Source organism: Macrotis lagotis, chromosome 1 (genome assembly GCF_037893015.1).
Source record: "Macrotis lagotis isolate mMagLag1 chromosome 1, bilby.v1.9.chrom.fasta, whole genome shotgun sequence".
Lineage (NCBI taxonomy): Eukaryota > Metazoa > Chordata > Mammalia > Peramelemorphia > Peramelidae > Macrotis > Macrotis lagotis.
The window spans coordinates 761,713,493-761,857,671 of record NC_133658.1 but is presented as its reverse complement, the minus strand read 5'-3'; the positions used below and the strand labels follow the sequence as shown (position 1 = coordinate 761,857,671).

The 144,179-nt window shown below is 34.8% G+C and overlaps 1 long non-coding RNA gene across 2 annotated transcripts; it reads right to left on the bottom strand.

The window, feature by feature from the left end:
* Window positions 1–38,492: 38,492 nt before the first annotated feature.
* On the bottom strand, window positions 38,493–141,825 carry LOC141488113 (uncharacterized). 2 transcript variants are annotated; one of them, XR_012468586.1, is made up of 6 exons: window positions 141,705–141,825; window positions 140,216–140,372; window positions 44,271–44,414; window positions 42,440–42,567; window positions 40,979–41,274; window positions 38,493–39,053 (listed from the first exon to the last, which is right to left on the bottom strand). It is a non-coding gene; the product is annotated as an uncharacterized LOC141488113 (long non-coding RNA). The 2 variants fall into 2 exon arrangements; XR_012468587.1 differs by lacking the exons at window positions 42,440–42,567; window positions 44,271–44,414.
* Window positions 141,826–144,179: the final 2,354 nt, after the last annotated feature.

The window sequence follows — 144,179 nt, the reverse complement described above, 5'->3', positions numbered from 1 at the left end:
CTACCAAGGGTACAATTTACAATTTTTCCCCATCTCCATTCCCCCCTACCCCCAACAGATGACAATCTGATATAATTTTTACTTTTGTTTCCCTGATATGCATAGATCAAGACAGAATGTTTTGAGAGAAAAATCATACCCTTAATGAAGAAAGAAAATATTAGATATAGAAAAATTATATATTTCATAAGACAATTAAAAAAAATTGAAGATAATAATCTTTGGTCTTCATTTAAAGTCCATTGTTTCTTCTCCAGACACAGATGATATTCTGCATCACAGATCCCATAATATTGTCCCTGATCGTTGTACTGATGGAATGTGCAAGTCCATTAAGGTTGATCATCACCTCCATGTTGCTGTTAAGGTTCTTCTGATTCTGCTCATCTTGCTCAGCCTCAGTTCATGAAAGTTTTTCCAGGCTTCTCTGAAATCCCATCCCTCCTGATTTCTAATAGAAAAATAGTGTTCCATAACATACATGTGGCATGATTTGTTCAGCCTTTCCTCAACTGATGCACATCCCCTTGATTTCCAATTCTTTGCCCCAACAAATAGAGCTTCTATGAATATTTTTGTACAAATGATGTTTTTACCCTTTTTCATGTTCTAGGTTTCTGGTATTGTTGGATCAAAGGGTATGCACATTTTATTGCCCTTAGGCCATAATTTCAAATTGCTCTCCAGAAAAGTTGGTCAACAATGCATTAGTATGCTAGATTTCCCACTTCCCCTACAAAATTAATCATTATCCTTTCTGGTCATATTGGACAGTCTGAGGTATGAGGTCATACCTCAGATATGCTTTAATTTGCATATCTCTAATCAGTAATGATTTAGAGCAATTTTTTCATGTGACTATAGACAGCTTTTATTTCCTCATCTGAAATTCCCTTTGCATATCCTTTGACCATTTGTAAATTTGAGAATATCTTGTTTTTTTTTAATAAATTTGATTCAGTTCTCTATATATTTTTGAAATGGGTCCTTTGTGAGAAACACTATTTATAAAAATTATTTCCCAATTTATTACATTTCTTTTGATCTTGGTTAGAGTGGTTTGTTTCCATAAAAGATTTTTAATTTAATGTAATCAAAATTATCCAGTTTTTTTATAAGATTTTCTATCTTATACTCCTTTTCTACAAAGATTTTCTGAAGTCCTTCTAAGCTATCCTAAGCTGTAAAATTGTTCCAATCTGTCTTTTTATAGGTTCATTCACCATAGAATATATTTTAGAGGTTTGATTTAATGTTTCTGAAAGAAACGGGAAAACCTCAGGCAACTTCCTAGTTTTTTCTCTGCAATTTTGCTTCTATATTCTGCATATATTGTTAGCTTCAGTTGATTTCTTGGCTAGTTTCACTAAACCTAAAAAGAAAACATTTTTTTTTGTTTTTATTACAGGATGACTCAATGGTCAGAAAATGAGGAAGGAAAATACAAGGAAGAATAGAGAAATGATTTGTTTTTGTCATTAACTTCCCAAACAGTTAGTAGAAAATCCTTTCCAAGTGAGAAATCATCAAGTTAAACTAGTCAGTCACCCCAATAATAAGATGAAACTATTTCAGTTCATGTATTCAAGAAAGGTGAATTTTAGGTGAATGATAGTGGAATATAGATAATGCAAGTTGTCTTGGATACTCTTTGCAGAAAGTTATATTCTTCTGAGTCTGTAGAATTCTTAGTATCATGCTAAAATTTCACATGCTTGCACAAATTCCAGTGCTTATGTGAGTTTGTGGATAATATAGAAGCATTATCCAGTCTTTTCACCTTTATTTTTTTGAGAAAAGTCTTTTGACTAAAAACAATAGTATCTTCTACTTTTATTTATACCTTGGGAGTTTTGTTTGTGCTAGAGTAGCAGAATACAGGTTGCTAAGTTCATGATTGGTCTTTTGGGCTCCATACATAGCAACCTTGAAGGCAGTATCTCAGCTGACTGTTATCTCAGGATGGACAGCCTGCCTGGTGAAGTTTCTCACTGCTACCTTGGAGATGATCTTGGAGATAATTGTCATACTTGAGTGAGATATTTGTACAGTGAGTATTCTCATAGAACTCATGAACTTTTAAGAAGTTACTAAAGAGATTTACTATCACAAAGAGCTTGGTTAAGCTCTTGGTTGTGCTTTCATAGGTAGGCAGAGAATCATATATTAATTGACCTTTGTGAAGAGACAGTATCAATTGTGAAGAGAGAGTGTCAATCAAATGATATGTAAACCAAGAAAGGCTGCCCATAACATCTCTTGAGAAAAGCAGAATATCTTCTCCCTCTTCTAAATGATAACTTTTAAAATAATTCTTTAAAGGAAAAATTATATGAACTGATACAAAGAAGTAAACTGAACCAGGAAAAATGAAATACATATTGATAGCAATATTGGAAAGTGACATCACCAACAAAAACAACCAAAATCAAAAACTGAACAGCGTGGAACTATCTTGATCTCATCTTTCCATCATACCATCAAGCCTTCTTTTATTTTGATGTCAAACATTCTCAGTTGCTTCAACCTCTCTCCTAATAATAGCTAATAATTAATATTTATCCTTCATTTTCTTTTTTTTTAATTTTTATTTATTAATGGGGTTAAGTAACTCTATCCATTGCACCACCTAACTGTCCCCAACTTTCATTTTTGAAGAAAACCATGGCAGCAGGAAGTGACATCATGACAAGCACATGAGTTGTATTTGAGAGTGGGGATGCTGTACTATTTCACCCAGTCTCACTTTCTCCTCCATAGTCATTTGGATCCAGTGGCCAGATATGAATCAGGATGACTGGAGATAGTCCTGGATGCAAGGCAGTCAGGGTTAAGTGACTTGCCCAAGGTCACATAGCTAGGAAGAGTCAAGTGTCTGTGGCTGGATTTGAACTTCTGTCCTCCTAACTCCAAGTTCCATCCATTCTGCCACCCAGCTCTCCTGTATACATAGTACACACACACACATACACACACACACACACAGAGCATATTTTATTAAAGTGTGAATTCAGGAAATTTCTCTTTAAAATTTTATTTAAATGTGCATGTTTATTGAGAACAGTATAATAAATTGCATTATTTTCTTTTATCTATAAGCTGAAGAAACTAGCATGATTAACTACCATAATTAAAAATATTAACTAGAAAATTATGATAGAGCACAACTTGTTTACTGATGGGCTCTTATTTGAAACTTTCATTGAACCCAAATTATCAATAGTGCTCCATAAAAGTTTTACCCTCTGTCCCATAGATATGTCTTCTCCTTGCTTTCATGGAGATGCATACTTTGAACAATTGCGGACTTTTTGTACATTTCTACAATATTGATATTAATCCATTTCATATGACATAAATAATAAAACCAAGTTTATCTTCCAATTTAATGTTAAATCTAATGCCAACTTTTCTTTCTTTCTTTCCTTCCTTCCTTCCTTCCTTCCTTCCTTCCTTCCTTCCTTCCTTCCTTCCTTCCTTCCTTCCTTCCTTCCTTCTTTCTTTCTTTCTTTCTTTCTTTCTTTCTTTCTTTCTTTCTTTCTTTCTTTCTTTCTTTCTTTCTTTCTTTTTTTCAGAGACACATTCCATATATCCTCTTGGATATGTAGGATGTAGAAAGTACTAAAATAATATGGGGGTATTGAATACATGATGGAGTATTGAATTCTTCACCAAGTGCCATGGATGAGATGAACTCTATTTTTTGCTTATTATTTCTAAGATGTTTGGAATATAGTACTGAATTCAAAACTTACAATATGGTCTGACCAATGGAGGTAGGTACTATGTGACCTCAACATTTTTATGGTAACTACCATGGAACAGAAACTAGCATCTTCCTCTGCTACATATTATTAGCAAAGGGACTAGATCTGTTATTTACTAGCATTTCTCCCAGGTGACAAAATTCCCTTGACCACTGTAGGAAAGTTCCATCTAAGGAAGTGAGAAGTAACATTGGATAGTTAATAAACATTTATTAGGTTCCACATGTGCTTACAAAAGTCACTATGATGCAAAGTGACTTGTCTAGAGTCACATTGCCAGAAGATATTAAGAATGTTTCTAAAACTTTGATCTTCCAGATTCAAAGATAGAGAGGCTATTCATTGGATTATACCACCTGTCTATACACCATACTTCAATCAATATAATTTAACTTTGTCAATATCATCTATCATCTAGGGATCTTTAATTAGTTCATGTATGTGTTTTGTTCCCTAATTGGACTGCATGCACCTTGTAGTCATGGGTTCTGTAATATATTGTGCATCTCTACCTCTGTCTCCAGCATCTGGCACATTACTAGGCACATATTAGTAACTGAATGAATTACTTGATTGAGAATGGTAGCCTTGTTGAAAACAGAAGGGATGTGTGATGGGATTTCAACTATCCATCCTGTTCAGGGACATGCCTGTCTAATGTTCAAATGACAGCATCATTTATTTCCATTAACAATGTAAGCTACTGGGGAGAGAGTGCTTACAAATGGATCCTGTGGCTACAAATGAAGGCAAAAGAGGATATGCATGAATGCATCAATATTAATATCATGAGCATAATTTTTAAAACCTAGATGTCAGAAGGCACAGGGAAATGAATAAATAAACCAGAAGCTATAATAATATCTGATTCCAGGGGTGGTGCTTGCCCACCCATTATCCTCTTCCCATAAAAGACATGAAGTAAGTTGCTTTAAACTGCTGAAGTTTAGGTGCCTTTTTCTTGAATTTTCATTGTTCTGCTCCAAAGACAAGATGGGGAATTGAGGAATTAATGCTACTTCTAGAATTTTGGGTCTCCATTTCCTACCGAAAATCATTTTCTTATTCTATTCCAGCAGAAGAGATCGAGAGTTTATTTCACTAGAAACTTACCAGTACAGTCTGATGCCACTTTTATCCTTCAGGCTACCTTGACCCTGGCCTTTCTTGTCACTCTAGGGCAAAGTACTGCATTTCCTCTTAGTAATTTCCCACAAACTTTACCTTAAGAAAATCAGTGCATAGAAATCAAATGGAAAAAAAAAGACATTTTACAGGGTGATTATTGCCAGATTATTGAATGCATGGAATTCTAAATTTCCATGTTCTTGCGAAATTTATATGCACGTTTGTGTCCAGTTCAAGATCTGTGTCCAACATTTCTTGAAATGTCTCTTGTAAGCTTCAATGGATTTAAATGCTAGCTGGGAAGATTTTCCCATTTGAAGAGCCAACTAACAATAATATACAATATAGCTCAAGTTGCAGATGAATTCCACATGAAATAAATGCAATGTTATTTATTACTACTAATGATAGACTAACATTTGTGCAGTACCTACCATAGAGCAGAAAATACACTAAGAACTTTACAAATATTACCTCATTTGAGCCTTACAAAAACCCTGGGAGGTAGGCATTATAATTATCCTCATTTTGAAGGTGAAAAAACTTAGACTGGTCATGGTTAAGTGACTTTTCCTAGAGTCACACAACAAATAAGTGTCTGAAATTTTATTTGAACTCAGGTCTCCCTAATTCCAGACCCAGTGCTCTACTCACTGTACCACACAGTAGTCTGTTTCAGAATAAAGAATAAATCCCTTATGGCAAGGAAACTTTGAATGAGCAACAAGGTACAATGGAGTAGAACTTTCTTCAGTTGTCTTCTGAAAGATGGGAATAAAATGCATCATTGTTGTAAGTCTTTGTGGAAAGTGACATGACATGCTGAAGGGGAATGGTATAAAGTAAAGAAAGAATGGATATTCTTTTTAAAAAGTTTTTATTTATTTTTAACATTTATAAAAAAAAATTGGATTTCCAGATTTTCAACTTTTCAGATGCTCTTTCCTCACCCACTGAGATGAAGAATGTGGTATCAATTATACATGTGAAGTATTTCAAAATGTATTTCCATATTAGGCATGTGGGGGGGAAACACAAAAAGGGCAGCTAGGTGTTATAGTGACTAGAGCATTGGCCCTGGAGGCAGGAGGACCTGAGTTTAAATCCAGCCTCAGAAACTTAATAATTATTCAGCTGTGTGACCTTGGGTAAGTCAGTTAAATCCATTGCTTTGCCAAAAAAAGCCCAAACAAACAAAATTAAAAAATGTGCTTCAACCTTTACTCAGATTTCATCAGTTCTCTCTCTGCAGGTACATGGAATTTTTCAGTATAATTCCTTTGGGAATTGTCTAAGATCAATGTGATGATCAGGAAAGCTGTCTTTCACAGTTGATTATCATTACACTATTATTTTTACTACGTTACACAGTATTTTCCTGGCTCTGTTCACTTCACTTTGCATCAGTTCAAATAATTCTTCCTGGGTTTTTCCTGAAATTTTTCCCATCATTATCTCATAGCAAAATAATATTCCATCACAGATGATGGGTATTCCTTCAAATTCCAATTCTTTACTACTACAAAGAGGGTTGCTATAAATATTTTTGTAAATATAGTTTCTTTTCTTTTTTATTTTGCATCTTTTTGGGATACAGACTTAATAGTGATATTGCTTAGGGAAAGGTTTACAGAATTTAATAACCCTTTGGACATAGGTCCAAATTGTTTTCAAGATCAGCTCACAACCCTACCAACAGTGCTTTAGTGTACCATTTTTTCACATTTCCTTCAATATTTGTCATTTTCTTTTTCTATCATTTTAGTAATGTGCATTTATTTCTCTGATCAATAGTGATTTAGAGCACTTTTTCACATCTTTAAGTAGTTTTGATTTCTTTACCTGAAAATGACTTTTCATATCCTTTGAACATTTATTAATTGGTTATTGCCTTGTGTTCTAATAATTTGGAATCATTTTATATTTGAGAAATGAGACTTTTATCAGAGAAACTGATTAAGAATTTTCTTTCTGATCTTGAGTGCATTGATTTTATGTGAACCTTTTTAAATTTCATAAACTTAAAATTATCCATTTTAGTTTTTGACATCATCTCTGTCTTTTGTTTGATCGTAAATTCTTCCCTGATCCATAGATCTGAGAGGTAAAATTTTATATGCCCCTTTATGTCTAAATCATGTACTCATTTTAGTCTTATATTGTTATGTAGTGTGAGATGTTTGTCTATAGCTAATTTGTAACAAACTTCTTTCTAGCTTTCTTGGCAGTTTTTTGTCAGATAGTGAGTTCTTGTCCCCTAAAGCTTGAATGTTGGTGCTTAGCAAAGATTAGATTATAATGATTATTTAAAATAATGTACTGTATTACCAATCTTTTCTACTGATCTACCACTTCATTTCTTAGCCAAACCAGATTGTTTTAATGAATACTGCTTTGTAGTAGAGTATGAAATATGGTACTGTTGGCCGTCGTCCTTCATGCTTCTTTCCCCATTGATTCCCCTGATATCATTAACATTTTGTTCTTCCTGATAGAGTTTGTTATTTTTTTGTTCCTCTATAAAATACTTTTTGAAAGGTTGATTGACTTGATGCTTAAAAAAGGATATTCAATTAGGCAGAATCGTCATTTTTTATATTGGTTCAGTCTATTCATAACCAATTAATATTTCTTCAGATATTTAGATCTGTCTTTACGTGAAAAGAAAACTATGTTGGAATTGAGGTCATATAGGTCCTGAGCATGTCTTGGTAGGTACTCTCAAGTATTTTATAGGATCCACAGGTATTTTGAAAGGAATTTCCTCTTTTGCTGGATTTTCTTGGTCAATATATAAAAGCTGATAATTTGTGTGGGTTTATTTTATATCCTGTAACTTTATTAAAGTTGTTCATTATTTCAAGTAGTTTTTTGGGGGGAGGGGTTATTTCTCTAAGTATACCATCCTATCATCTGCAAAAATTGATCACTGTTTCCACAATGTTTATTTTCATTTCTTTATTCTCATCTTATAGAATAATTAATAATTCTAATATGAAATTGAAAATTTTGAAAATCCTCGCTTTTCCCCTCCTCTTATTGAGGTTTCAACTTATCTCCATTAATAATGCCTACTGATTGTTTTAGAGAGGTATTAGTTATCATTTTAATTAAAATGCCATTAATTATTATGCTTTATCTTCTCTTTTAATAGGAATGAATGAAAATAAAAGGAAAATAAAAAACATTTTTAACAAAAATTGAGATAATCACATAATTTTTTGTTGTTTTTGTTATTAATATGGTCAATTATGTTTACCTGTTCCCTGTTACAGCATTTGAAGTATAAATCCCACTTGGTCATTGTTTATGATCTTTTTGAAATATTGCTGTAATCTTGCTAGTATTTTATTCAAAATGTTTACATTAAAATTCATTATGGATATTTGTATATGGATTCCTTTCTCTCATATTTGTGTCATAATAAGAATTTGATGGGAATCCTACTTTGCCTATTTCCCTAAACAGTTTATGTTGTGTTGGAATTAGTTTTTCTTTAAATGTTTGGGAAAATTTCACTTGTGAATTCATCTTGTCCTGGTTTTATTTTCTTGGGGAGCTTATTTATGACTTGTTTAATTTCTTCTTCTAAGATTGAGTTATTTAAGTAAGAAATGAGTATTTTTTATGAGGTTGACAGTGAGTAAACATAAAAACTTGATCTGTCTGAGAGTGAATGTCAGATAGGTGGAGCCAGATGGCTGAGAGTTTCAGGAGACTGCTTTAAATATTGAACTCCTTTAGGACATTTAAAATATAAGTCATTTTATGAAACTTGAATTCCCACAAAACTTTTCTGAAATACAGACTAGATGCATAGTATTACAAGGCTAAAAGGGCCTTAGAGATCATCTTAGTACATCTTCATGTAGTGAAGTGCAAGGTACAATGGATATAATCATAATAATAACTCCCATTTATATAGTGTAGAATTTGCAAAGCATTTTTCCTCATTTGTAGTAAAAATGACATTAAGGAAACATTTGTAATAAAAATGGCTTTTCCATATCCTGGATTTTAAAGTATAGCCACAGTGGGAAATTTTAAATAATCTTAGTTTTTTAAGTCACCTACAAAATCCTTTTTATTCTTCTTTGTTTTTTTCCTTCCTTCCTTCCTTTCTTTCTTTCTTTCTTTCTTTCTTTCTTTCTTTCTTTCTTTCTTTCTTTCTTTCTTTCTTTCTTTCTTCTTCTTCTTCTTCTTCTTTTCTCTCTCTCTTCCCATTTTTCTTTTTCTCTTTCTCCTTTGTTTTATCTTTCTTTCTCTTTCCTTCTCCCTCCTCTATTTTTCTCTTCTCTCTTTCTTTCTTTCTTTCTCTCTTGTTTTCTCTGTCTCTCTGTCTCTCTGTCTCTCTGTCTCTCTCTCTCTCTCTCTCTCTCTCTCTCTCTCTCTCTCTCCATAAGATAATATGGATGATAATATAAGTATGAAAAGTTACAATGAGATTTTCTAGATGATGGTTATAATAGAAGGATGGCAATCAGTTTTTCACATACTGGAAAGATTTCCACAGTGTCTCAGTGTTTGTATTTCGTTGTTTTTTTTTTCCCACAGACTGGACATATCTCCTAAATTTCTCATTTATTGTTATGAATAGTGTTGTTCTACTTTAAAATGAAGTTCATGATATGCTTGTAGTCTTTATGTAGAGTTTTAAGGATTGATGAAATGACATTTATAGGAACTGGTTAGACATAACTCTCTTCCCAGAAAGTTGAGAGGATGCACAGACTGAATGTCTGGTGAATCCATAAATATGTGTTCTGACATCAAAGAATTTCTTTTAACTTGTACTTACATATCTATCTAGCTATGTTCATAGCTATACTATACTTTTACCTTTATCTCTAATCTCTATCTTTATATCTATGTGGCCAACACTTGATTTGTAAAATAGATATGGGTCTGATTTTGTTATTATTGGTACCTTTGCAGGTCTCCAGTTCTTGTTTTTCAGGATATTTCCTTTGTTGAATGTAATAATACTTTTCAGCAAAATGAATATCTCATTTTTCTTCTTAGACTCCTGATATCTAGGAAATAATAAATAATAAATACTTTTTTATTTAAACAAGTGCCTTCTCTGTGCCATGCACTTTTATCAGTATGGTTACTCTATTCGTCAATGAAAATCATAACCTTCCCTTGGATTCCTTTTTTATTAATTTGTATCTTTGTCTTTTCATAGTTTCATAAATCTTTCCAATATGCTTCTACTATTTTTCTCTTTTACATTAAAGCCTTTGAATACTCAGGCTATTGACTTATCTTGTAAGATATTGTGAAATTCTTGAGAGTTTCTCTATTCCCTTATGCTTTGTAGTTGAAGTGGGTATTCTCTTTTCTTCATTGTTAAAGGTAATATTATAAAAACTGTCATATGTGGGAAGCAATGACATGTTCCTATGTGGTTGTCAATACCTTTATAGATTTGGGGTTATCTGTAGTCACATTTAACTTAGTTACTTAGTGATATTCATTTTAATAGTTTGCTCATTAAAATATTTAGGTGATCTATATGCACATAGCATATATTATATACTGATAATCTTACTCTTTAAGACTACATGTTTCAGAATAGCTGCCAATATACACTAGGAGAAAGAAGTTTCCTGATGGAGAAGTCTTTTATCAAAGAAATTACATATGGAATTTATCTATATCAACTTATACATATATGTACATATATACACATTTCCTTACATATATGCTATTATTATGTAGCCTTGTGAGTATAAATAGAGAGCACCAATGAGATCAATCACAGAGTAACGTCTTTGACTTGTGTATGAATTGGATTTAGGCATAAAGTCATCAGCCTCAATCTCTCTTCCATAGTCTTGTGGTATATTACATACATAAGTAAGCAAAATAAATATGCCCTGGAATGGTTTTACTGTGGTAATAGACTCATCATAGTACTTCTTCCAGGTAGCACTTGCTGCAGATATTATAAGGAGAGATGAGACTTGCTTGTGGGCAAAAAGATGAGTCAATCTCATGGGACAAAAGTGTCTTGAAATATGAACAAAGCCACTGTCAACCTGTGCTCTTTTTTTTGTTTGTTTTTTGGCAAGACAATAGGGTTAAATGACTTGCCCAAGGTCACACAGCCAGGTAATTATTAAATGTCTGAGGTTGGATTTGAGCTCAGTTCCTTCTGACTCCAGGGCCAATACCCTATCCACTGAGCTAACTAGCTACCCCAACCTATTCTCTCTTAAGGACTCAGTTTGGTTCAGTAGCAATACAAAAGTCTGGAGCACTGGAGATTACCTGGTTTTCAGTGGATGACTTTAGCTAAGTTCTAAGATCTCATAAAGTACCTGTTTCACCTGCTTTCATTAACATTGGAATAAATTGTTTTCATTTGCTTATTCTTCTTGGGGAAGTTTTCACGTGCTTGTGGTAGACATTCCCCTCCCTCACTGATGAGTTTGAGCCCTATCAGTTACACTCAACCTGGTTTGGCCTATCTGGCAAGATGATTTTACCAGGGAGTTACTGCTGTGCCTGCAAGATTTTCTTGAAGCCATAGGTGAAAAATGTGTGAGAGGAGGATGTGAAAAGTGACTGAGAAGTCTTGAAAAGATCTCAGCAAGTCCTTACACCAGAGATGTTAGTCCTCCCTGAATACTCCATATAACATCTATATAACATATAAGGGACAGTTTGATGGTGTAGTGGATAAAGCACTGGCCTTGGAATAGGACAAAAGTTCAAGTCTAGCCTCGGGGATTTGACACTTACTAGCTCTGTGACCTTGGGCAAGTCATTTAATCCTGATTGCCTCACATTCAGAACCCTGTCCAGTTGTCCCAATTCATATCTGGCCCCTGTATTCAGATGGCTTTTGAGGAAAAATGAGAATGGTGACTTAGCACAGTCTTCCCCTCACTCCAATTCATGGGCTTATCATGGCATGACACTGATTATCATGGTCTTCTTCAAGAATTAAGGACAAACCCATCAACAAATAATATGAGTTGATAGTGTAGAGCTGTAGAGCTTTCTGAGAAAGTAGATACAGACCAACACCTCACACCATATACTAGGAGGTCACATAAAGGGTGATACCATAACCAAATTAAGAGAGCCTGAATAGTTTATCTTCAAGAATTATGGATAAAATAAGAATTTAGGATTAAAAAGATATAAAGAGATTAAAATGTAAAATAAATTAATTTTATTATATAAAATTAAAAAAGATTTTGCATCCCCTGTATTCCCTGTACACATTGTTACCTATGGCACAGTAATATACTATTACCTTCATGTCCAATACTACAATTTGGGAGAATAAGTATTCCCCATTTGATGCTTCCAGTTTGCTCTAATAGGTAATTGTTTTGCAATTTCAATGCAATCAAAATTATAAGTAAAGTATAAAACTGGGGGAAAATTTGCAACAAGTATCTCTGATGAAGACCTTATTTCTGAAATGTATGGAAAATTAAGTCAAATTTATAAAAATTATTGTTCTAATCAGTTACAGTGAGATACACTCTACCTTGACTCTTACATAGAGATGCTATTTTCTTCAAACATGGAAGGCAACAAGCAATGCAGATATTGTATATTTGTATAATATAACATAGACATATATTTTTCTGTATACACACATATATGCTTGCATATATCTGTGTCTATCTAAATTGTATCTATGTCTAAATCATTACCTCTTTCTATGTCTATATAAAAACAGTATCTCTATCTCTATTTCTGTATATCAATGGTGAATATTGTGCAGATTTGAATTTGATACTCAAGAATTAGACAGTCTGACAAAGAAGATGATAGAGAGAATCCTTTAAGAATAAACAAGTACCTTCACTAAGATTCTTTTCTATTCCAGCAACAGATTCCAGTTCCTCATAAATAATTTTGAATAAATGTGCTGATAAGCTATATTTAGCTAACTAAAATCTCCTACAGGGAGAATTATATTGACAGAGGGTTCTTTCATTTTTCCAGGTCACATTTGCCCCATGAGGACGTATTTTTTCTCCCTAAAATATATAGAGTAAGTTCCACCAGCAGAAGTAAAATGAAGAGTCTATCATCTCAGTAAAACCATCCTAGGGCAGATTTATCTTGCTCACTTCTCATGTAATATTATCAGCAAATCTCAACTTGCTATAGCTATAATCTCTTTGATTACCTTAGAAGTACATCTTTCCCTCCCTGCCTTTTCATTTCATCTAATCTTCCTCTTCAGTATTTCTCATTTCTTACAATACTTGCTTGTCATGGCATAACCTCCCTGGTTATGCCCACTTCTTCTACTGTACCTTTGGATTCTTGATTCATATCTGGCCATTGAAGGAAAAGTGAGACTGGTGACTTAGCACAGCACCCCCATCACTTAAATTCAACTCATTTGCTTGTCATGGTATCACCGTCCTGGTGTCATGGTCTTCTTCAAGAATGTAGGACAAAAATCATCATCAATCAACCTTTCCTTCAAGACCCAACTCAGTTTCTACTTCCTTCATGAACAGGAGAGTTCTAAGATACCTCCTCTCTTCTCTTTCCAGCAATCTCTAGCTTTTCATACCTCACAGAATCCCTTTGTTTGGATCTCTCCCTTGTCCTCATTATATTATAATCACATTCCACTCCTTTGAGTATCTATTGTATTCTTATATTCAATTAGAAAATTGAAGGAAGGGCAAAATAAGATTTTGTTTTCATATTAGATCACAGAAAATAAGTTGATATGATAGTTGAGAGATGATCACAGATGTTTACCATAAAACTGGTCAGTGTGGGTCAGAAACATAAATTACTTTGCTGATATTTATGCATATATGTAATGTGCAAGTTGACCGTGTATCTGCTAGTATTTTTATTTCTTTATTTAGCTCCAATGAAATCTAGAATTTATATGCTATTTATCCTCAGAAGACCCTCAGTTTTTAAAGGGCCATCTACTAATCCCAAATATCATACTGAGGATCATTTCTTTAGGACTCATTTTTAGATTGCTATACAATATAGGACACAGATAGTCTAGTTTTAACAGATTAGAATCCAAAAGACTGATCTTATTAGCTTCATTGATTTTTAATTAACTGAGTTCTTTTAAAAAAACAAACCAAATAAACCTCTGAATTAAGATCTTTTTTTTCTACTTTTCCTTTAGCAGTTTGCAAATGAGCTGACTCATTTGCAGACAGGTTTGTTTTGTCATATGAAATTCGACATATGCATTGTCATCTTGAGAAATGATCATGTACTACCAGTTAACCTGATGAAGCTTAATTATTAAGAAATGCCCTAAAGTCTTAAAACTAATTTTTTTCTTCAAAAATCTCATTGACTATTGTCAGACACATGACATTTTTCTTGAAGATATTTGGTTATTCTGTAGTTCAAAAGGCATGTTCCCTGCCACTAATGAGCTTATATTTTAAACAAGATCAAATAGACATATATAATAAATTTTTACAACTATTATTGGAATTTCAGATCAATTTGCCATTAAAATTCTGATGATGTGCCAAAGAGGAAGAAAATTTGGTAGGGAATGATTGTGGAGTTGACAATTATAATGGTTAAAAAATTACTTATTTTAAAACAATGAAAAATTAATGTTGTCTTTCTTGAGAATTAGCCTTTTAAAATTTCTGCTAGATTCACAGAGAAATCTTTGAATTTAAGCTATGTCTCTCTTTATTAAATGAAATAGAGGATTAAAGTAATTATTCTAATAATTAAAGCACAACAACACAACAACCCTGCTTTTGTATCCAATTATCTGATTCTTTTTAGTGATGATTTTTTTTTGGCTTAAAATGTTTGGATAATTGCTTCAATCTTTCTTTTCACTTGCTGTGTTGACATAGCCAAAAAAGGTTTAAATAGAGCCTTTCAGTGTCCCAAATAATCTCCATTTTGAAGATGAAAAGAAATATTTTTAGCAGCAACTGTGGTGCTTCCCCTCCCCCAATTCTGACATATTTAAACACTCAAATATGGAGTCTAAGCATAGGCAGCCTAACTTTAACAGCTGTTTAAACCAACTATTTGAAAGTACTTTACTTTTCCTGGGAATTATAAACTCTCTTTACAAGTTTCCATTAAAAATGTTATTTCCTTCCAAAACTTTCCATGTCTAAGAAAATCTTCCTCTTATATCTTTAAGCAGCTTGTGAATTAGATGAAAAAAAATGGTTTCCATAGGTTAGATATACAATGTCCAGGTCAACCTAAGGTAAAATTAGGATGTGAGTGAAGTTTGTATTTAATACCTTTTCATTTATCATTTAGTGTTCCTTAAATCCTGACTGGAACCTTAACCCAACCCCTAGACAAGTTATCTTCTCATTTGTTTTTGAAATCACTGTCACAGAAATGGAAAGAGACTTTTTCAACAAACATTAGTAAATTAATTCTTGATAACCATTAACTGATTACATCTTTTCATTTTTGATAAGATGACATAGTGAATAAAATACTGGCCTTGCCTTCAAAATTATCTGAGTTCAAATTTTGCCTCTCACACTTATTAGCTCTGTGGATCTGGGAAAGTCACTTAAACTCTCTTTTTCTGTTTCATCATATGTAAAATAGACATGATAATAGCACCTTTTTCATAAAGTTGTAAATTGAAATATAAATGTTAGCTATTAATAATTGCATACATTAAGATTTATTTTAAAATGGGATTTTTGAAAATCGCAAGCAATCAAAATCAATCTGAATCTAATCCTGTCATTTTTAACAATATCAGTAGGGGGCAGGGGGCTTTCACACAATAAAAGATTTATCAAATTTAGCAAAATTGGAAGAAAACTTAGACAATAGCTCATTTATTTCATATATTAACAATAATCCGTCTGCAACTTAAATAATGCAGCCTTTCATTGAAGACTTACAATGAAGAGGAAAAACTTTTGACATCTAGGGCAGCCCATTCCTAATCTAATGTTTAGGACCCTTTTTCTTACATCAAGACTTAATTTGCATCTTTGCATTTTTCCACCATTACTCTTGTTCTTCCCTCTAGGGCCAATTCAGTCAAGTTCAAGAAACAGAACCAAAGTAAAACAGAGAGCAAAAGGAATAGACAGAGAAAGAGATAGAGAGAGGGAAAGGCTCATACAGCAAAACAAAGAGAAAGACACATAGAGAGAAAGAGACAAAGAAGTCTAGTATTGTTTGTTGTGTGGTTCCTCTTTTCCTTCACAGAGAAAAAAAAACTCACTCAGCATATGTTGAAAATTGGCATATCTTTATTTGGAGATGAAATACTTATGAAAATACAGAACACAAATATTTAGATTTACGTAACACACTAGGCTAGGCAGAGATGAATCAGGCTAAAAGAAAGAGACAAATTTATTCAATTCCATTGTAGCAGCAAATTCTGTCCAAGTAGTCATCAGGGAAGGTTTTAACTTCTCATGATTACATTCAATCTGTGAAAACAATACTTTTCATTTGCTATCAGTCACTTGCCTCCTTTGTGTTTTTTTCTTGGGGCCCCAAGGGACTGGACTTTCATATCCTAGGAACATTCCAACCCTCCTTAAAACTAATTTCCATGAACCTCTTTAACAATAATGGACTCATTTTTAAGGCATGAATCTGATACCCTAGACAACTCTAATTCCTCTCTCATTAACATCTTTCTCAAAATGGAGAACCCAGAACTTGACAAAATGTATAAAACATGTCATGTTTTCCATATTGAACTCTCAATCTCTAAAACCCCAGATTACTTTTAGAGAGATAAATCTAGTCATTTCTACCCCATTTTTTTGGTGAAGATGGATTTTCAAGCCCAAGTTGAACACATTGTATTTGTCCTTAAAATCAATGTTCTAGCTTATTGAAAAAATTTTATTCTTGATTTGAAAGGTATTAAAAGTTATTAGCTTTTCCCTGTTATCATTTTGTCCTTGGAACATTTTATAAAGTTTATAACTTTATTTTAGTCTGATAAAACCTCTTTTTTTGGAGGGAGAGTATTGAATATTTTCTGAAAAATGTCTCCAGACATGTTTTTAAAGTTTGTCATGATCTCCTTCTTCTAGAAATTTCTACTCCTGAAAGCTTCCAGGTCAGAAATTTTTATTTTTCATGTAACCTTGCCAATTAGTGCCTCAGTCTATGACATTAGAATTTGGGAATCAACTGGATTTGCCTGACTGAAAACTCATTTTCCCTTAAGGATCCCCTAGATCTATTCACCTTTCTAAGTCTGCCTTCATACAAGGGATCACAATGAACTCTAAGCAACCAGCAATTATCCTGAAATAGTTACAAAAGTGATGATGTGAAATTTGGAGTGACCACAGGAATAGGAGGGACTTAAAGATTGGGTTTTTTAAATGAAAAACTCATATTAATTCATAGCTTTCACAAAGGTTCACAGGTTACTGCAGTGTTCACAAGTTACTAAAAGTTCACAAAATCTAACAAGCAAAGACTTTTAAGAAAGGGGGAAGAGAGAAGGGAAAGGGATGTGACTTGACTTAGCCCTATGTGGATTCAGACACATGGAGGTGAGGCCATATTGACAGTTATAAATTGGGAAAGAATTGTCAACTTAAAAAGGGAAAAGGGAAAAGTGTAGAAACCTGGAAGGAAAGAAGAGATAAAGAAATGGCAGATATTCCAGGAGAGAAAAAGAGAAGAGAAGAGAAGAGAAGCTTTATATATATATATATATATGTATATATATATATACATATATATATATATTTGTATATATACACATATATAATAGATGATATAGATATAGATATAGATATAGATATAGATATAGATATAGATATAGATATAGATATAGATATAGGGATAGGGATAGGGATAGGGATAGGGATAGGGATAGGGATAGGGATAGGGATAGGGATAGGGATAGGGATAGGGATAGGGATAGGGATGGATACGGATACGGATACGGATACGGATACGGATACGGATACGGATACGGATACGGATGCGGATATAGATATAGATATAGATATAGATCCAGCCACATGGACTGATGCCATATTTGTTCCAACCACATGGCCAGACTATACAGATCTTAGGGAAAGAGAAAGAGAACGAGAGACACACACAGAGAAACACAGACAGAGAGACAGAGAGGGAGAGAAAGAAAAACTTGGTGGAAGTCTGCTAAAACACTTTTCCTCTAGGTGGTACAAGGATGGTGCTTGAGGAGTGGTTTGGCACCTGACAACAGGCATTCTCCAGTGTTTATGCCACATGGGCACCCCTAAGGAATGGGTAAGACAGTACTGATTGCCCATGAGAAGTGGTCTACTTATGCATGTTAAGTCTTTCCTGCCCCAAAGCATATAACCTTTGAGTCCAATATAATTTAGGAAATATAGAGAATGGAGAAACCCTCCATAAAGCAAAAACACCTCAGAAGATTACAGGATTTTCTCTGTGTCCTACGTCAAAAGCACAATGGAACAATGGTCCCAGTTCAGGGAACAGCTTTTTATCCTTGTCCTCTTCCTCCTTTTCCTCTTTCTTGTCTTGTTTTTTAATTTATTTAGTAGTTTATTTCCCCCCCCAGTTTCATGTAAAACAATTTAAGGATTTCTTTATTCTTTTTTAGCATTATTTCCTGTTTGTAGTAAAAATACTTTTAAAAATTAATTTTTTTTAAACTTTGAGTTCCAAATTATCTCTTTTCTTCCTTTCCCATCAATTCTTCCCATTGAGATGAGCAATTTGATATAGGTTATAGATGAATAGCCATGTGAAACACTTCCATACTGATCATGTTGTGAAAGAAAAAAAGACTAAAAAAACCCTCAAGAAAAACAAAGTAAAAAAAGTATGTTTCAGTTTGTATTCAGACACTATCAGTTCTTTCTCTGGAGATTAATAACATTTTATATCATTTCTTTCAGAGCTAAATCATTCACAGCTGATCCTCTTACAATATTACTGATACTTTGTGTACAGTACATTTCATTTTGCATCAGTTCATGTAAGTTTTTCTAGATTTTTCTGAGTGCATCCTGTTCATTATTTCTTATAGCATAATAGTTTTCCATCATAATCACATGCCACAATATGTTCAGTCATTCCTCAATTGATAGGTATTCCCTTAAATTCCAAATCTTAGCCCCAAGAAAAAAAGTGGCTATTGGTATTTTTTATACATACAAGTACTTTACTTTTTTGTTTGTTTTTATTATCTTTTTTTTAATTTAAGGCAATGGGGCTAAGAGTGACTTGTCCAAAGTCACACAGGCAATTATAAAGTATCTCAGGTCACATTTGAACTTAGGTCCTTCTGACTCCAGTGTTGGTGTTCTATCCATTGTACCACCTAGCTTCCCCCTTTAATCTTTTTTGAGGTAAAAGACTTTGTAATGGTATTTCTAGGGTCAAATTCCAAATTATTGTAAAGAGTAGTTGAATTCAATGTCTCACTTTCTCCATATCTCTTCCAATATTTGTCATTTTTTTCTCTGTCCTTTTAATCGATTGAATAGGAATGAAGTAGTACCTCAGAATTGTATTGATTTAGAGTATTTTTTTGCAAGGCAATAGGGTTACTCAAGGTCACACAGCTAAGTAATTATTATTGTCTGCGGATTTGAACTCAGGTCCTCCTGACTCCAAGACCAGTGTTCTATCCACTGCACCACCTAGCTGCCCCTAGAGTATTTTTTTCATATAACTATAAACAACTTTACTTCATATGAAAGCTATTTATATGTTTTGATCATTTATAAATTGGGGAATGATTTTTTTTATAAATTTGATTAAGTTCTCAATATGTTTGAAAAATGAGACCTTTATCAGAGAAATTTGCTTCAAATTTTTTTCATAGTTATTATTGCTAAATGTATTTCACTCCATTCTGTATTCCCCTCATTTATCCTCATTTTCCTTTTATTCTGTCCCTCCTAAAAGTGTATCTTTTGACTTGCCTATTCTGAGGACTAATAAAATCCTATTAAAATAAGATAATCAACAAAAGCACTTTGTAAACCTTAAAGTCTACATGTAGTTATCATCTTCATCATCTTCCAGGAAAGGAAACTTTGTTTATACAATATAAACAGGTCCATGAAGAGCCAAATTTCTTCAGGTATTCTATTGTAGCACCCATAAAATTAGCATGCAGTTGACATCATTGCAAATTATTATCAATATTCACATCTCCTTAATGAAACCCTAGTTCCATTTCTTTCATAATTCCTCTCCTGGTTAATGACCAGCATCCTATTGTTTAATGTTTAACAATTGGCTTTAGAAAAAAATGCAGATAAAATACATTTATATTTTAATATGCATTATTAACTTTTTCTCCATTAATTTCTCAAGTCTAGGCATCAAAAGAATAATAAATGAATTCCTGCTATGTACATTTGCTGGTTTCTGAAATGTAAATGTTTATACTGAAAATTTAGCAATGGACCCTCATAGTTCAAACTGGCTCCAATGTACCACTGTAATAGCCCACTCCACAGTCATTTCTTTTCCCTCTAAACATCTACAGTATTTATGAGAAGATAATAGAATTTAGAAGTGGCAAGGACTTAGAGATCAGCTAGCCTAATCCTTTCATTTTATTGATGAAGAAAATGAGGTGAAAGGAGTAGAAAAGATTTTACCTAAGGAATGGAAAAACTTCACGCAGCAAAGTGTAGTTAAATCTTGTTGGATTGGGAGTTAGAAAGAACAAATTCTCGCCCTGCCCCTTACTGCAATGATGACCTTGGGAAAACTATTCCCAAGGTAGACATTTTTTTTCCTCTATCTATAGTATGATACTTCCCTTTTGACTCCAGGTATAGTGTTCTTTCCAATGAGCTATGTGGTTTAGAACATAGGATTGTCATAAGTTCCTTTCAGTTTGCAAATTTAGGGTCTTGAAAAGGCTTGGGATTGGGAAGGTCTTCCTCTCTGCTATGAAACTCAAAAACATTTCTGAATGCAGGAATGGTCTTTTACTGAATAACCCAAAGTTATTGTCTTGTTTCCCTGGCATAGATATTTTTTACTCTTCTCTTGTGAGTTTTTCTTTGGCTCCAAAACCTAAATTATTGCTCACTCATAGTGGGCAGCCCCAATTCCATCAGCTTTGTAATATTTTGTCTCCTATCTCAGATCAGCAACTTGGTCCTTTGTCATATATCCTTCACTAAACTATGAGGTCCTTGAGAGCAAGGATTAATATTGCCTTTCTTTGTATCTCCAATATTTAGAACAGCATCTGACTCCAAGTAAGCACTTCATAAATACATGGTGATTTATTCACTGTCTATGCTAAACAATTTTTTCCCTAAATGATTCCAACAAACAATAGGAATCTATGGCATTTAACATTTCTGGAGTAGTTATGTAACTATTACTGTTTTTCAAAGTGAATTCCATTGTCTTTATATTCTATCCCTAATCCCTGGAAAAGTGTCTTGCTCATAGTAGATACTTAATATGTGTTTTTAATTAATTGAGTTGGATGGAATGTCTGCCATTATTAGTTCATCAATAAATAAATAATAAATGATTATAGATTCTAGGAGTGACAAGGTCAATTCATCAATAATACCTGTAAAGGAATTTCTTCCCAAAATTCCAAAAAAGTGGTCATTCAACTGCTGCTTGAATAACTCTGGTGAAGGTGAGAACCCTCTGCCTCCTAAGACAGCTCATTCCATTTGGATACCATTTTATGTGTCTGGAAGCTTTTTCTTAAAAGGTGCCATAAACCACAGAAATCTGTGTCTGAAAATTTCACCCATTGTTTGTCATTCTTCCCTTCAGGATAAAGCAGAATAAGGATAAGGCTTCTTACAGAGCCCATCTAGACCTGATATTTAAGTGTATCTGGGCTGCAAGATCACGATAACTGGGCAAAGGAATAGAGTTGTGCCCTAGTTTGAATGTAATAGTTGTTTGTGAGTTATCTTCTTCATTAGAATGGAAAATTCGAAGGAAAGGACAATTTTTTGCTTTCCTTTAAGTGCCCAGCTTTTAGTGGTTGGTCCATAATCAATTCTTGGTGACTTAATGGTTCAGGTTGGCAGAGAACCTTGAGAGTTAACAAACAAGGAAGAAATTGTGACCTTTCCATAGGAAGGGCTATCCTCTCCAATATGCTCTGGGAACTAAGCCCTGAATTCCAACTCCTCTTCTAATTATTATTATGATAGAAATATAATGGAAGAATAGTCAAAAATGAATCAATGGTCCAGGTATTTTAGTATGCGGGCATACTTGACTCATGGATATCCATACTTATGTTGGTAACAGTGATATTTGAGGGCAGGGCTTTATCAAATCACTCAAAGTAATTACATCTACCTTTGTTCATACTCCACCTGTCCTTGTACCCTACCTTTATAACTATTTGATAGAGAAGCTAGGGATCGAGTGCCATTGCAAATTGTAAACTAATTAGAAATAATATATTGTACTTCTGGAAATCAGAATTATTGATGAAATATTTTATTTGACTTACAGAAACCTGATGACCATGCAGATTTCAAGAACACTAGTGTTCTGTGTTATTATACATTTATACAGTACTACAATAAAAAAGCACTTTCTTTCTGACAGGTGGTAGTACTCACTTTCCAATCACTCCCCCCAAATAAAAATGATCCCCAAAGAGTTGATTACATAATTTCCTCTTTAAAGAGATACACTTTAATTTATGGGTCTTAGTCTTCTCAGGTAAAGGAGCACCAGTAGGGCACCTTAGAGTCTCTTCCAGCTGGAAAATTCTTGAAAAGTGAAAAAGAGGGAGATTCTTATCTTTCTAAAATAGTTTAGATGAAGTCTTGCTTGATGACTATGGAATATACAACATGATCATCCAAAGTAATTTATAATCCAACAAGCATATGGAAGTGTTTGACCAAAAGCATGAGTTATAATAATACAAAAGTTTCTAGTTCTTTCAAATAATATCGCAAATACAAGGATGCTTTTGTTTTTGATTGAATGAGGAAATTGAAATGTGAATGATGCAGGAAGAGAAAAATGCCCAAACAGACAAACTCAAAACTTGACTTATATGATCTATGAACAGAATTATGGACCATTTTTGTTTTGTCTTGTTTTCCTGTAGTTTGGTAGAAGGAATACTATAAACAAGAAACTTTGGTAAGTTACTTCATGTATATGGGCCTCAGTTCTCTTTTCTATAAAAAGAAGGGGTTGTATTAGATGATTTCTAAGGATCCTTCCTAGCACCAACTATTTTGTGATTTTAATATTTTAAATCAAGAATACTGGGTTTTGAAGTTTCTATATAGAGTTCTCATACATCTTACCTCTTATTTGTTTATCTTGACTTACAATTAAGATTACTCCCATGCTAAATGTTAAGTAGCTGTTTGCTTTCAGCAATCCTATTTCCTACTTTTTATCACTGAAACTAATATTATCCTCACATATAAACCCTGGATTGCCCAAGACCATACTTTGACTTCCTATTAGTGATTGCATCATAGGCTGAGCCTATGTTCCTGAACTTCATTTCTTCTCTTTGATACTTACTTGATTTATCTACCCATTCTACATTCTTTCCTTTCTCTTTGTGAATGTGTTAAACTTACTTTTTTTTCTGAGTATTAATACCTGAAAATGGATTGATGTATTATATAGACTAGGTAAAATTATATCATAATATTTAAAAGCAGTAATGTAAGGCAATATTTTATCATACTTGTGAAGAAAATATTTTCTAACTCTATTAAATCTCATATCTATTCCTAATCTCATTCCAATTTTCAACATTTTGTTCATTTTCACTTCTTTTCTTGCTATATTATTTTCCTCTTTTCCATGTCTTCAGTCTCTATCCCCTAATATTCATACATTTATGATAGTTTAATTTTCTTAAAACATAGTTCTAACCATGCCATCTCCTTGTTTAAAAAACAAAACCAAACTTCTCACCAACCCAACTATAGATTACTAAATGGTGTCTAGATTTCTTATTCTAGCATCCAAATTTCTGAATGATTTGATTCCAACTTACTTTTTAGCTATGTCTTACTAATTCTCTTTCTCTAAGTTTATGATCTACTGAAGAAGTTTGTCAAGCAGATCCCACCACTTCCTACATTGTATTTTTCCCTTTCTTAATTGTCCTTCCTTAACTCTGCATGTTTCATCCTTAAGCGAAAACCAAATAAATACTTCTTCCATGATGTCCTCTCTTAGCCTACCCTCAATTGAAATAATTTCTTCCTCCTTCCACTTTAACCTTCTTCATATGTCTCTCTTACCTATTATATTTTATATTTTCCTTTAATTAAGCAGAAATTTATTAGAAAACAAAAAATATAAGGTTCTTTGCTAAATGAAAATAATATAAAGAGGCATATAACAGGCCCTTCTTTCAAGGACTTACAATATAATGGGAAGTTGAGTGATATATACATGAGTATAATGGAAAAGATATTTTGATAAAGTTAAAGAAATGTAATAGGAAAAAATTGAAAAAATATAAACCATTTTTAAGTGCCAATGTCAAGGAAATGCATGTGGATGATTAGAAAGAAGAGAAGTATCTCAACAGACAGATTCAGGAGAGACCTAACTTATGGGTGGATACAGTGAGATGAGAGACAGGAGGAGAAGAATGTACAAGTAATCCAGTTTGCATGCACAATTGAGTAGATGAAGGGAAATAGGGTGAAATAACTATAGAATGTCCTAGAGACACATATTTCAAGGTCTAAAAGTTGTTATTATCATAAATTTCCTATAGAAAATGGGTAGTCACTTTATGATTTTGAGTGGAGATGTTACTTTTGATCAGAATGCTATGTGAAGAGTACAAGATAATAGAATTATGAAACACTAGAACTGATATAAAAGATGGAGAGTTTTTTCTAATTTTTAAAAATAAGACAATAACATTATTATAAGTAGTCTGATGAGATTTTATTTGATTCCTGAAAAATTCTTAAACATTTTTAAAGGGATGGTGTTCTAAAGAAAAGAAAGTATTGAGCACATGGAGGCAGCAAGAGTTCCCCCAAATCATACTATGTCAAATTAGCATAATTTTCTTTTGTAAAGAGGGTTTCTGGATTGGTAGATCAGTTGAATATTATAGAAAATGAATATCTGAATTTCGAATAGGGACTTTAATATTTTATACTATTGGTATATTCAAAAGATATTATTGGGATGATAGTGTAGGCTGATTCTATAATACTAACATGATTGGAGTTAAAGTGTAGTGATAAATGAGTTGGTATCATTAAAATTGAGGTCTTCAATTACAATGCACTTTTTTATCTTTATTCTGTTCAACATTATTACCAGTGCCTTAGAGGAATCTATACTTACATAATTTTTAGGTGAAAGAAAACTGTAGGGATACCTATGATACTGAATGACAGAATCAGGATATTAAAATTCTTGAGAGGATAGAATTATGGGCTGAAACTAATGAAGTGAAATTCAATAAGGAGAAATGTAAAATTGTGGCTAAGGTTTAAACAAACTCAAAAAAGCACTTCACAAGTAATAGGTGAAGGAAATTTGGTTAGATGGCAATGTGTGGGGGAAATCTGGGAGTTTAAATGAATTATAAAGCTATATATGATTCAACAGTTTGAAACAAATATTTACTTTAATTGCATTAAATAATCATAATATTTAGAACCAGAAAGGTCATAGTCCCTCTTTATCCATAAAATAATAAAATTTCAGAAATGACAAGGATCTCAAAATTCACCTTATCTATTTCATACCTGAACAAAAATAAATGATGTAATATGTACAAATATAAGAAACTTTGTTATTTCCCTCAACTATCTTTGCCACCTGTCATGGGGCCAATTCTATTAGTCTTTTCATTAAAGTATGTTTAAAATCTCTAATGGTCATGTTATTTCTTTTTATTTTGTGTGGAATTCTGAGCCAGGAAATAAATGGTGAATGGAGTAAAGGAATAATATTGGGCCCTCTTTTTTTTTTTCCTGGAGCCCTCACTGTTCCCACAAGTCTTTGTGGGGTCAGCCGAGGTCATTCAGCACCTGTAATTGCTAAATGATTTTCACAATTGCCTCAGGGTCACATAGTGTTGGTCATTCCCATATGTGAGTCATACATCTCAGCTCTAAGTTTACAAAAGGCAATTACTTCTGATTTCTATAACCCACAATAAACCATAATCTAGAGTGAGAATGATACTTGGGCCCTGGAAATGAATCCATAAAGCTCTAGTATTCAGTCATCAATAGCAGCTCCTGGTTGTTTTGTAGGCTTCCTTTGTGAAATAAAATAAATAAACACAGAAAAAAACAAAAGATCTGGTACTCCAGAAAGACACATCAATGAACTGAATAGTATTCAAAAAGTCCTGGTAAGTTTGCGGATAGAGAAGCCAGTGTGTAACCCAATAAATAAAACATTAATCAGTTTTACAGTGAGCTTTGAATAATATTGTTCCTTGACTATGAAAAAGTGTACCATATTATAAATGCAATGCTTGCTGAATTTTAAATGTTAGGAGCTCCAATAAAATGATGTCTCTTCCTCTTCTCTCTTCCTCTGCCTATTTCTATGTCTTTCCCTCCCATTTTTTTCTTTCCTGCAAAGAAATCTGTTTCCATTAAAAATATATCTGCATTCAAAGAGGGATAGTGGATCAAGAGGTAAATAGAGAAAGAAAGAAGTAGGGAGAAATGGAGCATGTACTAAGCAATAGAAGATTGCTCCTGTTTGTATGATGACATTATTTGATTTTCTTTCAAAAATTAAAGAAAAATGTTTCATTTGATTTACATTGACATAAAAGAAAATGTTAGCTTTGAAATCTATTTTAACCATGATGTTGATTAGGAAAAAAAAACTTTTTATATATAGGTTGAAAGTAATGGATTGTGAATCTATTCAAATGCAGTTTATATTTTTTCCTCTTGGGAGTGATTAATGATACCTTTGGACATTTCCATTCTTAAAACCTCAAGGAAACACACAGAAACAATGTTACTAAGAGGAAACTCAGTGTGTATTAATTTGGGAAGCTCTATTGCTTCCCAGTTGGCATCTCTGGTTGGTCTTGAAGAGCTGGGACTGTGGAGTAGCTAACCTGAAGTTGAATGGAAGCCATAACAATTCATTAATAACCACCATGTCTGAAAATGGTAACATCAGAAGCAGCTGCAGTATCATCTGTGACATAGGAATTAATGAAGTGGAGTGAATGACTTGGATTGGCTGGAAATAGCGAACTCTTTAGGGAAATGTTTATAACATTCAATGAGAATGAAAAAAAAAAGATTATATTGGAATGACATCTGGTTCCTCTGTGTAAATTATTAGGGTTCCTCCTCCCTCTTAAGGTGATTTAGATGCCAAATGTATTGGAATGAGTCGATTTAGTTGGCAAGTTTAGATAAGACTGAATCAGTCATATTAGGAAATGGCAATGTACATGGAGGAAATTATCTTGAGTAATGGGGCTGCTAAAAAAAAAGAAAAGAAAAACTCAATAGCTCAATGAAAATCTCATAGGTACTACCAAGTTTTTTTTTTTCAGAATTTAGTAAGGATAGTTATGGAGACCTAGTAAGCAACAATAAGACCTTCTATGGCTTTGTTTTTTTTTAAATTCTGATTTTATAGTGTGTCACCAAACATATAATTAGGTAATTTTTTCCATGTTATCTGTCCTCTAGGATGAGATTAGAGGCTTGTATATGTGTATATGCATTTGTACATACATGTATTTGTTTATAAATATATACATCTTGAAAAGAAAATATAATTTTTCATCTCTAATGAAATTTTATAGAAAACAAAGCCTTAGTTACTCTAAATGGTGGCTGGAAATGTAATATCGGAGGTCATTAAAGCAAAGGCTAAGTGGCACTTTATAGCCAGAGCTCCATCTAGTGTTCTCATCCATTTCCTTTCCAACTTATTGTGTATTACATAATAGGGAAATTTTAAAAAAAAAGAAATGCTCATATATAACAGCTAAGCCACAATGATTAACTATTTTTTTATTATAATGACCCAGATTGCTGAGGATTGAGCAGTCTCAATTTGTGCAAAAACTGCCTCATATCAAAGAACATGCAGTATAAAATATACCTGTTGTTTTCTGGGATTTGGGTAAGGTTTATTCTTCATTTCCTTTCCTAATACTTATTTGATAGAAGATGTAGCTTCATTCTAATGATTGATCACAGACTTTAGATTGCAATCAAGAAGTATTAGAGATCACAGAATCAAAATAGATTTTAGTGTTAGAAGGGAATTTTTTTTATTGTTGTTGTTGGATGGTTTTGGGCATGTCCAGCATTTTGTGCCTACTTTCAGTGTTTTCTGGGCAGATACTAGGAATGGTTTGTCATTTCCTTACAGGTGAGAAAACTAATACAAACATGGTCAAGTGTCTTGCCCAGAGTCACATAGCTAGTATTGTATGATGCCAGATTTGAATTTACAAAGATTCCAAACCCAGTGCTTCATCAATTGCATTATTCAGAAATCTTCAAGTCCGATTCTTCATTCAATAGATTAGAAGAGTGAAGAACAAATAGGCTAAAAATTTGCCTTGGATTGCAAACTAGGAAGTGTCTGAATTAAGATTTGAACTCAGGTCCTACCAAGCACCAAGAGTAGGATTCCTGACTCCAGGACCAGAGCTGTCTCCATGCTCCAAAGTTGTCTTGCTTTGAATTACTATTAGTAAGGGATAGGGAAGAATCAAAGGTAATAGGGGAAAAGAATTAATGTGATATTACTGACACTAAAAGGCATTAAGGACATGAAAGTTGGTATTTCATTATACTATAACTTGGTCAGGGGAAGAAGAGTGAAAAGCAACTTACCTAGAGAACTACCCTGAACTCTTTGAGTTCTTCTCTTGTATCTTGTACATGAGAGGGAATGCCATTTGACTATTTCAAAAATCTTTATTAGATCATGTTCCTCAAATAAACAGTACATCTGTTTTCATTTCAAGTAAATGAACAGTTATATACAACTAAAATACTGTGGGATTTTATAAAAGGTCATTTTGATAGAAGAGTAGGGATAAAATTATTTTGTTTCATTTATGATTATTTATTTTTCATGAATATCCAAACAAAAATTTATCTCTAATTGAATAACAGATTAAACCTGGCTTCCACTTAGAATATTTTGAGAAAGTTTTAGGTATTTGAAAAGAATATCTTAAAGCTTCTCAAAAATAATACATTCAAGCCTCTCATGGTAGGCTGAGACTGGAGGAATTACCTGAGCTCTGAGCACTAGATTGACTCACTGACTAAGCCACAGTAGGTTTAGTTGCCTTAAGTTGGACACTCAATATAGTTTGAATATGTGGGGAACCAGCATGACTAAGGAGGAACAAACTGTCTCAGTCAGGAAGAAGAGCAAGAGAAAACTTCCATGGTGGGCAGTGGAATTGGATCCACTGCATTTCCAGCCTGAATAAGATAGGGAGATCAATTCTCAAAAAAAAAAAAAGACAACCAAAAAAAATTCAGGAAAAAAATATAAAAACAGAATCACAAAAGAAAAACAAAATTTGAAATTTTTCTTTTTCAGATTTTCTATTTGTGGAATAGTTCAACAACATTTCTCATACTTCTGTGTATGATCTGTATAGAAAATCAGAAGCAAGGTGATATAGTGAACAGTGTTGAATTTGTAGTCAGTTTCCTGTTCTAATTCTTTCACATAAGTATATGAAAGTGACCGTCACTTTTTGCAAAATGAAGTAATTGGACTAGATAATCTTTTTTCTTTCAGTCACAGATCTATGATCTAAAGATGTTATAATATTGATGCCAATTATGGTATAATAAATAAGCTATTCCTTCACATTAAAATTGGAAATGATTCAATGAATAAACATTTATATGCAGTATCATGATTTCCTAAAAAGTCTAACCAGTGTAAATCTACATGAGAAGAACAAAAAAGATAGAAACCATCTCAGTCAGGAAATATAAATACATGATCTCCTATCTAATCTGAGAGATATAAAGCAACTCTGATTTCTTTGGAGAATACTAATACATTTGAACCATCTTATAAAGGAGAATGGAAGAAGATTGAGCATTATCAAGTAATTAAAAGAAAAAAATAACCTGAGGAGCAGTAATGGTAAAAACCTGACTATGGAATTTTGGTTAAAAAAATAACTCAGTGACTAACTGCAAAGTAAGGGCATTTATCATTGAAACTGTGCTTAAGATAATACAGAAAAGTGGATAAAAGATTGACAAAAAATTTTGTAATTTTTATTTTACCATCAAGGACTGAGGAACTACTAAATTGGGATCCTCACATCACAGTCCTCAGTAAACTGAAGAGGAAATATTACCACTGCTGCTGCCACTACTACTACTATTAGATTAGTTCATTTAAAGCTTTTTGAATGGAAAAGTTGAGTGTGATATTGTAAAAATATTTCCATAACCTTCTGATGTAAGTAGTCCCTGGAATAACTTTTATTAGACATGCTTACTTTCTTAAGAAAATTCAATAACTATCAGAGTTGAAGTCTCTTATGTGTGTGCCATATACCTTAACAAAACTGACTTTAAACACTTCAAGGTAAATAACTGAAGAGTAGAAAAGAGGTCTTCTTGGTGGCATGTTTTACTTTAACCTCAGGGATCATAAGTAAATTGATCTAATTAGATAAACCCATAATGGCCACTAATTCTCTTCACTAAATCTTTTCTTTTTTTTAAGGTTTTTGCAAGGCAAATGGAGTTAAGTGGCTTGCCCAAGGCCACACAGCTAGGTAAATAGTAAGTGTCTGAGACTGGATTTGAACCTAGGTACTCCTGACTCCAAGGCCAGTGCTTTATCCACTATGCCACCTAGCCACCCCTTCACTAAATCTTAATGTAATTATTTTTGGTCAATCTAAGTGTTCCATTCAGATCTGATCCTTTGCTTCACCATTGGGAATTTTTCTCCAAATTTGCCACTGACAGAAACAGATAAACTGGTCCTGAGTAAGCATTTAACATAATCTTTTGAATTTCATGCACAACATACCCTTTGATCCAGCAATACCACTACTGGATCTATACCCTGAAGAGATTATGAAAAGGGTAAAAACATCACTTGTACAAAAATATTCATAGCAGCCCTGTTTGTGGTGGCCAAGAATTGGAAATTAATTGAATGTCCTTCCATTGGGAAATGGTTTAACAAACTGTGATATATGTATATCATAGAACACTATTATTCTATTAGAAACCAGGAAGGCTGGTAATTCAGGGAATCCTGGAAGGATTTGCATGAAACGATGCTGAGCAAGATGAGCAGAACTAGAAGAGCGCTGTACACCCAACAGCAACATGGGGGTGATGATCAACCTTAATGGACTTACTCATCGCATCAGTGCAACAATCAGGAACAGTTTTGGGGATCTGTGATGGAGAATACCATTTGTATTCAGAGAAAGAATTGTGGAGTTTGAACAAAGGCCAAAGACTATTACCTTTAATAAAAGAAAAAGTTATCTTTTATGTTATTTTACTATCTCTTATACGTCATTTTTCTTCCTTAAGGATATGATTTCTCTCTCATCACATTCAACTTAGATAAATGTATACCATGGAAACAGTGGGGGGGGGAAGCAACATTGGGGGGGGAAATGTAAAGTTCAAAATAAATAAAATATTTCTTTTATATAAAAATTAAATTTCATGCACAAAAGGTGGGAATAAGAACCACCCATCCTTGTTCATCATGTAGCTTGTGAACAGTTCCAGGATAGCAATCATGAAGCTTTAGGAGAACCCCATTAAAATAGTTCTCCTTAAAAAGGAATTCCTCCTTTTTGTAGTTGCATATATATTTATTAACTAAACATTCAGCAGAAGTCCTCCACACCTTCAGCTCACACTGATGTCATGTCCCCATAGTGGTGAATGTGTCAATGGATTTTTTTTGTGCTGTCTCTGCTAAAGAAGTTCACACTTCCTCTGGCACCTGGGCTGAATCTTAGCTAGTAAAAACTTGTCAAGGTGTCAAGCTTTAGATATGCTTTTACCCTAAAAAAAACAGATAGGTTGGAGCAATTGAATGCCTTGATGAAACAGATGAACAACTCTTAATTATTAATAATTTATCATATGTATGGGTATGTGAATTACCTATGCATATACATATACATATTTTGCATATGTTCAATTTGGAGACCTTTACTAATTATATGTGTGTATGTCCTTGAGTATATTAGTTGTCAGTCATTTCAATTGTGTCTGATTCTGTGACCCATTTGGGATTTTCATGGTAAAGATACTGTTATTTTCTTCTTCAACTCATTTTATAGATGAGAAACTGAGGGAAACAGGGTTAAATGACTTATCCAAGGTCTGTGGCCAGATTTGACTTCACGAAGAGAAGTTTTTCTGATTCCAGATCTGGCTGTCCCTTGTCCCACATATCTCCCTAAATATGTACAAAGCTCTGTATCTATCATTTATCTACTTTCTTTCATCTTTCTCTGATGTCCCTCTGACCTATTTTCCCAGTTCCCATTTGTCTTGCTTGTCTGTGTCTCCAAAGGATAATTAACTTTGTTGTCCATCTAGGGCAATCCAGAAAGTGTAGGATTTGTAGTACTGATGTTCATGAATTCTCATATGTTGTGCTATTCTAATACTAATTTTTAAAAGTTAATAACAAATAGATTATACAAAGGAATATTAACTGAGAAGTTACATTGAGTACAGAAGTTACGAATTAGCTCACTGTAAGTTTAATCTCCTCTTTCCATCCACATGGGCCTGTAGAGAATCGATCAAATTTAAAGAAAAGTGGATGGGAAGGAGCATACTTTTTATCATCCACACATCAAGTTTGAGGTCATGAGGTTTTAGGCACAATTGCATGCACACACACATACACACATAGAGTTTTCTTGAAAAGTGACCTCAGACTTGACTTACAAAAGTTACTGATGTGTTGGATGAAGAGAACTTCTTGGTTTTGGAAGTCCTTTGGTCCCTTCTCAGTTTTCCCACCAAGCTGACATTTGAGTTTATCTTAGGTGATGAATGAATCACTGGATTATCTCCTGGAAGGATATGGTACTTTGACTGCTTAGCTGAGCATTGAATTATTTCCCTTTTGGTGTGAATAAGAAGCTTATTTATTCTATTTTTATAGAATATTTTTGTAGGCCTTGAATGTATCATTCTACCATTACAGCAGAGGAAACTGAGGCATAGATTTAATCAATGTTTATTGAGTTTAAAAATAAATAAAATGAAATTGAATTAGATATTCTCTTAGATTTCTTCTAGAACTAAATTTCTATTATTCTATTAAATTATAATTAAATTAAATTATTATTAGTGATTAGATGATATGTCATTTTATAATTATAATATATACTATAAGATAGTATTAAATATAATGTTTATTTATAAATTATATTAATTTATAATTTAATAAAAATAAGTTATTAAATATTAGCCAATAAATAATTAAAACCAACTTTTTTTTACCACTACAGCTGCTCATTTTTTAAATTACTTGATACTACTCAATCTTCTATCATCCTCCTTCATAAGACTGTACAACTTAGTTTATATGCTCCAAATAAACCAGAATTGCTTTTTTCTTTGTTTCTATATCCCTGCAGTTAGATCACATATTTGTTTGCTGACTGAGATGGTTTCTAGCTTTTGTGTTCTCATTTTGTAGATTTATACTGATTAAATGTCTTTAAGAAATCATAATAATTTGTAACACTAGTTTATACACATACACAAACATACACATAGAACAATGCTTATATTATGTATACATAATACATATAAGTCCATGAAGACAGAGACCCAGACACCAACAATGACACATATATAGAATATATATCCATCTTTAGAAAGTAAGGAAGAATTGGTTTCTAACCCTACTACTGATTTGTTCACAGTCTGTTTTAGAAATGGGATTTGATTTCTCTTCTTACTGACAATAAATAAGTAGGCAAATGGGTAGTAGCAACATGGCAAAAGAGCTAGACAGATGGCTTTCCATTCAGGAAATCTTGAGTTATCAATTTTCTCAGCCTGCAATGGTTTAACTAAAATATATAGAGAATAATCTTACTGTGCATGCATGGTACAAAGTACTACTTCTCTGGAGCATGTAAACACAGAAAATTATTTTCATGATATAACAATCCAGTGTACAGTATAGTGGAGTAAAGTGTGAGTTTACCTCAGAGCCAGGAAGAGTTGGGTTCAAATCCTACCTCTGATACCTCTTGTATGATCCTGGACAAATCATTTAACCTCTTGGAACCCTAGGCAACAATTTAGCACTATAAAATTGTAAATAAAAAGTGCTAACCTCCCCTGAGTATGACATTTCTCATTGGGAGCTCATTCCATCTATGAAATAATAGATAAATTAATAATATATATATATTTATATACATACATATGTACTTCTATATATATATATATAAATGCATTTGTACTACATACACACAAACATATCAATATGTAGGAATACACACACACACACAAACACACACACACACACACATATATATATATTTATTCACATATATTATCTCAAACTTCTGGGGAATTTCTTTTAATGCATATTAAAACTCAAAGACTCATTTGGAGTTGCTTGTGATCCTACATCTGGCATTTATCAAAAGCAACACTTGAACCCAGGTCTTTCTAATTCCAACTTTTTATATTTGACTGTGATTCTGCCCTTCAACAATAGTTTATATTTTATAAAATTTTAAGAATATTATTTAATTTTATACTCATATCAGCCATATGGAGGCAGACTAGAAAGCATCATTCCACCATCATAGCAGAGGAATCTGAGACATAGAGCTTATTGGTCTTTTGGTCCATGCCCCACATGTAATAAGGAAATAGGACTACAGCCATGCTTCTGTTGATTTTCTTTCACTTTAGGATGCTTTATTTCCATTTTCAATATCGAGTTTGAGAAATTTTCTCCCTGTTTTTACCTTTTTTACTTCCTACTCTGGCCAACAAAAAGAACTTGAGAAATGGCTCACCAGGTAAGACTCCTAGTCCACCCCAGTCAGGAGGATCTGCTAAACACAGTAACATCAAGGAATATCTCAGCAGAAAGCTTTCTGTATGATGAAATTGTCAAAGGTTCCACTCCCATTTCACAAATATTTATACATTCTGGATATATCAAGCTTCTTAAAAGAGCCTGTTAGACTGCTATTACCCATTGACTAGAATTTCAGAATTATCTTTTCAGCTTCTAATATTTCAGTGTAACAAACTTATTTTGCAACCCATTCCTAATCCATGTAATAGACGAACTATTATATTAGATATATAGTTTATTTGCATTGATATTCTAAGCAGTGGCAGCATGGTGTAAAGGATAAAAGGTTAGGCTTAGAATTAGGATGACCTAAATTGGAGTCCTACTTTTGCCAAATACTAACTGTGTGATTGTGGGCAAGGCATTTAAACTTTCAATGCTCCAGGTGTGATTCAATGACTCTCTGTTCCAGATAAGTTGTTGGTGTCCAACAAAGCCCTAAAATAAAAATGTATTATTTTAATATTCATAAAATAATATAAATTTAGTCCTAGAAGGAATATGAGAGAACATTTAGTCTAATAATTATTTTTTTATAATTTAACAACCATTGATTAAATCCTTTCTTTTGACAAAAATATAAATGAAAGTCTTTGTTCTCAAGAGGCATATTGTCAAAAGGAAATTTCTTTCAATTTCTATTTAATATTGAGTTTTACATTTATTTTATTTTTTTATAACGTCAAACATCTATATCCTTTGCATATATTGGCTTGCAAGCTGTCTCCCTCATTAGATTGTAAACTTCTTAAGGTCAGGGACTGACTTTTGTCTCTCTCTTTGAAATCCCATGTCATAGCACAGTGCCTGACACATAGGAGTTACTTAATTAAATGTTTATTTATTGATTGGTACAGGATAAACATTGATCCCAATGGCTCTGGGTATAGCTTATTTGAATACTAGTGCTCATTTATTATTTTGAATATCTTTTTCTATTTATTCTGAACATGACAAATTTAAAACATGAGCATTTCTATAGAGAAGAAATAGAAAAAGGAGATTCAATATGAAACCAATTATATATTATATACATGTATATTTATACATACATATATATATATTATATATTTATATAGCTGCTTTAGTAGTCTGCTTTGCTCTGATCCTCTTATTTATTCTCTCCTGTGTCCCTTTAAGAATCTTCATTTGTATTCTAATCAATATTTTTCTCTGCCCCCTATTATTACACTCCCTTATGATTAATAGACATATTCATCCAAACCAAATCTACTCTTCGGCTCTGAAAATATATTTCTTGTTCTTCACCTCTAGTGTATAATCTGTCTGTCAAGAGAAAGGAAGTTTGTTTTATCTTTGGCCTTTAGTATACAAGTCTTAGAGGTATGCTTTTCTTTTTTTGTTTTTGTTTTTGCAAGACAATGAAGTTAAGTGACTTGCCCAAGATCACACAGCTAATTAATTGTTAAGTATCTGATGTCAAATTTGAATGCAGTTACTCTTGACTCCAGGGTCAGTGTTCTATCCACTGGGCTACCTAGTTGCTCACAGGGATGTCTTTCTTTACAATGGAGATGCAGTGGATAGAGCACTGGCCTTGGAGTCAGGAGAACTATATTTCGAATCCAGCTGCAGATACTTGGTACTTATTAGTTGTGTGACCTTGGGCAAGTCATTTAACTTTGATTGTATTCCATCCAGGGCCATCTCTAATCATCCTGATTCATATCTGGCCACTGGATCCATATGGCTCTGGAAGAAAAGTGAAGCTGATGACTTAGCATAGCATCCCCCCACTCAAAACTAATTCATGCCATTATCATGTCATCACCTCCCTGATATCATGGTCTTCTTCTAGAATGAAAGAGAAAACATCAATAATCTATACAATGGAATATTTTCCACCTCTACTTCTTTCCACTTCATTCTACATCAGTTCATATAAGTCTTCCCAGGTTCAACTTATAGTGCAATAATAATAAAAATTTAATATGATTTCATATTTTGTTCAACAATTTCCAAATTAATGCATACTCTCTTATTTTCCACATTTTACATAAATGTTTCTATACATATTTTTTTTTGCCATCAAACATTTCTCTCTTTTAATTCTTTAGGTAAAGGTGGTGGTAGTATCACTTGGTCAACAGTTCAATGATATGATGGGGGGCTCCAGAATTGCCTCAAAATTGTTGCACATATTCATATATTCAATGTAATTCTATAGATTAATTAACAATTGGCTACGGGATTATTTACCTTATCCTAGGGCAGTTATAGTATTAACTCCAAGTTCTCAGTCTTTGTCCTTTAGTCTTTCTTTAAATTTTATGAAGCTTAGAATTAAAGAGATGAATCTTCTTGCTATTTTATCCAATATTTATTCTGATCTCTGTAGACTGTAGTTTTACCTGGTCAGGTAAGAGCTTTTATTGAACACCTATATTGGACTCTGATTCAGACTATCAATGGTGGTATATTTGGACATCAAAGACAAATAAAGAGATCATTGAAATAGTCCAGGCAAGCTATCATGAGGAACTGAACTCAAGTGCTAGCTCTGCGGGACTAGAGGCAAAGGGACAGATAGGAGAGATGTTATGGATATAGAAATGGGAAAATTTGATAAATACAAGGTTACAAACCTAAGAGACTGGCAGAATAGTAATTCCATTCTTATAGAATTTGGGAGATGGGAGAAAGGACTGACTGAAAGACAATGAGATCTCTTTTGTACATTTTGAGTTTGAGATGCATCTAGAGTTTGAAACATCCACATTGGTGGTAGTGGAGCTAAAGCTCTGGAGAAAGCTTCTGGATTGATACATGTATTTGAATCATTTTCATAGACAAAGTAAGTAAACATAATTAGTGAATCCTTTGACATTATTAAAGAAATAATCTCTTCATGACTAATATGTAAGCATGTTAAATACAAATGTACATGTACAAAGTTTACTAGACTATTTACCAACTGAGGGGGGAAGGGTGGGAAGGGAGGGTGGAAGAAAATTGTAATTTTTAAATATGCAAGTGGATGAATGTTTAAAAACTTTTACAACATTTAATTGGAAAAATAGGTTTATGTGTAAAGTACTTTGGACAAAATAACAATGAAGATATAATGTGGCACAGTAAAAAAGAGTATCAGCTTTGAAATAGCATCTAGGTTCAAATTGCATTTCTGATGTTTGCTACTTATTTGACCTTGGGCAGCTTATCCACTTGAGCTCAGCTTTCATATCTATAAAATCAAGAATGGGTGTGAGTGTGGTGGATAAGATGGTCTCTGAGGTCCTTTCAGTTCTATAATCATTATTTCACTATCTAGCTAGTATTAATAGTAGATAATTGGAGTACTTGGTTATAAAGACCCTTGAGGCCTTATACAATGCAGAGTTCTGAATCTGGTATCAGAGAATCTTAGTTTGACTCTCAGAGCTGCCATTTGCTACCTGTGTGAGCTAGATCAAGGAGAATGAACTAGATTACCTCTATAGCCCTTCCAATTCTATCTCTGCTATCGTATCATTTTTCACATTGCCATAGTCAAACTATGCTTTTGTCTTCATTCATTGTTTATTAGGTAGATATGTAGCCATTCATAGGAATTTCTTTTCAAAACTGGTGATTCCATGGGAACTTTCCCCATTGAGCTGTACTTCAGTTGTGTATTATAATATGATATCCTCTTTGCTCATTCCCTTCTCCATCCAGACCTATAGTCAATTTCTCTAAGGAGATGAAAATAACCATGTATATCAGGGTTGGCACCTTGCTCCAGTAATAGGAAATTTTATTTATTTTTGTCCATTTTTTCCTCTTCCTTAAACATTCACTCTTTGCAAGACACAGAATTGTCATTCCACTCAAGTACATCACATTCTCCTCACTTGCGAGACTCCATTGTGTCTGCCCCATCAGATGTGGTCATAAGCCATGTACCTTTCAAATTGAAAACTGCATTTTCAGCTCTTGGTTGTCATTTCTTTGATATGTTCTCTCAGCATACAGTCAAGTATTTAGGTCACCAGACAGAGGGTCACCGATAGCAGGTTTCATTCCTGGCTGGTCTATTGACTTGTGATGTGACTTCAGTAAAGTTAGAAACCATTTCCTGACCTAGTTTCCCATCTGAAAAAAGAGGACATTGTCATTTACTCAGCATCTTAGAATATTATAGTTGAGAAAGGATTCAATACTGTTATTTAGCATATTATAAAACTGAGGCCAAGCAGAGTTATGTACCCAAAGACAAGCAAGCAGTTCTGGAACTAGAATCCATTGGTACGGCATTCGTTTTACAATACTATATTGCTTTCCAGTGATATTAAAACTTCATATCTGGTAGTAGCACTGAAAAGTTTTAATGAAAGATGTGTGTCAAGCAGGTTTGATGGTGGTTTGTAGAATAGAAGGTTTTCATTGAGGCAATAAGGCCCGTATAATCTTGGTAAGTTGTAAGAGAGGCTTAGCATATCTAGACTGAGGAAGATGGTAGCTTTTGTTGTGCTCTGTTCAGGCCACATTTTGAATATTGCATTTTATTCTGGAAGTCACATTTTAGGAATGATATTTAGAAACTTTAGAGCAATCAGAGGAAAGCGAACAGGATGATGAAGACTTCAATGATTCCATGTAAAGATTATTTCTAGGTATTAAGGAAATTTACTTGGTGAAGAGAAGACATTCCAAAGCAAGATAAATGTCTTTAATTGTTTGTAGGACCATCTTATGGAAGAAGTTTCCCAACCTGGGAGTTAACTCTCTCCTCATATGTTTTGCTGCCTTGCCAATTTTACCTCCTCATCATTTCATATATCTATCCTCCTTCTTTCTGCTTACATGACCATCAGACTAGCTTAAGCTACAGTCACCCAGTCTCTTCTCTTCAACTAATCCTTAATATAACTATCAAAATAATATTCCTAAACCATAACAGTTTTCTTCTCAATAGGTTCCAGTGATCCATTTTGACTCTTCCGAATACAAATTCTTCTTTTTGACTTTTAAAATCTTTAATACCTGAATTTAGCACACCTTTTCAAGTGTATAGCACATTAACCCCTTTCACCCACTCCATGGTCCACTTCTTGTTTCTATCTTTGCAAAGGCTACTTTTTATACTTGAGATGATTTCCATTCTTACTTCTACCAGGTGCTACTATGGATGGCAAGAGTAATTTCTACTCTCCACTACTCTTCTACTCTCCTATGTCTTCCTAGAGAACTATAGACAAAGGAATTTCCTTCTAACATAACACTTGGTTTTATTGTTGTCATCTGTTGGCAGATATTCCCATTAGTATACTAGGATGACTAGAATTCTATGAATAAATTTGTACAAGTATGATCTTTCCCTTCCATGTATAAGGAACACCAGGAAGTAATGGAATAATATTGGGGGAACTTCATAGGAGATCTCATCCCTTCCTAGGTCGTGATCTGAGAGTTGGAAAACTAGAAACAATAAAGAATAGGTTGCCCTTTTTTGAACTTCTACCAAATAGTCTCATAATCCTTGAAATGTCTGGTGCCATCATTGGGATTACTATTGCCTGCTTTATGGAGGACATTTAATTGAACCTGTCATTTCTTTCAGGACAAACTAGAAGCAGGAACATATGGTGAGGGGAGGCAGAGGAGGCAGAGATATGTCTCATCTGTGCCTCATCCTTGATTGCAAAGGGTTGAGTGCATACACCTTGCACACTCTTAGTGTATGCTATTGGTGTTTGGGCTCAACCCTTAACAATCAGAAGTGAGACTCAGCTCTACCTCACCTGCCATCTCCTCTGCACATGTCCTTGGGAAAAACTGAGGCCTAGAAAGTTGTGATTTTCCCAAGGTTATGCATGTAGTGAAATAATTGAGATTTGAATTCAAGTACTCTGATTCTAAAGTAAAAACTCTAGGCTCTGAATAAATAGTTTGCCAAACTAAACTCTCCTGTCTACATTGGAGGAGAATGAACATTGTTCTTCCCTTGCATCATCTCAGTTTAGGTATTTGAGCCTTACAAGAGAGGGCAGATTTTTGAAAATGTCACTTTAAATCACCTCTTGTTGAATCACTTGCTGTATTCTGCTCCTCCAGAGTTTTCTTTAAATAGAGTCTCCTTGAAATTCTTCTATAGCCTTTGTTTTGTATTCTACTCAAAGGACTTCTTAGAATTGCTCCTTTCTTCTTCTCCTCATCCATCATCATTTCCCTTTGCACAGAAAAGAATTGTTGTCTTCTTCAGTTTGTGAAAATAGGTAAGTTCTCCCTTTCAGCAATCACTTGCCAGATACTGGTCCCAACAGGTCCTTGGTTTCCCAACTAGAAGCATTCATTCTTACTTCAAAGACTGTTCCTGTGTCAAAGTAAATAAAAGCATCATATTAAAATGTTTTCTGAGGCACATACATAGATTCTAAAAAATACTCAGAGAGAGTGTATGGCTTTCTTTGTCTGCCTCACTAGCTCTGTGGGCATCATAGTAATTAACTTCTATTATTAAATCACTGGTTATTGATTCCGAGGTTTAATGCCATTTATAGCCTGAATCCTGTTCTATTCGTGTCAGAAGGGAAGATGCCTACTGACAATGACAAAGAATCTTTATGAGATTGTGTTTATAGAGGAGGTTGATTACCTTTAAGGTAACCCATTTACCACAATAGACACACTTTCATCTCTGGTATCACATATTGAATAGTCATTCCATATCCCAGAAACACTAGTTGTGTTACAGTGTACCTAAACAAGAGTTTCTAAATACTCACAAAGTGAACATTTCCATTTCTTTCCATTCAGACAATAATAAATGTGAAACTGCAGACTGAAATATAGATTGATGATAGATAGATAGATAGATAGATAGATAGATAGATAGATTTGGAGTCTGAACATCTGAGTTCAAATCCCACGTTGGCTACTTTTGTGCAGAATAAGGGTATTAAATCATATGACCTTAAATTTTCCTTCACATTCAAATCCATAATTTCTGATCATCAGCAAAGTAATTCATGCAATTTGCCTTAAAATATATTCCACAACATCAGTTACCTCACAATGCTTGTCTCCTGATGCTAACTACCCAAATGTATTTCATATCCAGAGACAAGAATAACAGATAGACTCTTATTTACATTAACAGGGAATAAGCAAAGATGGTTTGATATTCAATCTGGTTTAGTGTGTTTTCACCTGAGAAAGGAAAGATTATGGAACTATGTGATTGTTGGATGTGAACAGAGGAAATAATATCCTTCACAGCAGAAAAAAACCCCAAAATATTTAAGTGATCAATAATTCTTAATTTTTTATATTCTATATAAAGTTAAAGCAAAATGAAGATGTATTCTAAGCATCTGACCCTTAATATTGATTATCAGTGGCATGTAAAATGAACAACATGCTCCAGGAAAATTGGACTTTTAAACATATTTATACAAGCATTTCAAATAGATGCTATGATTTATCTTATGGTTCCTTTTCCAGATGTTATATGGTATTGGTGTATGCTTGTTAATCACCTATTAAATCCCTCCAGACTCTTTGGGAGCCATGTGGAGGCCATTCCAAGTCCTCTGCTGATGGAGATGGAGAGAAATTGTATTCTGTCAGCAATCCCCTCTGTCAACAGACAATGAATCTGATCCTACTAAAAAAATTAAAATAAGAAGTTAATATTTTAAAGCCTACAAGATGACCACTGAGTTCTCTGGAAGAAGAAATTTCGTAATACCTGAGAATTAATATACTTACAAAATGGGATTTTTATTTATTCTTTTGCTATGATTGATTGATTGATATGGTCAATTCATTGAAAACTTCAAAAGTTTTACTGTGGCAACCATTAATTTTTCTTTGCAATATAACTGCATTAACACACATGTAGCATACATTTATATACAAATATTATCATATAATATAAATATACAATAATCTTACAAAATATTTATATGTACATTGACATTGACATACAAAGAAACATAATGTGTAAATTGACACATGTATATATATATATATATATATATATTCATATATGCATTGTATGTATGCATTCACAGATAAAGGAAAATCCCAGTTAGGAAATTTCTTCTACCAAAGCAGATCAACAGCTCTTCTGTATCTTATAGTCTTAGAAAGTTTCCTAGGGAGCTAAGAAGTTAGAAAGTTTCCTAGAAAGCTAGCAGGAAACAGAATCAGAAATAGTACTAAAACCAAGTCCTTCTTGACTCTTAGGTTAGTTCTCTAGCTACTCTCCATTCTTTCTCTCAAAGGTATTGACATGCATCGAGTCTATATCTATTCCAAATGTTTTATGTTTGTATATATGTCTATTTATACACACATATATGCATATATTAATCCAATTTTACATAAAAACAATTACATCTTTCAGTAATTTTTGTCTTTCTTGACTTTATTAATCCAATGAAATAAGTCTTTGTTCAGAACCTACTCTATGCAAAGCTTTGATCTAGACCCTGAGAGTAAACAGACTGAAATAAAAAAAATATCATTGACCACAGGTATCATACTTTATTGAGGTGACATGCATTTTAATTAGAATCATATCACTGTAGTTTAGGACCAAATGCAATGAAAATAAAGAATATAACTTTATTTTTTCATAGGTCCTTTGTGTTTCATCCTTGCTGGGAAATTCTAGTGTGGAAATTTCCTCCACTAATGTAATAAACTTATCTACAAATTATTCTAGAGAGCTGCCTTAAAAAGTTCTGTGATTTTACAGCTAATACCTATCAGAAAAAGAATTTGACCCCAAATTTTCCTGATTCTAAGACTAATTATCTATTCCAGCGATATCAAGGTTGTGGCCTGTCAGTTCCCAGAAAAATTGTCACAAAACTTCCTAAGGTCCAACTAGATTAAAAATAATAAAAAGGGGCAGCTAGGTGGTGCAGTGGATAAAGCACTGGCCCCTGAGTCAGGAGGACCTGAGTTCAAATACAGTATCAGACACATAATAATTACCTTGCTGAGTGACCTTGGGCAATCCCTTAACCCTACTGCCTTACTAAAACTAATTAAAATACAACATAGTTGATACTAATTTGCATTTTTAAGCCAATATTTAACCTGTCATTATCTATTTTTATTTCAGTTTGACACTACTGCTCTTCTCCTTATGCTATACTGGTTCTCTTGAAACATATTAATCAATTTGACAACAAGCATTTTTAAAAATTTACTATGGACTGGTTTTTTTAATAAGTCTAAGGATTAAATGGAGCATTATAAAATAGTTTTAAGATGTTATTTAACAAGTTAAACAAATGAATACAACATAGGATACCTTATGATTTAAGATAAAGTAGAAATTAATGAGTTGCTTACATATTTTAATATTATATTTCTGATGTCCAAAAAATAAGATAAATCAAGCTCCCTCCTCCATTCCCTGCTACTTGTTTGGTGAAGCCTTTATGGTGGGAAGAAATGGACAAGAGTTGGCAGGAATGAATGGGCTGGTATTCGCATCTTTGAAAGAAAAAAACATATTGAACTATAGATGACTGGAGTAGTACAAGTTATTCCAAAAGGTTTGCAGTTTAATCTTTAATAGCTGAAAACCACACTAAACTTTTGAGGATACTTAGTATTATTAATTCTTTTTTTCTTTGTTTTGTTTTTTGCAAAGCAATGGGTTTAAGTGACTTGTCCAAGTTCATATAATTTAGATAATCATTAAGTGTTTGAAACTGAATTTGAACTCAGGTTCTCCTGATTCCAGGGCCAGTGCTCTATCCACTGTGCTATCTAGCCACCTATGTATAATTGATTCTTAAAGAATTATTGGGCATTCTCATATAAGTCTGTATTCAATTTGCTTCCAAAAACGAGCAATATTACCTGTTCCCTTAAAAGGACTGAACCATTCAGATTTTAAAGTAAAAGAAGTAGCATCTGCAAAAAAGTAATTTTTTTCATTTGAAATATGATTGACTTAAGAATTTGGAGTTGTCACCTGATCTAAAACATTAGAAACTTCCCTTTTTAGAGAAGTTATCTATTCATTTAAAAGGATTACTATAGTTTTACTAATTTTTAATTTGCAGAGATTAGAGAAAAATTTATTTGAGGGGGGGAATAGGGTGAAGATAAATTATGCTCAACTTCCCTCCCAGAGGCAAACAACTGAGCTCTGAAAGTCTGAGTTAAATCATATATCTGAATTGCTAGCAGCAACTTTGAATCCAGATAGTACATCTGCTGGCCTGCAGAAAAGATGACTTGTTGGATTGGCATCTCCTTCTTCTATATTGGGCAAAGAGAGTTTATAAAAGGGTGTGTGATCTAGGCAAAAATTAGTGTTTCGGATGATAGAACTGTCATTTAATTCTTGGCCTAAAAAGAAAAATCTGTAAGCAATTTAATGAATATGATTTACAACCAAGTTTGAAAAGGATAACATGTGTCTTCAAGACGCCTTGAGCATAGAATAAATAGGGAACTGTCCAGTCACTTGAGCTTTCTTTCATCTTACAGCTTACTCAAATATTCTCAAGAAACATTTTAACTTTGGGCATTTGTGACATCCATGGAATGGAAATCCTTTGTTAGAATTCCATGGGTGGCTTAACATTGATTTACATATGAGTCTTATGTTTTCCAGAAATGCACTTGTTAATGAGTCACAGTGAATTTAATTACTTTAGAGTCACTAACACCTCAAGAGAGTGAAAACTAAAATTACAAGCTCTGTATGAGTTATGATTGGTAGAATCAGAATATCTTGCCATATCCTATATCAAAATAAAAGGCAGGGCTCAAATGGTTCTGGATCAGACAGTGACCATAAAAATGAGTAGGAAACTGCAGCCCATGCCTGAGCAGTAAGTGACAGAATCAGAAAATAGATAAGAAAGATAAATCTCATCACACAGATAAAAATTCACAGAATCATAGAATCCCAGATTTGTCAAATCTAAACCTGATCAGTATAACCTTATAAAACATTCTTAAGAAACTTAAAACCTCTGCTTGTAGAAACAATCTCCTGAACCAACTCATTCTACTTTTAAACAGCTCTAATTGTTAGGAAGATTTTCTTTATTTGCAGCTGTCCTGAATTTTCCACCTCTGCCCCCTAGTTCTGCCCTTTGAGGTCAGACAGAACCTTTTTAATCCCTCTTCCACATGGCAGGTCATCAAATACTTTTAAGACACCAAGTTTATATGATAGCAGTCTCACAAAAAATAGCAGATAGCTGAAACTATTTGCTGTTAATAAAAGATTTCTTAACTTCTTACAAAGACTCCTCAGCTCACTCAGACTGACCTCTCAATTAACCCCATAATTGGACATTATTGCCTTAAGTAATGTGAGTCTTGACGATCTTCATCCGAATAGAAATTGAAGACACTAATACATTACTGAAAATGGGGGAGAGATTGCAATATATACTTTTTACTTATAATAGTATGTTTTGACATGACCTCAAAAACTTTTGATTATTAAATCTTATTCAAATTTTAAGGTATATTTTGGATTTTCCTTTTAGATAGAATGGAATATATCAAGAAAACAGTCTTATAAAAAGGTATATCCTTATTTGTCTTATTCTTCTATTCAGTTTTCTAAATTTATATGGAATGGAACAAAATACAATTAAGATTCATGCTCCATTATAGAGGAAATCTTGGCTCTGAGTTTGTTCTTTAATGGGACCATTTTAGTTTATGGACTTATGCCTATTGACTAAAACTCTTTCTACTTATAGTTGTAAAAGATTTTCCAGAGGAATTTTGTCAGCTTAGAGTGATTAAAGGGGTATGGATATGGTTTAGCTCAGTGGGTTGAGGCTATCTACTGGATTGTATACTTGTTGATCTCACTGGAAATGAGTGTTTTGGTCTCATAGCAGAGGGTAGAGATAATCTGATTGGATTGAACTACTTCAGTGAAAAGTCATCCCTTTGTATTGGATATATAAAATATGCTATTTATCCCAACATTGGACAACAAAAGAGATGTAACAGTATTGGTACTAGGTGCTGATCTAGGTTTTAAGAGTGAAAAGCCAGAACTAGGGCCACAGGACTCCTCTCAAGGAGCTACTTGTAGTAATTATGAAGAACCAAGGGCACAGGTACTATGTGGTATCACATATTCACACTTTGAGATAAAAGTCTGCCATAACTTCTTGGTTATTTCTCACCTCTGCTAGAAAGGATTTAGTTATATATCTTAACCCTCTGGATAGAAGATGGAGGAAAGGGAGGGGTGTCTCCTGGACAAGGCTGAGCTTCTGGAGAATTATAGGATCTGAGCTTCTGGAGAGGAGGGGGAAGTGTTTGGAAAACATTGACTTGTTGGGTAAAAAGAGGATAAAGGATGTAGTTTCAAAGCTGAAAAAATTGCCATGAAACATAAAAACAAACACTTGGGCTTGGTTTCTCACAGTTATATGAGTTATTTGGGTAGTTCTATGGTCCTATGGGGCAAAGGGTTACCTCCTTTGCAACCCCAAGTTCATTTTATAACCTGGGAGACTTCTAATACTATACAGTAGTACTCTAGGCCAAAAGTCTAATTTTATATTCATAATATTCATAATTGGGAATATATTTTATGATTCATTGGAAAAGAGAAGAGCAGTGTTTCAACTGTTTTTATTGTATTCTGAGGCCTCTGTGGCATCTCTTCTTTCTCTGGAATGATATAAATATAATCCCATATCTAATATGGTTGTCTTTAATTGATGAGTAGAGAAAATAAGATAATGTATGTATAGTAAAATGATCCTTACCCTTTAACATCTAGAGGGATGAAAGAACACATTTTTATAATACTATGCTTAGGCACTTTTGTTTTTAATTATGAAAAAAACTCCAAGGACTTTGAGATCTACCCCCATCAATGGAATGACGCATATGGAAACAAAGACTGATTGGGTCTTAAGGTGAAGGGAAAAATGTGAGTTTAGCTTGGTCATTAGCTTGGAAGGGGGACAGCTCGTGGTTTAGGAAATTTAAGGAAAAAGGAATGGCATCCCTACAGGGAGAAACTATTGAGTTGAGTATAAGCTTGCTGGCAGAAAATAAAGTGAAGTAAATGATATCAGGAAACATTTGGAACTGGCACTGTGATATCTAAAGACCTTTAAAAATCATTAATGATGTATTTTATACTTTTTCTTAAATATCAATAAAGCCAATTAAGCTTGCAACTATTTACTTTTGGGTAAAAGAATTTTAACACAGAAAATGTCCATAACAATTTGTCACTAGTTCATTCCATTAGTGTTCTTTGTTTGCCCATTCATTCCCATTCACTTGTCCTTTAAAAACATGTTTACAAAGCAAATTCTCTGTGCATTATAAGAGTTATTATTATATGGTAATGGTATTAAGTATTAGCCTTCCAGGATAGGATGGAGGAAAGAGATATTCTCTGCCCAGTTGCCAGGAAGGTATAAAATACAATAGGGATACTACAGGGAATATCAGAGTGCTTTCTATTTGAATAATGTGGTCAGTTTGGTTATAACTATTTTACATTAAGTATAAACACAATAGTCACTCAATAAGTATTTATTAAGTGCCTACAAGTCCCAGGCACACTACTAAACTGCTAAGCTTTCACAAGATTAATGTTGGTTAAGGATAGCCAGTTAGATCTGTGTAAGTTTTGTAGCCTCGTAGAGATTTCAAAGTGGAACAATTCATTTGCACAAACATTGTGCATTGTGGTTGGTGTTGATTATAAAAAGGTAAAATGAAAAATGACATCACTTCTTAAGGAAATTAAATTCTACTGGGGGGCTGGATATTAAATTAGATTAGGGAAAACAGAGCTTGATGAGAGAAAGAATGGTTCTTTTTTTTAGGTTTTTTTGCAAGGCAAATGGGGTCAAGTGGCTTGTCCCAGGCCACACAGCTAGGTAATTATTAAGTGTCTGAGGTCAGATTTGAACTCAGGTACTCCTGACTCCAGGGCTGGTGTTCTATCCACTGCGCCACCTAACTGCCTCAAATGGTTCCTTGTTAAAAATTTTAAATAATATTTTATTTTTTCCTCAATGAAATTTTGTGAAAATTTTTTGCATTAATTTTACTTGATTTCAAGTTCCATATTTTCCTCCCTCTTTCCTTCCTCTCTCCATTTAAAAAATGTCAGTTTGATTTCTTTTATACATGTGCTATCATGTATAATATATTTCCATATTAGTCTCATTCGTGGCAGAAGAAACATCAAAAGGAAGAAAAATAAATAGGAGAAAGAATAAAGTAATTAAAGAAAATATGCTATGATCTGCATTTAGTTCTTTATGTGATTTGGATTGCATTTTCCTTTATTAGTCCTTTGTAAATGTCTTGGATCATGGGGGAGTGGGAACTGGACTGAAAAACAACAGTTTTCCATTGATCAATATACAGTTTCACTGATACTGTATCCATTTTCCCCTGGTTCTGCTCTTTTTACTTTTCATCAGTTCATACAAGTCTTTTCAGGTTTTGATGAAATCTGCCTGTTCATCATTTCTTATTACACTATAGAGTTCCATTATATTGTATACCACAGCTTTTTCACCCATTCCCCAATTGATGGGTATTGCCTCAATATCCGATATTTTGCCATCTTTACAAGGGCTGCTTTAATTATTTTTTGCAGATGTAGGTCCTTTTACCTTTTAGGCTTTTTGGGATATAGACATAGTATTGGTATTGCTGAATTGAAGAGCATGAATAGTTTGGTTGTCCCTTGGCCATAGTTATAAATTGGAAAGAATGAGCCTTGAACAAATTGCACCTGGCTTCTTGGAGGTGGAAATGAGAAAAAAGCAGATAGGGTTTCTCTTGTATAGATTCAAAGAGTGATAGGTGAAGAGAATACTGAATCTGGAAAATGGTTGGTAATATGGTTTGTCTAGACTAGAGTTCATGATAGTATATAGCCTGTAATAAAGCTAAAAGGTGGATAGGATAATGATGTTTGTCCCTTGTTCTCAAAGAAGGCCATGGCATCAGAGAAGTGATAACATGATAAGCACATGAGATGAATTTGAATGTAGGGGTGCTGTGCCCAGTCACCAGCTTCACTTTCTACTCTAGAACCATCTGAATCCAGTGACCACATATGAATCAAGATGACCAGAAAAACCCTGGATGCCTTATATCCAGAGTTAAATGATTTACCCAAGATTACACAATTAGTAAATGTTAAATGTTTGAGACTGCATTTGAACTACTGTCCTCCTGACTTCAAGATCAGTGTTCTATTCACTGTGCCACCTAGGTAGGAAGTCAGATTGTGGAGGTCTTTATAAACTGTAAATTGGAAGGAAAGAAGAAAAAAGATGGAAGGCAGGAAGAAGGAAAAAAAGGAGGGAAGGAAGGAAAGAAAGAAGGAATAGAAGAAGAAGGGAAGAAAGAAGAAATGAAACAGGAAAAGAAGGAAGGAAGGAGAGAATGAAACTGAAAGAGGAAGGAGAAAAGGAAGGAAAGGAGAAAGGGAGGAGGGAAGGGAGAATGAAGGAAAAAATAAAAGGAAAGACAGGATGAAACAAAGGAGGGAAAGTAGGAAAGGACTAAGGAAGAAAGAAAGGGAAGAAAAAAGCAAGAAGGGAAGAGAATTAGGAAGGAAAGAGGAAAGGAAGGAAAAGAAGGAAAGAAAGAAGGGAAGATAGGAAAGAAAGTGGGAATGAATGAGGTAGAGTGGGAAGAAGGGAAAGAAGAAAGGATGGATGGAAAGTAAAGTGGTTAGAATACAAATACAAGTGATATTGAGTTTTCCCACAAAGAATTTACATTCTAAAAGAGAAGGCTCCACCTCTGAGTGACTGGTAGCCAGGGAAGGGAATTTTGATTGAAATAGTCAGAGGCATGGTTAGTTTATTTTTATAACATTCTAAATCATGATAGTTTTGTCTGATTAATGAGATCAGAGTAGGAGGTAGAAATATGTGGCAGGTTCTGGGTATATACCTAGAAGCAGAGTGGTTTGGAAGATGTCTGGGAAGATGCCTGGATGACTGGAACATGAGTCTTGGTCTAGTTCTGGGGAATGGGCCAGGTGAGATTGGAAGGAATTTATTTTATCCTGAGAGTAATTAGGAGAGGGATGATTGTAAGGGACTGTTGTGTGTGGGAGTACTGTAAAGTTTCAGCACCGGTGTCCTCTAGCACCAGAGCGTTATTTACTGGTTGATCATAGAGTACCATGGGAGTGGGAGTGGACCAGAGACTGGAGAGGATATTTAAGCACTTGTATTTTGTTTAATAAATGGAGATCTAGATCTTGGTGTACAGGGAGAATTTGTCTCTCTTGTCTCTCTTGTCTCCTGCCCTTTCAATGCTGGCCTAGGAAAAGGATAAATGAGTCCAGAAAGGAACTCAACAGATGATAATTGAAAATTTTTGACAAAGCAATGACATAGACTAGAGTGGGGAACTTGTTTCAACCAATGGTCATTTGTATATTTATAACATCATTCAGAGCTATTTTTGTTCAAACATTTAATTGATACCCCTAAAAGGTTCCCAGATTTATTGAATTTTGAGTTCTATTTGCTATTGCCTGGCAGCCCAAGTCCAAATAGCATGTGAACAGGAAATTCCTTCTCCTGAATATTAATTTATGATTAAGGAAGATGCTTTTGTTACCTATGTGGATGATGGTCTGAGGGAGAGGGGTCAGTTAGAAACTGACTGTACTTCTGCTCTTTCCACCTTTCTGATGAAACCTTGCATATCAAGTCCATGGGAGTGTCATCCTGTTGAGAGACAGGATGGTCATTTCTAACCTCTATCACCTTCTTCAAGGTAGATTTTATTTCTTCTAGGGAATAGGAGGTTAGGGGTAGAAGCTTAATCTCCTCAGAGAGAGGGAAATACCAGGCTGGAATTATTTATCCATTTACTCCCTTCAATATTATTAGTCTAGACGATATAGTTTTCAGATTCATCTAAACTTTGTATCATTGTTGCTTTAATGAGAAAAGAACTCCAAGCTTTGTATTCAAAACTTGACCCTTTTCCACCAAATACAAATTCCACATAGAACACACACAATGCAAAGCAACCTATTTATTCAAGTCAATAACAAAACATAAATCAGAGAAAGACACAACAGATTGAATGAGCTCTCTCTCCTACATTGACCTGAGATAGCTCAGCAGAGAGAGAGAGAGTCCTAATTCTCACTCAAGGGGAAGTTTCCTGAAGTCTCCTGAAGCAAGCTGGGATATAGATATAATGGTGATTGCCAGCTCCATGTCTTGCCAGAGTTCTTTCACCTTCTTTCTTGAAGCTGGAATCTAGAAATATTTGCAATATGAACAGAGTTCAAAAAGACTCAAAGATACCATAGCTCTCTTCTCTTCTTCAGTCACCAATTCTTCTCCAATCCTTATGTAGATATAGGACATTGATATTGGCTAATGAGAAGAGGCAATAAGGTGGTTCAGTGGGTGGATCTGGAGTCAGTAGGACCTGAGTACAAGTTCCAGCCTCAGCTACTTATTTGCTGTGTGGTCCTGGGCAAGTCACTTAACAACTATTTGCCTTAATCCAATGGAGAAGGAAATGATAAACCACCCCAGTATTTTTGTTAAGAAAACCTTTTGGACAGTATTAGCCTGCTATGGTTCATGAGGTCATGAGGGTCAGTCACTACTGAATGACTAAATACAAAAACAGTAAAGAAGAAAAGTGGGTACCAATGGGTTTTGGGATTCGGGTTTACACTTGGAGTGCTTGACTCCGTAGTTCTATAATGAAGCATCCTTAGAGGCTATAGTCTTTCAAGTTTTCCATGGCATTATGCCTGGACTTGTTGCTGATTCCATGGATCCTAAACTCATGTTCATCACTGCTCACAGCAATTCAAAATCCTTTCTATTTTAGCAAATCCAAATCCTTTCCTCCTGGGATAGCCAGAGTTAAAACAGCTAAATATAATTCTGTTATGCTTATTCTATTTGGATGAAAACCCATTACTTTTTCAAGACCTTTAATTAAATGATTTTCATTTTTTCCTTGAATTCCTTTTCTTTAGTTTTTGATATGTTGTAGCTCCCGTCAATTTTAATTATATTTTTCTGTTTCCTAAGTCCTTATTTTCATTTGCAACTTTATGAACTCTTATTATTTGAAAAACATAGAGGAACTATATTTTAACTTCAAATGTAATCTAAAAATATTTAGAACAAACTAGAATTAACCTTTTTTCATGTTGCAATCATCCCTCAAATTAATAAAAAAATAATATTGAAAAAACAAAATAAAAACTATGAAGGTCCTTGAAGTTTGAATGTTCAAGGGATCTATCAAATTCCAATTAACCACTGTGTACCTTTGCTATAGGCCTCCTTTGTAGAGGATACAGGTAACACTCAAAAAGTTAATACAGATAAAACACAAAAGAGTTAAACTGTAGTCCTTCTCCCTCATTTCCTTCCTAACCCTCTCCCTTTAAACTGGTGCCTTCTTTTCTCCTTCCCCATCACATACAGACCTTGTCCTAATCGATGTTCATTTAGTTTTATCATAAGTAATACTCTACCTGTAATCTTCTATACACAGTTGGATTAATTTAGTCAGGCCTTGCTTTGATCATGCAGGGGTGGGACTGGACATAGTCAATACTCAGTATCGTTTTTAGCATCTTGTCTCTCCCTCCCATTCTTCAATCTTTAAAGCTAAATCTGTGTCCTCATCAGCAATACTGCAGAATGCATGCAGATGTGGACCCACAAAAAATATGGGTGATCAGAGGTTTCTACAACTGCAAGAGGAAAATGCAAGTACCCCCTACAATGCCTATTTCCTTTTTTTTTTTTTTTTTTTTGGAAATTTGCAGCTAAACAGTGTTAATCTCCAGAGGAGGTTGGGCCCAGAGGCTCACCAGCCTGGTTTCCAAAAGGAAGATACAAAACACTGGATACTCATCAAAACTGAATAGAAGCTTCTGGCAGGGCTCCCACCACCATTTTGGCACTCATGATTTCAGTCTCAGCTTAGTAAATGTTCCCTTAGGCTAGGAAATAAATTGCTGGGTAGCAGACACTGGGGAAATTAAAACTTGAGCATCCTGTGTCTTCCCCTTCCTCTCTTCGGTATGAATTGTATCCCTGCAGCTGTTGCCACTACTATCCTTGCCTTTATTCTTACAATAGAAAGCATTCCGTTCCAATTCCTGATATTCATTTTCTCATGGATCCATTACACAAGTGAGGTATGGTGACAAAAGTTAGAGGACCTAAGTTTAAATTCTAACTGCTTCCAACTACCTTGTGACTTTGGGTAAATCATTTCATCTTTGTGGATCTAAGTTGTGGCATGTGTAAATTGAAGGGGTTCTAAATTTCTAATCTCTCTTCAAGCTCTAAATCTTTGATCCAGTCTCTGAGAGGAGCTGAAAGGACCATAGAGGGCAAAGACCCTTCTCCAGGGAAGTTTTAAAACCATTCTATCATTTACTGATAAAGATGTGATTGCAATTGAGAGATTCTCATTTAGATTTCTGTTGTCTATTTTGTTTTGTTTTTGCATAGATTTTTTTTTTTTTTTGTTTTGGGAAGCCAGTGTTTGGTTTCCATCAAAGACTTTTTTCTCCCTATCTCCATTTCCCCAGACCTGTTTATCTGTGACTGCTAAATAACATGCAGTGGAATTAGAAACCACTTTAAGAGAATGAAAGTGTGAATAAAAGGGAGGTAGGAGGAAGAGGCGGGGGGAGAAAGAGGAGGAGAGGGAAACCAATAGAGAGGGGAGAGGAGAGCAGACACATCTGTTTCTTTCCTCCTCTGCACAGCTGTATGGAGTACTTAACAGTGAAATTTGAAACTAGCCCTGAGTCACTTGCTTTAGTTTGTTTTACAAGTCTGCAAAAGGTATAACCTCACCTAGAACCTTAATCCTTTCAGGTAAATGTGGACCATGTTTTTCATCAATCCACAAGTTTTGACCCTCCCACCTGAAAAAATAGCAAGCTTAGAGAGATTTTTCCTCTATAGCCAGGTGATTCCTTCTAGGTGCTGATTCTGTATTCAGCTATAAATATCCGAGCCCTGGGGTACAGGGAATGTCAGCCCACAGGAGGGGAACTCAGCTGAAAAGTTAGCACAGTCCCCTCAGAGTCAAATCCATGAAGCTCAGCAAAGCTTGGCTGGAGAGGGACCATTGCTCATCTTTGTCCTGGGTATTCCCCATTAAGAGAAATAGATTGAAAGATAAAAGAACTATCTCTTACTTTGCAGGAGATCCTGTGATAAAAAGTAAAGTAAAGGCCTCATGGCATTCTAGTTCTGGGACCAATCTCACAGGAATTTTTAGAAATGTCAGGACTTACTACTGCATCTGAAAAATCACCCTTTGTGTGGTCACAGCTCTCTGCCAAGGCTGTATCTTGAGTTAAAAGAAAGCACTTTGGAATCTGACTGTGGGATGCCCTCCCTGAGGAGGGGATATGCATTTGGTTCTGTGTTGACTACATGGGAGTTGAAATTCACAAATGGATTTAGGCTAAATTTTTCTAGATTTTTTGGTATTAACCAACAAACTTGGGAGGTTTTGTTTTCTCCTATTTTTTTTCAAACAATTACTTCTGTGAAGCCAGAAAAGTCTTTGATGAATAGATAAAGTAGCAGGAATAAAATGATCACAAGCTATTTAGGTTTAGGGAAAGCTGAGAGGAGTGACAGAAATAGTTCTGATGCTTCTAAGAACCTCTGAGAGTGAAGTAAAATTGCAGACACCTGGTAGCTTTCAAAGTGTAGCTATTTTACCTCTTCTACAATTTCTAGCTCATTCAGTAGTATCCCAGAATCATGGCATTCCAGAGCCATAAGGGAACTCTGAGGTCATCAAGGTGGTATAATAATAGAGTGCTGCTCAGAATGACCTTAACTCAATCCTGTTTCAGACACTGGCTGCAATGCTTGGGAAGTTAAAGACTTATATGTGCCTCAGTTTCTTTATCTCATCTATAAAATGAATGGAGTTGGACTCAATGACCCTCACAGTCTTTTTTAGCTTTAAATATATGATCCTATATATTCCAAAAGTTCTTAATCTTTTAGTCTACAAAGATTGTATGCCATGGAAATTTTTGCATATAAGCATATATATTTCTATCTCTATCTTTTCATCTATTCATCTAGCTATTCACCTATCTATAAATTCATTGAACCCAGGTTGAGAAATTTTGACGGAGATAAACTTTCCCTTCCTGAGCTTGAATCCTCTCTGCACATCCCTGGCAAACAATAGTCTGATCCCTATTTCAAGACTTCAATTGATTGGGACATCACTGTTACCCTATCAAGTGGTCTAGTCTACTTTGATGCAACTTCAATTGTTAGGAATTTCCTTATTATACTGAACTGACATTTACCTTCTTCAACTTTCAATCTTTGGGTTGAATCTGCCCTCTGTGACTAACAGTATACATACTATTTATTACTCTTCCACATAATAAGCAAATTAAATCCTTGAGAAAATATCTCATCCTTCCCACCTTTATCTCTCCCATGCCATCTCCCACCTTTTATTAGCACATCTCTGTGTTGAATCTTCCAAGGTCTTTAATTGATCCTCATGCAGTTTTTTAGACACTTTTTTGGTCATACTGAATGTTTGAAAGAATTTACCATCAGTGTGGTACCTGACCTTGATATGACATTCATATTCATTGAAGATATCTGACATGACTGAAATAATCATGCTAAAAAACCATGCGAACAAAGCATGCAGCTTTATTCACTCATTGGTGACTGGGAAAGTAATGCTCACTATCCAGAACCTGGACAAACCTGCCATCATGATTTGGACATGCAATACTGATGATTTCTATGAGCAACCAAATTTTGACATGATTTTTCTGTAAACCCTCATACCTAATGGTATCAAAGACTTGGTCAGATCTACAAACATTGTGTTCAAATATCTGTTATGCTCCTGGTATTTCTCCTGGAGCCACCAGGCAGTAAATAACATATTGACTGTGCCTTGGTCCTTTCTGAAGCCACACTGGATCTCAGGTAGATGACCACCTTAGACTCTGTCAAGAATTGTGCCAGCAATGACTAAGAGAGATGTCCCTCCCCTCTCCTCCCCCCTTTTGTTCTCTCTTCTCCCCTCTTCCCTTCTCCTCTCCTCTCCCAGTCCTTCTCACTCTCCCTCCCCTTCCCTATCTCTTTAACATATAACTAACATATAACTAACTTGAGGGCATATGCCCCACTCAGCAGAAGAAGAAGATAGTTTTGGGAGTTTTCATCTGAGAGAGAGAGAGAGAGAGAGAGAGAGAGAGAGAGAGAGAGAGAGAGAATGGAGTGAGTGAAAGAAAAGTTATGAGTAGGTATAGAAATAAAGTTTGCTCTTTTTGTCTCTATCTCTCTGCCTCTCATTCTCTTGTCCAGAGAGTCATTTGGGATGAGGTAACAGCTGCATCTATAGAATATTTGGATTTTTTTCTTGTTGAACAGAAGAGTGTAGTGGAAGTGTAAGGACTACAGATGATTTTGATGATTTATTGCTGTATTTAAATATGTTTGTTCCCTATTTAAGAAAACCTGATATAGGAAGACCCCAAATTACGAAGTAGATAAATTGAGATGGGAGGAGAAAGAAGTTGGAGAGTATAACAGTTTATTATAATATGGATCTTTAATAGGAGAGGTTGCCACAGGGTTTCAAAATTAGTTACCCTGGTGCATTTAGAAAGTTTATTTGCACAATGATAATCATTTATTGATCTGCACACATAACTCATTAGTTCTGTATATATACAGTTCCATGAAGGTTAAGCTGGTCGAGGCATATATGAATTACTTAGATATTGATTTTCAAGGAAGAGAGATAAAGGATCAGTAAAGGCAAAGGTGAGCTAAGAACAGGGTTTAATATACAATATAATGAACATGATAATATATACAAGAAGTATACAGGAAGACATGGTTTTCTACTTTATTGACACTTTCAAGATCCTTTCACCTTTGTCTGACTCTGGGAAAAAAGCTTCATATGAAACTTAAAGGCATCCCAAAAGTCTCCTTTATTTACCTAATGACCAACCACAGATATTAGTCTGTGTTATTTTGTTCTGAAATATAAGGGATCTAGAAACTACATTTTAGAGTGCTCAGAGCCACATTTAAAAATATTAATCATGAGTAAGTCAGATTAAACCAAACATAAGTGGTGAGGGAGTTACTTTGGGAGGTATCTATAGAAGATGTTATTAACAGTTCCTTTAGTTGATTCTTACATATGTACCCTTCTCCTTAAGGTGTTGGGGTCTGAGCTAACCAGTCAATATCAAATTTTTACAAATATATTGGCAGATGACTTTTTCTTATGTTATTTTTAAAGAAAGTGGTCATAAGTTTTAGTTGGTTTCTGATTATTTGAAAACAAAGGTTAGAAAACATGATCTCAACCAAAGTTCAAATATGAAAATTTAGATGGAGAGAATTTGGTGTTTTACATTTTTTCCTCTTTGTTTATGAGGGTTGAATATCTTCAGAAAATATTTGCTATTCTATCATTTTACAATTGTACTATACTCAACAAATTGGTTTCAATGGAATGGAGTATAGTAATTAAAGAATGGGGAAAAGAAACATAAAGTATTTAATAACTTTGTTGAGAAAAGATTAATCAGTTTATAAGATCACTAAGTATATAATGAAAATCAATAAGAAAATAAAATGTGAATAGATTCCTTGGGAAGACTAGACACACCTAGTATTTATTTTCCTAACTTAAAAATATTACCTATTGCTTTTCATCATCATGATTTCTGAATATTGCTCACCCTTTCCCTATTCAGTGAACCATCCTTTGTTTAAAAAAAGAAAAAAAAAGTTCAGCAAAACTTAATTCAATAAATCTTGATGAAATATTCTATGCAAAAAAGGAAAGAAATCCATTTTCTCATCTCTTCTTTGAGGCCAAACTGGGTCATTATATTTACATGACATTTGGTTTCTTTTCTTATCCTTCCAATTACCATTGTTATATCTGCACATATTGTTTTCCAGATTCTGTTTACTTTTACCTTGCATGAATTCAAAAAAAGTCATCTCATGCTTTTTTGTTTACTGTTGGGCAGTTTTATCCAATTGCAATGATATAACATAATTTGTTTAGCCCTTTTCCAATTAACTGGCATCTTCTTTCGAACCACAACAGCTAGTCAATTTTCGAGGAAGAAAAGAATCTAACTTAAACTATTTTTGAGAATCACAAACTTCTTAAATAAAACAAAACAAACTTTAATGAAAGTGGTTGGCACAGCAAAAAAGGCTGTTGATTATTAAGCATTAAACCCCCTCCAGGTTGGCACAATGAGGAAAATGAGTTGGAACAATGCAGTAGAAGTTGGAGACAGATAAAGTTAGCCAAAAGTGAAGAGTAAGACAAAACACTTCAATATCACATGTGGTTCTATTGTTTCACTCACCTTTTCAATCACTTTCCCTGGAGGCTTCCTAACTAGTGACACTACCTCACTTTATTAATATTCATATTCTGCTGAGAGCTTCTTAGTCTTATTGCAAGAATGACAGCTGGGGAAAAATTTCTATAGAGACCATAAGTGGGAAAAATAGGTGGAATTTGAATATTACAATAAATATCTCATTTAAAATAACACTCTCAAAATGGATGGAAAATCATAATTTTGATGTCAAAGAATAAAGTTATTTAAATGAATTTATCTTCAATTTTGAAATATCCCAATAAATTCATATTTAAATAAACTTCAGTGATAATGCTGATAAATGTTTAGCAACTGGCACTCCAGTAAATATATATTCAAGCCACATTAATAACATTTTTCTACATCACTTTCCTAAGTTTAGACAATCATCAGAACACAGATCAATAACTATGCTTCATAGTGTTTGCTTATTTCAGTGGTGTAAAGGCTCACATTGACAATTTTTTTTCTTTTTGTTTTAAGGGGCAATGGGATTAAGTGACTTGCCCAAGGTGACACAGCTAGTAAGAGATGTTGGATTCAAACTCCTCTCCTCCTGATTCCAAGGCCAGTGCTCTATCCACTGTACCACCTAGCTTCCCTATATATGCTTTGGCTCTCAGTGTAGTATATATAATGTAGTATATATGATGAAAAATGTACATGGAGCAAGAAAACCAAATTTGAATCCTAACTCTGACATTTGCTCCATTTTCCATTAGCATCTCTACTTCACTTTTACTCCATAGACCACCATATTCCTAAGAAAGGTGCCTTTTAAAGTTTCCTTTATTGGTGTTCTCTTCCCTTATATTGTAACTGCCTTAAGAGCCAGTTGCCTGGCATTTCATGTTTTTTGAACTGAATCGAACTTATAGTTTTGTGATATTAATGACATGTGGCCATTGACAAGTACAACCTCAAGGGACCTGATATATCCTTCATAAAAGATATAATAATCAATAGTTTCTTATATCACAGTATTCTATTAATGAATACATGATAATATAGAAATTTTGCTTGAAGAAAACTTGTTAAAATGTTACATATGGCATAAAAATAATTTTAACTTTATGTAAATATTAATTTAATTTAGGAATCAGTTTAGAAAAATATAGACTAAAATTGGCACTCTGCCACATATATTAATGGATGAAAATTTATTTTTATCTGCTAATAATAACAAATAGTTTCAATCAAGGTATACTTAATTAATTGAATCTGCAATCTCATTAGCTCAAATATATACTCTACTGATGCAGATGATAATCTATTCATGCTTGTCCATTCTGTTATAATTATTGTCATGCTCCAGTCCATATCTTCCCTTAAGTTTGACTTAGAGGGTTTACTCAGAAGGCTGGAGTCTTCTCAGTCTATTCACTGTTAATTGAGGCTGGTAGGTAACATAATGGCTGAACCTGGAATCAAGAAAACTTGAGTTCAAATCCAGTCTCAGATTCTTACTAGATGTGTGAAACTGGGTAAGTCACAACCTCTGTCTGCCTCAAGTTTCTTCAACCCTAAAATGGATATTACAATAGCACATATCTTTAATTTTCATGAGGATCAAATGAAATATTTGTAAAGCACTTAGGACAGTGCCTGAGATTAATAAATACTTTATCTTTGCTTTCTATTCTTTAAATTTTCTCATTTATGATTCACTGCAAATTTACTCATACATTCATGAATGTCTTTATTTCTCTATATGTGAATTTCTTCTACAATTCTTTGTAAATTGTTGTATTCAATGTCTTGCTGCTATATGATGATGGTAGCTTGCTCTTAAAAATGGTATTAATCAGAAAAACTTCCTTCTTCTGTTGGACTGGTACCTGAGGTACCCCTTGGAATGAGTGCGAAGTTGAGCCTTCGCTGTGAATTCTGATCTTTCTCCAAAGAAATTCTGTGACTACAAGTTCCTGTTTAGTTCTTTGATTCTCATGATAGGGGTGGGAAAGAGATGTGAATCAAAGATATTCTTCACTGAATCAAGAAGAGAAAGAGAAGCTCCCTTTAAGAGATGTAACTGTGGGGCAGCTAGGTGGCGCAGTGGATAGAGCACCAGCCCTGGATTCAGGAGTACCTGAGTTCAAATCCGGTTTCAGACAATTAATAATTACCTAGCTGTGTGGCCTTGGGCAAGCCACTTAACCCCATTTGCCTTGAAAAAACCTAAAAACAAAACCAAAAAAACCCCCAAGAGATGTGACTATCTTTGTCTCCCTTTGTCTCCCTTGCTCTCTCTCTCTCTCTCTTTCTCTCTCTCTTTTTCAGTCAAGCATTTTAAGCATGCTAAAATCCTTTAAGATTACCCCTAAGACATGAGAAACACCTTATCTTAAAAAGACCAAGATCTCCCACTGCAACAGAGGTCATCTGCAGTTGTCCTAATCCATACCTGGCCACTGGACCCAGATGACTCTGGAGGAGAAAGTGAGGCTGGTATCTTTGTAAACGCCCCCTTACTTAAATCCAATTCATTTGCATGGTAGGGCATCACCTCCATGATGTCATGGTACTTTTGAGAACAAAGGACACAAAGGACAACAAAAACAAGAAGACTTCCAGAAAACAGGAAGGGAGAAGGATCTTTACTTATACTTTTACTGACAGAAAAGACTTGTAATTTGGGGGGGAAGTTATCCCTTGACTCAGCTAGTATTGTCTGAATATGGTCAGACCACTGACTTATCAGAAAAAAAAATCAAAATAAGTAGAATGCTGAAGGATGAATTTTAATGAAAAATTCATATGGTACACAATTGAAGCAATTAAATTTTTAACTATTTATACTTGTTATAGATGATGACAAATAGGTAATGGATAGAAGAATTCAAGGTAAACATAATCAAATAAATAGATGATTATTTTTGGCAATTAAAATAATTAATTTGCTAACTATTTTTGCTGCAAATATGAAAGTGGTTTTGAATATACAGGACATGCACAAAATTTACATATAAAGTTGAAATGTCCCTGTATCTTCAAAACAATTATTTTAATGTTTACATCTTGAAAGCTATATAATTAACACTTGCAGTTAATTTTAAGCTTTGCAGTATTGATAACGGCAATGTGTCAGACAGAAGCATGCACACTATAGCTTCATATGTATTCAATTAAGTCAACAAACATTTAGTGAATGCCTACTGTGATCAATTATGTTTTATACAGATTTCTACAATCTGTTGTCAATTATATTTCCAGTCTTATCTCACATCATTCTATATCATCATATACATTATTGCCCAGGCACTCTACATATTGTGTAACTAAGTCTTAGATTTCCTCCCTGTGTCTGCCTGCAGGGACTTCCAATTTTCTTTCTGATTCCTTCAACTCTACTTGTTTAAATCCTTCAGGATTCACCTGAAATGCCAGGATGCTGTGGATCTTTTGTATTTTTTTACATTCTACTTTATCTTATAGTTATTTGCTTACAATATCTAGTGTTTACATAATGCTTTGAAGTTTGCACAGTGATTTACTATGATGCTTCATTTGATGTTCTCAATAACCCTGTGTAAGAAGTATTATTATCCCCATTTTACTGATGAGATTATTGAGGCTCAACAAGATTAAGTCACACAATTAGTTAATCATCTGAGGAAGTTTGTCAACTTAATTCTTCCTAATTCCAAGTCCTATTTTCTACCCACTAAGCAACCTATCTGCTTATGTCATATCCCTCTCTTAGACTATAAGCCTACTAAGAGCAAGGTTCTCTTTTTGTCCCATTTAATTTTTCACCTCCTTGAATATCTAGCAAAATGTTTTTCACATGATTGGTATTTAATCAAATGAATGATATCAGAAACAGAACGTGTAATAATTTTTCCCTTGGTCTTACTATGTTGTTTATACTCAAGCAAAATAGAGGATAATGAAACAATAGCTCCCTCTTTCTAAAGTCAATTTGTAAAGCAAGATAAGTTGTCAAAAAGAAGGAAGGACTGGCTTAATACCTTGCTACACACATCTATATGAAACATGCTTCTGGGGCCTCTAGGGGTAAAATCAAATGAATTTACAGGTGAGACAGGTGTGAAAAGATATTTTTCCCTTTTCTGATCTCCAAAGGTAAATAATTCTGCTTATATTTCTTATGTTTTATGCATCTATACATAGACTTGCATTCACTTCCTACCAGGTAAATAAAATACATACAATGGAATTAAAATTATATATTTTGCACAGTTCTCTAAAGAAAACATCCACTTTCAAGAGATTTCAGTTACTTATGAAAATAACTAATAAGATTGTCCCATTTGGAAGGCACAGAGATAAGCATGCTAAGACACTTGATGATCTCCTAGCATGCCTTGAATGTAAAAATCAGAAACTCATATTTATTTTTATGATCTGTAGCTACAGAGCATAAAAATAAACATGAGCTTTTGCTTTTACACACACACACACACACACACATACAGACTGCTATTTAATTGCTGATATATGTATTAAAATAAAAATTCAGTATGATGTCATGGAGAGAGTGTTCGTCTTATAGTCAGGAAAAGGACTTGTTCTACTTCAGACACTTATTAGTTGTATAACTCAAGGCAGGTCACAAATTTCTTTGATCCTCACATTTCTCCTCCAAAAAGCAAATGATTAATATGAATAAGATATATAATCTTGGGAACCTTCCAATAATACATGTAAAGTGATTGACAAATCTTAAAATCATATATAAATGGATAATATTGGGACTCCTCTTCTTTGGTCTGTCCAACTATCAAGAGGAACCATTGATAGCAAAGACAAATTGTTGCAGCCAGATCAAAAAACTGTTGGAATGGGCCTGCAGAGCAAAATTAAAAAGAAATTCCTAGAGAAATTGAAATTCTGGTCAAAACACTATCTGATAAACATTTCCTTGATTTCAAATCTGAGAACTTTCTATACTGAAATAATTCAAGTGCTTAAGAATGAGCAAAACTGGTGTTTTGCAAAGGAATCCATCTACTTCCCTGTCTCAAATGAATTAGAAATAACTTCATAAGTGTAGTAAAGAGGAGGTATCATTGGAAAGTGGTTCATCCAGAAACAGGAGTTAAAATCTAAGCTGAGTTACCTAGCTTACACTTTTTGGAAACCTATGGTCAAGAGTATTTCAAAATAGGGGTGGCTAGGTGGTGCAGTGGATAGAGCACCAGCCCTGGAGTCAGGAGTACCTGAGTTCAAATCCGACCTCAGACACTTAATAATTGCCTAGCTGTGTGGCCTTGGGCAAGCCACTTAACCCCATTGCCTTGAAAAATCCTAAAAAAAAAAAGAGTATTTCAAAATAATCAAAAAGGTCATGAAATTATAGGCAACATCAAGCTTATTAGAACCAGGGAAGTGATTGTTTCACTCTGCTTTTGTGTTCTACTGACATCACATTTTAGCAAGGACACGATGACTCTAAAAGAAGTTTTTGAAAATTCTTAAATAAAAAATCTTAAATACAAATTCTTAAGAAGAATTGCTGAAGGAATTGGAAATGTTTAACATATTACAAAAAGAGGCCTAGGAGCAGGGGCAGGAAGATCATGTCAGGCTTTAAATAGTTGAAATGCTGTTAGACAAAAGAGGGATCAGATTTCTCTGACTTAGGACAAATAAGCCAGGCATAATGAATGAAAACTTCAGAGCAGCAGGTTTAAATTCAATATAAAGAATCCTGACCCTCTCCCCACCCCCTGTAGTTAGGAGTTTATAATAACAAATACAATATTGGAATTAACTTAGTTAATAAATGAGTTACGCCCTCCCTAAATATCCTCAAGTAAAGCCTGAATGACTATTTTTATACACGATGTAGTAGGAAGAACAATATACTTGCTGTCACCCAGGAGTAAATTCTGACTCTGACATTTACTAGTGGTGTGACTGTGGGTAAATCATTCAGTCTCTGAATTTGTTTGATCATCTGTAAACATGAGAAATGTTATCTGTGGTATTTATCCTAGAGCTGATCTGAAAATAAAATTATAAAAGCATGCAACTACACATAGAGGCAGCTAAGTGACACAAGGGAATAGATAGAGGCAGGAAGATCTAAATTCAAATCAGTCCTTGGACACCTACTAACTGTGTGATTCTGGGTAAGGCACTTAACATCTCTCTGCTACTGTTCATCTGTTAAATGGGCATAATAATAGCACCTTCACCCCAGGACTACTGAGAAGATGGAATGAGATGGTACCTAGAGACTTCTTTGCAAACCTTAAAGCCATTCCGCGGAAGATTCTTATTGTAGAATGGACTATATTAAGATAGCTCCTGCCTAACTCTGAGGATCTGGGAAAGTATCCACATCTAAGTGGAAAACATCATTAATCACATTTTGTCCTTATTTTCCTTGGGGGTTTTCCCCCTACTTCTCTGAGTGTATTTGAAGCTTTTCTAAATAATTATTTGGGGGGGGGGGGTCAGGTAAGTAGCACAGTGGATTAGAGTACCTGAAGTCAGGAGAACTTGAGTTCAAATCCAGCCTCAGACATTCCAACTGAGTGAACCTAGGCAAAACACAACCCTGACTTCCTTCTACCCCCCACCCAAAGGAGAAAATTTTTTGCTTCTTAATAGATAAATTGATTAAAAAGGAAACATGTTTAACTTTGATCTGGAAAATGTCTTCTTCTAGTATCCCTTCTTGTCTCTTCCATTAAGAGGAGTTCAAAGATTTTGCATATTTGCCCATGATGTAATGGGAAACTGGCATCATTTGGAAGGAAAGGATACTTTTCAACACTGATGGTTTTTCCTCACTGGGCAACCTGTAGCAGCAAGAACTCATCACCAATAGATTTGAAGCTAATGTTGACAGTGGTAATATGGAAGCCTGCTTTATGTCAGGGCTCTGATTTATACTAAATCAAGAGCTTTGTGATAAAATGCAGTTTTCTGTGCATGTAATATAAGTGTTCTGGAGGTAACATACCCTTCGAGTTCCTTGCTATCTTGGGAGTCAGAGCAAAATTCAGATGCAGCATCTATCTCATTGCAACTCTCCTAGAGGATGCATTTTCATTGCATCAATCAAGCACATCTCAATACAAATCAACATGTTTTTCTTATAATGATTTATACTCACTGCAGGAAAAAAGATTTATCATCCCTGTGTCATGCATGGCTAGAGAGTATGGTTAGGGAAAGGAGTCTTTAGTTTAAAAAACCTAAAAGAGATTGAGCCAGATGCAGAGGTTCAGTTCCAGGGTTTTTGGAATGCAATAATTTCTAGCTCTTGAGTTATTGTGGAATAATTCAATTGGTATGCTAGGAATCAATTTAAATCATTCATATGTTTTGGAAGCAGATATATTTGAACTGAATCTACTCTCTGCTTTGGCTTATGTAAAGTTGTATACACTGAGGGAGGGGAAGATCACTCAACCTTTTATTCTTTTCCAAGGCAAAAATGGTGTAATGCACTGTATGGAGTTATGGTAAGCGGAATTTAATATGGCTCAGAAAGGGGACAAGATTAATAAGAAAGGTCCTAGTAACATTGTTTTGTACTAACTACAGAATATAAGACCCTCTGAGTTTGACATAGCTCATGGTCTGGAGGAGCCTAGAGATATGGTTTTTAGAACCTTGGTCAGAATGAAGTGAGTGAAGGAATAATGTATCTGCCTTAAATTTATACTTCTACCATCATCTGTTGATAGAGACAGAATAGAATTTGCAAGGTATTTCTTCACTCTAGGACCAGTTTCCTCACCAATAAATTGACAGATTGGACTAGTTGATCTCTAAGGTTCTAGCTCTCTTAATATTTTTTTTAAAGTTTATTCTTTTATAAACGCTAATCAAGTGGGAAATGACAAATATAATACATATTGACTCCTAGCATGTTTATTTTTTCATCATAATGTATTCATAATTACTTGACAAATAGAATCCTAATCATAAATGATTAGTTCCCCAAATGGTAGAAATACCATACCAAGGGAGGACACTGCTTTTTTTCCTCTCATAAAGGTGAAGTGGGATTGATGGAAATACAAGTCCAATTTCCAGCTACAGAGCAAAGACTTTTGAAATGGAAGGGGTACCTAAAAGTCATCCAAAAATCACCATTTCAGAATCAAGGAAACAGTATTAGAGAGGTTAAGTAAATTGTCTATGATCACACAGCTGTTAAGAGTAAAAAACAGGATTTGAATCATGTCTTCATGATTAAAATTCCAATGCTCTTTCCCCAGACCAAATGAGGTTTCAGGTATTATAGATTACCATTCCACCATACTATCCATAATGCTACACTGTGTTGGTACAGAAATCAAGATTAACTTACTAGATCCAGGTCAATCAAGGTTTAAAATACTAAGCACAATTGATGAACAGGAGCTAGGATCTAGATAGCAAACAGATACTGAAAGAACTGAAATGATAGAATAAGGAAATCAGAGCCAAGAAGAGAACTGTAGGATTTAGGGAAAATTTGAGACAGTTCAAGTCCATGGAGAAATAACAAGTGATCAATGTCAATAATATGATCATATTTCCTCCTTACTCTACCCAGGTGTCCTATATATTTAGTAAATTTAGACTGATTTAAGTCAGGAAGGGATGATGTTGGAATTGAGTAAAAGATGGAATTTAGGAACCATAATATAACCTTTTGTAACATATTGAAGTTTTATATATACATATATATATATATATGTATATGTATACATATATATATATATATAAACACAAACACCTATGCACACATATGTGTGGTTGCATATACATATAGTCAGATCCCACCTTTAGATCTCCAATTTCAAAGGAACTTCACACTGTCACCCTCATTCCAGTCTAATAATCTTTGCTTATATTGTTTTACTATACTGGAAGTAACATTCCCTCCTTTGTACCCACAAAAATTTACTTATTCTTTAGGTACCAGCTCAAGTTACATTTTTAGGCCAAATATGTCTTCTTTCCTCTCCTGGAGATAATTTTGAATCATCTCCACAGGACATTCTCCAACATGCCATAGAAACCTCTTCACCCTGGAAATTCATTCCATACTCAAGCAAAACCTCTGAATTATCTCTCTCTTGCTTTCTCTCTCTCTTTTTCTGCCTTTATGTGAAATTAGTTGGCAGTCATTTCTCCTTATTACTGAGTATTGAATCTGTATCTTCCTTTAGAATTTCACTGCAATCACTAAAATTCAGTACTCATCATCCTTGGGCTTTACTATAGACTCCCATTAACTGGTCCTCCTGCCTCTAACCTGCTCTCTTACCAATGAATCCTTCATATCAATGTCTTTAAGTCTTTTCGATTGTCTAGTCATACAAAGTTGTCCTAATGAGTTGCTCTCATTATGTCTTCTACTCAAAAACTTTCTGGGGCACCCATTGCCTAACAAAGAAGATCTAAATTTTTTTATCCTAGGATCTAAAGTCCTTCTTAATCTAGGATCAAACTGACTTTTCAACTTTATATCACATTGTTTTCTTCACATTCCAGTCAAACCAAGCTAGAGCAACCCAAATTCACATTTTATCATATTGAGCCTTCCATTTCTATGCCTTTGTTCAAATAATTCACATTTATTGAGATGGATTCACACAATACCCAAGCAGACCATATTCTGAATCTTTTGAATCACTTTCTTTCTCTGAAGTCCATTTTAGGTGTTACCTTCTTTCTTGTTTCTCTCATTACAAAGAGACTTGATCCTTCTCAAATTTCCCATGATAATTTCACTATTTCTGTTCTTTACTTTTATCACATATGGGGTTGCTTAATAATTATTTTACGCATCATATTCTACAATCCTTTAGATTATAAATTTCTTTAGTGTATATTCAAGTGGTATGACCTGGACTTTTCAACTCTCTATTCCCTAGCATATACTTCAATATCTCTAAGATCCACTGTTGCTATTTCTTTCACTAATATATATAGTCTTGGACACATCTTTTGAATGTTGTTGTGGCTCCCAAATCATCACTATTGTATCCAAAATGGAGATTAACCTCTTTAAACCTATGTAGGCTGCTCCTCACTACAGATATAGAGATCATACAAATTTCACATTTGAAGTCTTTCCCGATTAGGTAAAATCTGTTTGACTTGTGTTTTGTTGACATAAACTTTAAGATCTTGGAGTAAGTGCCATGCTTTGAAGGTAGTTTGGATGACTTTAATGGAAGAGTCCATTGCCAAATGTATTGGCTTAATAAATGTTTATTGAATTGAATTATATTTTGAAAGAACTGGTATAAATGAACCATAAAGATAAAGGCTATGAAATTTAATGACAATACAAACAATTTTTCAGCTCTTCTGGAATTGATAGGAAACATTTACATTTGCAATAACAAAGCTCTTCCTTGCTCGATGATATTAGAGTCTTAGCTATGAAACTTCTGACTGCTCTAATAGGAGATTCTCAATCTCAGCCCATCACAATACCCTTTATTTTATTTTTTTTAATTGAGGCAATCCAGATTGAGTGACTTTTCTAGGTTCAATAGATAGTAAGTGCTTGGGTCCATATTTGAACTCAGGTCTTCCTGACTCCAAGGCTGGCACTTTATCCACTATACCAACTTTGGCCCCCTATCCCCTTCCCTCCATGGGTACCCCCCACTCACTCTCAAAAAAACCCATATCAAGGTCCTCCAAGATGTCTAATACTTTCAGGTTTAGATTCAACTTAGCCTAAGGAAAGAATTTCATAACCCCTCCCCCTCCCAATTTAACATCGCTGTAAGCAAAATTGAGATTTGTTACTACTAAACAATTCTGGAATTTGAGTTTTCTTAGTATTTAAAATTTATTATTCTTTTGTTCTCTTATGAACATGAGTATATGGAGAAATGGAATTATAACAGATGTGCCAATCCAGGAGCTCAAGGTCTCTTTTGTTTATCTAACCAAATTCTTGGTCTTTACATTTGTAGATTTATATTGCCTAAACCTCACTGGGCTTCATAGTTATAATTATAAAAATTTGTATTTAAAGTTTTTTTATAGTTTATAGAGTTCATCATTTACATATTCTCAATTGATCCTTATAAAAAGTTTAGGGAGATAAAGGATACACGTATTTTTATCCTTACTTTATAAATTAAGAAAATGAGGTTATATAATTGAGCAAGAATTTTAACCATCATCTTTTGCTCTCCTTCACCAGTATTATGTTTTGTGCACAGAATAAAGAATTCAGTCAATGACGTGAAAAAAGAGACCAAAATACAACTTTTGTTTGAAATGTAAAGATAATTAAATGAAAATTTTAAAAATCTTGAAATAGTTAAACAATTGCTGATACTCTAATTTTTAATGAGTAGTTAATTCCTTTCTCTGCCCACAAGGGTGCTTCAGCATCAATTTAAATAAATGCTATGCTAAGGTCCTAAATATGTTGTTTGTATAATATGGAAATAAAGTTAAGGAAAATGAGTTTATAGAAATCCTGAATCCTAGTAAAAGAGCTTCTACCTAAAATGATGCAGTACAACAAGGTTTAGCAGACCTTCTGACATAATTTTTACAAGTTAAAGAGAACTAGCACATATAAAACCATATCCTTTCAAATGTCTACCCTGTAGATAATATAATCAATAATGTTTAATTAAAAGATGATACTATTGATTACAATTAACCAAAATTGCTTACCTCATTAGTTTACAGTTCATATGTGTTCCCAAAGACAGAATGATTTAATGCAGTTAATCAGACTTTCAGTATGTGGGACAGAGATGCCTATTTTTAAAAAAAGCTAACTCTGGCAGTCTTTTTAAGGTGCTGTTGCTCTAGTGATGAATGGACAATTTTGCATGTATAAATATAATTTAAAAATAATAAATTATGTAAGTATGCATCCTCAAAATGCAAACATAGAATCGGGGAAAATTGAATTTTAAAGTGTTAGAATCATTTGATTGCTGAAGAATTGGAGCTACCATTAATGTTCTATTCTGATATATTTTCTAATGGATATTTTTCACTCTAAATGGTCTGTCAAAAGCTTGGTATGTGCACACCAAGGACTGCCGTTTGTTAAACATGGGACTTTAGAACTGCACTGAATCACATTTGTCTGCCTCTGAGAAATATGTGAGAATGCATTTCCATGGTAAAACTGAATAATCTTGTTTGTTCTTAATCAGTCCTTTATGAACTGAGGATGATAGTTATATATAAAAGGTGAAAGCTAGCTACTCAACATTTCTATTGATTGACTTAAAAAACAAAAACAACTATATTAGAAGACATGATATAGCAAGAATAAGAGCTAAATAACAAGTTAAATGAGAGCTCTACTTTCCTGTTAGGATATCACAACAGAAGTTCAGTTTGGAGTAGATTAGATGGATAATCATGGAAATGGTCATGACCCAGATAAGCCAAACCCAGTGGAACAGAGCATTATCTCAGGAGTTCCCAACTATAGAAAATGGAATAAGCCTAGCTGTTTAGTTTGGGTGCACCAATGGTCAAAAATAGTGAGTAGAGAACTGCATTACAGAGTACAACATTATATGACCCCTATACTGTTTTTAAAAAAAAAAAATCATGGTCCTTCAAGATGCCTAATGCTTTCAAATCTAGATTTTTTTAAAAATTTCTCTTCCTGATATAGATAAGCCTAGCTTAAGGACTAGGATTCTGGTAGTTGTCTAGGAAGAGGAATTGTTCCACAGAGCAGAGAACCATGACACAGTAGGTATCTTTATATAACCATCAACTTTATTTAAAATGAATGATTTTTTTAAGTACTTTGCTTTTCAAAGGACCTGAGAGTCCTAGGATTCAGGACTTTAAAGGTAAATTTTTGCTTTATCTTGCTCTAAATCAAATCTTCAGCTTCACTTCTCACTATCCATTTCCAAAGAGCATGCCCACCCTCCTGTCCTTCTGTCTTTTTAGATGGCACATGGATAGAGTGTCAGACCTAGAGTCAAGAAAATTCATCTTTATGAGTTCAAATCTAGTCTCAGACACATTAGCTATGTGACCTTGGGCAAATTCCTTATTTCTGTTTGCCTGAGTTTCCTCATTTGTAAAATGAACTGGGGAAGGAAATGACAAACCATTTCAGTAGCTTTGCCATAAAATAAAAACAAGCAAAACAGCCCCACAAACCTAAATGGGGTCAGGAAGAGTAGGACAGGACCGAATAGCAACCTTTTTTTGAGTTGTTTTCTCTCATTAGAATACAATAGGATCTATCTTATTTATTTTTACTAGTATCCCCATTTCTTAGTACAATGTCTAGTAAATAATAACATTTAATAAATTCTAATTTATTCATACATTCATTTATTCATGGAAGGCACCCTAGAGATTATCCATTAGAATAACTTTTACTTTACAGATGAGGAAGTTAGCAAGGCTATATGAATTACCCAATGTTTCATGTTAGGAATTAGCATGGACTGGTTCTGAACTGACTGAATCTAACTGCAATCTGGCCTCTCTCTTGTTATTTGCTATCTGACTATGCAAGGGTTGCAACAGAATGTTAAATGCCAATGCTTTCCCTCCATTTCCTATTTATCCTGGATACAGCTTTCTTTGAATATATTTGTGCTTATTGACTTTCCCCCATTAGTATGATGGAGTCCAGGGACTGTCTTTTGCCTTTTTTTGTTATCCCAACAATTAGCACAAATAATAAATATTGATTGATTGATTCCCTGTTGTCTTATGAGAATGGAGGCCACTAAGAGATTAAGTGATTTGTTAGGTCTTCCCATGTTGCCACTCTGCCTCTATTATTATTTTCTAGTTTTTTCTTATCTTTTTTGATGGAGTTTAATTAGAAATGATCTGGGGACAAGATACTATGTTTCTTTTTATGATTAATGTTTGACAGACTACTTTTATTATCACTGACATCATAGGTTATTCAGACAATGGTCAACAAACATTTATTCATCACCTACTGTATACCTGATATTGGGCTATGTACTGTAGATACCGATAAAGGCAAAACAACTAACCAACCAAAGAAACAAACAACCAAACTGTGGACTCTGCTATACATGGGTTAAATTGGGGTTCATCTCAGAGGGAATGCTCTAAGTTTATAAATGGCTAGGAAAAACTGCTTTTAAAAGGTGAGCCTTTGCCTGAGACTTGAAGGAACACAGGAAAACTGAGAGACAGAGTTGGAGAGAGAACTTTCCAGGCATGAGCAGTATTCAGTGAAAATGTTCAATGTCAGGAGATGGAGTGTCATATATGAGGAATAGAGCAGAGTATATGAATCACACAGTGTATGAAGTATAAACATCATTATTTATCAAATTTCATTTTTATATAATTTTCAGATGTACAAAATTGTATAGAATAAATAACAAATTAGGTAACATAATTATGATCCTAAAAGATGTAAATGGACTTAGAAAAAAGGGCCTAAGTTTAGTAAAATGCAATACATTATGAATTAATGCATATTATGCATGTATGGCATGTATGTTCCCCAACTTTTCCTACTTTCAAATCATTGGAAGACTCTAATGTAGACACATTCGCAATGATCTCTGGGATCAACAACTTTTTTTTTTTTTTAGTTTTGCAGGGCAATGGGGTTAAATCCCTTGCCCAAGGCCACACAGCTAGGCAATTATTAAGTGTCTGAGGCTGGATTTGAACTCAGGTACTCCTGACTCCAGGGCCGGTGCTCTATCCACTGTGCCACTAGCTGCCCCTATGCGATCAACAACTCTTAAGATAAATAAAGTTATCTCATTGGGTTCTATAGTTCTGTTGCCCATCATTATAATAGTGAACTGCAGTTATCTGATTGTGGAGATGAAAAGAGTCATAAAGCATTGAATTTCAATAGTTCATTGATCTTGTTTGGAATTAGTTTTAAAAAAAAAGGGGGAAAAATCGATTGAATAATGTTGATGACCAGCCAAAGTAATAGGATTTAAGTATAGTTCAAACTGAGAGTAAGGCTGCCTATTTAGCAGGTCTTGTAGATTCCTGATGTGATAGACTCTAACAGTTATTGTGTGGAAGAAGTTACATTACTGACAGAAATGGAGAGATAAAAAAAATCAGGAATATACACCGTGCAGAAAAGTAATTTGAGATCAAAGCAATTCTTACATATATTTCCCAGGACAGCTTGAAATATTTTTGTAACTCAAGGCAGTGCAGTATACCTCATCCATTACTTATTCAATCAGGGCATAATGGGGAACAGACAGAGCCCAATGTGGGCACAGAAGCCTCTTAAGATGAAACCCAGAAACATTTGGCAAAACAGTACTGTGGAAACAAAATTCATGTCCCTTCCATGCCAAGGGAAGAACCTTTGGGAACAGCAAAAATGTGGTCCTTATTATATTCAGTTAGGGTTAGTAAAAATTGTGCCTTTCCTACCTGTGCCTGCCTTAAAGAGACAGAAAAGGGAAGAAAATACATTTTCTATTGAACTGAAGCTTGCCAATTCAATTTCCTTCAAATATGTATTGATTTCTTTTGCAATTTTCTTAAGATGTTAGGAGAGGTAGCCATGGTTAAGCACATACTTGCATTTGTAGTCCCTGGATACTAAAAACATTCTTCAATTGACTGCTCAACATAGGAATTAGGTAGTCTGGGGAAGATGGGCCGAAGATGACTTAAATACAAGCTTCAAATTATGAACATTATAAGGAGTGTGGTTACCAGCTGTTCTACACACCCAGGGAGACTAGAACAAGTGAGCTCTAACTACAAGGATAATTAAGCACAGGCATGGTTTCCTAGAAAAGCTACTGAGAAAGTTCTTCCTAGGAGAGTTTTCAGAGTAGAACTGGTAACTCTGGTGTGGTGGGAACTATTTGAGGGTGGGAAGATAAACTAGATGTCCTCTTTGAGGTCACTTCTATCAATTTTAATCTACCTTGAGTCTACCATTCTCTGGAATCTGGTGATAAGAGGCTAGTTCTTTATCCCTCTTTCTTCTCCCTCCCTCCTCTCCCTCTGTCCACATAGGGAATCATACCCTTAGCTGCTGATGTTCTGCCCAAATGAATATAAATTCTCATCTCTGGAGCCTGACAAGGTACCTTAGGTTTTAAGTTTCTTTTTTAAAAAACAGTCCCTTAAACTCAAATTACTCTTACTCTCAAGGATAGGGTAACAATAGATCCCAAATCAAGACTCAACTGACCATTGTTTAAATCCTGATTGGCTCAGAGATAATGTCTAAAACTCTCAGTCTTCTCCTCCCAAATTGATTTTTTAGGGGTGCTTAAGTAAAAAAGGCCCTTTTTGGCCCCATTTCTAATCTAATCACTGAATGGGTGCTGTCTCAAACAAACAGATCTTGAAAAGATCTTATCTTAAAAAGAGTAAGGTCTCCCAGTGCTTCCAGGGCCATCTCCAAACATTCTGATCTATATTATGCCACTGGACAGAGTGAAGCAGGTGACTCCTCATTTAAATCTTAATTCTGTGAAAATTATGACATCTCCTTCCTAGATGGCATTGTTCTCTTCAAAAATGAATGGCTAACAGCAATTACAGAATGTGGAGAAGAGTTAAGGAAATCTGAGTTCAAATCCTGTCTTAGACATATACTAACCTGGGCCTTCTTTAAGTCTGAGTATTTATTAAGTGACCATTAATGTGAAGTATGGGAGATTTTACGAAAAGCAAATAAACAATCTTCATTTTCAAGTTGCTCACAAACTAATGGTAGTGGAGGAACAGGACAGTAACACTTTTGTGTTTCAATTTTCTCTTTTATAAAATGAAATGGTTGTGGTGTTCCCTTAGTTCCTTTCCATTTTTATGATGGATATTATGATATTATGTGATCTTATGATAAAATGAGGATGGTTAAATAGTTAGAAAAATTCTGTGGTGGGATTGCAAATTAAATGGAGTACTTTTTAAAAAAAATAGATATGATTCTAGATTGCAACCATAAAAGTATTACCTATACTTTGGACAAGTTCATTCATCTTGGCAGTGTCCTTTTCAAGGTCGTTCACATTGACAATGTGGTTGACACTCACATTACCAGAGTTAGCTTAGTATTTGGGAGACTTGGAAAGAAAGTGAGAGAGAAGAGGTATTAGTCTAACAACAAACTGGAGGTCTAGAGAGCCATTGTGTTGACCTCATTACTATAGGCCTGTGAAACCTGGAGAGTCTACCAATGCCACATCAGGAAATTGAATCTCTTCCTTTTAAATTGTTTTGGGAAGATTCTAAAGATCACCTGGCAAGAGAAAATACCAAATACTGAGGTCTTTTCTTGAGTTAAACTGCCTAGAATTCCAATATTACTAAAGAGAGTGCAACTATGAAAGGCTAAGTAAGTTGTTGGAATGCCAGATATGCTTGCTGAAAAACCATTTTATAGAGAACTCACACAGGGCAAGCACTCACAATGAGATCAGAAGTGATAGTGGAACACCATGTAGAGTCATTGATATATGGAAAATATATTTTAAATGGGAAAAAGAGTTTGAAAAAATGGAATCATATAATAATCATGCAAAATGCTAATAACATTTTATCCAACAATGATATTGTTAATTATAACCAGGAAGAGGAAATCTATCTTTCAAAAATATTTTCATGCTTAGGAATTAATTGAACCAATTGTAGTATAGAAATGTTATAGAATATTATTGTATAAGGAGCCTATTAATAGGAAGGTAAAATGGAAGATAGAAGAAATACATTAAGCATTTATGTAGCATTTATTATTTTCTATACTCTTAAAAAATGAATGAAATGAAAACATTTTTATAGAATCATGCAAACAATTAAAACTTATCAAAATTTTCTTTATCATAATCTATACTTTATGTACCATCATCTCAAGAAGATTTTTTTTATGTTAGAAATTTACTACAGGTAAAGTTTACATTAAACAACTCCCTCTCCTCCAAATCATTTTCCATGGCAGTAACCCTTGTGGAGAATTAACCTGCCACCTTCACTCCCACTGCCATTCACTGAAAATAAATTTTCAGCCTAGAGGACTGGCAAACTAGACTGTAAAGCACTGGGGTACTTTGAGGGAGAGATTACATGTCAGGAGAGATCCTGTGTGAGGCAGGCAATCACCTTGATCTCAATCTTCCCTCATACCTCAAGGGAAACAGCCTAGGTTTCTGAGCCCAATAGCCCCCAAAATAGATGTCTTCTTCCACCTCTCCAGACTGTTGGCCAATGTCCAGTCCAGCCCAGATCACCCTTGAGCCCCCAGGGAGGATGACCAATTCTTGTGAAGAAGAGACCCACTATCCTCAATACCATCAAATGAGCTTCCAGCCTTAAGCACAGAAGCTTATGAACCCCAGAATTAGCTATACTTCCCCCTCTTCCCCTAGACCATTAACTATGCTTTCAGTCCTTCCCCAACAACCATTTTCTAAAAAAACAACCCTGTGGAGCTGCAACTTGGCAACTACATCTGTAAAAGGTTCAAACTGCTACCCTTGCTTTTACTCTCCCTCTACAACTTCCCAGAAGTCACCAAAATATCATATGATTTAGGACCATACATTTTTCTCTGATTTTATGCCACACCTAAGGACCCCTGAAGATTCTATTCTATAGGAATTGTTTCCACTTTTCTACTTATAATCCTATTTTCTAACATAATCCTTTTTATTTTAGAAACCCTTAACAATTTATTATTTATCCTTCAATGATGCATTTATTATCTACATACCATAACTAGACACTATACTAAATTAGAGATACAAAGAAAAAAATAAAATAATTCATTTATTCAAGGATCATATATTCAAAAGGGAGAGATAGCAAAACAAATATAAGTGTATAAACCATATATGCAAAATGAATAGTTTATGTGTGTGTGTGTGTGTGTGTGTGTGTGTGTGTGTGTGTATGTGTGTGTGTATGGGCATAGGTAGGGCATGACCCTCCAAGTAGAACAGAAAACCTTTCATGAATAAAATGATAAAGATTCAGTCAACTGAATCTTAAATGAAACCAGAGTTCTCATGAAGTGGAAGTAAGGAGAGAGTGCATTCTAGGCTTGGGAGACATTTAATACAAAGAAAAAGGGAAATGGAATGCTATGTGAAATTAAGAGTGAGTAGGAAAGCATGACTGTACAGGAAAGAGTTAGGAGGGCAATAATATATGGGAAGCCTGGAAAGATAGGCAGGGACTTGGGTTGTGATCAGATTTAAATGACAAGCAGAGAAGATTTTATTTTCGCCTCAAAGTAAGAGGGAACTGCTGGTGTTTCTTGAACAAGAAAATGTTGTTATAAAATCTTACCTTCAGGAAAATTACTTTGACAATTTTGTAGGATGAATTGGAGTAAGGAGATGCTTGAGACAGGTATTGCAATAATCTAAGGAGAAGATTAAGGAGACTCTGAACTAGAATAATAGTGGTTTGAGTGGTATAGGTGAAAGCTGTTCTAATGAGAACTCAAACTAGTTGGTAAAATGACAAAGATAAAAGATGCTGTGGAGGTATAAACCATAGTGATTGGGCACAGGGTATGAGGTACAAAGAAGAATGGAAGATATTCTGAGGTTGCAAATTTGGATGACTGAAAAAACGGTGATGCTCTAGGCAGCAAAACAGAAATTAAGAAGAGGGGTAAGTTTAGAGGAAATATAATGACATCATTTTTAGATAAGGATAATTTATGATACCTATTGGATATCTAGGTAGAGAGGTCCTATTCAGTAATATAGCTTGACCAAATATTTAGGACATGGATGGTAATATAAGCAAAAGGATCTAAGATGGGCATGTCAAAGATTGATGGGGACAACCATTGTCATTGAAACCCAATTGGGTTGTCAATAGTGGCAAAAGCTACATAGGGTCAAGAAGGAAAAGAAAAGGTCATTGAATTTAGGTTGATTGATCATTAGTGTCCTTTAAAAAAATTGGTTGGGGACTTCCAGCCAAGATGGCGGAGAAAAGACAGGCACAGTTCTAAAGTCTCCTGAACTCTTCCCCATCTATCACATGAAACAAGCCTCTTAAAAGAATTCTGAAGCAGGAAACCCGGAAAGAAAAGGCAGGAGAGGAAAATCTACCTCAGGATTTGTCTCCCACAGCAGCCTTGGCTGAGTACCAGCAGGTGAGTCTGGGCTCCAAGGGAAGATCAACCTGGGATCAGCCAGATTGACAGCTGAATTGGAACCAGGAGTCTGAGAGCCTGAGAGCCTGACCTGTTGGATCAGTGGTGGGGCTATATGAGGAGGCTTGGGTCCATGGGGAAGCAGAGGTGTTGGTGTTGGTGCTGTCCACCTGGAGCTTGGGGAAGGGGCTGTGGGGAGAAGTCTGGTTCAGGAGAGCTGCGGACACCATCCCTGGGCTCCACAGGTCTGGGAAACTCTGAGTCCATGCCTCCATTAAACTGAGGCCTCCTCCCAAACAAATGCAAACTACTTCTGCCTCAGGCCCAGGTGTGTGAGCAGAAGAACCAGCCCAGCTGAGAAATGACCTCAAGCCAGGGTAAAGCCCACCATTGATTGAAGGCAAAAGAATTCAATAGTTCCAACTCCTCCCTTTGGGCAAAGGGAAAAGGCCTCCCAACCAAGGTCACAGACACTCCAGAGAGGGCAACCAGCACCTCCTACTGGCCAGCCAGAGAAACTGCAATCAGTAGAGCCTTTAGCGATCCCAAGGCTAGGTGAACCAGCCCCACCTAACTCAAGGTCTTAGCATAATGCAGAAGGGTCAGCGGAAAGGTGGATCCATAGAGAAATTCCTGGAAGGGAAAGACCCCAACTCAGAGAGACCAGGAACCTCTGAGGAGAATACAATCTGGTCTTGAGCACAGAAAGACTTCCTTGAAGAAATAAGGAAGGAGCTTAAAAATTTGTGAGAGACAATTAATACCTTGCAACAAGAAAAGAAAACCTTAGAAAGTACAGTTGGACAAACACAAAAGGAGAATAAATCTCTCAGATCCTCAAATGTGCAAATGCAAAAAGAAATTAATTCTCTCAAAACCTCAATTGGTCAAATGGAAAGCTCTTTCAAAAGTAGAATCAACCAATTGGAAAAGTAGTTGCAAAAGGTTAATGAAGAAAACTCCTCCCCCCCAAAAAGAATGGAGTCTACAGAAACTAATGACTCCATGAGACAGCAAGAGTCAGCTAAACAAAATCAAAAATAGAAAAAATAGAAGCAAATGTAAAATACCTCATCAACAAAACTACTGACCTCGAGAATAGATTGAGGAGGGGCAACCTGAAAATTATGGGACTTCCTTCAAACATTGAAGAGAAAAAAAAGCCTGGATTACAAGATCTAGTGATGGAAAACTGCCCTGATATCATGGAATCGGAGGGCAAAGTAGTTATTGAAAGAGTACATCGATCCCCACCAGAGAAAGATCCTAAAATGAAAACACCAAGGAATGTTGTGGCCGAACTGCAGAACAATCAGATAAAAGAGAAAATCCTGCAAGCAGTCAGAAAGAAGCAATTTACATATCAAGGAGCCACAGTAAGGGTCATGCAGGACCTGGCTGCATCATCTTTAAGGGATCCAAGGGCCTAGAACGAGATATTTCGAAGAGCACGGGAGCTTGGAATGCAGCCAAGAATCTACTTTCCTGCAAAGCTGAGCCTTCTCTTCCAGGGAAAAAGATGGACATTTAACAAAATGGAAGAGTTCCAAAAATTTCTGATGAAAAGACCAGAGCTAAAAATACAATTTGGATATCAAACAGGAGGTTCAAGGGACACATGAAAAGGTAAAAAAAAAAAAAAAAAAAATGGAGCGGTAAAAGGAAAAAAAGGCAATCCGGTAAGTTGAAACTGGCTATATCTCCGCATGGGGGGGGGAAGGACACTCTCATAAATCCTGAGAAATGTAACTCTAACAGAAAGAAAACACCTAGCCAGAAATGATGGACATCCATGACCTATCCATGAGACTGCTATCTAATGAAATGTAACTGGCTTTAACCCCACTTGGGAGAAAGAATCTAATATTAAACTCTCAGGAATTTTGACTCTATTCAATAGAATATACTGAAGTAGAAGGGACAGACACTCAGAATTTTCTACGATGTAGATAGAATGATCTAAAAAAATACACTACCTCCCTAAAAAGGGGGATAGGAAAGAGACAGAAAGAGGGAGGAGATTGAATGGGACAAATTTCATTGCACTAAGAGGTACAAAAAACCTATGGTAATAGAGGGGATGAAGGGAGCAGAGGAGAAACACCTGAATATTCTTCTCATCAGACTTGGCTTAAAGTCAACCTACACATACTCAGTTAACTTATAAAACATCTAACCCTTCAAGTATTAAAAGGGGAAAAGGGGAGGGGGGATGGAGAAAGGGAAGAGGAGTGGGGGAAATAAGGGGAAATAACAAAAGGAAGGGAAGGGAAAAGGGAAAAGGGGAAAGGGGATAGAAAGGGGAGGGTGTGATATAGGAGGACAAACATATTGAAGGGGGTGGTATTCAAAAACAAAATACTGGGGAATATGGATAAAAGTGGGGGAAAGGGGGAAAAAATAAAAACAGAGGGAAGATAGCACAGAGGGCAATAAAGAATTAGTAATCATAACCTTGAATGTGAACGGGATGAACTCTCCCATAAAACGTAAGCAAATAGCAGAGTGGATTAAAAACCAGAATCCTACAATATGCTGCTTACAAGAAACTCATTTGAAGCAGAGAGATACATATAGAGTAAAGGTAAAAGGTTGAGCAAAATATATTTTGCTTCAGCTGAAGTAAAAAAAGCAGGGATAGGAATCATTATCTCAGACAAAGCAGCAGCAAAAATAGATAGCTTTAAAAGAGATAAGGAAGGAAACTTTATCCTCCTAAAAGGTACCATAGACAATAGTCATTTCAATATTGAATGTATATGCACCCAGTGGGACAGCACCCAAATTCTTAGAGGAGAAGCTGAAAGAATTACAGGAAGACATAGACAGCAAAGCTCTCCTAGTAGGAGACCTCAACCTCCCGCTATCAGATCTAGATAAATCAAATCATAAAACAAACAAGAAAGAAATTAGGGAGGTAAATAGATTGTTAGAAAAATTAGATGTGGTAGACTTATGGAGGAAACTGAATGGGGATAGGAAGGAATATACGTTTTTCTCTACAGTACATGGAACTTGTACAAAAATTGACCATGTACTAGAACATAAAAACTTACTGATCAACTGCAGGAAGGCAGAAATAGTGAATGCATCTTTCTCAGATCACAATGCAATAAAAGTCATATGCAATACTTAGCCAAGGAGATATAGACCCAGAGCAAATTGGAAATTGAATAACCTCATTTGACAAAATGAGTGGGCCAAACAACAAATTATAGAAAGAATTAACCATTTTATTCTAGATAATGATAATAATGAAACAACATACCAAAACCTATGGGATTCATTCAAAGCAACTCTCAGGGGATATATTATAGCTCTAAATGCTTATATGAATAAATTGGAGAAAGAGGAAATCAATGAACTAAACATGAAAGTAAAAAATTAGAGAAAGAACAAATCAAAAATACCCAATCAAATACCAAATTAGAAATTTTAAAAATTAAAGGAGAAATTAATAAAATCAAAAGCAAAATAACTATTGAATTAATAAATAAAACCAAAAGTTTGAAATTATGAAAAAACCAATAAAATTGATAAACCTCTGGTCAATTTGATTAAAAAAAGAAGGAAGAAAACCAAATTGCTAGTATTATAAATGAAAAAGGTGAACTCACCACCAAGGAGGAGGAAATTAAAGTAATAATTCGAAATTATTTTGCCCAACTCTATGCCAATAAATTTGGTAATCTAAGTGAAATTGATGAGTATTTACAAAAATATTAGTTTCCCAGGTTAAATGAAGAAGAGATTAAGTACCTAAACAACCGTATCTCAGAAAAAGAAATTCAACAAGCCATTATTGAACTCCCTAAAAAAAGATCTCCAGGGCCTGATGGATTCACAAGTGAATTCTACCAAACATTTAAGGAACAATTCGTTCCAATCCTATATAAACTCTTTGGAAAAATAGGGAAAGATGGAACTCTGCCTAACTCTTTCTACGAAACCAATATGATACTGTTACCTAAACCAGGAAGTGTTACAACAGAGAAAGAAAATTTTAGACCTATTTCCCTGATGAATATAGATGCAAAACTCCTAAATAAAATCTTAGCAAAACGACTACAAATCATCACTAGGATAATACATTATGATCAAGTAGTATTTATTCCAGGAATGCAGGGTTGGTTCAATATTAGGAAAACTGTTAGTATACTCAATTATATCAATAACAAACCTATCAGAAATCATATGATCATATCAATAGATGCTGAAAAAGCTTTTGACAAAATACAGCATCCATTCCTATTAAAAACACTAGGGAGTGTAGGAATAAATGGACTGTTCCTTAAAATAATTAGCAGTATCTATCTGAAACCATCAACAAGCATTATATTCAATAGGGAGAGGCTACAAACAAGGGTGCCCATTATCACCACTACTATTCAATATTGTATTAGAAATGTTAGCATCAGCAATTAGAGAAGAAAAAGAAATTGAAGGAATTAGAATTGGGAAGGAAGAGACAAAACTCTCACTCTTTGCAGATGACATGATGGTCTACCTAGAGAATCCCAAGAAATCATCTAAAAAACTACTGGAAACAATTAGCAATTTTAGCAAATTTGCAGGTTATAAAATAAACCCCCATAAATCCTCAACTTTTCTATATATGTCTAGCAAGAAACAGCAGGAAGAGATAGAAAGAGAAATCCCATTCAAAGTAACCTCAGACAGTGTAAAATATTTGGGAGTCTATTTGCCAAGACAGACTCAGAATCTTTTTGAAAACAATTATAAAACACTTCTCACACAAATTAAATCAGATTTAAATAAGTGGGCAAATATCCACTGCTCATGGATAGTAAATTCATATGGAGAAATAAAAAGTCAAGAATTGCCAGGAGCTTAATGAAAAAAATGCAAACGAAGGTGGCTTAGCAATACCCGATCTAAAATTATATTATAAAGCATCAGTCATCAAAACTGTTTGGTATTGGCTAAGAAATAGAGTGGTGGACCAGTGGAATAGACTGGGTGTAAAAGCAGGAGAGGATTATAGTAATCTGCTGTTTGATAAACTCAAAGAGTCTGGCCACTGGGATAAAAACTCCCTCTTTGATAAAAACTGCTGGGATAATTGGAAGTTAGGGTGGAAGAAACTTAGTTTAGACCAACACCTCACACCCTTTACCAAGATAAGATCCAAATGGTTACAGGACATAGACATAAAAAACAATACTATAAGCAAATTAGAAGATCAAGGACTAGTCTACCTGTCAGATCTATGGAAAGGGGAACAGTTTATGACTAAGGAAGAGTTGGAGAACATCACTAAAAACCAATTAGATGATTTCGATTACATTAAATTAAAAAGCTTTTGCACAGATAAAACCAATGTAATCAAGATCAAAAGAAAAGTAGTAAACTGGAAAACAATCTTTACAATTAATGATTCTGACAAAAGACACATTTCTAAAATATACAGAGAACTGAGTCATATTTTTAAAACAAAAATCCATTCCCCAATTGACAAATGGTCAAAGGATATGCAAAGGCAATTTACAGATGAGGAGATCAAAGCAATCCATAGCCATATGAAAAGATGCTCTAAATCATTAATCATTAGAGAAATGCAAATTAAAGCTTCTCTGAGGTACCACCTCATACCTCTCAGATTGGCCAGTATGACCAGGAAGGATAATGATCATTGTTGGAAGGGATGTGGGAAATCTGGGACACTATTACACTGTTGGTGGAGCTGTGAACTCATCCAACCCTTCTGGAGAGCTATTTGGAACTATGCCCAAAGGGCAACAAAAATGTGCATACCCTTTGACCCAGCAATACCACTACTGGGTCCATACCCTGAAGAGATGAGGAAAAAGGGTAAAAACATTACTTGTACAAAAATATTTGTAGCAGCCCTGTTTGTGGTGGCAAAGAATTGGAAATCCAGTAAATGTCCTTTCAATTGGGGAATGGCTTAGCAAACTGTGGTATATGTAAATCATGGAACACTATTGTTCTATTAGAAACCAGGAGGGATGGGATTTCAGGGAAACCTGGAGGGATTTGGATCAAGGTACAAGATGGAAACAAAGTAAAGAGGGACAGAGTGCTATCTGAGAGGTGGGGGTGGGGGAGAGAAGCAAGATTGGGAGAAAATTGTAAAAGTCAAATAATATCTTTAATAAAAAGTAATAAAAAAATAATAAAAAAATTGGTTGTCAAGTAATGGTACTAGAAGTCAGATTTTAAGAGGTTAAGAACATAATGAACAATTAAGTAGAGTAATTAACTCTGATAGCTTTTTTTCTAGGGAGTTTGGCAATGATGGGAAGAAGGATGGAAAGGTAATATAAAAGAATGATAGGGTCAAGTATAGTTTTTTGTTCTTTTTGAAAACAAAAATTTATAAGCATCAGGGAACATGTGAGAGGAATATAAAAAGCATATAGTGAAAATAATCCAGGTTTTGGGTTGGAAAAGGAACAAAGTGCTATTAAATTAAGGAACAAAATAAAGAGAAAATTATGAATGTTTTGCTAAAAATAGATTTAAAATTTCAAAGAAAATTAAGTGGGGTTAGGACACCTTTAACGAAGGAGAGGTCATAATAAGGAAAACGAAGAAAATTAGGAAGACTAAAACCAGAGGAAAGACTGTGAATTATGCTAGTTCAATTGATACAGTTGATATTGAAATCAAAGTTACAACCTTTTCTATATTTGAACTACAATGAATGTACAAATAATGAAAGTTGAGGAAAGTTATGCATGGGAAGACAGGGGTATTGGGGGAGAAATTGACAAGTATATTGAAGTCCCTAAATATGAGGCCAAGAGAGGAATACTGTGAAGTGGGTCCTGCATACCTTATGAGAAAAGGGAGAATTAAAGACTGGGAGGCAAAAGCAAACTTTATCTATGTGGGGTGTCATAAATAGGGAAGTGAGAGGCTGCCAAATGATGATGTTATTGGGAAAGTCTAAATATGGTAGTGAGGAGTTAAAATAATGCATGTCCATCCTACATTTGTATGTCTATGTGTATGTTTACATTGTTGTATATGGGTATATGTGCATGTAGTTGTGTATAGGGGTGTGTGTGTGTGTGTGTGTGTGTGTGTGTGTGTGTGTGTGTATGGTTGTTCATCTGTGTGTGAGTCCAAGAAGAAGGATTAATATAAGAAGAGACTACTGTTGATTAACAAGAATATAGAAGTTACAGAGGGCACTATGGACAGGCCCAGCAGAACAAGATGGGGTCTATGGAGGAATATTTTTGAGGAGGATGTGAGTCAGAGGAATGGAATAATAGCAGGGAAAAGGTATTTTACCCTTCAAATCTGAAGCAGAGAGATTCTTCTAGAAGGAATTTATTTTCTAATCATTTAATGGTAGAATAGCATGCTTTTCCATTGGTTCTCAACCTCTCTTTTGATACAAATTTCCTCAACCAAATATTTAAGAGCATGGAATTATGCCAATTTTCAGGACTTGGGTGGATAGGTAGGTGGTAAGGAACTTTTCTTTTTGTTTTGTTTTCAGGTTTTTGCAAGGCAGTGGGGTTAAGTGGCTTGTCCAAGGCCACACAGCTAGGTAATTATTAAGTGTCTGAGGCTGGATTTGAACACAGGTACTCCTGACTCTAGGGATGGTGCTTGATAGAGCACGACTGTGCCACCCTAGCCGCCCCAGTAACCTTTTGTCTATGTAGCTCTTTCACTGTTTTAATGACTAAGTTTTGGTTGATTTTTCAACTCCTCTTACCAACACCAGCACAGCCCAGACCCTACAAAGGATATGGATTTAATGTTCACCCCCTGGGGTATAGATGAGGGACAGGTAATGATGAGATTCTGGAATGTTTTTCATGGTTGGGGTAATTAGTTGGAAAGAGATAGGGCATATATTATGTTTCTTCTCTCCCAATAGGCTAAGTGGCATAGTGGATAGAGAGCTGACCTCAAGAAGGGAAGAACTGAGTTGAAATGTAGCCTCAGAAACTAACTGTTCAAATACCAGTTGTGTTACTCTGGGCAAGTCACTTAACACTTTGCCGCAGGTTGTTCATTTGTAAAATGAGCAAGAGAAAGAAATAGAAGAGTTTGATGTGACTGAAATGATTGAACAATAGTAACAAATTTCAATGACTTGTCTGTATGTTTTATGAAAGTAGGGACTATAGGGCCATATATTTAGAGTTGGAAGGGACTTCTTAGAATTGAACTAGGTCATTTTAAATATGAGAAATGAGGGCAACTAAGATCACGAGTTATCTAAAATTTCATGTAAAGAGTGACAGAAACAAGTTTTGAATTCTTTTACTCCAATTGCAATTAGAGCATTCTTTCTACCTTACTACACGTTTTTGTCTTGTTCTTTTTTAATCATCCATGGGGCTTAGTAGAATTCTTGTAATATCAATGACAATAATTAAATGACATTATTTAATAAAGTTAAAATTAGGGGTGGTGAGGTGGCACAATGGATAGAGCACTGGTCTGGGCGTCAGGAGTTCAAATCCAGTCTCAAACACTTAATAATTACCTAGCTGTGGGGCCTTGGGTAAACCACTTAACCTCTTTTGCCTTGCAAAATCCTTAAAAAAACAAAGTTGAATTTATGTCTTAGAAAATGAAAATAAATGACAGATTAATTTGAGAATTTCAACTCAAGTAAATTTATCATGAATTATAAATTAGTATTATACATGTATATATATATATAGTATCCCTCCTAATAAATCTTAAGTTCCATGAAGGCAAAGTCTATAAATTATCCAAATTTTGTCTCTCTTTAGCATCTAGGACAATGCTTTGAACTAAATAGATAATGAAATGTTTTTAAAGGAGTTTATTAAAAATAAATCCTAGTGAAAATAAACTGGTTTTTAGAGATAAAAATACCACCAGCATGTCAGGTAGGAAACCAGATGCTTTTGAAGAATACATACATATATATATATATATGTATATATATATATATATATACATATATATGTATGTATATTTATATTTATATATATTGAATTGAGGTAATTCATTACCTAGATAGCAAGGCAAAAAGATCTGTGGTCTAAGAATATGCCTAGAAGTTTTTAAAAGGGAAATGTTGGATGTGGATTATCTGACTGACCTAGGCATTAGAAATGGGTTAGAGAAGGTTGAATTTGAGATGAAAACTGATCAGCAAAAAAAAGAGAGAGACAAAATTGATTCTGAGGTAACTGACCAATTCAACAGTTAATTTGTAGCAAAAAGGAAATGATTTATTTTTCTGGTGAATGATATTTAAGTAATTATCACAGGAGTGGAAAGCCTTTCTAGGTACTTTGAACAGATTCTGCTTAAAATATAATTGATTTGTGGTACAATCACTATTTTGATAGATTCTGCTCTCACCTGCAGAGTGAGGGTAAAAGGGGACAAGCTATTCATAGCTCTTAGCATTATGTTTTTATGACTTTCACATTAGATATGGTGATTCATCCAGACCTTGGATAGTTGAAATAATGATTTATTAAATGCAGCTCAATTTTTAGTTGAAATTAAAATCATAAGAAGCATATATTAAACAAAAGGTCTTGTTTTTTTTTTAGTATACTTTTTTGACCCAACAACAAAGATAGCAGGAGAGGGTGAGAAGTAATAGACTGAGGATTCAAAATAAAAACGTAAAACCGGTGATGACTTCTAAGGACCAAAACAAAGTTTGAGAAAGGTTTTATTTTGTTTAAGTTATATTGGGAGCAAAAGGAAGAACAAAGAAAGAATAATGTGATTTCCAGGAGATAGATTATATGATGATAATGCATAGAACATTATTATACATTGTAGTTTATGCTTAATAAAGCTTTATTGAATTTTAAATTGTGCCCATCAATTGGGGAAATGACAAAACAAATTATGGTACATGAATACTATGGAATATTATTGTTCTATAAGAAACCATAAATGGTAGAACTCTAGAGAAGCATTGAATGACTTATAGGATCTGATGCTAAGTAAAGAGAGAAGAACCAAGAGAACAATGTACACATTAACAACAACACTATGAGATGATCAACCTCAATGGAAATCAATTCCTCTCAGCAGTTCAGAGAGCTAGGTCAACCATATTACACTGTCTATGGACAATGTTAACCCCATCCAGAGGGAAAAAAACAAACCAAAACAACAAGAAGAATAACAAAAACAACCCTTCATAATCTGATGAACACTTTATAAAAATTATCTCTCATTTATCTCTTCCCCTTAATCCTAATTCCTCATACTGAAAATGACTAATGCAAATATGTTTATCAAAAATATGAATGTAGAATGCTAACCTGACTGCTGCTGAAAGGAGGGGGGTGGAAAAGGAGGGTGGAAGGAAATTTTATAACTTAAAAATATACATGTGCATATGGATAAAAAAATTAAAGATAAAAAAAGAAAAAAGAATTTGAATTTGAACATGAGATGAAAAGCAGAAATACTCAACTTGTATTTTCTTTTGTTTTCTTTACCAATGTGAAGAATGTCCTTCAGACAAAAAAAAAATAATAATTGTGACCAAAAAAACTCAAAAAGTTAATGGGAAGTTAATATCTTAGTTAAAAGAATGAAAGACAATGCTTAGCTTCCCTCTATGTGTTAATTTCATTATTCCCAAAGTTAAAATAAGATTATGTATACAATTGATGAATCAATGAGAATAATTTGTGAAAAATTAAAGAGAATGGGAGAAGTGACACAAAACTGGAATTGTCATTCTAAGACCCCTACCTTGGTTCCATGGTGTATAAGTTAGGTCTGGTTTAAGCCTCTGTCAAGACTGACTACAGAAGAGAGGCAATAGATATTTTTGATTGGATCAGCCTTGAATCATTCATGCACAAGGACCTATCCCTTAACCTTTGTTACATTCAAAGAGTTCCCAAACATGGTAGCCATATCTCTCTCTCTCTCTCTCTCTCACACACACACACACACACACACACACAAAAAAAAAAACACATCAACCTCTAGATGTTCAGTTCAGGATGGCACAAAAATCCCAGAAATAAAGCCTGAGTCATGTCAAATTCCAAAAGAGTCAGAATTTAGTTCTCATTTAGAAAGGTAAACAGTATCAGGGATTTAGAAGCATCCAGAGGAGTATCCCTAGCTTGAGTCAAGCTACAGGGGAAAGAAACTGGGCAAACTTCAGTCTCACAGTTTTTTGTTACCTTTTGGTAGGAGCCTAGCAGATCTTACAATGAGCAAACCAAGGAAAACTCCAAAGACTATGATAAAGTACATTAAGAAATCCACTTGGGGGTGGGGGTGGGAGGTAGGTTATATTTTATTTTACAACATGGCTATTTTAGTATTGTTTTTCATGACTACATATTTTTAACCCACATCTAGTAACTTGCTTTCTCAATTAGGGGGAGTGGGGTGGGAAAAACAGAGAGAGTTAATTGTTAAGACTTTTTTTTGCATGTAGCTGGCAGGGGGCTGGGGTGGAGTAGGATGAGAAATTTAAAAAATTTAAAAAATAAAGAAGTATTTATGGACAGAAAAAAATGAACTCCATAACAGGTCCAGGCGTAGTGTCAGAATAAAAATGCCTTGACCTTTAATTGGGAAATATTCAGAGGGCAGCTAGGTGGCACAGTGACCTTGGAATCAGGGGGACTTTAGTTCAAATCTGACTTCAGACACTTAATATTACTTAACTGTGCAATATTGGGCAAGTCACTTAACCCCATTGCCTTGCAAAAACTGAAAAGAAATAGAGAAATATTAAGCATAATGAATCAAAATATACAGAATGAAAAATTTTGGAAATAATGTCAAGGAAAATTGGCATCAATGACCCATTAATATTATAAGAAATATCAAAACACTAGCTGAAACAAAAAAAAGAAGGTAACCTAGGAAATACAATATCAAAAACAACTGATTTGGGAAAATGGGTTGAGAGACCATCTAAGAATTATTAGACTATCAGAAAATTATATTTAAAAACCCCAGCTACATGGCAAAGCAACATTTACTTTCAAACATTTCAACATTTACTTTCAAAAACTTGAGTCTCAAATTCTTTCATTTCCATCCATTCCATCCTCACTATTGAGAAACCAAGTAACTTGGTGTAGGTTAAAATATGTAGCATGAAACACAATATTAGAATATTCATGTTGTAAAAGTAAACGTAATTCTCTTTCCCAAGAAATAAAGAAACCTCAAGAAAAATAAAGTGACAGAAACAAAGTATGCTACAGCCTGTAGTCAGTCACCATCAACTTTGTCTTTGGGATGGATAGAATTCTTTATCATAAGTTCATCAGAGAAATTGATTCAATTTTTTCCCACAGTTGATATTGCTAGATATATTTCCCTCCATTTTCTTCCACACTTACCTCATTTATTCTATCCTCTCTCTTCTTTCACCCTGTCCTCCTTTAAAGTGTATTGTATCTGATAACCCTTCCCCCATGATCTTCCCTCTTTTCTATCACCTACTACCATCCTCCTCTCCTCCTGCCCCCTTTCTCCCATCCCTTTCCTTTCCTAGTTTCCTCTAGGGTAAGAGTGATTAATTTACTTGAGTATGTATGTTATTTCCTCTCTGAGCACTTCTGAGGAGAGTAAAGACTCACTCACTCCCCCTCTTCCCTCTCTTCTACTCCACTGCAAAAGCTTTTTCTTTCCTCTCTTATGTAAAGTAACTTATCCTATTCTACCTCTCCTTTCTGTTTCTCCTAGTACATTCCTTTCTCAGCCATTAACACCATCTTTTTAATATATTATCCCTTCAAATTCAACTCCCTTCTGAGTCTTATATATATATATATATATGTGTGTGTGTGTGTGTGTGTGTGTGTGTGTGTGTATATATATACATATATATATATGTATATATATATATACACTCCTTCTAACTACCTGATAATTGAGCAGATTCATGAGTTATTAGTGTCATCTCCCCATGGAGGTATATATGCAGGTCAATACTGGTCTGCTTGCTATTTAAAACACCTAATACTCCATCTCTGCTTTTGCCCAGGCTGTCTCCAATTCTTGAAATGTTCTCTTTTCCTCTCTTCCTTTGACTGTCTCAGGATTCCTAAAGACTCATCCCAAATCATATCTTCTAAATCAATCCTACCCTTACTCATACCCCCAGCAGGTATCACATTAGCCCCATTAGCCAGGGACTAACTGGTAGATTTTTTTCCTGTGAATTATAGATTCTCTCCAATCCTCCACCAATTGAGGTACTAAGAAATAGGATTCCCATGACATATAAGGTCTTTCAAAACATATTTCTTCTTTAGCCATGTTCAGAAAGTAAAAGGAAAGAAAATAAAGGAAAAATAGGCTTCACTCTGAATTCTGTATCCTCTGGAGATAGAGAATGTTCTTCATCCTGAATCCTTTAAATTGTCCTGAAACATTGTCTGGCTGAGACATATTGTAAGTCTTTATAACTTTACAAAGGCTAAACAAAGACAACTAAAGGAAAATCAGAACAGGGAAAAAATGAGCAAGGAAGAAACTCACCATGAAAGACATATCTCTAATGTTTGAGAACAGAGCTCATCTTCCTCAAGACCACAGTTTAGAGGACAAAGAAAGGAAAGATGTCTGGCCTCTTCTCAGACCAGATACAGGAATCAGTGACATTCGGGGACATGACTGTGGACTTCACCCAGGAAGAGTGAAGACACCTTGATCCTTCCCAGAGGGATCTGTACAAGTCCGTGATGTTCAAGAACTATGAGAACTTCATCTCCCTTGGCCTTCCTGTTTCCAAAGTGGATGTGATCTCCCTCTTGGAGAGAGAGGAAGAGTCTTGGGGACCTGAGGGAGGAGGCCCCCTTGTCATGCAGTATTCCCAAGGAAAACTGTTAGCAACAGGATCAATAGTATTGCACTTCAGGAAATTTGTATTGGAGAGAAGCAATTGGGATGTAATCCATATGGGAAAGCCTTCAACCACATGTGGAGCCTAAGCAAATTGAAAAAGATTTCTACTGGAGACAATCCCTTTAAATGTAATGCATGTGGGACAATGTTCAATGCCAAGAAACACCTTATTCAACATTAGAAAACGCATACTGGAGAAAGACCTTTTAAATGAAATGAATGTGGGAAAACTTTTAATAATAGAGATGACCTTATTTGACATCAGGGAACTCATATTGGAGAGAAACCTTTTTTTTTATTTTTTTTAGTTTTTTTTTTTTGTAAGGAAAATGGGGTTAAGTGGCTTGCCCTAGGCCACACAGCTAGGTAATTACTAAGTGTCTGAGACCGGATTTGAACCCAGGTACTCCTGACTCCAGGGCCAGTGCTTTATCCACTATGCCACCTAGCCGCCCCAATAAACCTTTTAAATGTATTGAATGTGAGAAAAGTTTTAGCCAAAGGTGAAGCCTTATTAATTATCAGAGAACTCATACTGGAGAGAAACATTTTCTGTGCAATGAATGTGGAAGAGCCTTTTATTGGAAGACACATTTCATTTATCATCAGAGAACTCACACTGGAGTCAAACCCTTTGAATGTAATGAATGTGGGAATAGCTTTAGAGATAGGGGAAGCCTTAATCATCATAAGTTCAATAATTTTTAAATCAGCTCTTCTAGATCTGTTTTTCAGGTTAGTTGTTTTTTTCAATGAAATATTTCACATTTTCTTCTAGTTTTACATTGTTTTGGTTTTGTTTTGTTTCTTGATTTCTCACAAAGTCATCAACTTCCCTTAACTTTGTTCTAAATTTGGAGGAATTATTTTCTTCAGAGATCTTTTTAATCTTTCTTTTGATCTGGTCAATTATGATTTTTAAGACTTTTTCTACTCATTGGCTTTTTGGACTGCTTTTTCCATTTGACCTTAACTGGTTTTTAAGATGTTATTTTCTTTAGTATTTATTTTGTATCTCCTTCACCAAGCTGCTGACTTGGTTTCCATGTTTTTTTCACATCAGCCTTATTTCTCTTTCTAATTTTTCCTTTACCTCATTTACTTGATTTTCCAAATCTTTGTTGAGCTCTTCCATACCCCTGAGACCAAATCTTATTTTTCTTGGAATTTTTGGATACAGAAGCTTTGACTTTAGTATCTTCTGAGTGTTTATTTTGATCCTACATAGGAACAGAGTAACTATCAAATGGTCAGAATATGTTTTTTGTTGGGAAATTTTATGGGAAGGGTCTGTTATTCTGGAATTAGAAAGGGCCACAGGGCTGCACTGGAGTACATTTCCTCAGTTTATGACTCAATTTTAACTCTTTTTTAAGAGTTCCAGGGTGGAATATATGCCGTCCCAAGTTTTTAAGGGTTTCTGCAGCTGTTTTCATGGACACTTCCCAGGGACCTCAATTTCTCCATAATCTTAATGAGAGGGTCTGACTGTTCTCCTGACCTGTGCTTTGGTCTGTGGATTACCATAAGAACTCCTTTCTTCCCTGAAATTGTGAGGAGAGTCCCTGCTCCACTATGGCAGTAAAGTTCCTTTTCCTAGGACTGGGGTCCAGATTGCAACCTGGATCTAAGTATGGACAAAGCAATAAGATCCTGCCTCGAGGATAACAAAAAGACCTCTGCAATCTCCCCCAACCCCTCTTCTGTCTGTGGGTTGAGCACTTTGGAAGCAGCAGCCAGGTGGCTCCCTGCCTGGTTACTTCCGAGCCCAGCTTCTGGACCCCAGCACCAGGTCTGCATTAAGACCTGTGCTGGACTGGGCTTCAGGCTCACTCTGGTGAGTTGTCCTTGGCAATCCCTGGGTTGAGAGATCTAGAAATAACCACCACTGCCATGGACCCAGGTACCCCAGAGACCCAGGCATCCTGCCAGTTGTTCCTGAAAGTCTGCAGACAGTTTTCACAAGTGCTACATGTGCTGTGTTGCAACCCCAGTGTAACAGACCTTTCCCACGAATCTTCCAAGTTGTTTTGGACTAGGAAAATTGTTTCACTCAGTCTTTCTATGGATTCTTCCACTTTAGAATTTGACTAGAATAGTTATTTAAAAGTATTCAGAGTGATCTGGGAGAGACTCACAAGGAGTTCCTACCTTCATTTAACCCTCTTAGCTCTACCCAAAGAGCAGAGCCAATTTTAATATAAAACTGAAAGTCAAGAAAGAGATTGGAAAAATGAGCAAACAACCAAAAAAAAATAGGATGGAAAAAAGATTCTGACCATAGAATGTTAATCTGGTCAAAGAGAAAAATAAAACAAAAATTGAGATGACAATAAAGTCAAAACTGTTATATCCAAACCCTCAAAGAAGAATGTGAATTAATCTTGGGCCCCCAAAATTTTCTAAAATATCCCACAAAAATTTCAAAATCAAATAAAAAAGGTAGAGGAAAATTGGGTAAAAAATGGCAGTGATACAATAAAACCACGAAATAAAATCAATAGATGGGTAGAGAAGGAACAAAATATACTGAAGTAAATAACACCTTAAAACACAGAAGAGGGCAACTGATAAAAGAGTCACAAAAATTCATTGAATAAGAAATTACCTTTAACAGCTGAATAGAGCAAATGGGAAAAGATGTACAAAAATTCACTGAAGAGAAGAAATTCTTAAAAAGCATAAGTGATGGGTGAAGACAAGATGGCAGCATGAAGGCAAGAATTCCTAGAAACTCCTCCCCCCACAGAAAATTCCAAAAGTCTTCAAGTTATGACTCTAATGAAAATTTAGAGGGACATAACCCACAGAAAGACTGAATGATATAATTTCCCAAACCAAGACAACTTAAAAAATCTCCAGATCAGGTCCATTCCACCAGGATGGGGGTTGGAAAAAACTGCAGTACAGCTGCAGCACTAGTGCAGCACAGTTGGGTTGGGCATCTGGTTCCACAGCAGAGGGGGCCTTTCCAGACCTCTTGACCCAGCAATCATTGGGAACAACTGGAAGGAGTGGTGAAAGAACTCTGACACACCAGAGTGAGTACTGAACAAACTCTGACCTCAGAACAGCCATGTGGTGAAAATCTGCAGCAGGAGTCAGCAGAGTCACCCAGAACTCTCAGCCCATAGATGGTAAGGGGGTTGGGGGAGACTGAAGTGGTCTCTCTGCTCTCCCAGGGGCAAGATTCTACTGTTTGCCCATACTCAGATCCAGGATGCATCTTGGGCTCTCATACCATAGATGAGCAGGAACCATCCTCACAGCTCCAGGACAGAGGGGAAGGCCTGAATTAGGAAAGAGAGCAGTCAGAGCCTCTCATAAAACCTTGGAAGAATTAAGATGAGTTGTCCCAACCCCTCCCTCCCCCAAAGCTTTTGAAGTGCATTAAATCAATCATAGGTGAGGAAATGAGAAATCAACAGAAAAAGACAAATTGGAACAGAGAAAATTATTTTTGTCCCATGGAGGATCAAAATACATACTAAGATGATGACAGGATCGAAGCTCCTGTATACAAAATCTCCAAGAGAAATGGAAAATTGGCTCAGTCTATGGATATGCTCAAAAAAAAGACTTTGAAAAGCAATTAAGGGAGGAGGAAGGAAAAACTGGGAGAAGAAATTAGAGTGATGCAGGTAAATCATGAAAACCAAGTCAGAAATTTGGAGAAAGAAATATGAAAAATACTGAAGAAAATAATATGTTAAAAACCAGTTTAGGCCAAATAGAAAAAGCAACACAAACAGCAAATGAAAAGAATGCCTTTAAAAGCAGAATTGTCCAGCTGAAAAAGGAGATAAAAAAGCTCTCTGAAGAAAATAACTCCTTCAAATGCAGAATGGAAAAAAAAAGAAGTGGATGACTTTGCAAGAACTCAGGAATAAACAAAACTGAATTAAAAAAAAACCCAAATTAGAAGAAAATGTGAAATATCTCATTGGAAAAGCAACTGACCTTGAAAACAGATCCAAAAGAGATCATTTAAAAGTTACTGGTCTACCTGAAAGCCACAACCAGGAAAAGAGCCTAGACTTCATTTTTTAAAGAAATAATACAGTAAAATTGCCCTGAGATCCAAGAAGAAGAGGGTAAAGTAGAAATTGAGGGAATTCACTGATAACCTCCTGAAAGACATCCCAAAAGAAAAACTTCCAGGAATATTGTAGCCAAACTCCAAAACTCCCAAGTAAAGGAGAAAATACTAAAAGCTGCCAGAAACTGTGATTCTATAGTCAGGATTACGCAGGATCTGCCAATATCTACATTAAGGGCTTGTAGGGCTTGGAATATGATATTCCAGAAGGCAAAAGATCTCAGTTTACAACTGAGAATCAACAACCTAACAAAACTATAAATCTTCTTAGAGGGGAAAAGATGGACTCAATGAAACAGGATACTTTCAAACTTTCCTGTTGAAACAATCAAAGCTGAACAGAAAGTTTGATCTCCAAGTATAGGACTCAGGTGAACCCTAGAGGGAGTGGACTAGAAGGACTAATTATGAAGGGATACTGATAACTCATATGAACTTTCTCATTCATAAGAGCAGTTAGAAAGAGCATATATAGACAAGGCACAGGAAGGAGCAGAGTATAATGGTATAATACAGTAAAAGTATGAAGTCAATAGGTGATAAAGGAAGGTAGTGGGCTGAAGAGAGTGGAGAGGAAGAAGGGGTTAAGCTATTTTACATAAGAGTGAGAAAGCTTTTACAATGGAGTGGAACAGAGGAAGGCAAGGGGGAATGAGTGAGCCTTCATTCTTATCAGAAATGGCTCAGAGAAGCAATATCATGCACACTTAATAGGGTATAGAATACTTCTTGCCCTAGAGAAAAATGAGAGGAAAGGGATGGGATAAGGTGTAATAGTGGGAGGGAAGGGGAGGAGTAGGTGGTAGAGGAGAGGCAAGATTATGGAAGAGGGTAATCAGATATAACACATTTCTGCACAGGAACTGGGTGAAAGGAGAGAGAGAGAATGGAATAGATGATAGTGGAGAATAGAGTGGAGGGAAATACAGATAGTTACAGCAACTGTGGGAAAAATATTGAAGCAACTTCTTTGGTGGATATGATGGGGAAGGCAACTCATTCCAGAGACAGAGCCATTGGAATATGAACACAGACTGAAGTACACCTTTTTTTCTCTTTCAGTATTCTTGAGGTTTCTCATCCTTTTGGGGGTAGGGGGGAGTTTATGATTACTCTCAGAACAAGATTACTGAAATAATATAAAATAAATAAAAATAAGATTAAAAAAAGCATAAGTGATCAAATAGAAAAAGAGGTACAAAAATTCACCAAAGGAAAAACAAAACAAAACTTAAAGTGTAATAACTGATTAAATGAAAAAAGAATTACAAAAAAATTCATGTTTTTTCTCAAAAGATTTTATATTCTTTATACTATTTTTTCCATTGATATTTTATTATTCCAATTATATATTATGAAAGTTTTTCAACAATTATCCACATGCATATGCATATTTTAAATTACATAATTTCCTTCTACCCTTTCTTCCTATCCCTCTCCCCTCAGAAGTGAACAGTCAGGTGGATATTGTACATACAAATTTGTGTTTAACATGTTAACAGAGTATTCATATTTGTCATGAGAAATTAGAGTTAGGGGAAAGAAAGAAAACCAAGATATAGGAAAGAAATACTGAAGAGAAATTTTTAAAAGGTGATTGTATTATTCATTCAGATTTTGTAGGGTTTTTTATATTGTGTTTTGCTTTTCTTCTTCTGAATAGGGATAGCATTGGTGACAGTCGGTCTTATAGGCTTGTCCTAGCTTTCTGAAATGATAAAAGGAGCTGCATCCAGTAACTCACAAAGTTGTTGTTAACATGTACAAAATACTATTGGTTTTGTTCACTTCACTCAGCATCAGCTCCTATAATTCTTTCCATGCTTTTCTAGAGTCTAACCCTTCATAGTATTCTATAGCTATCGTATATCATAGTTTGTGCAATAATTCCCCAATTGATGGGTAACCCATTAATTTCCAATTCTTTGCCACTACAAAAGGAGTTACTATAAATATTTTGGAACATGTGCTACTTTTTCCATTTTTAATGATTTCTTTTGTATATTGACCTAATATTGCTATTGCTGGGTCAAAGAGTATGATCAATTTTATTGCTCTTTGGGCACAGTTCCCATATTACTCCCCAGAATGGTTGGATCAGTTCACAACTCCACCAACAATGTTTTAATGTCCCAATCCTCCCACAACCCTTCAACACTCATCATTTCCCATTTTTGTCATCTTAGTCAATCTGACAGTGATAGTCATCTGTGAGGTAATACCTCATGGTTGTTTTAATTTGCATTTCTCTAATAATTTGTAGCATTTTTGATATGATTATATATAACTAATTTCTTTTTTTGAAAACTGTTCATATTGTTTGACAGTTTATTAATTGGGGAATGATTTGTAACTTTATAAATTTGATGAAATTTTCTATATATGTTAGAAATGAGACTTTTTTCAGAAACCCTAATGTACTCTATTTCTTGCTTGGTCACAAATTTCTTCCTTTTCCATAGATATGAATGATAGAATATTTCTTGGTCAATTAATTTATCTGTGGTGTCACACTTTATGTCTAATTCCTGTACCTATTTTGACCTTACTTTGATATAGGGTATGAGATGTGGGTCTATGCCTCATTACTGTCATACTATTTTCCAGTTTTCCCAACAATTTTTGTCAAATAATGAATTCTTGTCCCAGAAGTTAATGTCTTTGGGTTTCTCAAAAAGTAGATTACTATATCTTGTAATCCTGTATCTTTTGAAACTATCCCAATCCACTGATCCATTACTCTATTTCTTAACCCAGTACCAGACAGTTTTGATGACTGTCACTTTTTAGGATAGTTTTAGGTTTGATACAGCTAAGCTATCTTTCCTCCTTTACATGTTTTTTTTTTATCAGTTCTCTTGCTATTCTTGATCTTTTGTTGCTCCTGATGAGTCCTGTTACTATTTTTTCTAGCTCATAAAATACTTATTTAGAAATTTACTTGTTATGGCATTGAAAAAGTAATTTAATTTGGTTATAATTGTCATTTTTATTATATTAGCATGACCTAACTACAAGCAGTTTTCCAGTTGTTTAGATCTGACTTTATCTGTGTTTTGTAATAGTGTTCATACAGTTTCTAGGCTTATCTTGGGAGGTAGATTCCCAAGCATTTAATGTTGTTTGCAATTGATTTAAATGGAATTTCTCTTTCTATCTCTTGTTCTTGGGCTTTATTGTTCATATATAGAAATATTGATGATTTATGTGGGTTTATTATATATCCTGCTACTTTGTTGAATTTTTAAAATTATTTCAAATAGTTTTTTCCGATGATTTTTCTTGGGTTTCTAAGTATAACATCATATAATCTGCAAAGAGTGAAAGCTTTGTTTCCTCATTGCCAATTCTGATTCCTTCAATTTCTTTTTCTCCTCTTCTTTCTTCTTTTATTTCTTCTTTTTCTTCTCTTATTATCTGAAAGCTAATTTTCTAATACTATATTGAATAGTAATGATGTGAAAAAAGAATAATAATGGTGTGAATAAGTTTCTTGTTTCATCCCTAATCTTATTGGAAATGCTTATAGCTTATCCCCATTACAAATAATATTTGCTGATGAATTTCAATAGATAATGCTTATTATTTTAAAGAAAAGCCCATTATTCCTATACTTTCTAGTGTTTTAAATAGGAATTGATGTTGTATTTTATCAAAAGCTTTTTCAGGATCTATTGAGATAATCATATTTCTGTGGGTTTTGTGATTGATATGTTCAATAATATTGAGGTTTTTCCTAATATTGAGCCATGCCTGTCTACTGGGTATAAATCCTACCTAATCATGGAAATTATCATTATAATAACTTGCTGTAATGTCTTTGATAAAATTTTGCTTAAGATTTTTCATCAAAGTTCATTAGGAAGGTTGGTCTATAATTATTTTTTGTCTATTTTGGGTATTAGCACCATATTAGTGTCATAAAAGGAATTTTTAAAAATAGCTTATGTAGTATAAGAATTAATTATTCCTTAAATGTTTGGTAGAATTCACTTATAAATTCATCTGAAACTGAAGACTTTTTCTTAGGGGTTTTATTTGATGGATTCTTCAATTTGTTTTTCTGAAAGGGAATTATTCAAGTATTTTCTTTCCTCTCCTGTTGATCTGGGCCCTTTTTATTTTTGTAAATATTCATTCATTTCACTCAGGTTTTTAAAATTATTGGCATACAGTTCAGCAAAATAGCACTAGATTATCTCTTTAATTTCCTCCTCAATTGTGGTTAGCTCACCCTTTTCATTTTTTTTTGCAAGGCAAACAGGGTTAAGTGGCTTGCCCAAGGCCACACAGCTAGGTAATTATTAAGTGTCTGAGACCAGATTTGAACCCAGGTACTCCAGACTCCAGGGCCAGTGCTTTATCCACTACACCACCTTTTCATTTTTGATACTGGAAATTTGGTATTCTTTTTTTCTTTTTTAAATCAGATTAATCAAAAGTTAATTTGTTTTATTAGTTTTTTTCATAAACCCAACTCTTAGTTTTATTTATTAGGTAAATGGTTTTCTTTCTTTCAATTTTATTAATCCCTTCCTGGATTTTAAGAATTTCTAATTTGTATTTAATTGAGGATCTTTAATTTGTTCTTTTTTCTTGCTTTTTTTAGTTGCATATACAATTTATTGATCTCTTCTTTCTCTATCTATTGTATTCATATAAGCATTTAGAAATATATAATTTTCCCTTATAAACTGCCTTTGTTGCATCCCATAAATTTTGGTATGATGTCTCACTGCTATCATTTTCTTGGACAAAATTATTGATTATTTCTATGATTTGTTTATTCTACTCAGTCTTTAAAATATGTCACTTAGTTTCCAACTAATTTTTGGTTTATCTTTCCATGGTGTTTTATGACATGTAATTTTTATTGTATCATGATCTGAAAAGTCTGCATTTATTGTTTTTGCCTTTCTGCATTTGCTTATAAGGTTTTTTTAATGCCCTGGTGTGTGGTTAATTTTGGTATAGATTTAATGTACTGCAGAGTAAAAGATAAATTATTTTCTATCCCCTTTAAGTTTTCTCCAGACATTTTTCAGATTTAAATTTTCTCATATTTTATTCCCCTTCTTGTCTTCCTTCTTGTTTATTTTGCGGTTAGGTTTAGTTCTGATAGAGGGAGATTGAGATACCCCATTATTAAAGTATAGCTACCTATGGCTTCTTGTAATTCACTCAGTTTTTCCTCTAGGAATCTGGATGCTATACCACAGCCTCTAAAGTCATGTCTGATTTAATTAACTATAGAGTCTCTAAGTACTCAAAGTACTAGGTTACTCTAAAGATCATTCTTAAAAACTTTACAGTTGATTGTAAGATATAGGAATTGTAGTGAAGAGATTATCTAAATTGGACAAAGAGATCATCTAATCCAACCATCAGAAGATAAACTCTTTGAGGGAAGGGAATTTTTTGGGATCTCAAAATTTTTCCCACTCTCTGCCCCTAAAGTCACTTCTGATTTTAGTAACTCAAAATACTGGGTCACTCTGAAGATCTCTTTTAAAAACTTTATAATTGATTGTAAGATATGGAGGACTGACTCAAGACTGCTCACCATAGAATGTCCTCATCAGTAAACTCCTTGATTAAGTCAGAATTAAGCTAAGTCACAGGAAACAGACACAACACCACAGCTTTTCATCTGGGCTCTTTATCTCAAGCATAGTGATATCATCCTGGTCCTCTTCACTGGAAAAACAAAAACCAATCTTTCTCTAAGTTCAATCTCTTCATTTCCCTCCAAAATATAATTCTCAAGAGTTACAAGTGTTATATTTTCCCTTATAGGATTGAATACAATTTAATGCTCTTGACTAACATTTGTTACTTTTTTTTCCCTTTTCCATTTTTATGCATCTCCTGAGTCTTCTATTTGGAGATGGAATTCTCGGTGCAGTTCAGTTTTTTTAAAATCAGGAATTTTTGAAAGTCTTCTATTTTTGTTAAACATACATCTTTTCCCCTGAGAGAATATGTTGAATTTTGCAGGGTAGTAAATTCTTTGCCTTCCAATATATAGTGTCCTAGGTCCTCCAGTCCTTCAGTGATGAAGTTGATAAGTGCTGTGTAAATTTGATTGTGTTTTCTTTGTATTTATGTTGCTTCTTTTTTGCTGCTTGAAGTATTTTTTCCTTTAGTTGAGAATTCTGGAATTAGACTATGATGATACTTGAAATTTTTATCCTAGGATCACTTTCTAGAGGAGTTCTATGATGTGATCTTTAAATGACTGTAGCAGATTTGTACAGTTTTCCCTGACAATTTCCTGAAAGATATTTTCTAGGTTCTTTTTTTTTGATCTAGGCTTTCTGGTAATCCAATAATTCACAATTTATTTCTTCCCAACCTATTTTCTAGGTCATTTGTTTTTCCCAAAAGGTACTTTATGTTTTCTTCAATCTTTTCACTTTGTTTGATGGAAACTTGATGTCTCATAGATTCATTGGTTTCTATTGATACTTTTCTAATTTTTAGAGTTTTATTTTCTTCAAATAGTTTTTATATTTTCTTTTCTTGTTGGTTAATTTTATTCTTTGCTGAGTTGCATTCCATTTCCATTTGAGTTTTAGATGAGTTGCATTCCTTTCCCAGTTAGTCAATTTTAGTTTTTTAGGAGTTACATTCTTTTTCCAGTTGGTTATTTTTACTTTTAAATGAGTTTATTACTTTGGTCAATTTTTTTTCATAATTCTATTGCATAACTTTTTTTTCCATTGTTCTTCTTCCTCTCTTCTTTGGTTTTTAAATTCTTTTTTAAGTTCTACAAACTTTTGGGTTTGAATCCAATTCATAGGTTCTTTTGTATCTGTAGGTAGTTTTTCACTTCTTTCTTCTCCTGAGGTGACATTGGTATTATCTTAATCTGCATAGTAACTTTCTATAGAGAGCACTTCTTTAGCTTTTTTGCTCATCTTGCTGAACTCTGATTCTGGGGTTTAGGGAGTATAGATTCAAGCTTTCTATGCTGTGGCTAGTGTGTGATTCCTGGCATGTCATTCATTGATCATGACGTTGCCTATGAAGCCCAGGCATTGCTTTGCAGAGGTTTGTTTCCTCCTTTAGGTCCAGGTTCTGCCTATGCAGCAATTTGTTACCAGTTCTGTCTGTCTTTTGCTCATGTGTTCCCAGGGTTCAGACTTTCTTTAAGATTGTAACCCTCCCTTCTTGCTTGCTATATAGCTGTCAATTCTTTACTTCCCTTTTCCCCCCGCAAAGAGACAGACCTTCACTGAAGATTCTCCATGTTGTCTTCCATTGAAAACGTCTTTGGATCTTGTCTTTATTTTTTGGTGGATCTATAATTTTAATGTCTGTGCAGAAGCTTCATTTAGAATTGTGTAGGAAAAACCTCCAGGAACATGCTAGCTTCAAACTACCATCTGAGCTCCACTCCACAGTTTCATATTTTTGAAATAATATATTATTTCTCCCAATTACATATAAAATAATTATTGACATTCAATTTAAAATTTTTTGAGATGGCAAAAAATTTCCTTCCCTCAAAGAGTTTATCTTCTGATGGTTGGATTAGATAATCTCTTTGTCCAATTTAGATAATCTCTTCACTACAATTCCAGATTCTTTGTCCTTGCCCAGCTTAAATCCTTACTTCTCTGAATAGAAGGTAGGAGTGCAAGGTAAGGATCAGTGAAAGCCTAAGACTATTGAGGTAGTCTCAATATCTCTTGTCTATAGTTAGCTTAATATAATATATTTATAATAATATAATATGTTTAACTTGAGATAATTTATAATTTCACAAAGAAGAAAGTTTTTGAAAGGTCCTTGAAGACACCAAGAAGGATTTATAGATGACTCATCAGTCATTTAATTAACATGATTTTTTTTATTTTTTGCTTTTATTTATTTAACTGACTTGCCCAAGGTCACAACTAGGCAAATATTAATTGACTGAGTCTGTATTTGAACTCAAGTCCTCCTGACTCCAGGGCCAGTGCTCTATCTACTACATCACTTAGCTGTCCTTCCACATGAATTTATTAAACCATCTAATATGTTCCATGAGTTATACTAAACATTTGGAGATGCCTGCAAAAAGGAAGTAGAATCACCCTTTAAAGAGTTTACATTTTGATAGTGAAGACAACATGTTAGCATATGTGAAATAAATATAAGATATTTGGGAGAGAGGCTCTAACATAAGGGGAATCAGGAAAGCATTTATGTAGCATTTGAGATCAACTTTGAAGGGATCTGGGGAGTTATAAGAGGTAAAAATGAGAAGAGATTATCTTAGGGGGTAGCCTATGAAAAAAAGAGATGGGAAATGAAATGTCATATTTAAGTAAGAGCAAGACCAATAAACAACTTGAATTAAAGGGGGGATAATATACACAAAATAAGAAGTCAGGACCCTAGCAGATGACAAAAGAAATCATACAACATATCTGTATAATGTTAAGAATACTAAAGGTTGAAATAATCTGAGACTGGCAAAGAACAATAAGGACAAAAAGTATCTCTGCACTTTGATTCCATTTATTTTTTCTTTTTAGTTTAATTTAGGAACAGGAGAAAATAAAAAAAAAGAATAAGAATACTTACTGGGACAAATAGCATATTATCAACTGACAACAGAGAAAAGGCAGAGATGCTCAATTTTAATTTTCCTTCTGTTTTCCCTGCCTATTTGAATGACCTTTGAGGAAGAATAGGACAAAAAAAATGACTATCCTTAATTAATTAAAGGCTCCTGACTCAAATGAACTATATCAAAAAGTACTGAAAGAAATTATTGGTATAAGTTTCTGATTCACTGATGGTGATATTTAAAAGATCAAGGAGGAGAGAGTCATTGAAATTTTGAATTTTTTTCCAAGGAAGAGTCTGAAAATCTATGGGTCAATAAACTTGTTTCCAATTTCATATAAACTTTGAAAATATATAATTGAAGAGGCAATAAGGCAATATTTAGAGAGAAAATAATAACCACAAAAGGGTAACATGGTTTCATCAAGAACAGATCATTCTAAATTGTGGTTATTTTCCTTTTTTGACAGTATGACAAAATTAAGACATTGGGGTACTGACAAAGTTTGTCTAGATTCCAGCAAAATATTTGAAAAGATATCTCAAACTATTTTGTTACTTAGATGGAGAGATGTGGTTTAGATGATAGTACAAGTACATGGATTCTGTGTTGACTAGAAATTACTAAAGAATAGTTGTTAATGGCTCCATGTCAACATAGATGTCAACAATGGGATACCATATGGATTTACAGAGTACCTCTAAATGACACTAATTATTGGTTTATAAAATTTGAAGTGATACAAACCTGAAAGGGATCACTAATATACTGGATGAAAGAGACAGAATGTAAAGAGATTTTGATAGGTTGGTGTATTGAATAAATACTTTCTCAAATATATAAATGAATTTCTTATCTCATTGATCGTGTAATGAATGTCACAACTCATCTATTCTTGCCAATTTTGTAGGAATCTTATCCATGTTCTCCAAAATTCATCACAGGAACCATGCCTGTGGCCCTCCCTCAGCTTTTTACAACATCATGAGGGTACCAGCATAGCATTCTAGCATTCTCTGTCACCCTTTGCACTTATGACATGACTAACCCATTTCCTTTTCTTATAATACAATTCTTTAATAGCTTCCTTTACTCCTATTCTTCTTTAGACTTCTGCTTTTATTTGTTTCAATCTACTCACACACACAACACTTTCCTTTCTCTTTTTATGATACTGATTTTTAATTCCTTGAAGGTGATGATGTCTTATTGGTACTGCTTTTATAAGAAGTTTTAGGTCAGCAAATATATATGAAATTGCCTGAATGCAATATAACCCACCTCTCTTCCTCCTGTTCAACTCTGGCCCTTAATGTACCATTTGTCCTATTTGTGTTGCAACTGGACAATAGCAATTATATAGTCTCCTGGTCTTTTTTGAATTGTTGGATAGATCAAATTTCTTTGAGTAATTAAATATTTTTTTCACAAAGTTTTTCGATGTTCTCAAACTTGTTGCAAGTCATTTTTCCTAATTCTTTCCCCTTTACAAATATCTCCATTGTTAAGCAAGAGAACAATGTACAAGAACAGCATTGTGAAATGAACATTGATGGAAGCAACTCCTCTCACCAGTTCAGAGAGCTAGTACAGCTGTATTAGACCAGTTATGGACAATGTTATTCCCATCCAGAGAAAGAAAAACAGAACAAAAAAACACCCCTCCCACAAATACACAAGAATCCTTCAGAATCTGATGAATACTTTATAAAAATTATCTCTTATGTATCTCTTTCCCTTAATCATAATTCCTTATACTGAAAATAACTAATCTGTAAATGAACATTTAGCAAAAATACGTATGTACAATGCTAACCTGACTGTTTGCCACTGAGGGGAAGGAGGGTGGGAAGGGAGGATGAAAGGAAATTTTGTACCTTAAAAATATACATGCATATATGGATGAAAAGAAATTAATTAAAAAAAACAAAAAAATTCAAAATAAACTCACCCCCTCATTTTGCAGAATAGAAAACTGAGAAAGAGAAAGGTAAAGGGACTTGCCCAGAAATCACATAGCTAGCATCCAAGGTTGAGATTTGATTGTAACTTTATTTCTATCCAAGAACTCTTTCTTTTTTAGGTTTTTGCAAGGCAAACGGGGTTAAGTGGCTTGCCCAAGGCCACACAGCTAGGTAATTATTAACTGTCTGAGACTGGATTTCAACCCAGGTACTCCTGACTCCAGGGCCTGTGCTTTATCCACTACACCACCTAGCTGCCCCTATCCAAGAGTTCTTAACGTGTGAATTTATTTATTTTTTGATAACTGTATTTCAGTAAATTGATTTCCTTTGTTAAAAAACAAAAACCAACCCCCCCCCCCAAATATCCATTGCTGATCACTCCCTTGAGCTCTAGAGGGGGCATGTCTAGTTATCTGTAGGAACTGAATTTCCTACAGTTCTCTCAAATTGACCATACCTTATCCTGAACAAAGTATTTTTTATTTAAAATAAGTTTTTGTTGATGTCTGTTTTTACATCATTGTTTTCACTAGTTTTCTTATCCCTTTCCATTTCCAGAGAGCCCCCTTATATAACAAATAGCCTTTTTAAAGACAAAAAAGAAAAAGTGGAAAAAAATAATAATGAATCATCAATACATTGAAAAAGTATGAAAAATGTGAATATGCAACATCTGAGTTGGGAGTATCCTCTTTTATCTCTTATTTCAAAACATTTCAAAACATTTATTCCTTTTTATATACATATATACATATAAAATTTTGTAAAATTCTCTTTTAGCATTTGTGTATGCACTTTTTCCCATTTACATTGATGGAGTTACTGTGCAAATTGTTTTCTTGAGTTTTCTTCTTTCATTCTGTATCAGTTCATGTAGATCTTTTCAATTTCCTTTAAAGATAATTTACTAAGTTTCAGGTATGGCAAATTTGAGATTATTGTTGGGAACCCAAGTGTAGATGCTTTATAGATAGTTAGAAGAAAAGATTTAGAGCCCAAAGGAGTAGTTAAGGATGGGTTTATATGCAAAAAGTGGGTTCATATGTAGAATTATGAGAAATGAATTAAGAAATAATCCAAATTTCAAATCTATACAAGAAAAAAAAAGCATTTCAACAATTAGATTTGGGGCGGCTAAGTGGCACAGTGGATAAAGCACTGGCCCTGGAGTCAGGAATACCTGAGTTCAAATCTGGTCTCAGACACTTAATAATTACCTAGCTGTGTGGCCTTGGGCAAGCCACTTAACCCCATTTGCCTTGCAAAAACCTAAAAAAAAATTGGATTTGTCTTTAAATGGAATAGATTTGCCCAGGAGGTTATAGGTTGTCTATTATAGAAATATTCAAGAGTTGGTTGAATGATCTGGGGTGTTGCAGACAGAATACTTGTTCATCAATCTATCGATCAACAAAAATTTATTAATCTTCTGTTCTGTGTCATCATTGAGCTATACCCAGAGAATTCAAATATAAAATTGAATCAATTCTTGTTTTCAAGAACCTATATGTCTTACAAAAGAATTTGTGTAAATATATTTAAATTTAAAAAATGACTTATTTTTCCTTTAAAAATTCAAAGTACATATGACATAATATGAGGGACTTCCTGTGCTTATACTTCAATATCTTCCTTGGAATGTAAACTCTTAGATAGTTGCTTGGGGTACTGAGAAATTAAGTGACTTTTGGGTTATAAGAGGAAGGAACCCAGGCTTTCTTGTCTCTGGAGTCTACCCTCCAGGTTGGTGAGTTTTCTGAATGGGACATTTTAGACCAGATGACTTCAAAAGTCTTTTGTGACTGAAATTGTGTCATGTGCTGATACAGGGAAGAAATAAGATGATTGTTCAGTGGTTGTAGTAGGAGCAAGAGAAGATATATTTTTCAGAATGAGAATATTTGAGCTTGCCTTAAGTAGATGGTAAAGAGTCAAACAAATATGAAAGACTTATGAGAGGTTTATGAAAGAGGATGATTTCTGAAACAAGATTCTAGAGGAAGTTAGAAGGAATAGGTTCAAGGATAAAGGGACAGAGATTAACTTTCATGAGAAGGTAGCATAGCTGCCCTGAGGGAAGGAAAGATTGATGATGAGGATGAGGATGATTATAACAGATTTGAGAAAGTAGCAATGAGGATGAAAAACTTCATATTAGATTGCCACATTAGATTGCTCAATGAATTTAGAGGGTACACTATTTGATGCATGTGAATGAGTAATAAAGAATATATCTGTAGGGAGAAATAAGAAGAAAAAAGATATAAACTAGAAATGAAATGATTAGGGAAAAGATATAGAGATGAGATCAGAGGACTTTATCACTGTATGTCCAATTCTGTTCTTATCTCCTAAATACAGGTACCAGTTCCAAAATGAAAGTCAAGCCTCTATTATTACCAGTGGCATGACTTTTCTCTCTTGCTGGTTTTTGTCCCTGGGATTAATGCAATAACTTTTTCTTGCTGTCATATACTTTTATTACCATATTCTAATTAAATCCTACTTCAATGAAATCCCATTCTTCCTCCCCTCTTCATGATGGTTTGACTATGTACCTTAAGAGGCCAATTCCAAGTGATGGGATATGAGTGATGAGATTACAAATATTATTGTTGATTTTTTTATAACCTTGAAGATTTAACTTTGAAAAAAATCTGGACATATCATTTCAACAATATAATGAACTCCAAGAATAGAAGTTCTCACTTTACCAATGTAATCAACAATTCATCAACAATTTAGTCTTGGGAGAATTGGATGGGGCACTGATAGGCTAATTGTCTTGGCCATGACCATAGGGCACATTTGAATCAAAAGCAAGATTGGGAAACAACTTTTGTTGACTCCAACACTGGCCCTCTATCCACTAATCCAAGTCCAACTGGATATTAGAATTCAATTGAAAATTAATTTTTGAAAAGATTAAAACATCCAACCAAAATCTTAAGGAATAATTGAGTGAAATTTTTCAGCTATAGGTAATGATGCTAGGAGGCTGGTTGGTAAGTTTCCTGAATTACCTCATAGTTTCACTTTCTGATTCCTATGAAAGGAAATGAAATTCAAAATCTTTCCTGCTGTGTCCCATTGTGTTCCCATTAACCATGTTTGACTTGTTCACTATGTCCTTTGGCAATATTTTCAAGATGCTTCCCCTGGAAAAGTCATTGAAACCAAATTTATCATTCACTTGAGTCCCCACCAGACTTCTTGAAATGACAGATTTATATTGTCTACTAACTTTGCTTTCTGACTGTCATATATTTTGTTCTACCTACTTCTTATGTTCTATGCATTTATTTTCCCTGTCTTCCTGGAGCTATCTTCCACACCTTTTAGGCATCCAGCCTTGTCCTCTGTCTAGACTTTATTGTCTGACTTACTCCTTTATCTAATTTTTAATGGCCCCTTCACTGCTCTAAGGACAAGTTGATTTTCTCAACTCTTTTACACAGTGACTTTCCCCAAAGTCTTCTAAAAGATTACTATCTATTTTACATTTGGTTTCTCATATGATTTTTCATATTTCTTTATGCTTAATACTTAATCCTTTTAAAAACTTTCTTGCACCTTTGTCACTTCATTTCCTTTTGTCATGCAATGATATAGAGATGACTATCTTAGATTGCTTAGAAAAGAAAATAGTTTTTTTTTAAAATTAAGTCAGTCTTCACCATAGTCCAGTGTTTTAGAATTATTCTGATTATTAAGTCATCCAATGAACTTACATTTTTAACTATTTAATGCTATATATTATTCCTTCAGTAAGCTAATTCTGGGACCTGCTTCGGGTTTCTTGCCAACCATTTCATCCTTCTTCCTTTAATTCACATTCTAAATTGCCTCTTTCTGAAAAGGGTATCACCATCCTTTTCCTTAAGTTCAGCTCATAATCTTGGTATCACTATCAATTTCTCCCTGTCTCTCATAGACCCAATCCCCAATTCTCATCAATTGCCAAGTGCTATTAATTCTGGCATCATGAAATTTCTTGCACAACTCCTTTCCTTTCTACATCAAGACCAACATGTTAATGCATGCCCTCACTACCTCTTGTCTAAACTGAAGTCATACCTTGCTCATCTATTTCCCTGATTCTTGTCTCTCCTTTCTATAATCTAACTTGATATAGCTGCCAAATAGATATTGGTAAACCACGATTCTGACAGTGTCATTTTCCTACTAAAGAATCTTCAAGATTCCTTGTTTCTTCTTTGATGATTAAAAACCCTCTATAATATGATTCCATTCAATGTCTCTAGACTGTTTTCCCCCTCCTTTCTCTCATATTTTTTCAACTAAACTGAAATACATTCTATAGAGGAAGTTCCATTACTTCTCCCCAATAGGTTGTCTTTTAACTTCTGGGATGTTCTCAATTTTTATCTTATGCCTTTTGCAATATCATACTTTTTGTTAATAACCAAAAGTTCAGTATTTTTTAAAACACAAGGGACTTCCTGACTCCTACATCAAAATATTAGTGATATTTTTTTCTCCCCATAGATTACTTCTATCATGGGCATCTACCCTGTAGATATTGGTTATATATATTTTTTTCCTCACCTCCATCTTTCTAAATTATAGTCTAACTGATCTACTAGTTCCTAATATCTTAAATTTCATTTGATTTGCTTTAATTCATTTTCAATCTATCCTGCATACCTTGAATGTTCTGTTTCAACTCTGCCTCTTGGCATCCTATTTTTATTTGAGTCACTTCTTTAAAAAGACGTATTTATGTATTTCTCCCAGTTTGTGTCTGCTCTCCCAAGGATGTGTTAATAATATTAACAAAAATCCCCTCCCCAAAAATGCATGGCATATTTGAAAGTTTAATCTGCATTTATTAGCATTTTTTTCATTACTTTAAGTCTAAACAATCAACAGAACAACAATCACTGATTTGTATAGTTTTCTGATTTTCATAGAAGTATAAATGTTCACACTGAAAACTTTACAGTAGGCTCTTAAAATCCTTTTAAAGTTCATATCAGCACATCACCTCTGCCCATCCTCCTGAATCACTTTGAATTTATGCTTTATTAACGTAAGTATGTTACTGTAAGTACGGATATATTCCCCTTGTTGAATGTAAATTCCTTGATGGTAGGACTAAATAACTTTTGTATTTGAACCCTCTGGTATATAGTGTACGTTTATTAGGGAGCAGGTGCTTAATAGCACTGTTTTAGATTAAGTTGTTCTTTTCTGTGTGCATTTTGTTTATTCCCAATAGAATGAGAGTTCACATTGATATAGATACCAATGTTTTTGTCATTTCATACATAGTGGTGATTGCATTTTGCACATAGATGATATTTAGATGCTTATTGTATTTAAATAAATTGAAAATGTTACACATGGAAAGAGCTAAAAAAAAGAAAATAGACATGCCCTGGGGCAAAGAAACAGCTTCTGTCTCTCTAAAAACTTTTCCTTCTTTTAAACTAATATTTATGAGTCATTCCACTGTCTTCAGAGAAGAGCATAACTTCAAAAATAGAATATTCTTTAATTAACACTAATTTAATAACAGAACATATCTCTTCTGCATTTCAATATTAGAAAATAAGTCATAATTCCAAAGCTTGGCAAATATAAATCATTTTTGTCAGTCAGTCAACAAGTATTTTATAAACATTTATTGAGTATCAGGACTATACTAAGACTGAAAATGCAAAGGAAGAAAGAAAAAAAAAGTTCTTGGTCCTGAAAAAGTTGTATCTTAATAAAGAGAAGAAGGTCACTTATCTAAATATCACTTACATTCCATTATGGAACTTTAAGCAGAAATAAAAATAAAAATAACAAAATTATAGAATGACAAGTATGTAAGAGAAGTTTGGTCAAGTTTGCTCTAGAGAGTTCAAGGATCTTCCAAACTGTAACATTCTTCAATGAAATGGAAAGAGAAGTTGTTTCTGTCTGGGAAAAATGAGGGGAAACTTCACATGGAGGAGATAGTATTGTATGGATTTGAAGTAAACATAGCTTTTTAGCCAAAGGAAACATATCTCTTTCATATCCAATCTTAATTAGTTTTCTATTAGTCCCCCTCTACTCCAGCTTATCCTTAACAACTGCCAATATGATTTTCTTAAAGGACAGATCTTTCCTCCCAAAACTCTTTTGGAGTCTCTATGCCATCCCTCGACATTTAAAACTCTTCTAACTTGGCATTTTCCTATCTCTCCTGTCTTATATTTTGCCTTCCTGCTATGTTAAGGTTTCAACCTTACTACCCTTTTCACTGCTCCTTGCCAGTAAACCTCCACATCTCCCATCTCTTTCTCTAGACAGATATATATATATATATATATATACATATATATATATATATATATATATATATATATAAAACACCTCTTTCTCTCTCTCATATGTTTCTATCCATATGTAGTTTGTAGTTCATTCTTGTACTTCACTATTGAAAAGGTCCAAAACTGTATCTTTATATTATAGTCAAGTTCCAAGGTGTCCAACAGTGACTGATCAGATTAAATGAGCTCAGAATGCTCTACAAGAGGTTGGGCACAAATGGCCCCTATGAACATCAGGTTTGGGTTCTCCAAACTTGTACAAATCTCATTTCCTTTGAACAGAGCACAACACCAACTCGGATGATGGCATGTCATGTTGGATGGTCCTGTGCCAGTGTCTCCCATATCACAAATCAATTCTAAAGTTTTTAAGAGAGACCTTGAGAGTTTCCTTGCATTGCTTATCTTGATACCCCTCCTCCCCATTTCAGTGCTTGCCCTATATAAGTTTTCCATAAAATAACCCTTTTAACAAGTGTATGTTTGACATTCAAACAATGTGGCCAGCCATCAATATTTTGTTCTCCATAGCAGGGTTTAAATGCTTGGCAGTTTAGTTTGAGAAAAGACCTCTTAATCTGATGTCTTACCCTGCCACATGATCTTCAGAAACTTCCTAAGATCATTTGAAAGGGCATCCAGATGGTATAGTGAATAGAACTGTGACTTTGGTGTCAGGAGAAGGAAAGTTCAAATTATACCTCAGATATATGACACTTACTAGCTGTATGACCTTTAGTAAGTCATTTATCTTTGATTGCCTCATATCCAGGAACATCTCCAGTCATCCTGATTGAAATTTGACCTCTAGTCAGATGGCTGTGGAGGAGAAAGTGAGGCAGGTGAGTTAGCATAGCATCCTCTCATTCAAATTCAATTCATGGGATTTTCATGTCATCACCTCCCTGATGTCAAGGTCTTCTTTGATAACAAAGGATAAAAAAATTCATCATCATTAAGACAATTTAAAAGGAACTGATTCAGTTTCATGGTATGGCACTGGTCCACTGTTCAGGTTTCACAGGCATACAACAATGATGAGGTCAGCACAACAGCTTTGAAGAACTTCACTTTGGTTAATCTAATATGCCTTCTCTCTCTCACACTTTTCCTCAGAGCCTCCCAAGTACTGAGCTAGCTCTCACAATGAGTGTGTCAAGCTTGTTATCATTTTATATTCCTGGAAAGTATACAGCCAAGGTATGTGAATGTATCCATAATATTCAAAATTTCTCCATTTCCTGTAACCAATAGTTCCATATACAGATGATGTAGTGCTGACTGATGGAGCACCTGTGTTTTCATGGTGTTCGTAGTTAGGCCAAAATTTGCGCAAGCAGCAAAGAATTAATCCATACTTTGATTCAACTCAGTTTCAGAGACTTCATTGAGTGTACAATCATCTTCAAACACAAGCTCATGTACCTATACTCCCTCCATTTTAATCTTGTCTTATTGTCTTTTCAAATTGAAGAATATAGAACCAGTGAGGTATTGTGTTTGTCCTCATTGAAAGTGTTTGACAACATGGCTGAAAATATTATACTAAAAAGCATGGAAGCAAGCATACCCCCTTGTTTCACTCCATTGATGATTGGGAATTCATTAGAGCATTATCTATTTAGAACCTGGGCAAGCATGCCATCATGAAATTGACATACAATACTGATAAAATTCTCTAGGCAAACAAATTTTTACATAATTTCCCTAGGCCCTCATATCTGACAATATCAAAGGCCTCGATCGTATCTACAAACATCAAATAAAGACCTATATTCTGAACCAGGTATCTTTTCCAGGCATGTTGGGTGTTGACTATTCCTTGAGCCTTTTCAAAGCCCCACTGATGATCATCTTCCATGTAAAGGATTAGCCTATTAAGAAAGAATCTGGTAAGAATTTTGTCAGATGACTGAAAAACACCTCTATGATGGTCATAGAATGGTCTATTCCTTTTATCTTTATAGGAATGGATAATGGAGGCATCTTTGAACTCTTTGCGGATAGCCTATTCATGCCTTATAAACTAGAAAATTCAGTCAATTTTTGTATGATGAGTGGACCCCCCCCCCACACACACACCTTGTAAATCTCAGCTGGAATAGAATCAGTATCAGTTGCTTTACCACATTAAAGAAGTCTAATGGCATTTGAAACTTCTTATTCATCTGGAACATCAACTAGGGAGGGAATGACTTCAATCTGAGGTAAACAGTCAGTGGCTTCAGCTATGATTGATGATGGTCTGTTGAGTATAGCATGGAGGTTATCTAGTTTTTAGGATCATGGCCTTATCACGAATCAATGTGAGCCAATCAGAACTGAGTAGCTGAGATGCATCTCAGGTTTTTTACCCCTAAATACTTTTTTGACTTTTTGGATTGTTGCTAAATAACATTAAATTTCATCTGCCTTCTTACTGATCCAAGAATTCTTCATCTCTCTAAGCTTTTGTTTTACTTTATTTTTTTAAAAAATTTAATTAATTTATTTTCCAATTACATGCAAAGATATTTTTTTTTACATTCACTATTTTACATATTTTTAGTTCTACATTTTTCTGACACCTTCTCTCCCTCCTTCCTATAGCAACACAAAATTTGATAGTTGTACATTATAAATGCATTTAACACTTCCATATTAGTCATGTGGTGAAAGAAGAATTAGAAAAGGGTAAAAGCATCACTTGTACAAAAATATTCATAGCAGCCCTGTTTGTGGTGGCAAAGAATTGGAAATCAAGTGAATGTCCATCGGTTGGGGGGAATGGCTGAACAAATTGTGGTATATATCTGTTATGGAACACTATTGTTCTATTAGAAACTAAGAGAGATGGGAATTCAGAGGAGTCTGGAAAGACTTGCATGAACTGATGATGATGAGCGAGATGAGCTGAACCAGAAGAACATTGTACACCTTAATGGCAACATGGGGGTTATGATCAATCTTATTGGACTTACTCATTCATTCCATCAATGCAATAACCAGGGACAATTTTAGAGCACCTGTGACAGAGAATACCATCTGTACTCAGAGAAAGAACTGTGGAGTTTAAACAAAGACCGAGGGGGCAGCTAGGTGGCACAGTGAATTGAGCACCCGCCTTGGAGTCAGGAGTACCTGGGCTCAAATCCGACCTCAGACACTTAATAATTACCTAGCCATGTGACCTTGGGCAAATCACTTAACCCCATTGCCTTGAAAAATCTAAACAAAGACCAAGCCTATTACCATCAATTTTTTTAATAAAAAATAGTGTCTGATGCACTACATAATTTTGTTATCCATAATATTTTATTTTCTCCTAAAGGATATGATTTCTCTCTCAACACATTTAATTTTGATCAATGTATAGTGTGGAAACAATGTACAGATTACCAGACTGCTTTCTATGGGGGAATGAAGAAGGGAAGGGAGGGTGGAGAAAAGATCATAAAATTCAAACCTTTATAGAAATGATGGGCAGAAACTACAATTGTATATAATTGGAAAACAAATAAAATATTAATTAAAAAAATTTTAAATTATTTTTAATTACATGCAAGAGTAGGTTATTTTTTAGAGAATTGCATCAAATTTATAATGCTACAAGTTATTCCCCAATTGATAAATAGTCAAAGGATATGTATAGATGGTTTTCAAATGAAGAAATTAAATCAATATAATATGTATATATATAAAATCTTATGAAAAAATACCCTAACTCATTATAATTATTATTATTTGTGTGTGTGTGTTTCAGTCTGTGTTCAGATACCATCAGCTCTGTCTCTTTATCAAAAGTCCATCCATATTTTTCCACAGTTGCTGTTGCTAATTATAATTCCCTCCATCCATTCCTCCCCACTACCATCTATTATATTTTCTCTCTCCTTTCACTCTGTCCCTCTTCAAAAAGTGTGCCATGGGTCATTTGAGTGGTACAGCAAACAGAGCACCGGCCCTGGGGCCAAGAGGCCCCAAGCTATATCCCACCCAAGAGACCCAGCAACTGCCCAGCTCTGTGATCCAGGACAGACCATCCAATCTCAGCACCTTGCAAAAAAGGAAAAAAGAAAATGTGTTATATCTGACTATCCTCTCCTACGATCTGCCCTCTCCTCTATCACCTACATCCTCCCTCCCCTCCCAATTTCATCCCTTCTCTTCTTTTTCTTCTAGATGTTTATACCCTATTGAGTATGTATGCTGTTTCCTCTCTGAGCCATTTACAATGGTAATGAAGGCTCCCTCATTCCCTTACCTTCCTCCCTTTCATACCATTACAAAGCTACACGAAATATCTTTTATGTGAAATATCTTAGCCTTTTCTCTCTCTCCCTTCTCTTACTCAGTACATTTCCCTTTCACTCATTGACTCGATTTTTACAATATATTATATCTTCAAATTCAGCTCTCTCCTATGTTTCATCTATAAAAGATCCTTATACCTGCTCTATTAAATGATAAGGTTCATATGAGTATTATTAGTATCATATTTCCATGCAAGAATATATGTAGTTCATCATCATCATTGAGTCTTTCATAATTTACCTTTATCTTCTATTCTCTATGCTTCACCTGAGTCCTGTACTTGAAGGTCAAACTTTCTGTTCAGCTCTGGTTATTTCAACAGGGACATGTGAAATTCCCTTCTTTCATTGAATGTCCATATTTTCCACTGGAAGAGGATGTTAAGTTTTGCTGGGTAGTTGATTCTTGGTTGCATTCCATGCTCTTTTGCCTTCCAGAATATTATATTCCAAGTCCTCCAAGCCCTTAATGTAGTTGCTGCTAAGTCCTGTGTGATCCTGACTGCAGCTCCATGTTTTTTGAATTCTGTCCTTTTGAATGCTTGTAATATTTTCTCTTTTACTTCGGAGTTCTGGAACTTGTCTATAATATGGAGATTGGTGGATTCTCTCAATTTCTATTTTATATACAGATTCTGGGATATCAGGGCAATTTTCCTGTAGGACTTCTTGAAAAAATGAGGTCAAGGCTCCTTTCCTGACCTTGACTTTCAGGTATCCCAATAATTTTTAAATTATCTTTTCTGAATCTGTTTTCCAGATCAGTTGTTTTTTTCAATGAAATATTTCACATTTTCTTCTAATTTTTCATTCTTTTGGTGTTGAACTATTGTATCTTGATTTCTCACAAAGTCATCAGCTTCCTTTAGCTCTATTCTACATCTGAAGCATTTGTTTTCCTCAGGGACCTTACTTATTTCCTTTGCCATCTAGTCAATTCTGCTTTTTAAAGCATTCTTTTCCTCCATAACTTTTTTGAGCCGTTTTCTCCATTTGAACTAAGCTGGTTTTTAATATGTTATTTTCTTCAGCATTTTTTTTTGGATCTCCTTGCTGCCGATTTCATTTTCATGTTTTTCTTGCATCTCTCTCATTTCTTTTCCCAATTTTTCCTTCTACCTCCCTTAATTAATTTTCAAAATCTTTTTTGAACTCTGTCATAGCCAGAGCCCAACTTCTATATTTCTTGGAGTCTTTAGATGCAGAAGCTTGGACTAGCTCATCTTCAGATTGAGTATTTTGGTCCTCTATGGGACCAAAATCATTGTCTATGGTCAGGTTCCTTTCTTTATGTTTATTCATTTCCCCAGTCTGTGCTGGTTTGGGGGGTACTTCCTGAGATTTAGAAAATTATTGGTAGCCCCTCCCCACAAAGACCTCAATGTGTGAGGCTCTGACTGCTCTCCTGGTCTGTGAATGACCACAAGCTCACCCCTCTGCCATGGGGCTTTGGAGGCAGGGTTCCCTGCTCTATGGGGGGCCTAGACTGTGACCTGAGTCTGAATGTGGTCAGAGCACCAGAGTCCTGTTCCAGGGACAAAGGACAGATCTCAGTAGTCTCCCTGTCCTGCCTCACCTTCAGTGGGCTGAGCAATCAGGGTGTTGCCTGGAGGCTCCTGCTAGGTGGCTCCATGGACCTGCTTCCATTTCCTGGACCTGGGCTTTGTTGTATGCTGTGGTCAGGCTGAGTGCTGAGCTTAGCACTTATTCCTGCCCTTCCCACAGAGGTCTCCCTGCTGATCTTCCAAGTTATGCTTGGTGTTCCGTGGGGTACAGGTCAAGATAAAGCTTCTGTTGCTGGAAACCCCCACTACGAGGCTCCCTGGGGAAGTTTCTGGGAGACCGAAGTTCCTTTGTACTGATACTACCACTCTCCAACCCCATGGAATAGAGTATTTCCACTATTTTCCAGGTTATCGTGGGGTGGAGAATTGTCTCACTGTATCTTTCTGTGGGTTCTGTCTCTAAAAATTTAGTTAGAATCATAATTTTAAAGATTTTGAAATATCTTGGAGAGAGCACCTAAGAGAGGCTCTTCTGCTGCCATCTTGGCTCCACCCCCCCCCCAAAGATAGTTTTTAACACATCCTTTTGCAAACTTTTGAATTACACATTTTTCTAACACCTTCTCTCCCTCCAATGGCAGCATACAATTTGATATAGGTTCTACATTGTAGAAGCATTTAACACTTTCATATTAGTCATGTTATGAAAGGAGAATTAGAACCAAGGGGTAAAAAACCATGAGAATGAAAGAAAACACATAAAAGAGGTTTTTTAAAAAATCTAATTAATTAATTTATTTTTTTGAATTTTACAATTTTCCCTTAATCTTGCTTCCCTCCCTCATGCCCCTTAGAAGGCAGTCTGTTAGTCTTTGCATTGTTTCCATGCTATACATTGATATAAATTGACTGTGTTGAGAGAGAAATCACATGCTTAAGGATAAAAACATAAAATATAATAAATAGCAAAATTACATAGAAATAACTTTAATTTTTTTTAATTAGGGGTAATATTCTTTGGCGCTTTTTCAAATTCCACAATTCTTTCTCTGGATACAGATGGTATTCACCATTGCAGATACCCCCAAATTGTCCCTGATTGTTGTCCTGAATGAATGAGCAAGTCCATTAAAATTGATCATCAAACCCATCTCACTAAGCATTAGGTCATTCAAATCCTTCCAGTCTTCTCTGAATGCCCATCCCTCCTGGTTTGTAGTAGAACAATAGTGTTACCTAATATACATAGACCACAATTTGTTCAGCCATTCCACAATTGATGGACAGTCACACAATTGACAATTCATTGCCACCACAGACAAAGCTACTATGAATATTTTTGTACAAGCAATGTTTTTACTTGTTTTCATGATCTCATCAGGGTATAGAGCCAGTAGTGGTATTGCTGGATCAAAGGGTATACACATTTTTATTGCCCTTTGGGTATAATTCCAAATTGCTCTCCAGAAAGGGTGGATGAATTCACAGCTCCACCAATAATGCATTAGTGTCCCAGATTTCCCACATCCCTTCTAACATTGATCAAAATTGTCCTTCCTGTTCATATTGTGAGGCAATACCTCAGAGATGTTTTAATTTGCATTTCTCTAATAATTAGTGATTTAGAGCAATTTTTCATATGACTATGGATTGTTTTGATTTGCTCATCTGTAAATTGCCTTTGACCATTTGTCATTTGGGCAATGGCTTTTCTTTGTTAAAAAAATTGACTCAGTTCTCTATATATTTTTGAAATGAGTCCTTTGTCAGCAATACTAGTTGTAAAAATTGTTTCCCAATTTACTAAATTTCGTTTGATCTTGGTTACAGTGTTTTTGTCTGTATAAAAGTCCTTTAATTTAATGTAATTTTAAAATTCTTCCTGATTTCTTCAAGGAAATCCTTCTGACTGGAGACAAATTCATATTCTCCTCAGAAGTTCTAGATCTCTGTGGGTTAAGATCAGTCTCTGTTTCAGCTAAGAGAGCTGTGCCAGGGGGTGGCTAGGTGATGTAGGGGATAGAGCACTGGCCTTGGAGTCAGGAGTACCTGAGTTCAAATCCGGCCTCAGACACTTAATAATTACCTAGCCATGTGGCCTTTCAAACACTTAAAAAAAAGAGCTCTGCTACTCACACCTGAGCCTGAGGGGGTGGGAGGAGGTTGTTACTGCTTATTCTGGGAAGAGGGCTCCTCTAAAAGTATGGAGTTCAGGAACCCTGAGTCCAGTGCATCAATGTCCAGCTGTGGTCTGGAACCCTCTGTGGTGGAACTCGCCCTCCAGTCTGGATCAGATTCACCAAACCTCAGTTCCTCCAGGCAAAGATTCCATGTTTAAAGTTGGTCCTCAGACACAACACTCTCCCAAACCTGGCTAAGGCTGGTCCTCCGGTTTCACTCTACCCCTCACTGATACAGGGGAAAGATAAAGAGATTTGTGAATGTAGAAATTGGGTTAAGATATAAATTGTCTACCACCTACTCTTGAGATGTAAATTGACTTGAAGTATGGAATTATGATTGTAACAGAAACAATTTGTAATCTTAAAGGCTGCTTTCATGGAGACTCCCCATTCTTTTTTTTTAATTTATTCTTTTATTCTCATTTTGTACAAATGTTTTTTTTACATTAATAAAATATTCTTGTTTACAAGTAAAAAAAATACCCCTCCCCCCATGAATATAGATAAACTTGCTTGGTTGAAAAAAGTAAAGGGGAGAGATAAAAATTAAAATGAAAAAATAATAGTAATAATTGTAGGTATGGCCAGGTGGCGCAATGGACGAAGCACCAGCCCTGGAGCCATGAGGACCCGAGCCATATCCAGCCTCGTACACCGAACAATCACCAAGCCATGTGACATGCAAGCCACCCCATCCCCACTGCCCTGCAAAAACCAAAAAGAAGAAAAAAAAAGACCCAAAATAAAATAAAACAGTAATAATAGTAGGGGTGGCTGGGTGGCAGACAGAGCATTGGCCCTTGAGCCAGGAGCACCTGGGTCCAAATCTGGCCCCAGACACCCAAAGATCACCCTGCTATGTGGCCCCAGGCAGGCCACCCAGCCCCACTTGCCCTGCACCCTCCCCCAAATATTAACAAAAAATGTGCTTCAGTCTTTGTTCCAACACCAACAACTCTGTCACAGGTGGATCACATTCTTTATGATAAGTCCATCACAAAAGTTACTTCCATAGTTTTCCAACGTTGGCATTGCTGATCGCAACTCCCTCCTTTCTTATTTCTCCACTACCATGTACTATATTTTCTCTCTCCTTTCACTCTGACTCTGCTGTAGAGTCACTGAGTGGAGCAGCAGACAGATCCCTGGTCCTGGGGCCAAGAAGACTGAGCCCCCATCCTACCCCTTAGGCCCAGATTCCACCTGGCCCTATGGTCCAGGGTAGGCCTTCCAATCCCAGCCCCTTGCAAGAAGTAAAAAAGAAAATGTGTTATACCTGTTCACTCTAACCCCATGGTCCATGCTCTCCTCGTTTATTCACATCCCCACTCAGCATCTATTGATATGATCATATGGTTTCTGATAGGTTTGTTATTGATATAATTGAGTATACTAACAGTTTTCCTAATGTTGAACCAACCCTGCATTCCTGGAATAAATCCTATTTGATCATAATGTATTATCCTAGTGATGACTTGTTGTAGTCGTTTTGCTAAGATTTTATTTAGGATTTTTGCATCTATATTCATCAGGGAAATAGGTCTATAATTTTCTTTCTCTGTTTTAACTCTTCCTGGTTTAGGTAACAGTACCATATTGGTTTCATAGAAAGAGTTAGGCAGAGTTCCATCTTTCCCTATTTTTCCAAAAAGTCTATATAGGATTGGAACCAATTGTTCCTTAAATGTTTGTTAGAATTCACTTGTGAATCCATCAGGCCCTGGAGATTTTTTTTTAGGGAGTTCAATAATGGCTTGTTGAATTTCTTTTTCTGAGATAGGGTTGTTTAGGTACTTAATCTCTTCTTCATTTAACCTGGGAAACTTATATTTTTGTAAATATTCATCCATTTCACTTAGATTATTAAATTTATTGGCATAGAGTTGGGCAAAATAATTTCAAATTATTACTTTAATTTCCTCCTCATTGGTGGTGAGTTCACCTTTTTCATTTATAATACTAGCAATTTGGTATTCTTCTTTCTTTTTTTTAATCAAATTGACCAGAATTTTATCAATTTTATTGTTTTTTTTTCATAATACCAACTTTTGGTTTTATTTATTAATTCAATGTTTTTTTTTTCCTTTCAATTATAGTAATTTCTCCTTTAATTTTTAAAATTTCTAATTTGGTATATGATTGGGGATTTTTGATTTGTTCTTTCTCTAATTTTTTTAGTTGCATGTTTAGTTCATTGATTTCTTCTTTCTCCAATTTATTCATATAAGCATTTAGAGCTATATTATATCCCCTGAGATTTGCTTTGAATGAATCCCATAGGTTTTGGTATGTTGTTTCATTATTATAATTATCTAGGATAAAATGGTTAATTCTTTCTATAATTTGTTTTTTGGCCCACTCATTTTTTAAAATGTGGTTATTCAGTTTCCAATTTGTTCTGGGTCTATATCTCCTTGGCCCAGTATTGCATATGACTTTTATTGCATTGTGATCTGAGAAAGATGTATTCACTATTTCTGCCTTTCTGCAGTTGATCAGTAGGTTTTTACATCCTAGTACATCGTCAATTTTTGTATAAGTTCCATGTACTGCAGAGAAAAAGGTATATTCCTTTCTATCCCCATTCAGTTTCCTCCATAATTCTACCATATCTAATTTTTCTAACAATCTATTTACCTCCCTAATTTCTTTCTTGTTTGTTTTATGATTTGATTTATCTAGATCTGATAGCGGGAGGTTGAAGCCTCCTACCAGTAGAGTTTTGCTGTCTATGTCTTTCTGTAATTCTTTCAGCTTCTCCTCTAGGAATTTGGGTGCTGTCCCACTGGGTGCATATACATTGAATATTGAAATGACTTTATTGTCTATGGTACCTTTTAGGAGGATAAATTTTCCTTCCTTATCTCTTTTAATGCTATCTATTTTTGCTGCTGCTTTGTCTGAGATAAGGATTGCTACCCCTGCTTTTTTTTTTTCACTTCAGCTGAAGCAAAATATATTTTGCTCCAACCTTTTACCTTTACTCTATATGTATCTCTCTGCTTCAAATGAGTTTCTTGTAAGCAGCATATTGTAGGATTCTGGTTTTTAATCCACTCTGCTATTTGCTTACTTTTTATGGGAGAGTTCATCCCATTCACATTCAAGGTTATGATTACTAATTCTTTATCGCCCTCTGTGCTATCTTCCCTCTGTTTGTATTTTTCCTCCTTTCCCCCACTTTTATCCATATTCCCCAGTATTTTGTGTTTGAATACCACCCCCTTCAATATGTTTGTCCTCCTATATCACACCCTCCCCTTTTTCCCCCTTTCCCTTTTTCCCTTTTCCCTTCCCTTCCTTTTGTTATTTCCCCTTATTTCCTCCACTCCCCTTCCCTTTCTCTGTCCCCCCTCCCCTTTTCCCCTTTTACTTCTTGAAAGATTAGATGTTTTATAAGTTATCTGAGTATGTGTAGGTTGACTTTAAGCCAAGTCTGATGAGAAGAAGATTCAGGTGTTTCTCCTCTGATCCCTTCTTCCCCACTATTACCAGAGGTTTTTCTGTACCTCTTAGTGTAATGAGATTTGTCCCATTTAAACCCCTCCCTCCTCCAGTCTCTTTCCTTTGCCCCTTTTTAAGGAGGTAGTGGATTTTTTTTTTATATCATTCTATCTAGGTCATAGAAAATTCTGAGTGTCTGTCCCTTCTAGTTCAGTATATTCTATTGGATAGAGTCAAAATTCCTGAGAGTTATTAGATTCTTTCTCCCAAGTGGGGTTAAAGCCATTTACATCCCATTAGATAGCAGTCTCATGGATAGGTTATGGATGTCCATCATTTCTGGCTAGGTGTTTTCTCTCTGTTGGAGTTACATTTCTCAGGATTTATGAGAGTCTCCCCCGCCCCATGCTGCAATATAGCCAGTTGCAGCTTACTGGATTGCATTTTTTTCCTTTTACCGCCCCTTTTATATTTTTTTTTACCTTTTCATGTGTCTCTTTCACCTCCTGTTTGATGTCCAAATTTTCTTTTTAGCTCTGGACTTTTCATCAGAAATTTTTGGAACTCTTCCATTTCGTTAAATGTCCATCTTTTTCCCAGGAAGAGATGGCTTAGCTTTGCAGGAAAGATTCTTGGCTGCATTCTAAGCTCCCATGCTCTTCAAAACATCTTGTTCCAGGCCCTTTGATCCCTTAAAGTTGATGCAGCCAGGTCTTGCATGATCCTTATTGTAGCTTCTTGATATTTAAATTCCTTCTTTATGGCTGCTTGCAGGATTTTCTCTTTTATCTGATAGTTCTGCAGTTTGGCCACAACATTCCTTGGTGTTTTCATTTTAGGATTTTCTGGTGGGGATCGATGGACTCTTTCAGTAACTACTTTGCCCTCCGATTCCACGATATCAGGGCAGTTTTCCATCACTAGATCCTGTAATATTAAGTCCAGGCTTTTTTTCTCTTCAATGTTTTCAGGAAGTCCTATAATTTTCAGGTTGCCCCTCCTCGATCTATTCTCGAGGCCAGTAGTTTTGTTGATGAGGTATTTTACATTTGCTTCTATTTTTTCTATTTTTTGATTTCGTTTAAATGACTCTTGCTGTCTCATCGAGTCATTAGTTTCTGTAGACTCTGTCTTTTTTTTGGGGGGGGAGCAGTTTTCTTCATTAACCTTTTGCAACTCCTTTTCCAATTGGTCAATTCTACTTTTGAAAGAGCTTTCCATTTGACCAATTGAGGTTTTGAGAGAATTAATTTTTTTTTGCATTTGCTCATTTGTGGATCTGAGAGATTTATTCTCCTTTTGTGTTTGTCAAATTGTACTTTCTAAGGATTTTTTGTTTGTTGTTGTTGCAAGGTATTAATTTTCTCTCCCAAATTTTTAAGCTCCTTCCTTATTTCTTCAAGGAAGTCTTTCTGTGCTGGAGACCAGATTGTATTCTTCTCAGAAGTTCCAGGTCTCTCTGAGTTGAGGTTTTTCCCTTCCAGGAATTTTTCTATGGATCTATCTTTCTGCTGACCCTTCTTCATTATGCTAAGACCTTGAGTTGGGGGGGGGCTGGTTCACCTGGGCTTGGGATCATTAAAGGCTTTACTGAGTGCCATTTCTCTGGCTGGCCAGTAGGAGGTGCTGGTTGCCCTCTCTGGAGTGGCTGTGACCTTGGTTGGGAGGCCTTCTCCCTTTACCCAAAGGGAGGAGTTGGAACTATTGAATTCTTTTGCCTTCAATCAATGGTGGGCTTTACCCTGGCCTGAGGTTATTCCTCAGCTTTTCTGGTTCTTCTGCTCACACACTTGGGCCTGAGGAAAAATTAGTTTGCATTTGTTTGGGAGGAGGCCTCTGTGCAATGGAGGCATGAACTCAGAGTTTCTCAGACCTGAGGAGCCCAGGGATTGTGTACAGCTCTCCTGCCCCAGACCTTTCCCTGTAGCCCCTTCCCCAAGCTCCAGGGGGACAGCACCAACACCAGCACCTCTGCTTCCACATGGAGCCAAGTCCCCTTCGTGCAGCCCCACTGCTGATCCAGCAGGTCTAGCTCTTGGGCCCTCAGACTCCTGGTTCTAATTCAGCTGTCAATCTGGCTGATCCCGGCTTGATCTTCCCTGGGAGCCCAGACTCACCTGCACGTACTCAGCCCAGACTGCTGTGGGAGACAAATCCTGAGGTAGATTTTCCTCTCCTGGCTTTTCTTTCTGGGTTTCCTGGTTCGGAATTCTTTTAAGAGGTTTGTTCCATGTGATAGATGGGGAAGAGTTCAGGAGACTTTAGAACTGTGCCTGTCTTCTCTCCGCCATCTTGGCCGGAAGTCCCTCATTTGATCTTCAAAGTCTTTTTTGAGCTCTGTCATAGCCTGAGCCCAGTTTCGGTTTTTCTTGGAGTCTTTACATACAGGAGCTTGTGCTTCCTCATCTTCAGACTGAGTATTTTAATCCTTCTTGGGCTCATTTGCAAAATATTTCTCAATAGTCTTCCTTTTGTTTCTCTGCTTGCTCATTTTCCCAGCCTGGCCCTGGTTTGGGGGTGTTTCCTGAGCTTTTGGGACACTCCCACAAGGTTCTCAGTGTGTGAGGTTCTGGCCTCCCTCCTGATCTGTGAATGACCATAAGAGCCCCTCTCTGACACGGGCCTGAGGTGAGGGGGGGCCTTGCTGTTCTATGGGGGGCCTAGACTGCGTTCAGGATCCGATTGTGGTCAGAGCCCCAGAGTCCTGTTCCAGGGGCAGAGGACAGAGCTCTGCAGTCTCTCTTCTCTACCCTCCCTCAGCTCAATGGGCTCATGCCCTGGAGGCTAATGCTTACTGGCTCAGCCTGCTTCTCTTTCCAGATCTGGACTGGGGAAAGACCAAGCTGCTATCTGTCTCCCTGAGGGCTGGGCTCCACGTGCTCTCTCTGGCAGAGGTCCACCGCTGTTCCCCCACTTTGTGCCTGGTGCTCCTCTGGGTGCAGCTCTGGAGACTCCCCTGCTGCTTTGAGCTGTGACTCCCAGGGCCCTGGCGCTGCCTCCGGGAGGCTGAAGTTCTTTGGCTCTGTTGCCACACCTCTGGCAGGCTGACTCTCCAACCCTGGGGAGCAGAGCCTTTCTGCTCTTTTCCAGGTTACCTTGAGTAGGAGAACTGCCTCACTGTGTCCCTTTGTGGGTTCTGTCTCTTGAAAATATAGTTAGAGTCCTTAGCTTATGAGTTTTATTAGAGAGCTCCTAAGACTGGATCCCTTCTTGTCGCCATCCTGGCTCCAGCCCCCTAGTCTTTTGACACTCCCCATTCTTGATATACCATTGATTGTTTAATCTAAAATTTGGCTTCACCCTCGATTTAATTCCTTGTCCAGTAAGAGAAAGGGAGTTAACCTTTTGCCCTCTGGATGAGAGGCAAGACATAAAAACCTGTGTTGGACTCCAGCTTAGGGTCACAGTCTTCTGGCCATGAGCCAGCCAACTCTCATTGGCTGTTCTTTTATCTCTCTCTATCTCTTTCTCTCTATCACTTCCTATGTCTTATAACCTTTTAAATAATGTTTTGTTTTATTTCTACCCTTGCTTTCCCGAGTCTTAATAATGATTCCTTATAAGCAGAATTGCACTCAAGTAGTCGCTAGCTACACTTCTGGTTCTCTGCTCTCTGCTCCTGGTTTACCTCTAATCCCTTTAAACAGACCTTGGTAGGTATTCTTCTCCTAGCTTCTCTTTATGGCTTTGGTCAATTTACTTTTTGTTAACAGATTTCTTTCACGTAATTTTGAGGGGAAACCAGGAGACCTTAGCACAATGCCTGCTTTCTCTCTGCCATCTTGGCCAGAAGTCCCATAAAAGAGTTTTAAAAAAGTGAATGTACTATATAATTGCATTCATAATTCATGTTTTTTTTTTTTCTGGATGTGGATGGCATTTTCCTTAACAAGTCTCAGAGGATTGTCATTGATCACTGAACTTCCAAGACAACTTGCCGCTATCATAATAGATCAGCACTCAATTGTTCTGTTAATGTGTACAATGTCTACCTGATTCTGCTTACTTCAGTTAGCATCAGTTCATGTAAATCTTTCCAGGTTCTTCTGAAGCCAGACTGTTCATGATTTCTTAGACAGCAATAGTGCTCCATGATATTCATTTACCATAGCTTGGTAAACCATTTTTCCTTTTGATGTGCATACCTTCAATTTTCAATTCTTTGCCACTACAAAAAGAATTTATTAATATTTCTGTACTTACGGACCTTTTCCCCTTTTTGTGATCTCTTCAGGATATACAACAAGTAGTGGTATTGCTGGGTCAAAGGATATGCACATTTTTCTTGCCTTTTAAACATAGTTCCAAATTGCTCTCCATACTGGTTGGATCACTTCAAAATTCCACTAGCAATGCATAAGTGTCCCAGTTTACCCACATCCTCTCTAACAGTTATGATTTTCCAATTTAGTTATTTTAACCATTCTGGTAAGTGTGAGGTGCTTTCTCAGAGCTGTTTTAATTTGAATTCTTTGGCAATGAATAATGACTTGAAACGTATTTTCATATGACTATAGATAACTTTAATTTCTTCATCTGGAAACTAACTGTTCCTATCCTTTGACCACTTGTGAATTCGAGAATGGCTTGTATTCTCATAAATTTGACTCAGTCCTCTATAGATATTAAAAATGAGTCCTTTATCAGAAACCCTAATGGTGAAAATTGTTTCCATTCTTTCTGCATTCCTTCTAAACTTGATTGCATTGATTTTGTTTGTGCAAAAACTTTTTGATTTAATATAGACAAAATTATCTGTTTTTCAATTTATGTTCTTTGTTTCTTTGGTTATAAACTTATCCCAATTCCATAGATCTGACAGATAGACTTTACCTTGATCTCCTAATTGGCTTATGGTATCACCTTTTATGTTTAAATCCTATACCTGTTTTTACCTCATCCTGCTATAAGGTGTAAGATTTTTTTTTTCTATATGTAGTTTTTGCCATACTATTTTCTAGTTTTCCTAGTAGTTTTTGTTAAATTGTGAATTCTTATCCCAGAAGCTAAAGTCTCTCTCTGGGTTAGTTACAGTTAGTTACTTTAGTCATTAACTACAGTTTCATTTGTGCTTAAACTATTCCATTGATCCATTTCTCTGTTTCTTAGACAGTACCAGACAGTTTTGGTGACTGCTGCTTTATGATATAGTTTTAGATCTATTACAGCAAGGCACCTTCCTTTGCATTTTTCTTTCATTAATTCTCTTGATATTCTTGACCTTTTATTCCTTCAAATAAATTTTGTTATTTTTTCCACTAGTTCTGAAAATATTTTTGTTATTTGATTGATAAAGCACGGAAGAAATAATTTAATTTAGAAGGATTGTATTTTTATTATGATAGCTTGATCTATCCATGAGTGATTGCCATTTCAAAATTATATAGATCTGACTTTATCTGTGTGAGAAATGTTTTGAAATTTTGTGTATAAAGTTTCTGAGTTTGTCTTGGGATGTAGATGCTCAAGTATTTTATGTTGTCTACAGCTACTTTAAATGGAATCTCTCTTTCTATCTCATGCTGCTGGACTTCATTGAAAATACATATAAATAGTGATGATTTATGTGAGTTTTTTATGTCCTTTGTTTTGCTAATGTTGCTACTTTACTATTGTTGGTCAGTTTTTCAAGTTTTTAAAAATTTTTTTTAAGTTGATTCTCTAGGGTTCTCCAAGTATAACATCTTATCATTTGCAAAGAGTGAGAGTTTTGTTTCTTCATTGCCTATTCTAATTCCTTCAATTTCTTTTTCTTTTCTTATGGCTAAAGCTAAAATTTCTAATGAATAATAATGGGGACGGGGCATCCTTATTTGACACCTGTTCTTATTGGGAATGCCTCTAGTTTGTTCCTATAACATTTAATGTTTTAGATGGGTACTTATTTTTAAGTATTCCTATTCTCTCTAGTGCTTTTTTTGCAAGGCAATGGGCTTAGTAAAGTGACTTGCCCAATGTCACACAGCGAGATAATTATTAAGTATCTGAGGCTGGATTTGAACTCAGGTCCTTCTGACTCCAGGGCTGGTGCTCTTTCCACTGTGCCACCTAGCTGCCCCGCTCTCTCTGTAGTGTTTTTAATAGCAATGGTTGCTTAATTTTGTCAAAGGCTTTTTCAGCATCTATCAATATAATCATATGATTTGCATTCATTATATTATTAATATGGTCAATTATGCTGACTGTTTTTCTAATATCGAACCACCCCTACATACCTAGTATAAATCATGTATTATTTGAGTGATAGTGTATTATTTAGTCATAGTATATTATTTGAGTAATAGCTTTCTGTAGACTTTTGGTTAAAATTTTATTTTAAAATATCGCATCAATATTCATTACATTGATTGGTCTATAATTTTCTTTGATTGTTTTGGTTCTTCCTGGTTTAGATATCAGAACAATGTTGGTATTATAAAAGTAATTTTTCAGAATGCTTTATTTACCTAATTTTTTTCAAATGGCTTAATTTGAATTGAAATTAATCTTCTATACATGTTTCATAGGATTCACTTATAAATCCATCTGGCCCTGGAAATTTCTTCTTAGAAATGTTATTGATGGCTTATTCAATTTCTTTTACAGAAATGGAGCTATTCTAGTATTTTATTTTCTCTTCTGTTATTCTGGGCAATTTATATTTTTCATCTATTTCACTTAGGTTTTCAAATTTATTGGCAAATCATTGAGCAAAATAGTTCTCAATTATTACCTTAATTTCCTCCTCATTGGAGGCGATTTCACCCTTTTTATTTTTGATCCTGGTAATTTCATGTTCTTCTTTCTTTTTATTAATAAATTAACCAAAAGTTATTTCTTTAATTCATTTTTCAGAAAACTAACTCTTAATTTTATTCGTTATTTCAATAGTTTTCTTAATGTCAATTTCATTAACTTCTTTGATTTTCAAAATTTATAATTTAATATTTAATTGGGGAAGTGTAGTTTGTTAATTTTCTACCTTTTTTAGTTGTATGGCCAATTCAATGATCTCTTTTTCTAAACTTTTCCTCTAAGGATTTAGAGATATAAAATTTCCCCTAAGAAACTTTGGCTGCATCCCTCAAGTTTTGGTTTGATGCCTCATGATTGTCATTATCTTGAATGAAATAGTTGCTTTTTTTTATGATTTGTTGTTTGATCCACTCATTCTTTAAAAATAGGTAATTTAATTTCCAATTAATTTTTAGTTTATCTTCTCATGGCCCTTTATTACATGTAGTCTTTATTGCATTATGATCTTGATTGTGAGGTTATTAATGCCTCACTTTTGTGTAGTTGCTATATCCTGCAGAGAAAATTTTACATTTCTTTTTTATTCTGTTTCAATTTTCTCCAAAGGTTGATCATATCCAAATCTGTTTATTCTATTTATCTCTTTGATTTTGTTCTTGTTTTTTTATGATTTAATGTATCTAATTCTGAGAGAGGGAGGTTGAAGTCCCCTGTAAAATAATTTTGCTGTCTATGCCTCCCTCTAACTCCTTTAGCTTCTCCTCTGACAATTTGGATGCCATACTACTTTGTAAATTTATGTTCTGATATAACTTCATTTCTTATGATGCTTTTTAGAAAGATGTAGTTTCCTTCCTTAGTCCTTTTCATATGGCCTAATTTTGCTTTTGCTTTGTCTGAGATAAGGATGATACCGCTGCTTTTTTTTTTACTTAAGCATATTATATTCTGTTTCTGCCTTTAACCTCTACCTTTTGTGTATCTTTCTGTTTCAAATGTATTTCTAATAAACAACATATTGTAGGATTCTGGTTTTTGATCCACTCTGCTTTATGCTTCTATTATGTTCATCCCGTTCAGAGTCACGATTATCACCTCTGTATTTCCTTCATCTATCTCTCTCCAACTTGTACTTTTCTTTCTCCTTTCCTCTTATCTCTCCTCATCAGCTTTTGACTGCTGCTTCTCTCAATATGACCCACCCTTTTTTCAACTTACTTCCCTTTTCTTTTCCCTTTCTCCTTTTATTTCTTTTCTAATTTTTAATGTTCATCCCGCTTTTATCACCCTTTTCTTTTCCCCTCCCCTCCTCTCCCCTAAGTTTTAAAAAATTTTATTTATTAAGGCAATGGGGTTAAGTGACTTGCCCCAGATCATACAGCTAGGCAATTTTTATGTGTTTGAGGTAGGATTTGAACTCAGATCCTCCTGTCTCCAGGCCCAGTATTCTATCCACTGTTCCACCTAGCTGCTACTGACTCTTTTGTAGGATAGGATAAATTTCTCTTTAATTTCCAGAGCATTTCAAAAATTTTATTCATATTTAATTTTTATATACATGTAGTTTATTCCTATTTCATAAAATGTTTCAATAACAAGAGGAAAATAATGAAGTACCATTAATAATATTGCAACATCTGAAAATACAATCAACAATTTATAACAACCCCTCATCTTTGCTTTTAAAATTAAAAGAAATTAATTTTTCACTATTATGTTCTACTGCATTGGAGAGAACTTTTAAGAAATTCTCAAAATGGTAGAATTTTAAAAACTATATCTCATTCTATATCACAAGTTTTTACACATCTTTGTATGGAAAGCATGTTTCACCAGCAGTCCTTTGTTCATAGTTCATTTAGCTTTCATAGTTACTTTTACTGTTTTAGTGTTCCTATTGTATACATTATTTCCCTGATTATATTTATTTCATTTTAAATCAGTTTACAAGGATTTTCAAAATTGCTCATTTTTTGTGATAGTGATGATATGGAATAAAATTTTTTATGGTTTAGCTTACTTTAGTTTGCATTAATTTAAATATGTCTACTTTAAAAATAATTTTTATTGATCATTCCTGTTTCTTTTTTTTTTACTATAATATTTCATCTTTGGTCCCTCTTTTATCTCTCCTCAAGAGGCATCCAATAAAACAAATAGTAATTTGTTTGGTTTTTAAAGAGGGGGAAAAATCTACATAACAAACAGATTTAGAAAACCATCAAACATGTGCGATGTATAATTTCTGTGAACTTCCTATTGCCAACAAATTGTAGGTTGGGAGTGTCTTCTTGAGTTCTTGAATTCTTGAGTATTTCTTGATCTTTATAATTTTGTTATGCTTACTTTTGATCCTTTGGTGGGTCATCATTCTTTTTATTCATGTCTCTTGGAAATTAATTTCATTCTTGAATCTTCTAAATTCCAGTAGTTTATTGAACTTTTTCTGTCTCTCATCTGTGGACTATCAATATTTGACCTCCTCCTAGTAGATAGCGATAGTTCATTGCTTGTATATTACAAAATGAAACAAACTTGTCCCTGTTCCTAAAGTGAAGTACATCACAATACAGGGAAAATTATGTCATATATGGGATTTGGGGACTAAGTTTCCCTATGGAGGAAATTTCCAAGAGAGTATTAAAGTCATGCTCTGAGGTTTCTAGTCTTATCTGATATTGGGTTCATAGTCAGACAGTTTTTATTCTTGGAGAAGAGGCCAATGGAAAATATAGGCCAGAGAGGTTCTGAAAAGTTTCTGGTGAATGTATAGATGTGGCATCTATTGTCTAGATCATAAAATACTTTGTCTCTTGCCTCATAATCCAAAAAGATCCCCACTTCTTCTTAGCTGTGGTAGAAAAATAGTTGTGTGTGTGTGTGTGTGTGTGTGTGTGTCTGTGTGTGTGTGTCTTAGACTCACAAGCAAATATCCAGTAGAAGATGGTAAAACCATTCCAAATTTTTTTTTTTTGTGGAGGTTATATGAAGACCAATATCCCAAGCAAAACTATTTTTCACTGTTACCTCCCAATAATGTCTCCCAGACATGAAATTCTGAATTGCTAACACAGTATCCCACAGATTAGATCTCTTCACAAAATAAAACAATTTCTTCTATGAAACTCTTCCTCTCATTATTTTCATGTGTGGACAAAATGGTACCAGGATAGGCAGTTTCAGGATCCAGACCGAATTCCTTATAGAATTTTTTCTTGATCACACCACTCAGTTTGCAGTTCCTCATCATGTGAAATGTGAGTAGTCTAAAATATTGTACCACTGTCCCCAATTGTCGATGGAGATTCTTCATATATTTCTTTCTGCATTTAGGATATTGAAATCTGGAATTTGAAGTCTTTACAATTAATGCATGAATACTTCCTGCATGGATATTATGAGCACATTCTATGGAGATGTCATATGTGATGAAATCTAGGTAGGTGGGACACCTCAGTTCTTTACAAAGATAAGAATTGAAACATGATGCTATAACTTTTTCCTGGTGTTTCTAGTGGCCCTTCCCCTGAATATGGAGCTCCAGGTCAGTTTTAGGATAAATTTCACAACCCAGTATACATATATATATATATATATATATATATATATATATATATATATATATATATATATATACAATCCTTAAGAACTAAAATTGTTTACATGACAATCAAATTATGCCTACACCATCTGTCTGAGCATTCTCCTTTCAACTGTCCTAAGAGAAATGCAATTCTCAAGAGTTACACATATTTTCTCCCCATGTAGGGATGTACACAACTTAGTCTTCTTGACTAACTTTTCCCTTTTATTTACCTTTTTATACATCTCTTGAATCTTGTATTTGAAGATTAAATCTTTTGTACAGTTCTTATCATTATATCAGGTAAGTTTGAAAGTCATCTAATATTTTGAAAATCTATTTTTCCCCTGAAAGAATATGCTGAAGTTTGTGAGATAGTTAATTTTTAATGGTAATCCAAGATCCTTTGCCATCTAAAACATCACATTCCAGGTCTTCTGACTCTTTATTGTTGAACCTGATAAATTCTGAGTTATCCTGACTGTAACTCTTTGATATTTATAATGCTTCTTTTTTTGCTGCTTGCAGTATTTTCTCCTTTAGCTGAGAATTCTGAAGTTTAGCTAAAATACTTCTTGGAGTTTTTGTATTAGGTGATTGATGGATGATTCCAGGACTAATTTATCTTCTTATTCTAGAATATTAGGGCAGTTTCCCATGATAATTTCTTGCAAGATTTTGTCCAAGTTCTTTATATTAATGTGGCTTTCAGGTAGACCAATATTGCATAAATTACCCTGGAATCTATATAGTAGGCCAGTCATTATTCCTAATAGGTACTTTACATTTTTCCTATTTTTTCAGCTTTTTGTTTTTGTTTGATGAAATCTTGGAGTCTCATAGAGTCATTTGTTTCCATTTGTCCATAGCTTTTAGGCTTTTTTTCTTTAGTTAGCCTTTGTGTTTCTTTTTCCATCTGGTCAGTTTTGGTTTTAAATTCTTCATTCAATTTTTCATAATTCTTCTGCATAACTCTCATTTCTCATAACTTCTCATTTTTTTCCTTCTCTCTACTTTGATTTTTAAAATCATTTTTGAATTCTTCTAAGAAGTCTTTTTGGATTTGAGACTTATTTGAGACTTTGATTGTAGGCATTTTGTCACTACTTTCCTCTTCTGAGTTGTCAATGTTAGTGCTTTTTTTTCTCATTTTTCATAATAGAGTTCTGATTCTATGGGAAGGGGATATAGTCCCAAGCTTTTTATGCCAGGGAGGTGATGTGGCTGGCACCTGGCTTTCTAGTCTTGAGTTTCTGTCATTTGTGGTTTACTTCCTAAGCTAACCTAATGTTGCACCAGTCGTTTGGGGCTCAAACCTTTCTGAGATAGTTATCTTCACTCCTGAGTTGCTGCACTACTGGCTTACTACACCAAAAGCTGAGCTGTGCTGTGGCTAAGAGTCTCATGCTGTCTTTTTAACTCTCCCGTGGGCTATACTACCCTTATACCCAGGTGAAATAGACCTTTTCCTGAAGTTCTTCCAAATTATGTCATTGAAAAGTTCTTTCACTGCTTTTTTGAAGGTTCTTTCACTTGAGGATGTGTTTAGAGTTTCATTCAAGGATGTTTCAGGAAAATCTCTGAGAGCTTATGACTGCCAAAATTCTCTGTATTTTACTTTATGTAGAATTAAATGCTTCACTCTTAGAAGTGGATAACTGATACTGCTGTTGAACCCTATGGAGTTCTTGTTTTCATTTAGCAGCTTTCATATAATTTTCATCAAACTAGTCTTGATGTTTGCTACAGACAAGCTAATGCAGTTCTGTACACAAAATCTCTGAAAGCTACCCATTCCTTTACTGCTTCACTCTTGCCAATGGTGTTTTGGCTTAACTTTCCCAACCAGTTAGCAAAGTGTTCCCACTCAGAAAAGAACTCTAATCCTTGACATCAATCCTTCTAGTAGTCATTTTGTCTAGGAGCCAATGCTTCAGTTAATGTGAATATTTAGCTTGGAAAGGAAAAGTCTATTATCAGTCCAGCACTCTGTGTCCCAAATTGTCTATGTCACTTTCACATCCTTTCTGTCACTTCTCCTTTTAATAACATAGTCTGTTAAATGCCAATGTTTATTGTGAGGGTGCATCTATAAAGTTTTATTGAATTTAGTTAAACAGAAGACATTGTTGGTATTGAGGTCATGAGTTGCATAAGACCTCAATGGAAAATAACCACTGCTGTTGTTGTTTCCAGCTCCATTTCTCCCAAGGATTCCCTGCCATGTCTGATAGTCTGAGCTATTCTAGTATTAAAGTCACCCAGAATTATAAGCTTGTTCTCTTTTGCTGCAAGTGTTTATAGATCTTTATAAAATTTTATTTGAACTCATCACGGTTCATCATGGTGGGAGATTAGGCACTGATTGTGACATTTTCAGCTAAGTGGAAGTGAGTGGAATAATCTTAGAAGAAATTTTTGTACCTTTTTTGTGCTTCAACCATAGGATAAGATCCTCACGTGCTGTGATAATAAGGTCAGGGATAGGTAAGAAAATCATTTTTAGGGCATATTTTCTAGCTACTTCCTCACATCATAAGGATCCTTAAAAAGATTATGAGACACCCAGGGGCTACTGAATCTCACTGTTGTTTCCAGTGAGAATTTGACCCTATGACATGAGCCACAAATATGCAATATTGTGACAGCAGTTCCCAGTATATCCACACCTGCTGCTCCATCACTTTTTACCACAAGACTTTGAGAAAAATGATAAAATGGTATGGGTGATATCTTTTGATTCTTGCATAAATTGGATTTGAACCAGAGTTGCAGGAAGCCATTGTCCTCACTCTCTCCTAGTCATCACAATCCAGTGGCAAGACAGATTCAAGAGAATTGGCAATGCCTTTAGTTGGACTGGATGAACTTCGTATATTTGATGTCTAACCAAAACTCTAAGCACTCCATAGCACCTGCTTCAACTGCCTTCAAAACTCTTGAAATAAATTGTTTTTATCTGTCCATTCCATCAGAGGAAGTTTTCACGTGCTTGGGGTAGATATCCTCCATAACTCACTGAGAATTTGAGAACTCTAGGTTACCTTTCAACTGGTTTAATGTGTCTGCTTAAATGGCTCACTGGGGTTTGGCCACTGTGCATACTACATCCTCTTGGAGTCACAGGTGAGAGTCAGGTGACTCAGTTGGATACCAAATTGGAAAGCAGACCTCAGAAGGACTCAACAACCTAATCTTCCCTGATAACACACACACACACACACACACACACACACACCACACATAAATGCACACACCGTATGTATACATGTATATATGCATATAGATATAGCTCTATCATTTATCTATATTTATATATTCATGTTTTCTCTGTTTCTCTACTATTCAAAAAAGAGACTCTTTGAGGGCAGGACTGTTTCTCTTTTATCTTTGATATTGTAGCTCTTAGGACACTGATTGTCAAATAACTGGAACTAATTAGATGCTTCTGATTGCGTAACAGGAGAAGAAAATGCAATATCACAGAGGAAAAGTGAGAAAAGTCATGTAAACAGGAATGCCCAACCCATCTATCCATAAGATGAAAAGAAGTCTAGTTTTAATGACCTTTAATGTATAGAAGAAAGGAGAAGTATGAGAAAGCTGGAAAAGTAGATTGACACTAGTTGGTAAAGATGCTTTTAATACCTTGATAATGTTTGTATTTTTTTTGTTAGACAATAAGAAGCAATGTTTATAAGGAAAGTGATACCCTTAGTCTTTCAAAGTCAACTATGGAAACATCTTGTTCAGTTAATTTAGTTATTTTTCCATAATTAGCATTAATTAAACTTTAAATCCAATTCTATAGTGTAAGAAGAACAACATTCACTGTGGCTCATAAGTGTTTACTTTGAAAATCTAAACTAATATATTTTCATCCTAAAATGTTTATGATGTAATATACATATTTTATTTAGGCTACAGACTTAATTTTTATTGTGGCACATTATATAAAAATAATTCTAAAAGTTGCAACTGACAGGTATAGTGATGTTTCTGAGTTCCCTAATTTTTTATGAAGATTATGCTGTGAATGACAAAAGACTAGAATTGAAGGAGATCTCAGAAAAGAACATCACTGGATTTTAAATTGCCTGCTTGGTTACTCACATGTTTATGAATTCAGAACTTAAGATGATATTATAGTTTATCTATCCAACTTACTCTTATCATATACCATTCCTCTTAATTAGAAGGCTTATCATATCTGTTTAATAAAGTAAAATTTTATAATGTTTTTGATGGTTTTTACCTACCTTAGATGCCATCTGTTATTTTCTTTGCCATAGTCAGAAAGCTTGTTATTTCTCTTTGTAAACCTCCTCCAATGATAAAATTTTATAAAGTCTCCCTTTACTACCACATACATCATATTCCTCCAATTTCCTTCCTCCAACTTGATCTTATTAATTCCTGTAATAATAGAAATTCACATGGATCACTTTTCTTGGAAACAGGGATATCTATAACCTTAAGAATTTGGAACTTTTGGATCCACCCATTACTTTGGCATATGTCCATAGCATTTAGTCATTATTTCAAACTTCAGGGTCACCAAAAAGGGCAGAGGTTGCTGCTACACAGGTTACTAAATGTGAAATATTGAGTATTTCCTATGTGCTCAACATTGTGTTATTGCTAAGGGAAGGAGGTAGGGAAAAAAATGTGAATTTCCTTCCTTCAAAAAGCTTATAATCAATCTACTTGCAAAGATGTTAATACATGGGAAAAATGACAACCACAGAATGAAATGAAATTGATGTTCAGAGGAAAACAAGAACTAAAGGCCTTTTTTCACCTATAAAATGACAGAATTGGGAGTGATAATTTCTGAGATCCTTTTTAAGCTCTAAAGTTCAGATTCTATGATTTCATCTTAAGGTAAAACTTTAGCGAGGAGAATAATATGCATAGTCTTTCAAAGTAGGTAAGGAAGGGGTAGCTAGGCAGTGAAGTGAATAGAGTAATAATTCTGAAGTCATGAGTACCTGAGTTCAAATATGACCTCAGAGACTTGATACTTACTGGCTATGTGACTCTGGGCAAATCACTTGGTCTTGATTTCCTTGAAAAAAAATATTAGCTAAGCATAGGAGAAAAGGCAAAGCAGAGATTAGATAGCAAGGCAAGAGGAAATAATGACAAAGGAAAAAAGATGAAAGGACTGTATGTGGGATGGTGAAATCAGACTGAATATGAGTGCTTTTCTCATTCCTCATGATTAACAATATAACCTATAATACTTTAACCTCTGTAAGTGATTTAATATTAATTGAAGCTCATTTGTCATCTTGGGAAGTGTACTGTACAAAAAGGATGAAGTGAATTAGGGTGTAGAATTATCTTTTCACTTTGTACAAATATGTCCTTAATTGCATATATAAAAATCTGCTATAAGAAACCTAATCTTTTGTTTACATTTATATTCTTATTGAACAAAAATTTATTAAACACCCACTGTGAACAAATATACATATAAGTGTTGGGAGAAACTACAAAAATATTTACAATATGGTCCCTGCCTTCAAGGATCTTACAATATAATAGGAAATAATAATAAATTCATGATGATAACTAATAAATATTGAATCATGATAAATTCATAAGAGGAACACAAAATACTTTGATATCAAGTTATATCTTACATAAATCACATTAAAGCATGACAGAACTGAATTGGGGGCTAGAAGGCCTTCTAATGATCTGTAATTTTCTCTCTATATAAAAACATAAATCTGTACTTACCTTCAAAAGTTCTGACTTCTCAACATTCTCTGCTATCTAATTAAGAAATATCTAATATAAATGTTCCTGGAGCATTTACAAGATGGCTAAAAGACAGAAGCAGTGATCAAATCCCTGCTATCTTAAGAATTTAAAAGCTTTCACAGATCATTTTGTCAACTGTGGACAATTTACCAAGACCATGTATTATGATGCAACCTACCCTTGTGACTTAGGATTGACTCTGAGATGTTGACTGAGATAATAGCATCTCTGCCTTTGGTTCTGTTTAAAGGACTGATTCAACTCTGTCAGACTATTCCAATAAAGCAATGGCTTTCAAGCTCATTGTCTTTTCTTTTAAATTAAAAAAAGTCAATGAGTTTGATCTCAGGCAGGATATAAAATTAATCAAAAGAATGGCATTGGGTGTAGAAGCAGACAGCAGTTCATTTTCAAAAGAATTTCCATATGAGACAAAGACTTGGGCACATTTCTTGTGACTATTGATCTTATGTCATCTCCATATCCTTTCTTTTAATTAGAAGTCTCATCATATCTGTTTAATAAGGTGAACATTTGTAATGTTTCTTTTTGATAGTTTTTACCTACTAGAGATGCCTTCTGTTTCAATTTTCTTTCCCATAGGCAGAGGGCTTATATTTTTCTTTGCAAAACTACCCCAATGGCACAGACTTTGTAAATTCTTCCTCTATCACCCAAGCATCTGATCTCCTCAAAATCCTCTCCTTCATTAACAGCAAACCAATATACAGGAATAATCTTCAAGGAAGGGTGTCTTTATAAGAAGGAGAATTCTAGTTTTCTTTCCTATATTATTCCAAAATGTAAGTGAAATTTCAATTTTTAGAAGCACATGTATAAAAAAATGAAGATTTTGTTTTCCACATAACATAAATGAGGAAAAACCGGTTCTGATTAATTTTATATCCTGCCTGAGATCAAACTCATTGAATTTTTTAATTTAAAAGAAAAGGCAATGAGCTTGAAAGCCATTGCTTTATTGGAAGTGTCTGACAGAGTTGAATCAGTCCTTTAAACAGAACCAAAGGCAGAGATGCTATTACCTCAGTCAAGGTCTCACAGTCAATTTATTGCACCTGAACTTATTGCACTGATACTCAGACTCATTGAATATGTCTAGCATTTTGGCCAAATCCTCTGTGGATGCTTAATAGAAGGAGAGGGATATTGAAAGTACATCATTGCCAGAGCTGTAAACTAGAATATTTTTTACCTGGGGCATGAGTAGTTGAACTGGTTTTATACATGCCTGAATAAGGGATAAGCAACAGGAATAGCAACAGAGGATCATTCAAAAGAATAGTTGTGATGGAAGAGATATGACTTGTTTCTAAGTCCAACTCTAAACAGTTCAGTGTTGGGAAGATGATAGTCACCGAGAGAGGACAATGGAACCCTGTGGGTGATAGTCAAGGAGCAACTAATTGAATTGTATAGCAGGCTTTGAGGACATGGACAAATAAAGTGTTTGCTTCCACAGTATTATTATTTCATCATATTTGGAAGGACATAGAAGTTGTAGTTATTGTTATCCTGGGTTGAAGCTCTCTTTCCCCTTCTTATTGAGAAGTATGAAAAATGATAGAATGTGGAAATATTGAAATTTGTGTTCAAATCAGGCACTCATTTCATTGACAGATATGTCAAAGCAGTAGTCTTATTGCTTTGAAAAACGATGTCCTTCCAAACATAATGACATAAGAATCACAGACTTTCAGACCTGAATGGTTGCTGAACAATCAACAGCCTCTCAGTGCAGATGAAGATGACATTAGCTTTTTTGGAGATTGAACATAGATAATAAAGGTAGCTGTACTAAGTAAACATTATCATCCTACATTACTTTCTTAGCAATTTCCCTTTATTACTTTGGTCTTAAGATTCTGCTTAAAAGATTAGTGTTGGGCAGCTAGGTTGTGCAGTGGATAGAGCACTGGCCCTGGAGTCAGGATTACCTGAGTTCAAATTCAGCCTCAGAGACTTAATAATTGCCTAGCTGTGTGGCCTTGGGCAAGTCACTTAACCCCACTGCATTGCAAAAAAACAAAACAAAAAATAGTGTTATTTTGCCTCTCCATAGCTTAGGCAACCAAACCAATAGGTAAGTACTCTTATAGCCCTGAATGAATCATTTAAAGTTTTTAATTTATCTCTCTTCATTGTCAAAATGAAGGAGGTTGTATAAGATGATGTTTAAGATTTTTTCATCATAAATATCTATTACACCTTCTACACTCTAAAATTGTCAAATTGCCAACTTGCATCTGTAAAGTAAATTTCCTCATTTGGGAGTTTCCTGAACTAATAAATTGAAGATGTAATCCCTATTCATATATTTATGCCCACAAATTTATAAATTTATATATATATATATATATATATATATATATATATAAATATGAGAGGTAACAAGGGGTAGTAGAAAGAATGAAATCAGAAAAACCCTAATTC